The sequence below is a fragment of the Gopherus evgoodei genome, chromosome 1 (assembly GCF_007399415.2).
Source record: "Gopherus evgoodei ecotype Sinaloan lineage chromosome 1, rGopEvg1_v1.p, whole genome shotgun sequence".
Classification (NCBI taxonomy): Eukaryota; Metazoa; Chordata; order Testudines; family Testudinidae; genus Gopherus; species Gopherus evgoodei.
The window spans coordinates 328,595,898-328,740,076 of record NC_044322.1 but is presented as its reverse complement, the minus strand read 5'-3'; the positions used below and the strand labels follow the sequence as shown (position 1 = coordinate 328,740,076).

Sequence of the window (144,179 nt, the reverse complement as noted above, 5' to 3'; positions counted from 1 at the left end):
AGGAAAGATAGTCTGGCGGTTAGTGAGTTAGCCTGGGCTATAGGAAACCTAAGTTCAATACCCTGAGCTACCACAGACTTCCTGTGTGACCTTGAACAAATCTTTCTCAGTGGGATCTACATAGGGGCTTAGGTGTTGCAATACTGAGGGCCTGTCACACTTACCAGGGGATCGACGCATGGCCGATTGCTTTCCACATGAACAAGATGTGCAAGCAGAGTCGATGGGAGAGCGTCTCCCATCAATATAGCGTAGTGTGGACCCCGCGATAAGTAGAACTAAGTACATCGACTTCAGCTACATTATTCACATATCTGAAATTGTGTAACTTAGATCGATCTCCCCCCATAGTGTAGATAAGGCCTGGGTGTCACCGTACCTAGACAATCAGGGGAGCAACAGAGCAATCCATAAAGCTGACTGTGATGCTAAGGCTTCCTATACAATTAATGGGGAGAGACTGCAATCCACAAAAGCCAGCAGGCTAGGCAAGGAGCTACCAAAGTTAGCCAATGGGAGATGCTGATGGGATGGTTTGTCCAAGCCCCACCCAGGTGCCTAAATCGAGGCTGCAGGGAGATGCACCTTGTGATCCACAACAGGAACCCACTGACTAGAGTTACACACCAAAGCTTGTGCTTATGGGAATGAAGTAGGCACCTGCCACACTCCACACAAAATAGCAGGAAGGGGAGGTGCTACTTTATAAACCATCAGCCAGTGGTTAGATGACTTGCCTGTGATGTAAGAGACCCAGGTTCAATTCCTCCTCTCTGCCAGAGGGGGAGAAATGGTTTGAACCAGGCTCTCCCACTTCTCAGTACTCTAATCACTGAGCTAAGGGGTAGTCTGATATGGGACTTTCTCATTCTCTCCTGTTGAAGCTGCTCCAGTACAGCTAAATAATGAAAGAGTGATTGGAGCAAGAGAACTAGACCCAGGGTCTCCCACCACCAGGTCAGTGCCCTGATCACTAGACTACAGAATCATTCTCTCTCTTTCAGGCCCAATGACTAGTTAAGTCCTTCTCCTCCACCCCAGGCAGATTTTTGATAGGTCCTCATCTGATAGGCGTGCTCAGAGGCTGCCTGCTGGATCAAGTCACATATGTAACTTAGGCAGCCAGATACCTGTCTTCCCTGGGCTGATGAATGAATCACTCTGGGCCTTAGACAGGAGATAGATTTGTGGATGCCTGGAGTGGGGCAGCAGCGCACATGCTCCAAAGTCTACAACTTAGATGCCTAGGGAACTTTTATAGCAGAAAGTCAGGCACAGAGTGAATTTAGGCACCCGTTGCGTTAGGCAGCAGCCAAGGGAGAGTTTTCATGGACTACAGTGGTGCCATACACAGGGACATAGGTACCTAACTCTGGAGTTTAGGTGTCTGGATTGCACCCTTTGTGCATCAGTTTTGCATCTGTAAAATAGGATAACAATGCTTCACCACCTCACAAGGATGTTTGTGAAGATAAATACATTAAAGACTGTGAGGTGCTTAGATACTGCAGTAATGGGGATCATATAGTCCATAGATAGGATATAATTCTCTATTAAATGATATAGGTGGTTCAAAACTCTATAGGAAAAATATGATATTCCTGCTAAGAATTCTGTTGGATGGTCTATAACAGGAGTACTCAAACTTTTTTGGTGGGTCCCCTTTGAAAATATTTCAGGCTGTGATGACCTCTCCCCCTCCAAAAAAAATTGATGACCCCTCCATACCAGGCCACCCTTATTTGTATGATGCTGCTGGCAGTGGCTCTGCCTTCAGAGCTGGGCAGCTGGCCAGCAGCAGCCACTCTCCGTTCATCCAGCTCTGAAGGCAGTGCAGGAATAGGGGTGGCAATACCACAACCTCCTCTCCAATACCCGTGCAACCCCCTTTTGGGTCAGGATCCCCAGTTTGAGAAACACCGGTCTATAATATAATCTATCAAAGATAAAATGGTCAACTAAATTATGTAGGATTTTATTCATATAGAACACTATTGGTTAAATTCCTGTTGAATTACATGGGACTTTTCTATAAAGGAAGCTGCAAGATCAGAAATTCCCAAGTACAGGCAGCTGCTTTGGGCCACACCCCTGGCAGAATTGTGCAGTAATGCCAATGGAACCAGCCCAGGCAGGATCCCAGTGCAAAACTAATCCTCTAGTGGTGTACATCTGACAAAGTAATTCTTACACCACTCCCCTTCTCTGCCACTTGCATAGCATCGAATGGTGGCATGGTCAGAGATTATCCTTGCAGCATACCAGGTCCTGGCTGCAGTTTCGACCCCTTGCTTGCAGCTGACATAAAATCAAGCAGCCCTCATGGTTGGGTTCACTAGTTCTTTGTAACTGGAAATGGGACTCATGGCCATATTGGAAAATACCATATGACTTGCCTTTTGTGATTTTTCCCTGCAAAGATAATTCAAAGTCAAGATTCACCAATGAACAGCAGCCTCATAATAGTGGTGAATGTTCAAATAGAGAGGGGATATCACCTAGATATCTCAACAAGTAGCTCATGATCATGAAGAAAGTTGTAACAAATCCCTGCTGGTTTGCAGGTCAGATTCAAAATAAGGCTGATTTTTTAACATTTTTGTAGTCTGAGTGAAATATTTCACACCGTTATACCTGAGATTTTTTCCTATTTCTTCATACATTGAGTCCCATTGTTGTATAACAGATGGATATTGATTGCTATGTGCACATGCTAAATGGAATTAGCTAGTTTTCTGGAAGCCATTCTGAGGGGGTTGGGTTGGCTGACTGCTGTCTTCCAGAGGTTGCTGTAATTAAATCATTTTCATTACTAAAGTGATTTATTACTTAAATTCTATACACTTAGAACTGCTAGTCATAACCATGTAAAATGAGGCCTGATCCTGACTGAACTTTCTGCATGCCAGTCTAATATAACTATTAATAATATTAAGGCAATAAATAAATAATTAATGATTAGTATATTCTGAATAGTTTTGAAGACATTCTTCTGTCTAACCACTAGGTGGCAGGGAAGTGTTATTATACTGCATATCCCTGAGCAAATTTGACAAATTTCACCCAAAGGATGAGCTGCTGTGATTTTGAAAACTTGGCTTATAATTTCCCTAAAACATACAGAAACAGACTTCCATTAACTTTAATAGGCTTTAGATCAGGCTTTTTGAGATAAATATTTATATTTGATTGTTTAATTTTACCTGATTAGCATATGTAACATTTCATACCATTACACTAGTTATTTTAACTGCAGACATGTCATCCATCATTCTTCAAATATTTGAACATGTTAATAATATGGGGGGACTGTTTGGTATATTTAAAGGGGTTCATGGAGGCGAGGAACAGCTGGACAATGGTGGTGCTGAATAATATCATTTGCCCATTCAGTCTGGCTTTTGGTCCCTATACCATGCTGCTTCTCAGGGCTTTGTATTTCACTGAACAGTTTCCCAGTGGCACTAAAGATAACAGGAGTGGCATTTTTAGCATGTGAATCAGTAGTATATGTCAAGCTGCTAAGCTTCACTTGAGAATATAGGCTCACTCTTCTGAGGTGCTGAGTCCCTCCTAGGAAATGTTAAGAACCATCAAATACCATTGGGAGTTGAAAAGTTGAGTGCCTCCAAGGAGACAATCATCATGTCTCAGGGCCAGAACAAGATGGTCTGCAGAATTTGCAAATATAAGCCTGATAACAGTTACTCTCTCTTTTTGTGATTTTCCCTTTAAATTATGTTCAACAGAACTATGTATTGAGGGTGAGACTGCAGCAAATCTTACCAGAGATAGAAGGCAGAAATGTGTGACAAGATTTGTTCTAATACTATGTGAAACACTGGAATAAAACCCTGGAAGAAGTCAAAGCAATCCCATTTGAGATACACCTGAATCAGAAGAACTCTTCCAAGATTTGAAGGAGAGGCTTTAGGGAATAGGAAGTCTGCTGCTACTTGGTCAAGTTGTGAACTGGAGTTAATGCAAGGAAATGGTGAGAGCAGGGTTCAACATATCAGGCTTGCGAGGGTGTCAAAGGCATATTGATGGGATTGGCAAAGAATTTTCTTTGTGCATTTGCTATTAACAGGTCCTCCAGGCGGGCCAGCTCCAAGCACCAGCTAAGGAAGCAAGTGCCTGGGGCGACCAATAGAAAGGGGCGGCACTCCGTCCGTTGTTTGGGTGGTACATCTGGGCCAGCGGCGGTAGCATTTCAGCGGCAGCTCGATCGGCCCACTCCAGTATTCAGTGGCAATTCAGCGGCGGGTCCTTCACTCCCTGTCTTCCTCCTTGGTGGCACTTTGGCGGCAACTCAGTTGGGGTTTTCTTTTTTTTTCTTTTCTTTTTTTTCACTGCTTGGGGTGCCAAAAAAGCTGGAGCTGGCCCTACCTCCGGGTGCTTAAACATTTTATGTGACAAGTTCACAGATGGAAAATCAGTAAGAATTGGCCAAGTTTGCCCCCACTAGGAAAGCTCCCCTGTGCTTCTGTACCATTCCCTCATAGAAAACTGACCGACTCTTTTGCGGTTCAGGGCAGCAATTTTTGGACTATGCCACAGTTTATTCATATGAATGATCACGTCCTACCACAAAGTAAAAGGATGTCAGTCCATTATTAAGAGTCCTCCCCCCTTAATTTGTTAATTATCTGTGAGAAAGGAATACTTGTTCTGTGTGGTTATACATCATGGTACAGCCTAGCTCTATTTGAACTGTTCCCTGCTTTCCTGTCCACATGCTGTTTCTTCTGATCTGCAGATACTTGGGTTTTTTAACCCAATTATTATTTAACCCTATTATTCAGATCCTCTGAAATTCACTTTATATTCACAGTTATGTACTGAGCAGCCATCATTGATAGGTTTTTTATAATGTAGATCAGATGTGCTTTGGTTGTAATATGTGGTTCATGCTTTCTCAACACTTACATATGTAACTTCTGACTTGGCCAGTTACTTACATGGAAACAATAAACTACCAGGATTGAAATGAATGCCAATAATTTTAGTGTTGGCAACAGTCAGGAGATCCCACTATTCCTACTTTATTTAGCACCCTGTATATTCTAGACTGCATGAGCTTATGCACAGAGAAGAAGGCACAGGGTCAGATTCTGCCCTCCAGTGCATGTGCACAATGAAACAAGCTGCATGTATGGCCCAAGAGTATATCTAAGACCTCAACCTGCTCACTTTCAGTTGGTTGCCTGATGCTTGCTAATTAGACATCCAAAGTGGATTTATACATCTTTCAAAAGAAGCTTTTCATAAATGATTTGTTCTTGATTACTGGATTAATGTTGTTTCAGAAAAGATTTTATATAACTTCTCTAATGCAGTGAAATTAGCTGCCACTGTGGTGGCCCAGTTCATAATAATAGCTCTCTTCTCAAAAAAGGAGTATCTAAAAGGAGAATAGAAACTAGAGGAAGTTAGCTGGTTTCGTAATCTCTGATGTTGATGCTTTCTGTTCAGCCTTACTGGCAAGAGCAGATGAAATCCTAGAAGGCGTATACCACTTTATACTGCTGCCAAATGGTAGTGAGCAAGTCAATATGGGGTAATGAGTCATGACAGATGAGGATTATCTTTGATATAAAACTCTGCAGAGGTTTGTAGGTTTTGGTAAACAGCAAATTTGATTATTTTCCCCCCAGTGCAACAGACTATTCATAGTAAGGATAATTAATGAAGAAGAATTTATATTTCTTTTTAAACCAGCCTTCCTAGCAAGGACCCATTTACCTCTTACAAATAGCTGTTTCATCCCTAGATTTCAAAGCAAAGGGTGACCCATTCTGATGTACCACCCAGCTTACAGGCTGTATCCATCTGCAGATATAGAGTATCCATCTGCAGATGAGAAAACAGAGTCATCGGGTACGTCTATACTACAGGGTAATTTCGAATTAACTTAAACCGGTTTTATAAAACAGATATTATAAAGTCGATTGCACGCGTCCACACTAGGCACATTAATTCGGCGGTGTGAGTCCATGGTCCGAGGCTAGCATCGATTTCCGGAGCGTTGCACTGTGGGTAGCTATTCTGTAGTTCCCGCAGTCTCCCCTGCCCCTTGGAATTCTGGGTTGAGATCCCAGTGCCTGATGGGGCAAAAATCATTGTCACGGGTGGTTCTGGGTACAGCCTCACCCCTCCCTTCCTGAAAGCAGCAGACAACCATTTTGCGCCTTTTTTCCTGGGTGAAGTGAAAGCAAAGGCCTTAGCACAGCAAGCATGGACCCTGCTCAGATCAATAGCGCAATCGTGGATGTTGTAAACACCTCGTGCATTCTCGTGCAGTCTATGGTGAACCATGAGCTGCAAAGGCAGGCGAGGAGGAGGCAGCTACGGCAGAGCGGCGACGAGAGTGATGAGGACATGGACACTGATTTCTCCCTAACCGCGGGCCCCCGTGCTTTGGAGCTCCTGCTGGTAATGGGGGAGGTTCTACCCATTGAACGCCGATTTGGGGCCCGGGAAACAAGCACAGACTGGTGGGACCGCATAGTTTTGCGGGTGTGGGACAATTCGCAGTGGCTGTGAAACTTTCGCATGCGTAAGAGCACTTTCTTTTAACTTTGTGACTTGCTTTCCCCTGCCCTGAAACACCATAAAACCAAGATGAGAGCAGCCCTCACAGTGGAGAAGCAAGTGGCAATAGCCCTCTGGAAGCTTGCAACACCAGACAGCTACCGGTCAGTCAGGAATCAATTTGGAGTGGGAAAATCTACTGTGGGGGCTGCTGTGTTGCAAGTAGCCAAAGCAATCATTAAGCTGCTGCTACGAAAGGTTGTGACTCTGGGAAACATGCAGGTCATAGTGGATGGCTTTGCTGCAATGGGATTCCCTAACTGTGGGGGGGCGATAGACGGAACACATATCCCTAGCTTGGCACCGGAGCACGAGGACACCCAGCACATAAACCACAAGGGGTACTTTTCAATGGTGCTGCAAGCACTGGTGGATCACAAGGGACGTTTCACCAACATCCATGTGGGATGGCCAGGAAGGGTTAATGACGCTCACGTCTTCAGAAGCACTGTTCTGTTTAAACGGCTGCAGCAAGGGACTTACTTCCCGGACCAGAAAATAACAGTTGGGGATGTTGAAATGCCTGTCGTTATCCTGGGTGACCCAGCCTACCCCTTGATGCTGTGGCTCATGAAGCCATACACAGGCAGCCTGGACAGTGGTCAGGAGCTGTTCAACTACAGGCTGAGCAAGTGCAGGATGGTGGTAGAATGTGCATTTGGCCGTTTAAAGGCTCGCTAGCAAACGTTACTCACTCGCTCAGACCTCAGCCAAACCAATGTTCTCTTTGTTATTGCTGCTTGCTGTGTGCTCCACAATCTCTGTGAAAGTAAGGGGGAGACCTTTATGGCGGGATGGGAGGCTGAGGCAAATCACCTGGCCGCTGATGACGCGCAGCCAGACACCAGGGCGATTAGAAGAGCTCACCAGGAAGTGGTGCGCATCAGAGAAGCCTTGAAAACAAGTTTCATCACGGGCCAGGGTACGGTGTGACTGCTGTGTTTGTTTCCCCTTCATGAACCTCCCCCCATTTATTAACTCCTCCTGTAAGCAACACACCCTCCCCCTTCGATTACAGCTTGCTTATGGAAATAAAGTCACTATCGTTTAAAAAGCATGTATTCTTTCTTAAAAGTCATTCCCTGTAAGCAACCCACCCTCCCCCTTCGATTACAGCTTGCTTATGGAAATAAAGTCACTATCGTTTAAAAAGCATGTATTCTTTATTAAAAGTCATTCCCTGTAAGCAACCCACCCTCCTCCTTCATTTAAAAAACATGTAATTATAAAAAGAGGAAGAGAATTAACAAGGTATCCTGGGAGTGGTTTGGGAGGAGGATAGGAGGGAAGGAAAAGGCCATTAAGCACATTTCAATGTAATGACAGCCTTTTGGCTGGACTGTCCATGGAGGTGGAGTGGGCTGGTGCACAAAGCCTTCCCCCACGCGTTCTTACACGTCTGGGTGAGGAAGACATGGAACACGGTGAGTAATGAGGGTGGTTAAACATGGGCTGCAGCGGCACTCTGTGACCCCGCTGCTCCTCCTGAAGATCCACCAGACGTCAGAGGATGTCAGTTTGATCACGCAGCAGCTCCAGCGTTGCATCCCGCCACCGCTGATCTTCCTGCTGCCACCTCTCATCTCGAGCATCTCTCCTATCCTCACGTTCACTGGCATCTTTCCTGTACTTTGCTACCACGTCCTTCCACTCCCTCTGATGAGCTCTTTCATTGAGGGTTACTTCCATGATTTCTGAGAACATTTCATCTCGCATCCTTTTCTTCCTCCTCCTTATCTGAGCTATCCTTGGGGATGGAGTAGGGAGGCTTGAAAAATGTGCAGCTGCATGAGTGGGGGAAAATAGGGAGAGAAGGATTATAAAAGATACATTTTACAGAACAATGGTTATACTCTTTCACAGTGAACAACACTATTCACCTTACATAGCACATGTGATTTCACTACAAATCGCATTTGGAATCTTTTAATATTGAGTGCCTGCGGCTCTGGTGTTACAGATCAACACAGACGCAGGTCCGGGCATCACAATTCAGCTTGCATGCTGTCATGGTAAGGCATACCTTCTACCTTTGCTGCTTCTTTCCCGTTAACAAGGAGCAGCAGATGCCAACCCCTCCCCCCAAATCCAATTCTCTAGAATCGCTTTACCCCTCCCCCCATCACATAGCTGGTATCATGGAAGATCACTGCTAATCAAAGCCCCCTCCCCCCCCCCCCCCCGCATGGCTGATAGCTGGGAAGATTCCTGCTGGCCAAACGCTAAGAAGCTCAGCGCTATCCTTCCTCCCCATCCCCATCTCTCTGTCCCCTTACTTAAATTCCTTAATTTCAACCAGGTTACCATGAACGATATCACTCTGCTGAGGATAACAGAGCGAGATAAAGAACGGATGTTTCTTGAATGCCTGCAATCACCGGGACCATACGCAGCTAGGCTTTGTCATGCAATGATACCCGATTACTTGCTACATGCATGGCGTGGTAAAGTGTCCTACCATGGTGGACGGAACAAGGCTGCCTTGCCCAGAAACCTTCTGCAAAGGCTTTTGGAGTACCTCCAGGAGTGCTTCATGGAGCTGTCCCTGGAGGATTTCCGCTCCATCCCCAGACATGTTAACAAACTGTTCCAGTAACTTTACTGGCTGCTAATGCATCCAAAGCCCTCATGGCAAATCAATCATTAAAAAACGCTTGCTTTTAAACCATGTTTTATATTTACAAAAGCACACTCACCAGAGGTCGCTTCCATGGCTTCACTGTCTGGGCTAGTGGCTTGGGAGAGCTGGGAGGGTAATTCCGTCTGGGTCACAAAAAGCTCCTGGCTGCTGGAGAGAATGGAGTGCTGTGTGCTCTCTGCAAGCTCATCCTCCTCTTCCTCCTCATCATCTTCCCCCTCCGCTGACTCTTCATCCATGATTGAGATTATAACCCTCATCTCGGAATCCACAGACAAGGGGGGGGGGTAGTGGTGGCACAGTCCCCTAAAATTGCATGCAGCTCAGCTTAGAAGCGGCATGTTTTTGGCCCTGACCCTGATCTTCCCTTTGCTGCTTTGGTTTTCTGATAGGCTTGTCTGAGCTCCTTCACTTTCACTCTGCACTGCACTGAGTCCCTGCTGTGGCCTCTCTCTATCATGGTCCTGGAAATTTTTTCAAAAGTTTTTTCATTTCGTCTTTTGGAACGGAGTTCTGTTAGCACTGAATCCTCTCCCCATATAGCAATACGATCCAGTACCTCTCATGCGGTCCATGCTGGTGCCCTTTTTCTATTCTCAGGAGACTGCATTGTTACCTGTGCTGATGAGCTCTGCGTGGTCACCTGTGCTGATGAGAGCTCCACGCTGGCCAAACAGGAAATGCAATTCAAAAGTTCGCGGGGCTTTTCCTGTATACCTGGCCAGTGCATTAGAGTTCAGATTCCAGTCCACAGTGGTGGCAGTGGTGCACTGTGGGATACCTCCCGGAGGCCAATAACTTCGATTTGCGGCCACACTAACCCTAAATCGATATGTTAATATTGATTTTAGCATTACTCCTCTCGTCGGAGAGGAGTACAGAAATTCATTTAAAGAGCCCTTTAAATCGATATAAAGTGCATTGTAGTGTGGACGGGTACAGCGTTAAATCGATTTAACGCTGTTAAAATCGGTTTAACTGCGTAGTGTGGACCAGGCCATAGAGAGGTTAAGTGATTTGCTCAAAGCCAGAGACTGAGTCATCAAAAGAGCAGGGAACAGAATCCAGGTCTCCTAATTCTATTTTTGGCCTTTAACCATCAGGCTACAATTACTGTATAATTCTATAAAAATCATATACTTGCTCATCATGCTGTACAATGTATTTTAGACATTTTAAATGGTTACATTTTAGACATTTTAAATGGTTCATGCCTTTGGCACTGACATTTTTGCCATTCAGAAGGAGAACAGAAAACAAAGCTATCATCAGTTTGAGGTATAGAAAGGGGCTGAAATCCTAGTCCCATTGAAGTCAATGGCAGGACTCCCATTAACTTCAATGAGCCAGGATTTCACACTGGGGATATACAAAACTAGGAAAGTCAGGAGCTGAATCCATCTCTCTGTGCATAGACAAAGTCCCACTGAAATAAGAAACTGAAGGATTGTACCCAGTTCACTCTTTGTGTCTTTGGTCCTAGACTAGCTACTTCCTTTAGAGCTGACACACCTTTGATCATGATCACACTCTTTTGTAGTCCTAAAGGTCACTTGTGCAGAGGGATGTAAATCCCTCCACTATACGTACAGAAAAGAATAAACACGGCCCCTGTCCAGCCTTCCCTGGGGCTTCACTTTCAGGGACCCCATAAAAAAAGGAAGTTAATCAACAAGGAAACCTCTCCATGCCTTACGTCAAACACGTTTCCCTAACAGGGAATACAGTACCTGTTTCCCTAATTTAAAGGGAAGACAATGCTGACCTAACCAGATCCTTCACAACAGGACATAATCATTCATTGTTCTTTGATGAAATAGCCCCATGTTGCAATGTCACTTTCTATTTTTGTATTTACCAGTTCCTCAGAATTGTCCCAGGACAAAAATCGCACATAGGGCTTCAGTGTTAACTTCCAAAGCAGCTTGAGAAATACCAATTTTTCTATTAGAACTTGAGTGACCAGACAGCAAGTGTGAAAAATTGGGACGGGGGTGGGGAGTAACAGGAGCCTATATAAGAAAAAGACCCAAAAATCAGGACTCTCCAAATAAAATCAGGACATCTGGTCACCCTAATTAAAACGCAAGTGCTTCCAGTTAGACAACACCATTCCCACAGTCAGCACTGCAGCATGTCACTGCAGGGCACAACAAGCAAGGAAGAATTATATGCTTGGAGCTAGATTCTGCCCTCAGGCACACAGATTCCGTTCCCATTTACTGCAATGTCAATTGCACCGGTATCCCTCAGAGAAAGTGACCCACTGAGTGCAGTATAGAAAAATGTTGGGTAGGATGAGTACTGTGCTCACTGTAGTGTGCCACTGGATAGGAACATCATTTTGTGATCAGGTCATGGAGTAGCAGCTGATGTCAGTATGTTTGTTAAGGCAGGACACATTACATTGAAATAGATTTAACATCAGCTGAAGACAGTCCAGGGGATCTGCAGTGACACAGATCAGAGCAGAGGCCCTAGTACTCTATATAGTGTATATGAAGTGTCAGTGGCCATTCTTACAGCCTGTAAGCTGGGTGGTACAACAGAAGGGGTCACTTTGCAACCACATGGCCTGTTCCAGGCTATTCCATCCTCTAGATTCCACTTTACATCCTGCACAAAGCGTAACTACTCAGGGAAAGTGAATTCAGACCAAATATATACATACCACAATATATATATTATATACATAATTATATATGTCCTCTGGCTGTGCATGAGCAATCCCAGATGAAGACCATGCAGTTGCACAGGTTTAACTGCAAATTAAATTTGCCCCCAAAACATTTATAACTGGTGATAAGCAAGCCAGAAGATCATAGAACGCCCTTCCAATTGCAGATGGAGGCTCATCAGGTAGAAAAGTCATCTTCTTACTTGAAAACGGAGTGAGCTGAATTTGAAAATCAGTGAGACACAAACACAGGACCTTGCACTGCCATTGTTAAAGTCAGTCCTTCACCTTAGCCTTGCACATGTAGCCTTAATGTTTGCATTTCCTGACCTTGGGGAGCTTAGCTTTGCATCTTTAGCATTGCAATAACAGTTGGGGGGGTTTCTGCATAAAATAATTATTTTAAACTGCATAGGAAAGATGCCAAAAGAAACAGGTTAACTAAAAATAATAGAAGTTCTGATAAGGTCTCTTGTAACCTCTGCCCTTCTGCTTGTCACAGGTAACTCCCAATGACAAACTCCTCTGAAAATGTGTACTTCCACTCATTATTTCCCTTTTACAGGAATTACACTGCATTGTTTTGATTAATAATTGTCACATTCACATTACACATTAGCATGTGTTTAAGCTTTTCTATCTTCTGCAGAGGGCACAATAAACATCCACTTGTTATTTCATTATGATTGTGTCAACGTATCTATTATGAGTTTGATTAAACATCCCTTCTGTTGCATTTATATAATTTCTATCTTACTGATAGCATAGACATTGACAAAGAAATACTTCAGACTGGTTCTTCCATTTTTTCATTATGTTAGCTGAACTATCAGACACATCTTCTTCAATTTTCTCCCATTAACTCCCATTTGGAATAGACCAAAATATCCTGCCTGAGCCAGGCTTTGGAGAGTTGGGGGGAATTAGCCTTAGTCCACTCTAATTATTACTATTTAGCAGACCAGTTAATGGCTGTTCATACTGTGAAAGGGAAATGCTTGCCATTTATTCCCAAACTCTGAATAAGAGGTATGCTATATGTGTTCGTATACCCAGAATTTTAAAGGAAATTGAATCCCCTTCCCTTCCATTACTGAGAATCAAGCAAAAAACGTTATGCCTACACTGGTCAGATGGTGTAACAACATTCGGAAATTTTTAGCCGTAGAAAAATGATTAGCCCAAAAGATCATACATATGACAAGTTCACCACACTTAGCTACTCTTCATCACTTGTACTGAAAGAAGAAGTTGGATCAGGAAGCTAGCTTATCGGTCAAACTTCTCTTTTTCTTAAACTATATTGCTTTAGCGTGATTATTCTGATTCATTTTTTCTCCTTTTTGTATAAAAATAATTAAAATGTTCTTGGTTTAACCCATGTGAATTACTCTGTATCTTGGTACATAAAGTACTTATAAATGAAAAAGGTTTCTATTACTTAGTTGTGACCAGCCTGGGGAAAAACATTCTGATCACTTCTCTGTCAACTTTTAAAACTTTGTGTTTAGCTTTCCATCAAGAAGACATGTTTCCCTTCATTTTGGAGCCATGGCCCCATTCTTTCAGATAAATCAACCTGAAATATGATGGCTACTGTGATTAGCTAAAGTATTCCTCTGCATTCTGCTTCTTCTGCTTTGGACTCTTGTGCCAGTGTTCCTTATGTGTGCTATAGTGTGACTCTCACTTCATCTTATATGTTCAGTTTTGCTTCTTTTAACATAAATTAAAAAGCTACTGTCACCACCAGTCTGAGGCTGCAAGTCAGAAATGAGATGACATAGTCATTTATTTCAAATCCACGTAGAAAAATCTCATCAATAAATATCAGAGGGGTAGCCGTGTTAGTCTGGATCTGTAAAAGCAGCAAAGAGTCCTGTGACACCTTATAGACTAACAGATGTATTGGAGCATGAGCTTTCGTGAGTGAATACCCACTTTGTCAGATGCACTTCGTCAGATGCACGAAAGCTCATGCTCCAATACGTCTGCTAGTCTATAAGGTGCCACAGGACTCTTTGCTGCTTTCATCAATAAATGACATGCCATTTACTTATCTCTGCACCATTTACTTATCTCTGCCTGCTTTGCTGCATATACGTCTGTGGGCTTGTTTGGTTTAAGTTTAGTGTGGAAAACCCCTGTTCTACCACTAGAGTGCTGCAGAACAAGAACAATAGCCTGTATGTTCCAGGTTGACTGATCTGTTCTTGGTGCAAACCCAGAAAAGAGACAAAGGTAATACTAAGCCACCTTTACAGCTTCTCAGTCTTGGGCTGGCAGGCACCAACACCAACCCCTGGCACAAAAAAAAAACAGCCTAAAGCTTCTCTTTCTTATACTGGTTACCATTCCTGCATCCAGGGCCATTCCTGCATCCAAGGAACAGTTTCCCCTGACAACGCCTTACATTAGGGCTAGGAAGAGTGTAAGAATTGCTATGCTACCCCTACATCACCAGGATATTTCCCACTCAGGGCCGGCTTTAGGAAGTGTTGGGCCCAATTCGAACATTTTCGGCGGGGCCCTGGCAGGGATGACTTAAAAACAAAAGTGGAAAAAAAAGCCTTTCATTTCTTTCATGTATTATTTACTTTCCATAACTATATAAATAATAAAATTATATATTATGTACATTGCATCATATATGCTGTTGATTGGTTATTAATGACTGCCGTTTCACATGTGTGGGTCCCAGCTGCTCCCTGCCCCACTCATTGAAGCAGGTGTGCAGGGTTACTGTTCTGGAACTGCAGGGCAGCAGTGGACATGGGGCTGGCTGGAGGCAGGGCAGGGGCTGACTGGAGATAGGGTCTGGCTGCAGGCAGGGCAAGGGGTGCGGGACTGGTTGGAGATAGGGAGTGTGTAGGGTGGGCTGGCTTCAGGCAGAGCCGCAGGGGGATGCAGCAGGGGTTGGCAGGGCTGGAGACAGAGGAGTGCGGGACTGGCTGGCTTCAGGCAGGGGGCTGCAGCAGGGGTTGGCTGGATACAGGGCAGGGTGTGCAGGGCTGGTGCAGGCAGCAGTGTGTGGGGGGCTGGCTGGCTTTGGGCAGGGCCACAGGGGTGTGTGGCAGGGGTTGACTGGAGACACGGCAGGGAGTTTGACAGGGGCTGGCTGTGGGCACGGGGTGCAGAGCTGGCTGCAGGCAGGGGAAGCTGGGCTGGTGTGGGCAGGGCAGGGGGTGCAGCAGAGGCAGCTGAAGCCCCAGCCCTTTAAATAGCCCCCAAGCTCCCTGCTATCCCAGGGCTTTGGGGGCTACTTAAAGGGCCAGGGACTCCCCAGCTTCTACCCCTCCCTGGACCTTTTACATAGCTGCGGGAGCCCTGGGGAATGCATGGAGGTGGTGGGGCTCTGGTGGCTATTTAAAGGACCAGGGTGGCAGAGGCAGCTGGAGCTCTGGCCCTTTGAATAGCCCCCAGAGCCCCTCACTACCCCAGGGCTCTGGAGGCATTCAAAGGGCCCGGAGCTCCAGCTGGGAGAGCCGCGCTCCAGCCAGAGCTCCAGCCGAGAGAGCGGGGCTTGCCGCGCTCCGGTTGGGGCTCCAGCCGGGAGAGCGGGGCCACGGGGCTTGCCGTGCTTCAGCCGGGGCTGCGGGGCTTGCCGCGCTCCCGCCTGCGCTTCCCTCAAGGGAGTGGGACCACAGAAGACCCCGGAGCAGATCACAGCCAGGGACCCGGGGTACGTTTAAAAAAAAAAGTGTCTAAGGCGCAGGGCCCGATTCCTGGGAATCAGGCGAATCGGCCTAAAGCCGGCCCTGTTCCCACTTTGGGAGAACCCCCAACTAGCCCTTTAAGCCAGGTTTAAATCTGCTTGACTGTACAAAGCCAATGGAACAGGACCAAAGATCTGGCACAATATTTCCACCGTTAGGAATATGTTCTGAAAGGCAGGTGACCTGGTGGTTAAAAGTTCTGTGAAACATTCATGTGCAGTGTCATTTGTGGACTTCATGGTATTTCAGGGACAACCACTAATGTGGGGCATCTTTCCCTTCCTCCCCACTGAATATCTGTGCTTTGCTTAGCCCTTCCTTCTTCCACATCTTCCCTCTGAATGGCAGTTCACTGCTTTTGGTCTGCTCAGCTCCTTCTCCACCACCACACAGAGGCAGCTCAGTTCCCACTCATGCCCTACTGCCAACCAGCTGGGTAATGCTGCTATGCCTTATGACACTAAGCCTGCTCCCAGCTTCCCCTAGTGTCTTTTTCTGGCAGCTAAGACAGCTGACACTTTGACTTGCTCAGATAGCATTTCTGCTTGCACCAGGATTCTGGGAAACAGGATATTCCCAGCCATTATGTGACCCTATTTAAAATATTATGAAATGCTTAGTATATATAGATATAATATGGCTGATATTTTAGTCAAGTGCCTTTTGTTTTGCTAATCAGTCCTAGTAAAATATCTCAGAATCTATACATCAAGTCTCCACCTTTGCCTCAGTCAAGTCACTACTAAGAATTGTACTGCTGCAGATTTGCCTGCACACACAGTGTGCAAACTCTTACAAAAATAAACCTCTCATGGCTGAAATGAGCTGCCACATTATCGTTTATCCATGTCCTCCTTTTCCCACCCTGTGTATGTAATTTCCTCACTGCGCCATCATGCCCATGATGGGGTGTTTTCTGTGAAATATTTGTAACACATGTTCTGCTACAAAATAGTAATTTACAACACTTTCGCAAGCTAATGTCCTTCTAAAAGATGCAGAGTCGGGTTCCATTAGGAGGTCACTTGTTCGAAACCCAGTTCAGCTGCACATTTCTTGGTTTATAGCTTTCTATAGAACACCAAGCTATAAACATCATACATATAGATTAATCAGCTAAGGGGGAAGATTGGACCAGTCGACTACGTGACTCCTCATGTAGTGTGTACTCACAGTACGGCTTACAACTAAATTGCCAGTTTTAGTACAATATATGCCACTTAAACAGGACAAACTGAGTTGGAAAATTCAATTAATTGGGACATCTCCCAGGAAAGTGATTTATTCATGATACTTGATAGCAATAATTGCTGCTTAATAAGGACTTAGGCTGTGAGTGTGTCAATTTCATGGTGTTCTGTTTGTGCCTCTAACATCAGATAACAGTCCTGTGGTATCTATGACACATGCAGACAGGGTACAAAAAGCTGCACACTGCTTATTCCTGTCTATCAGCTTGCGCCTGCCACACCAGCTGCACATGCAGGACTTTCGTGCTTAGGGACTCGTACATTACCCTGCCATTGGAGCCAATCTCCAGGTAAGTAGCATTCACGATCAACTTTGTGGGCCCATCCAATAACACAATTGCCTCTGGAGCAGTCTGGAGCAGCATTTAGGGTCAGTTCAATAAACCAGAATGAAGCATTTCAGTTCCAAGAATGTTAAAATGTTTCATTTTGATCAAAAATGTCAAAACAAAATGTTTTGACATTTCCAAATAGAATTTTTTTAGAATTTGCATTCTGTGAAAATTTTCAAAGTTTCTACTTTTTGTCCTAAGAGTAAATGTTGAAATGTTCGAATTTCCCATGGGACAGAAATTCTGAATTTCAGTCAGCTCTGCTAATAATGCAGGTCTCAAAACTACCCACCAAGGCATCCCAAAAGAAGCATCTACTGTATTCAAATTATTTTGAGCTTTGTCATTGTGTAACTGGCACTAGAGAGTCATGGCATTAACTGCAGCAAAAGACTCCTTGTGCTAATGGAAATACATTCAGAGATTCCCCAAAGTTTGGTGGTTCAGATCAAATGGACAGCTGGCTTTAATTTTATTAAACCAAACCTTACAAATGAGGATTTGCAAAGCCAAAGCAAAGCCTCTTCAGCTCACCTCTGCTTTTATTACCACTGATTTAAGGTGACTCTGAACATACAATTTATGCAAACATTGATAACTTAAAACTTTCAATGCTGCATCAGAAGCCATGCAATTTTGCCTAGGTTTACTGCTTTAACCTTTGAAACAATACTGTTGCAGGGTAAGAGGGAGCATTTGCAGAGGAAATGACATCATCATCTATTTTACAGTAATCTGACTTTATTACAACAGTGCCTAGTAAAGAGCCACTGTAATAAAGGATTTATTAGTTTCTGCTCTCAAAACTCCTTATCTTGACCATAAAATTAATCCTCAGGCGCAAGCTTCAAAACAGCCACCCAGATGCATGATCTTATATTTTTGGCAGAAGTGAATGGAGTATATTTAAATTAATATTGATTTAACATATTTGGGTTAGTCATTTTTCAGTTGAGCATTTCCACATGCAACATAGAATGTTTATAGTTTTAGATTTTAAAAAAGAGTATTCAGAAAAGTCAGTATGTCAAAAACTGTTTCTCTTAATGAAAGTTTTCTGGATCAGCAATGTGTGATATGGACCAGCGCCTCATGTCCAAATAGAAAGCATGTCATTTCCATTGTTTTTGCAGCAGTGCTAATTACTGTAACCATCACCCTTTTTCAGAAGCCCAGGGAACAACTGCTACAGGGTTAGTAGCAGCAGCATTAGCCAGTTACACCAGTTATCTACTGGGAAACATCCTGGCTGCAGATGATCGCCCACACAGCCTTCTATATGTCTCTATCACAGCTTGACTGTGTGGGTGACCATTTACAGAGAAACATACTGGACAGAGATAAGTGATAAACTAATTCATTGTGTGTGATCATTTTATTTACTCCCTGATGAAATAGCTAATATAGATTAGCTGCACAGATTAAAGTTGTTGCAGAAGCATTGGGCTGATGATATGAACAATAACTAATTTGGCAGAGCTAATGCTCAGTTATTAAAATAAAGGCTAAGAAGGCCCATTTCTAGGAAGGATTCATATTCCAAAGATATTGGAATTCAAGTCATCAAAATGAGTTTGGAGGGTGGTCACTGCTCTACTCAAGAGCTAACTGAAACTGGACTTGAAAAGCCAGCCAATAGGAAAGTAAAGGGAGTAACTCATGTGAACTCTCTCTCACAGAGAGACAGACATGAGCTGAGTGAGACCAAGAAGGAAGGATGTGGCTGACCACAGGATGTAAGCTTTTCTACTTACATTGTACTGGTAATCCCTCTCCGCCTTCCAACCACCCATGTGCACAGAAAGCCTTTCCACCACACGCTCCAATCATGATATCTTTTGGATGAACCAGTGTGATTTACTTTTATTGTTACTGACTCCCTCTATTTCCCATGGTTGTTATTTAAGCTAAATCATAGTTATTGATTAGAGCTGGTTTAGTTTTTCTCCAGTTACAAAGTTTTCAATATGGAATAGTTTTTTTGTTTTTTAAAATTGGTCATGGTTTCTGAAAAACAAAAAATGTTGGTTTTTGGACTGGAAAGGAAGTGAAAATAGCATGTCAGCCATCTTGCCTGAACCCCAGGAGGAGAATGGAAGGATCTCAGGGAGAGGAGGAAAAGGAAGACATAATAACCTTAGGAGAGGAGAAAGGGGAAGATTTTCCCATACATATGCATGCATACACAGCCTCTTCACCAAATAGTCATTCATGAGCACTTGCCAGCTGCAGTGTAGTTCCTTACTATTATCAGCTCCAGATAAAGACATGAACATAGGAATGTAGCAATTGTTTACCTGAGGCCAACCCACAAAATGAGACACATGGTTATGGGAAGCAGAAGGAAGTGTTCCTCGGGAATGATAGCCACTTGTGATGACTGAGTGCCTCAGACATGCATCTATAACTGCACTTCACAGAGTTTTTCTCCAGACATTTCTCTTTCACTTTACAATATCTTTACTGATGACTTTTCTGGAATAGGTATAACTTTCCTGGTTACATGTAGACACAAGCACAATTAATTATACAAATGCACACTCTTAGTACTTCTTAACTCTTTAAATACTAGGTAAAAAATTTAGATATTAGCTCTTTTCTCTTTTTTTCATAGTAATAGACTCAGTGAAGCTGAACCTGGTCTCTCCAGAGTTCAACGATCCACATTCTTTATGAACTAGTAATTTCTCATATGTAATCTTTTCTATTTAACCCTGGTTATCAAACACTTACATAGACTAGGTGCTTACATTGGTCATAGAATGTGTGTGTATAAAAATTTTATATATAAAATTAATATATATATATTCTCTTAATTTTATTTTTCCTTTTTAATGTCTTTCACATTTGTTAAGCCTGTATTAAAAATGGGGAAGGGGAGGAATCAGGAAAGGTCAATGAGGGGAAAAAAAGAAAATCTCATCTCTTTCACAACAGCGTAAACAAAAATTTCCAATTACATAGGAATTACCAGACTAGATCAGAGCCAAATTCCATCTAATCCACTATCCGGACAGTCTGACAGTGGCCAGGATCAGATGCTTCAGAGGAAGGTGTAAGAACCCAATTGTAGGGAGATGTGGCATAATCCCCCTCAAAATCTCATACTAATTCCTCATAGTTAGAGACTGGCATTAACCTGAAGCATGAGATTTTTATATCACTTTCAAAACTATATATTTAGTATTCACTGTTATAACTCTGGACATTCTTGTTATCTAAATAAATGGGTAAGCCATCTTTGAATTTTGCTAAATTATTGATATCAATGTTATCTGGTGGCAATGAATTTCACTGTCTAATTACATGTTGAATGAAAAAAAATCACATTTTATCACTTCAAAATTTGTCAACTTTTAATTTAATTGAATGGCCCCTTGTTCTTGTGTTATTAGACAGAAAAAAGAAGCTCAGACCCTTCTCTAGACCATACATTTTTATATACTTTTATCATGGTCCCTCATTTGTCTCTTTTCCAAGGAAAACAATCCCAATCTGTTCAATCTCTTCCTATTAGTGATTTTCCATGGCCTCTAATCATTCTGTTTACCTTTCTCCAAACCCTCTTTAATTTTGCAACATCCTTTTTGAGATGGGGTGACTAGCACTGCACACAGTATTTCAGATAAGATTGCCACATTGATTTGTACAACAGCACTATAATAGTCCCATATTCTTCTCCGTCTTCCCTCATTATGTTTTCTTTTTTTTCCTCAGCTGCACATTGAGTAGAGGTTTTGATTGAGCTGTCCTTACTGATGGTTCATTCCTTTTTCCTGTGTTGATAGTTAATTTCAAATCCTGTCAGGTATATTAGTAGTTTATATTTTTCACTCCAAAGTTACTTACTTTGCATTGACCTGCACTGAACTTCATCTGCCATTGTATTGCTATTTCACCTAGCTGAATTACTTCCATTTGAAGTTCTTTGCAGTTTTTGCTGGATTAGACTAATCTAAATTATAATGTCATCTGAAAATTTTGTCACCCCATTGCCTACCCCTTCTTCAGATGATGAATTATTAAATACCAGACCTTATAGAGAATCTCAAGGTATTCCAGTGTTCTTTTTTTCCACAATGAAAGTTGTTCCTGCACTTTGTTTCCTGTTTCTTGGCCCGCTTTTTATCGATGACAATACTGTGCCTCTGACTCCATGACTACTTAGTTTCTTTAGTAGTTTCTTGGGATAGACTTGGTCAAAGACCTTTTGAATGGATAAATAAGTTATGGCAACTGGCTATCCTCCATCCACTATATTACTGACACATTAAAAGTTGTAACAGATTTAGGAGACATTATTATCCTTTCAAGATACCAAGACAGTTAGATTTTATCAGCTCATGATCTCCCAGGTGTTTTACTATTCTATTTTTAACAATCATTTCCACCAGTTTCATAGGTTCATCTGTAAGATTTACAGGTCTGTATTTCCCTGGATCACCCTGTTAGGCAAAAAGATTATTTTCCCCTAGAATCAGGCAAGCACATACAATACTGCAGGGGGTTTATTTATGGTACCGGGAAGACTGACAAGCAGCTTCAAAAATATGGTGCCACCATGGCCAGTTATATACATTCTTTTATCAATTCATTTGCACATATCTGTACATACAGAGACAGACGTTGCAAGCAGAGAAAGAACCCTGAACAAAGATAAAAATAAGAACAGTACGTACATATAGAGGTCATCCTACTTGCATCAAATATTTATGGCTACCTTGTGGGAAAAGGAGACGGGGGCGGGGGTAGGGATGAGTGCTTACAGACATCCAGTGGGTTGTGAAGCGTGGGTTAGTGTTGTTCTAAGAACTGAGTTACTGGGCGGGCATTGACCATATAAGCTGCTCTAAGTTATTAGGTATTGATAGAAACTATGTCTTTGCTTCTCAGCAGTTTCTGTCTTTTCTGCTGGCTGAATTTTAAGGCCTTCCTGACAATCCTTAGAGCCTTTTAAAAATATAGGTACAATATTTGCTACCCTGACTCCTCCAGTACAGCACATGTACAAGGAAATTTGTCTTGCAGGTGTGTGACAGGTGAGTAGCCACCTGGAAAGAGTTAAAGGATCCCTGACTATCACTACACAGAGCAGGATATCCAAGGAAGCTAGGCCTAGAGTATAGAGTAAGTTCTTTTTCCACTGGCTGGTAGAGTCAAGGGAAATGTCTCCAGGATCTGCAACCTGCATTTGTCAGTTGAGCTGTTTTATTCTGTTATTTATGTCTTGTTTTCAAAGAAGACATTGTGCCCTGAGGCAAGGGCCTTACCAGGACTTGGGTGTGGTGTTTGCTTCCCTTCACTGGTACAGTGAAACAGCCCACCAGCTTATGCAGTGTATGTAATAACTTATTTCTCTTCCCCTCTTTACTCAACATTCATCTTTCCTCCTAACACAGTAATTTTTTTTCTGTAATTTCAAAAAATCATTGACTAATAAGACATACATTTTTCCTTAGGGTTCTTAAAAACTCCATTTTGGCTCTTGTATTTGCCGTGAACAGGCACCCATGTGCTAAAATTGCCGTGTGAAGGAAAAGAAAAAGTAGCGATGCATCAGTTCAGCAGCCATGCTCTTACAAAAGGAAAATAACAACAACATTGAAACCTATATTTAAAAAGTAGAGTGAGAGAAAGAGACAGAGCCACAGCAAAGCCTGTGGTGCACACACAGCCACTTGGCCACAATACAATGTTTGTTATTTCAGGTGCAAAAATAAAAGGCAGGCAAGTGATGAGATGGTCCCTCTCTTCTCTTAGTCTGTGGTCCCCCACTGAAAAAATCAGATGCTTGATTTGGTCTCCATGATGTACAACCTGTATTCCAGAGTGGTCATTGAAGTCAGTTACTTGGCATGCTGGGTTTAGTACAGGCAGGAGTGTATGGAGGACACTGGTGAATAAATTCACCCACCGGAGCTGAAATATCCCCTCCATGCATTCCTGCTCTCCTTTACCCATGGGCTGCTGTTCATCAGGAAAGCAGCTAGCAACTATGTGCTCTGGTGTCATGTCTTTCCTGGGCAACAGGAGTCCATTCATCTTTTTGAATGAAAGTCTCTCCACATACCTTTTAGAGCAGCAAGTGCACCTGTAACTATTGCATGTGCTGTGCTGAACAGGTGTTCTGAGTAGCCACAGCCAGCTGGCACAGAGCTAGCCAGGTATCCCTCTTCAGCTGCCAATACAGGAGAGGGTAGAATTGTGGACACCACATGGGATTATGGCAGCCTATCTCCACTATACTCTGTGCTTTCACAGCAGCAGATTCCTCATGATGCAACACTGAAAAGTCCGTAGTCATCCAGGCTGCCCCACAAAGATTCTTGCTGTCTATGTCAGCGAAAAGATGTTTTGTCCTGAGTGCTGCTGAACTCTGGCATGGTTTGTGCTTCTGCAAACCATGAAAACCGACAAGATAAAAGTCCATGCCACCTAATTCTATGTAAAAATTCACCTCCATGCAGCAGGCCAGCACAAAGTCTACTGGTTGAAACAGGTCAGGAACAACGGGCAGACCTTGTGCTGGCTATTTGCACAGAGGTAACTTTTGCCATTAGCAGTTATTGTTGTCAAGATTTTTCAGATGATCCCACAGAAACATCGCTACTAGAGCTGGTCAAAAAATACACACAAACAAAGGAAAGTTTATCTGGGGGAAAAAGAATTTTTGCATATTTTCCTCCAAAAATTAAATTTTTGATGACATGTGTATGCTATTTTGATTAGCTTTATAGTGATTCAAAACACAGAAAAAATGTCAACAACTTCACCAACGTTTTTCATCTACATTTGGAATTTTGTCAAAAACTTGACTTTTAGAAAATATAGGACATGTTTAACAAGTCCTGTAGACCCTACTGGCAATTATTTTTTGCAAAAGACATCAGACAATAAAGTAGTTGACTCAATTAGAGAATACGCTTTTAATCTCTAGGATTATAAAATCTATTCAGTGAATATGTGAAAACTGAAATGTTCGTTGGAAAGAGGAAGTTATATTTCTTATCACCTTTGCTTTGCTTGTGCTAATCATGCTTCTGAATCTACAGTGCACCAGTTTGCCGCACAGTATCTGGCCATGTGGACCCTGCTACAGCACAGTGAAAGTCTTGCTGTGGCTTTGCACACTACGTTTTTAAGATCATGATAGTGCTCTCTCTTTTTCTGCTTGTTTTTATTACTATGTCTCATTAAAAACAAAAAGGGCGAGTTAATTCCTGCCACCCTCACATGCAGTAGATATGAAAAGCCATCCAATGTAGGATGCAGAGTGACTGTTAGCTCTGTGGCCTGATCCCAGCTCTCCGGCACTTCCATGGAAGCTTCTCTGGAGCTCTGTGATAGCAGAGTGTTATGGCACTTTGCGGGTAGGCTCAGTGTCTACCCGTACCCTTGCTGAACTCATGGATATCCATTTGGAAATCCAAGTAGGCAGCAATGATGGGCTGGTTCCCCAGTAGGGCTGTTATTGCACAGCCCTGGGGGAAGTCTGCCAATTGTTGCATGGCTCTAGCAGAAGGCAGGCTGCTGGAGGGAGCAGAACCCAGCAAATAGAGACTGGACTAGGATAAACTTGAGGCCTGTTTCCCCAGAAATCCCAGGGATCCATGGAGTTGGGTTTGCTTTACCTCCGCTGCAGGTAACATGAAGGAAATTCTGCAAAGTAAATCTTGCAGTTTGCAGTACCCCATGGGGCCTGTCTGTGGATATATCCATGGGAGGAAATGGTGTAAGGGGTTGGGAGCAGTATACTAATGACCATGAGCAGCAACGTGACAAGTTTGCCCATTTAATACAACATCTAATACTATAGAGTTCTTCTATAACTATATGACAAATTGGTTGAAAACATTCAGAGGTGCTGTTTTAACCTCTTACACCCAAGAATAATGAAAACTCCCTCAGCAAGCATGGAATTATACTGCAATTTGTTCAATATTATCTGCAGAGACTCCAAGGGGCTTTCTCAGAATCATTCTCATGTGTCCCAGACAACCCACGACCTGCTTGGAAGAGGAAGTCACACTTCCTCACACACCCACATAGAAAATGACTGATATCAATGACATTTGTCATATTATTTGTGCTTTTCTTTTAGTCATACTACGTTGCCTTGTGGTTCTGTTTTAAGCTGGCAGGTGTTCCCAGAATTGGCTGGCCTGCTTTTATGATTCATATATTATGGGAAGCACTTTCTAATGGGGGATTGGTTAATTTACAGTGCCTTTTATAGGAAACATTGTTACCTTTATTGGTCTGACATTCATACTTGTTACACTTAACTTTGAACCAGTCATCCAGACTGTATTCTACTTCACGGCAAATAAAGGCATAGCAGGTTTCTATTAAGTTTTCTTAAAGAGAACTAGAAATTGGTTGTGCTTTTGTCATTACATTATTAGTGGTTTTACTTTATATAAGCCATCATCTTCTGCAATGAAGCAATGGCATAGCTAGGAGTAGAAATTTGGGTGGGCCCTGGCTTTCAGCTGGACCAGCAAGGACAGACTGTGCTAGCTCAGCTTCTCCCCCAATGCCAAAACCTCTTCCCACCCTTGGTGCCCCCAAACACAAGGCTTCACCTGCCAAGCTGGGTATGTCCAAGCCTCAACTAAGGCAATCACTACCAGCAGCAACTTCTCCACCAGGTTCAGCCACCTCTCCTGGGGGGTGCCATGGCACCTCCTCCTCGCCCCCACACTCGCAGACATGGTGCTGCATGTTGTTGAACCCAGCAGGGACCCAGCACAGCACCCCCATGTACCCATGACCCCCTCCCATCAGAGCAGCTGCCGATTGGGGCCCAACCATTCCCCCTCCAGCAGCGGGGAGAGACATGGCAGCCACTCCTCACAGGTTTGATTTCCCAGCACAGACAGCCCACACTGTGTTCTGCAAGGGGGAGATCCCAGGACATGCGCTCTGTGCATAGGATGGTGGTTCCCATCACCTCCTTTCCAGTCCTCCTCCTTCCCCCACATGTGTTAGCAGCCCAATGGTACAGCCAGGCTGGGAGGGGGTGGGTAGCAGAACAGCTGGGGCACTAATGTGTCTCTTCAGTGCTGTCCTTCACCACTTCATTGTGTGTGGCTGCTCTGTACCCCTGCTCATATTTGGGTGGGCCTGGATGCTAAGTGGATGGACTATGGCCCACCCAGGCCCACCTGTGGCTACGCCCCTAAAATAAAGTAGAATACAAGTCAAAACATGATGCCAGTGCAAGGGTCAAGTATAATCAACTTTAAACTGTATGCATAACAAACACCTATATAGGTTAGCAGCAGTGTTTTTGCCCTCAGGACCTTCAGCTCCATTACACAGACCCTACCACTTGAGCTAAGGAAGTAACTCCATTAGTTGTTAGCAGTGGTATGCTATTATCCTCTAGTAGATGAGCCATAGCAGGGAACATGACGAAGACATTGCTAATATGAATTACATAGAAAGTATTAGACACACCTCTCTTGCCCCAAATAAACTATTCTGGAAAAGAGTTTGAAACCTAACAGACCATTCCAAGCATCCTCCTTATACATTTAACTATTTGACTTGGATTTCAAGACTTTCCATAGCTAAAAACAAAATCTCAGTCTAAGCTACAATTAATATAAAAGATAATTTGTGAGTCCTCAATTTTAAAGTAGTCTGTGAACTTAGCCTGAAGCTAACAAAGTTTCAGATGGTAATTACAACTTTATAGGGAGTTTTTGGATTGTGATGTTTGTGTTGAAAAGCAAAAATATAAAATAAGTAATATATATATATATTTATATATATATATTATATTTATATATATATAAAAGAACTGAAACAACTTTTAGGATTCCAGAAAATTTCAACAAAATGGTTTCTCATTAGAAACTTTTCACGAGAATATGGCAGTTTCAACAAAACTTTCATTGGGAAATGGTCTAGGTCCAAGATGGATTTTCTGGTCAAAGTGAGATAGAGACATGCCCTACCCAAGAATCAGGTGATTAGAGCACTCAGTTCGGATATATTAAATCCATGTTCAACCCGTTCTGGAGTAGGGACTTGAGGTGGATCTCCTACATTCCAGGTGAGTGCCATAACCAACAGACTATTAGTCACCCTAGGATGGATGGCATCCTCTGGTGTGTTTTTTTAATTGAAAGGTCTCAGTTTTAGCTCAATGAGGAATGGGGATATCTTTTAAAATCTCAAAAATTTTCATGGCACTGGAAACCATTTTCCTCCCAGCTCTAAAAGTGAAACAAAGTTGTGCTGGTAGCGGGTTCTGCAACTTAGTTTACATTTTCATATTCCTCTCTGATTACAAAAGAGTCTTGCAAGACGACTTTGGATGAAATGAAGTCTACATTAAAGGCAAATATTGATTTCAACATGCTCCTTAGATACACAGTGTCATATTATATTGTCCAGGTTTCAGAAAAATGGAATACAGAGGGTAGGGGAAGTGGCTAAAACTAAAATTTGATGATTTTAAAGAAACTAATGCAATAGCTACTTAATAAATGTTTATATAGTGCCATGACTTTGGTGCTCTACAGAGAGTTCCTTAACAGCCAGTTCCCACCCCAAAGTGTATACAATGTAAATCTTGAAAACTCTCAGACAAAAGAAGTGAGGGAACGGGACAAGAGTTAGAATAAACAGTAATAAATAGCAATCCAATGTAATAATTTCTCACAGTGTCCATACAGAGTGAGACAGGAGAAAAGGGGAAGAATAGACAGCATAGAACTGAAGTCAGTAGTATTAAACAAGGTGGACTTTGAGTGGAGTGAAGATGCTTGCCATAGAGTGGGGAGGCTATAATTCCACATGTAGGGAGCAGCTTTATTAAGGGTTTGTCTACACTGGCAATTTACAGCGCTGCAACTTTCTTGCTCAGGGGGGTGAAAAACCACCCCCCTGAGCACAGCAAGTTTCGACGCTGTAAAATGCTAGTGTAGACAGTGCACCAGCGCTGGGAATCATGCTCCCAGAGCTGGTAGCTACGCCTCTCATGGAGGTGGTGTTTTTAGAGCTCACAAGGCACATTAAAGCACTGCCGCAGCAGCACTTTGGTGTTGCAAATGTAGACTAGCCCTAATAGTAACTCATACAATCTCACAGTGTTGCGCTACGACAACATAAGGCACGTGACAGCACTGTCACAGCAGCGCTTAGCATTGCCAATGTAAACTAGCCCTAACAGTAACTCATACAAGCCCCATTTTGCAGATGAAAAAACTGAGGCAATAAAGTCAAGTGACTCTCAGAGCCAGGATTGAAATTCACACATTTCTGGCTCCTCAGACCATACCACCATTCTTTGGTCCTTAGCAGAGAATGGCCTTCAAGCAGCTATCTATATCCTGCAGACAACCTCATGTGAAAACCTAAGTTATAAAGATAACGTTTAAAAACCTAGACTCCTCTGTTACCAGATTTGCCCATTACTTTGGGGTATGCTCATTTATTGGGGTTATTCTTGGGGTTATATTCTATCAATGTACTACTTGTGTCACTTGTGTTCTCTACTTCTCCCTTCTGCAAGTTCCCTCCCAGTGGAGCTATCCTGCAGGACCTAGGTTCCCCAGGGCTGGGTTCCTTCAGCCCCAAAATCAGACGAACACATACATTAACAGCGCCCTTCTGAGAGACCTGGTTAATCAGCACTCCCAAGCTGACCCCTTATATATATGTCCCTGAACTCAATAGTCTGAGTCGAGCAGGATTTCCAAACTGTCACCTTCATAGGCCCTTGGATTCAGCAGGCTGGGTCAAGCAGCACCTCCTAGCTGCCACCCTCATATGCCATGGGCACCACACCAGAATAGAGTACTCCTGAACAGGCTGGGTCAAACAGCACTTTCAATCTGCCACCCTCATATGTCCCAGGTTCAGCATGTCCCTATCCCCTCTTTCACGTTACAATTATTATGATAGTAACTCACTTGATGAGCAAACCCCACAGGATTTTTGGGTGCTCTGTGAAGCTTGAATCTATCGGGGGTCCCAGGTGGTGGTAGCAGCTTAGGGTCCAGAATGCTGGAGACAGGCAGTGCCCCCGGCTTGATCAGACAGGAGAAGACAAAGTCCCAATGGAACTGATGCAGATTTTGGATCCAGGCATCAGAACACTTACTTGAGCATGGATAGGGGTTTTTGTAGGGAAACAATGGTTCAAGGGAGAACACTGGATTTGCTTATGGATAAACTGATGGCTCAAGGGAGAATACCAAAGTTGTTTTGTTCAGGCTAGGCAATAGGAACTTATCATTCCTGGCTATGGGTAGTGTTCTTTTGAGAGAGCTCACAATGCAATTAGGCAGCTTCACTATTTTAGATACCAACAAAGGATTTATTGCGAGAATTGGTCAGCTAACTACTGAGCTGGGTGTGTGCAGGTGTGGGTTCATTAACATCTAGAGCAGAGATCCCCCATGATGCAGTGCTTCCCTGCTTTTCTGGTCCCTGAGTTCAGTGCAGTTCTTGCCTTGGAACCTCTGATCTCCATTCTTTATGCTAATGGAGATGCCTCCCAGTCCCATCTTTGATGCAAATGAGGGGTTTTGGTGTGTCTCCTACTGCCTTTTCATTGCTTTTTGAAAGTCTTTCTTCTGATCGGTTTTGGTTCAAGCAGAGGCTGGGGGAGGGGAAGGCCTTCCATGAGTCAAACAGGCTGGCCACTGTGCCCTGGTTCCCCAAGAACACAGAGCTGATAAGTAACACCTCCTTTATATCAGCTAGAGACTAAATGCACCAAATTAAGCATAGGCTGCACTTGCCTCCTCTTTCCTTACTCTTTCTCTTATCTCTTGTTTTAGTTTACATTCTTTAATCTCCACTTGAAACTAGGTAGAATAGTGATTTCATAGCAAGATGGCTAGTAAATTTGCATGCGCTATCTCAATCTCCTCTTTCTGAAGTGGATGGATTTCCCTTGAAGTCTGTGTTCCCTATCGCTGCATTAAAAACAAACCATAGGTTCATAAGTAAACTACATTAAAAGTTAATTACAAATTAATTGAAGCACACAGTAACACTAGAGATTTTTAAAAATCCCCTATTAGTCAAGTCATAAATCCAGGTCCTTGGAAAGATGCACTACCATGAGGTTCTTTCCTCTCTAGAATATAAAGCTCAAGTAACTCCACTGACGTCAGAAAACCTGCACTGGTGTAAGAGTAGCATCAGGGCCCACAGTTATTAAAGAAAAAAACACCTCTGCTTTTTGTGAAGACATTAATTAATTATGGGCAATGCATCTAACATGAATACCTGCTAGCTTTAGTTAATCAGCAGCTAGTTCCATTTATCAAACTCTCATCTGGGAGTAAGAGGAACCCAGGTAAAGTGCCCCACCTTGGCCTTCTCCCTGGAAATGCTTATATTAATTGGTGTTGCATGAATGCATGGTTATTTCATGAGGTGCATGTTGCAACAAGAAGATAAGGCCATTCATTTATACCACCACCCGGCCTTCTCCCACACAAACATTTAGAAACATGCTCCTGGAACACCTGGGGTTTTCTCAGGAGTATGCCCCAGATTACCCCATGGCTTGATTTTAATGACACACAGCATGTGGTAAGAATCTTCCTCTCCTCACCTGATTTGTCATTCACTCACCTGTAGATACTATTCACATAGTCAACTGCATAGCTTCTGGCTGAGAGCGGGACTTCTTTCCTCTGTGCATGCTGGTGCCATGCAAACCACAGGCTTTTCAGTTCAGAATGGTGCTCATGAACTGAACCCTGCAGATCCATTTGCAGGGGATTGGCCACAGTCCACACTATTCAGACTGACTTTGAGCCTCAAGGCCTTCTGGTCTCCCAAGGGAATTCACATTATCACTGGCCACTCCTCATCAAATCCTAAGACTCCTTGTTTACATTTGCCAGGAAATTGAAGATCTCCTTCCCTCTCCTACTCTCTGGTGGGCCCTTGCAGTGCTGTGAGGGGCTGCTCTCTAATCTACACTTGGGGAAAGAGCATTAGACCAGGTCACTTATTCCCCTACAAGGAAGTGTTGTTAGGAAGCACCTAGTAGGTCAGGAGGAGAGGAAATCCTTCCTTCTCTCACTGTGTTTGGGTTTATGCCTCAGGATGCAGCTATGGCCTAATACTATAGCTTGGGAACGAACTGCATGCTACCAATAATGGGACTTCACTTTCTAGCAAAGAAGCTTCTAGAAAAACTCCACCACTCAAGACCTTACAATATACTACCAACCCCCAGGTCATAGCTTCCAGCTCTGTTCAGTTCATAGCTTCCGAGGCCAGAAGTGACCATAGTGATCGTCTAGTCTGCCCTCCTATTACAGAAGGGGAGAAAGGGTTTCCCTGACCCCTCCTGTCCCAACACCTTGTCAAGGAAAGGGTGGGTCAAGCTGCTTATAAGAGCCCCCACAAGAGCCTTAAGATTATGGAGGACAATAGCAAACCAAGAGGGATGTCTAAGTGGCCTGTCAGTGCCTCATGAAGACTCAGCAGGCAGTGGGGAGGTAGTGGGCTATAGAACAGTCCAGAAGATGGAATAAATAAATAAGGTGTGTCAGGTCTTGGCCAGAGAAGCTGGCTCGGCAGCTGTGGGGAAAATCTTTGAATGGGGAAGCAAATTTCATCACAGGGTGAAATTTCTCCTCTCAAGCACCTGAAATGCAGCAAACCTCAAACCCAGACTCAGTGTGTTTTTTTGTTGGCTACTTTCCAAACATCTCCCACAGCTCTAGCTGGGTTTGGTTGCAGTATTAAATGTTTCATGTTTAATCAAATAAATGTTAAGCTCCCGCAGCTGTCAGGAAACACCTGATAGAAACTGCATTTGAAAAGGTAAAGGGGAATGATTCATCCAAAGCAAACAGTGCTTTGCATAATTTAAGGAAATAATTATCGAGTGACATAATAAAGAATTAATGTTAGTGAACACTTCCCTTTGGAGCACACTGTGGAATAAATGGCTGATTGAATTCAGAGACATATTACAGCCCTTAGCTTTATTTAATGTCATCTGTTGTATTATTCAGCAATACATAGTGAGACAAGAATTACAGGTGCAGTATGGTGTGGACAGCCAGAGGACATGGAGTCCAAGAAAATAACAATTTTGGTAAAAATGTTATAAAAATAGGTACATTGCATTGATACAAATAAAGGGCTATATTGTGCCATGGGGGACAGCCTTGTGTGGGGAGGTATGGGGTGTGGAAGAGCTCTGTTGGCAGTAGGGAGGTACCAGTGGAATTCTGCCCTATGTACCTGGCAACCCCCTGTGGACGATGATGGGAGAGGGTATGTAGGCTATGACCCAACCCCTTTCAGATGGCTAGTGCTTCCTGGGAAGACAGCAGAGAGCCCATAGGCTTATAAAGCCTCATCTAGATTCTAGCATGTGTTTGACCTTTACCAGGATCCTTGAGTCCTCTCCCCATCTTGCACACCTATAAAGGCAGTAGCATAACCTAGCTAAAACTTGGTCCTTATGTTGCATAGCCAAGGGAATACATGGCATTATAATTACTAGGAATTTGTCCTTTCAGGAAATAATTTGTGGTACCGCACACATTGTCAAGTAAATTAGCATAAAAACACATTTAATTCCAATTACTGTGAACTACCAATTACTACTAATGAATTGCTGAATAGATATTTTCTTTTCCTGAGACTAATGAGGTATGGCCTTCTTCATGACATAATTTAGGGGCTAGTGGAATATTCTCTCTGGCAGACACATGGGCTGTTGATCTCAAGCTGCAGCTGTTTGGGCAATGTCTACAAGACAGAATGTGTTTTGCTGAAATTTTTCTTTCACTCATGCGAACATGATCCAGACCCTCCCCCAACTCCTTAACTGTTATAATATTGGGATGTGACGTTATCTGATAAAATATGGCCATGTAGATCATTGTTGCTACCATTGTTATATAATTGCAACAAATCTTGTACAAAGTATGTCAAGTAAGGTATATATGGAAAGGTTATGATTTGCTGAATATAATTATTCTATTTGTATGAATGTATCATTTTTGTATTTGAAGTTATGAATATTGGCTCTATACCTGTATTTCAAATATGTTCGCTCCTGTGGTAATGCCAACAACGTATTTAGCCTGCACATCTTGAAGGGACTATTCTAGCTGAATGGATCATTGAGGAACATTTAACTCACAATGGGCCATGGAAGATGCCTATCTACACTTAATGGACTTTCCTGTGGTGGCTTCTGCTATGACTAAGCAAAATCATGCATGTACATGTGACTCCAAGCACCATCTTGTTACCTGTAATTTTCCACAGTGAGAACAATGGGTTTTCCTTCACTTGGCAGAAGCTATAAAAGGCCCTGGAAACAGCTCCATTTTGCCTCAAACTTCTGGACTATGAACTTATACTAATGGGAGCATTCTAACCAAGGGACTGAGGACGTTCCAATGATTTGGAAGCAACCAGAGACTTAACAAGCCAGCTGTTTATTCTATCACTGCTATAAGCTTGAACTAAGAACTTTGCAATTAGTGTATGTATTTAATTCCTTTAACTAATTTTAACGCTCACCTTTCTTTCTTTCTTTCTTTCTTTCTTTCTTTCTTTCTTTCTTTCTTTCTTTAAACTTTTAGATTTTAGATACTAAAGGATTGGCAACAGCACGATTATTGGGTAAGATCTGAGTTGCATATTGACCTGGGTGTGTGGCTGGTCCTTTGGGATCAGAAGAACCTTCTGTTTGATAAAATTGATTTTAAAGAACTGCTCATCTTTTAAGTCTAGTGCCTAGGTGTTGAATACAGGACTGAAATGCCTAAGGAGACTGCTTTTCTGGCTTCTTGTTAGCCAGTGTGGTGAGACAGAAGTTTACTTTTGTTGCTGATTTGGTATATATGGGAGAATAACCACCGATTTTGGGGGATGTCTGCCCTATTTCACAGCAGTTTGTCCTGAATTTGGTATTCTTAGTGGCCCACAAAGGCATGGTGACATGGGGGTAAGAGAGAAATCCTATGCACAACATTTTAGGCCCTCTCCAATTTTTGCAGCATTTTTGTAAGAGCTATCAATTCTAAACTTTCATTTAAAAAAAAAAACTCTGCAGCTATTACAATGAATGCTGCTGCCTTTTTAACCCAGCCTTACAGAACTCTGTCTCCAGGAAAGGACAGCACCAACAATGGGAACTGCCACAGACCCATCAGCTCATCATTTGCTTTTCTGAGCAGGAGGTAACGGAAGAGTGGGAGTGGGTTTGTGAAGGACAAGCAGGGCCACATCCCATATACTCTTGAGGATCCCATCCATCAGTTGAGCAGAGTGCTGTTATGTTAAGAATGCAGAAATGTAGACGCTGATTCAGTTTAACCAAAACTTAAGTCCTGCAAGTGGTTGACCCTCTCTTACTGCAGTTACTATATCTTCCCTGCAGTGGGCACCAACCGCTGCTGAGCATGGCTGGTGCTTTAGAGTCACTCTAATACAGTGGTTCCCAAACTGGGGTTTGTGAACCCTTGGGGGTTCACTAAATATTACATGGGGGTCTCGGGAAAAAATTCCCTAATGGCGGACAGAGCTGTCCTTAGGGACCCTGGGCAGCACAGGGGCCAGCAGCCCGGAGCCCGTGGACTTCCAAGAGCTAAGCAGATCAAAGCAAGCATAATCTAGCACACTGAGGAGATTTAAACTTCAAGACTCCTTATAAGAAATGGAAAGGGAGTTGGCTATAGTTTGCTGTTTTTTAAAATTAACTAGGCAGATAAGCTTTGTTGTTACGTGCGTTGTTTGCCTGGACTGCTCAAGACTTGAATGCTTGTGTAGAAGGAACTCTTTGAGTTAGCTTCTTAAGTACCTTCATGCTATTTTACATCTGATATTCCTTGATGTAACGTAGGAGCCTTGTCTTATAACAGGCTTATTCAAAGTGATACAAGCTACGAAAGTGAGATCTTGGAAGAGTGTTGTCATTTTCATAATGTAATAGAAATACTGTAATGATAAATAAAAATTAATAATAAAGTGTGTAATAAGCATGTCATAAAAACAAAGTTTATATTTCCAAGATCACTGCTTTTATAATTTATACTCAGGTAAAGGAGAAAATCCCTGGAAATATTCATTTTTAGGAGGGGGTTCGTGAGACAACATTTTACTGAAAGGGGTTCACAGGTTGTTAAAGTTTGGGAGCCACTGCTCTAATAGCTTGTCACCCTTTCCCCACCCTGGTAGCAGCATGACAGCAGCTCTTCTGGGGCAATCATTTCCCAACAGGCATTATGAGCTTGTCTACATGGCCCCACAGTGCAGACTACGGGGGTGTGTGAACTGCAATGCAGCCTGAGTGTAGAACGTAACTGCCCTATGTAGACCCTGGTAGCACAAACTAGAAGATGCGTAGTTTGTATTAACATAGTCCCATTTACAGTTTGTTCTATCAGGGTCTACACGGGGCAGTTATAGCTCAACACTTCAGTGGGCATTGCAGCTCACACCCCTGTAGTGCACACTGCAGGGCCATGTAGACAAGCCTTATGTCTCTACCAAGCATCCAAAATCAGCTGTTAACAGGCTACTCGCAAAGTCAAATGCCAAACATTTACTAACTAAGGAAAATAATGAAATGGCCAAGAGCTTCATAGTTCCCCATGGCTTGAGAGCACATATAATATGGACTTCTAAACTAATCTTCTCCGAATTGGCTCTGTCTCAGTTCTAGTTCCCTGATCAGGTTTTTATAGCAACTGGAACTTATTATCTAAGCATCTTGGGAGCGCTTGCCTCTCCACAGGATTCCTTAGCTCCAGCTGGTCCTAATTGAAAATGCAGCCTCCTCAGGCATTTCAGGTCTCGAGATACAGAAAAGAGGGTCTAAATGAACTCAAATGAACCAAAGAAATAAAGACAAAAGAAAAGGGAAGCGTCTGACTGTGTGCTGGTGTGAACAGGCGACAGAGAGAGAAGGAGAGACATTCATTCCCATCTCGTTCATAGCATTCCCAAAGCAGACAAGGGGCCCATCCCCAGCCTACTGAAAAGAGAAAGGACTGGATGCTTGTCCTTCCCCTCCAGGACCACTACTTTCAGAGTAGACAAGGAAGGATGGTCTAGTGGTTGGGAACGACTACTGGGCAACACGGGTTCAGGTCCTTGCTTTGCCTCAGACTTTATGCGTGATGTTAGGCAAATACTCAAAAGTATTTAAGTATTGAAAGAAGCAGACAGGCACCTAGTGTGGTTTTTCAAATGTGCCTAGAATTCATACTTCAGTTAAATGCAACCTGAATAGTCACATCTTTTTAGGCTGATCTCCCTGTCATGCAGTGAGTGAAGCAAAGTCTTTGTGGAATGGGAGCCACAGCTATTCTTCAGGAGAGATACACCTCTAACCCAGTATAACGCAAGTTCGATATAACACGGCTTCACCATGAACACAGTAAGATTTTTTGGCTCCCGAGGACAGCATTATATCAGGATAGAGGTGTATGTGCAGAAAAAGAAAAGCTGAAAGCTCTTCCCCAGAAGTAGTGGAATCAGCTACTGTAGATTTTTCCTAAATCCAGGATTTCTTTTGGGCTGGCCCTTGAGATGAACCCTCAGCAGCATGATGTGTCTCTGGAAGTCCCCAGACTGCAAAAAGTCTTTCCTTTCTCACTGAAGCTACTAATCACACATGGACAAAAATCTCATATGCTTTAGGCACATCACCACGATTGATACTATGGGGCCCAACTCACTAGGGAAACTCCAAAGTGACATCAAAGTTCAAAGAAGCAATAATGGGGCTTAGCAGACAGACAGCTAAATTTCAATGGCAGATCTTCAAAGATGGTTGGAAAAGGCTGTTGTGGGGGTGAAGGAGACAGGACAAGATTATCCATTTAAATTAGTTCCAGAAAAGGGTGTAGTTTTGAGCCAGTTCTTACTTTGCTTAAGCCAGTATTAGCCAGTAAGAAACTGTGTAGTGTCATTTGTTTAAGTCTCTTAAGCCAGCTGTAACTGGTAGCAGTAGTAGGTGTGATGCTCTGTACTTTGGGGTAACACCCTACACCCCCATGTTCATCTTTATAACATGACTGTGTGGTATCCAATGCAAAGTTTGTCATGTTGGGTGTCTTCGGAAGGCTCATAATGCACTGAGCATTGTTGTTATAGTAATTGTTACAGTAATGTTATAGTAAGGTTACAGGTTATAATTTTATCTATATAGTTATGAGGCTGAAAATGTATCCTCATGGCTTAAAGCAAGCCCATGCAAAAACTCTCCAAGAACAGAGATGCAGTTTACACCTCGTCAGGGCATGTATGGGACAAACCCAGCACAGCCTCACAGGAACAATGGTTTGAAAAAGTTATAGGCAACTGAAAACAGGGTCTTAAATTGGGAAGTGTCATAGAATCATAGAATATCAGGGTTGGAAGGGACCTCAGGAGGTCATCTAGTCTAACCCCCTGCTCAGCCTGTCGGGTAGCCTTAACTAGAGGCATAGCCATCAACTCTCAATCTGAGAAACTAGTAACTGGAGGCTACATGTTTGGTAGTTACACGCATGTAAATCCAGCTTAATTCCATTAAGTTCAGTGCAGTTTTGCACAAGCATAACTGAGAGCAAAGGGGCAAAATTCTACCACATTTACTCATATTGAGGAACCTCAATGCAATTTCAATTTGAGCAAAGGTGAAAGAAGATAGCCTCCAACCTGACCCTAAGATTTTACTGTAACAAAGCATAATGGACTCAGTCCTTCTGTCCTAGCGAACAGGTTTTGGGTTTGGGTAGGGGTTCTCTGCTGGGGACAGATGAAGAGAATACTAACCCATATCCCCAGATTGTGACACACCACTGAGAAGTGAGAGGAGCCAGGATTTGGTCCAATATGAGCAAAGAACTGTAAAATATCAAGAGGGTACTATCTCCACTGTTCTGCATTGATTGTGATAGAAGTGCGTATATAATTATAGGGAAAAAGAGATACGTAAATTACAATTACAAATCCATTTCATAGTGTAAAGCTCCACACTTTCAGATAACTGAAGGGTTTAGCAAGGCGATCTGTGACCCCCTGCTCCTTGGCCTGCAGTCCTGCATAAGGCAGGCCTTCCCCACCCCCAGCCCACCACCATCCCAGTAAAATGCACATTCAGTGTAATAGGCTTTAACATCAAAGCAGCCAAGCATTATTTTTCCTCTCTCAAGCTCCTAATGAACCATATGTTTCAGCTCTGCAAACATGTCTTCAATTGAAACACTGCTTGCTTTCTTTTGTTTTTTTAAATTGCCCCTTGAGGCTCCTAAAGCAAAAAGGCATGCAGATGGAAAATATATTTTATTGATCAACCTCTCGTTCCACTCCCTCCTTCTCTCCCCTGCTCCCAACCTCCTATGATCAATCCCACATGGGTTTCAGGCATCACCATTGTTGATGTCTCAGTGAACGTCACTTCCTTATTACACAAAAGGAATTAAGAATGTTTGACAGGAGTTTGGAGAGTTTTAAAAGAAATAAATGACAAACACTAAACATTTTGTATAGTGTGCAGTATTATTTTCAGTTGCAAGTATAAATACTGGCATTATAATACAAGACAAAAACACTTCAGTTCATTATGTTGACAAAATACTTTTCTTAAGAACTATATTTCATGTAAGAGTTTTAAACAACCAAGAAACCAGAAGCCTGATCTGCTTCTCTTTGAAGTCAATGGAGGTTTTCCCATTAACTTAATGGGAGGAGGATCTAGTTCCTTAGAGAGGAAATGTACATTGTCATTTTAATTATTTAACAAAGCTGTGAACATGTTTCCATTTTTTCCATAAAATAAAACAAGAGGAAAAATGTCTTTGACTCAAAGAAATACAATACATAAAATACTGAATGCAGTTATCAGATAGACCTGAGAAGAATTTCAGGAATACAAGTCTGTCTATGGCAAGATTCGCCACAGTGCTCTAAAGTTATCAGAAAGGCTTCAGAAAATAAAGGAAGCTATGGTTCAGTTCACTAGAGGTAAGTACATTTATCAACGTTTATATAAAATCTCTTCCATTCCATAACTCTTAGTAATTCAGATTGATGGTTTTATAAATGTATAAATCTTGAAGTACTCATAATACAGCAACTGGGGTGCAAAACCTTCCCACTTCTGGCATCTTAAATAAACCATTCATTTCACAGGAAAATGTGGGCCAAATTCTCTACCCTCATGATCTAACCAACCTTTTCTGTTCTTGAGATATAGGCAAACAGACTACATGATACTCCTTCATGTGAAGAAGTTAAAATGTTACACTCTGAGCTTGTAAAGCCTTTTACACTTGTGAATAGTCCTACCAAAGTCTGTTTGCATGAGAGCGGACTACTTGTGTGTACAAGGGTTTGCAAGTAACATGTAAAGTCAACCTGATATTGAGAAGGACGTTGAGGATCTTGAAAAAGTTCTGCTAAAGTCACCAGTCACCATCATCAATGCAAGGAAGAGGTACTCTTCACTCTAGTGGAGAAACTAAACATGACAGGAGATTGGCATTTCCCCCTAGTTTGGAACAGAGTCTATTGCAACAGTATAGCATTAGGATTTATACAGTTCTAAGCCTTCTCAGCAACTCAGGGACTTGGCTGCTTGAGTCCAAGCAGTGCACAGATGTCCAAAATAAAGAAATTATTACACATCATACTAAGTGGCACCACTTTCCTTGTGGAAAGGCAGTGACTGGCGTGGTATGAGGATGGGAGCACCCCTGTCAGCTGAGCAGTGATCCCTCCACATCAAGGTTAAAGTATATGTTTTTCTTTCCCTGGCTGTTTCTCTCTCCCCCCCGCCCTCCTTTGCCTCCCTCTTTGGGTCGGGTCTTTTCAATTTAAGAGCTTGAGGTGCCCTCTTTCTCTGTTCATCTCGCCTCTTCTGGGGGCTACTCCAGAGCTGCCTTCTACTCTTATTATGGAGACGTCTACCTTTCCCTCTCTCGTTTCCTGTATTCATTTATTTTATCCTTTCCCAGCAATGGTACCCAGTCAGTTCTGACACCATGCGGTGCAGGCAGAAACCCAAAAAGAAACACATGCTTCCAGCAGGGACAAGAGTTTTGTCATGACCGAGAAAGTCAGGACCACTTCCAGCTGTAATGGGATCTACAATACTAATTCCAGTACAGATATTACAAAGCCATTGCCTCTGCTCTGTGGACAGAGGGTTTTACCATGGCTTCTTCAGGGCTGTCAATCCCTCATCTCTGACGAACATTAAAAAACTGACATGCTGTACATTGAAGAGAATTGTTGACTACCTCTGCCTTATAATCTGTGCTGGACTTCTGCCTTCATGTTTCTTTCTGTGAAAAACTGAGAAATAAATCATAATGTAAGATGCCATTTTATTTTCATTTTAATTCATACATTTATTTTAGCAGTAGCTGATTGGAAATATTCATATCCCTTAAATTATAGGGGGGGAGCAAACAGCGACCAAATGGAAAAGAAGGTATAAATTAGAGAAGTCTTGCATCTTAGCCAGTGCTTTTAAAAATGAGGGTCTGACTGCCCAGTTCCTTAAGCTCTGTTGCTTCAGAGGGAATGTCATGCTGAATACAAATTTCAGTGACTGATTTAAAAAATATAATGTGTTAAATATGCCAGTTGGAAACCTTGCCTTGAATTTGGAAGTAGATTAACCTTCATGAGCATGAACTAATTATACCTCTGATATAAGGGTTTTTTAATCATTGGATGCTGAATTTCTGGCAGCAAAATACACTGGAAATAACGTTAAACCATTTTGAGAGGACTGATGCTGGACGATGCTTTTACAGCTGTACATGATAATTTCATTGTAAAGACACATATGACGTATCTGGCATATAACTATAAAGATGATCTTTTTTTCTCAATCCCATGCCAGAGCAAACAATAAAAATATTTACAAATATTTGCTCAGTGATCTAATTGGAAAGGGTTTGATAGTCATGCTAACAACATGAGTAACAAATGAAAAATAGCACTGCCGCTGACTGTTACTAGCTGCACAAGCGCAGTGTTAACGGGGGAATTTGTGGTAACTACCATGAGTAAAGTTATTTATTTCTTTGTATAGTTTTGCACCCCTTACATAGCTCCCGCAGTACTTATACCAATCATTACGACAGACATCCTCTGTATGAAAACTGCACAGTTGCAATGTAGGACAAACCCTACTCTTACCAAGTAAAAAAATGAGATGAAGTGTGAATGCTGAGGGCCAGATTTTGATACCTAAACTCATACTCAGAGTGTTTTCTACAGTTTTGACTACACTTTCTCTGCCCTGTATTGACCGGCTGTTTTCTCCAACCCCATCCTGCTTTCTCCTCGTCTCATCATCTCTGCCTCATTCCTCCCCTGCCCCTCACACCATTCTCTCTCTCCCTCTCTCCTCATTGTCTTTCCTGCCCTGTCCCCCTCTGTCCCCTTTCCCTTCCCTTGTTGTGCTGTTTGGCTAATCCCCTCCAACTAAACCCCATCCCCCACCCGTGTGTGTGTGTGTGTGAGAGAGAGAGAGAGAGAGAGAGAGAAATATTGTGGAACTACCAGGACAGTTGCAGGCCATCACACTGATTACTCTATGTGTATGGTATTTCCCTTACCCCCACCTTTTGTCTGTCTTATCTAGTTAGGGCATGTCTACACTGGCACTTATGTTGGCAAAACTTTGTCACTCAGGGGTGTGAAAAAACACACACACACCCCTGAGCAACATAAGTTTCGCCGGCATAAGCGCTCGTGTCCACAGCGCTGTGTCCACAGAAGACAGTCTCCCACCACTCGTTGAGCTGGTTTTATTATGTCGATGGGAGAGCTCGCTCATATCGGTATAGTTGTGACGCTGAAAGCTTTTAAGTGTAGACATTGCCTCAGGGTATGTCTACACTAAGAAATTAGGTTGATTTTATAGAAGTTGATCTTTAGATCTTTTATACAGTTGATTGTGTATGTCCCACTAAGCGCATTAAGTCGGTGATGTGCATCCTAAATACCGTGGCTAGCATTGACTCACGGAGCAGTGCACTGTGGGTAGCTATCCCACAGTTCCCACAGTCTCCGCTGTTCATTGGAATTCTGAGTTAAGCTCACAATGCCTGATGGGGCAAAAACATTGTGGCAGGTAGTTTTGGGTACATGTCATCAGTCTCCCCTCTCTCCCTCCCTCCCTCTGTGAAAGCAACGGCAGACAATCATTTCACATCTTTTTTCCTGGGTTACCTGTGCAGACACCATAGCACGGCAAGCATGGAGCTCACGCCGCTGTTGTTGTGAGAATTAAACACCTCACGCATTATCCTGCAGTATGTGCAGAACCTGGCTAAGAAACTCCAGCACGAGGACAATTGTGATGAGGACATGGACACAGACATTCCTGAAAGCACGGGCTGTGGCAATTGGGACATCATGGTGGCAGTGGGACTGGTTGATACATTGGAACACCGATTCTGGGCCCAGCAAACGAGCACAGACTATAAATTCTTTAGGGCATGGATTGTCTATTATACCATATTTGTACTGTGCCTAGCACAATGGGGCCTAATCTTGGTTGATCCCTAGGCACTACCATAATAAATAATAATAAAATGCTGATTAGAATCTTGCTTCGCAAACAGTACCATTGAAATCAGTGACTCAACTCTTGGAGTAAGGCACTATTCAAGGTGATTAAGGATATCAGAATCTGACTTGGAGTAAATGAATTCTAATTGTTCTGATGTTTTGCAGACATATACTTCTTGGTACATACTTGGGAGCAAGTTTTGTTTAAGCTAGCTGCTTGAGAGACTGCCTCCCTCCCTGTGCAATACCCTGACACCCATGACCATTGTGGAGACTTCAGCTAGCAGTCCCCTTGTTTAAGAAGGAGTTAGCAAGAGGACATTGTCAATTGCAGGCCCTGAACTTTGGCATTAATTTCCTCTCCCATAGTTACCAGAGCCCAGATCTAGAGACCCTCAACAGATGCTGCAAAACGTGCTTCTTCTCCCAGGGTTTTATGGGGGCAGGAGTCCAGGGTACAGTGTGAATGATCCAATGGGGTGTCTGGGCATGGATAATGAGGAAAAGTTCCTTGTGGATGCTAGGGAAGGATTTTTACTATCCTTCCACTATATACCATTAATGTCCATTCATTTTTAAATCTATATTCCAGATTGTCAAGAAAATATGGACTGATTCTCCAATTAACATTCTCTTGATTACGTACTTGTTAAAATTTTAAGTCCAAGGAGAGCCATCATCATCACCAGGATTAAAATGATTGCTGTCAGCAACATGATCCTTATGGCATTTTCATCATCTTCTTGACTCTGGGAAGATAATGCTGGGGAAAATGTATTTGTTGTTATGGAAAATGCACATCTGAGAATAAAGAATTTCTAAATAGTGACTCTATTCACTGAAAACATAATACTTGCTGCAGACCACAAAGTGCATTTCTTGAGGCTTCCAAACAAATAGCTGAAACTAGGAACTGCCATACTGGATCACAGTGAGGTCCATCAAGTCCAGTATCTTGCCTCTGAAGTAGCCAGTGTCAGCTGCTTCAGAGGAAGGTATGTGAACACTGCAGTAGGCAAATGTGGGATAATCTGCATGATACATGAGATCTCATCTTCATCTCTAATAGACAGAGATTGGCTTAAAACCTAAGGTTAAGTGTTTGACTTTATGCGGTATTGTATTTTTCAAAGAAAATGAATTACCAAGTCCCATGCCAGCACTCCCTCAGAGCTCTGCTGCCAGAGTACAATTACAGGCCCCAACGTTTTTAGAGTAAGGCTTCTTAAAGTGAGCTGTGAAGTGCTTTTATGGTTAAGCAAAATGTGCACAGGGCATTATATATCTAAAGCTATGTTTTCAAAAGGTCTTATGAGCAGGTGATTTTCCCATCTGCTTTTAACACTCCAAAGGCCGTGCATGGTCTCAACCCTCACCCACTTCCTGAGATATGATTTTATTACAGCAACTGAACAATAAGATGACAAAGTGTAATTGGAGCCTTCTTCTCAGCTTGACTGCACTTTGAGTTCTCAGTTCAGCCCGTCTCCTGTTGTGCCTTGTGCCTTAGATCCAAAATTCCTGTCTCAGGGCTATCTCTGCTGTGAGCTCTGATCTGAACTCACTCCTGCTTATTGCTAGGACTTAAACTCACGCACAGCTGAGCCCATCATTGAGCTGAGAACTTTTCAAACCCTTAATGAATTTATCCTCGCAACACCTCCATGAGATAGGGAAGTGCTATTATCCCCTTTGTACAAAAGGGGAACTGAGTCACAGAGGGATTAAATGACTTGCCCAGAGTCACATGGAAAGTCTTTGGCAGGTTTACTGAGTTCCAGTGCCATGTCTTAGTCACAACATCACCCTTCCTCTTACTTACTGAGTAAAGATAGCAGGATTTGACCCTGAAATCTGCAGCCCAGAAGGATGGGGACTGTTGTGTCAGTCCCAGGAGACCCTGATTCTGCTGCCAAACCCATCTCATCTGTTTCAGTCTTTCATGTGAAACATTATTAGTACTTACTGCATTGGATATCACAGATCAGTAATGGAACAGAATAATCTACATCTGTCCTCCAGCCCTTTTAAAAGAAAGAAAAAATGGTTATTTCCCTCTCAACAATATGGTTAATGATCATTTGTTTTGGTGAAATAAATATTGGCATGTTAGTTTACTGAAATGAATGTGGATGGTTTTTAAAAAATCTGTTTAATGGTTTAGCTTATCCTTGTGTCACTCTTGAGTCACTTTCAGGGTTATAGAAGATATAGCTACTGGAGGATTTTCTATTGGGATGATTGTCTGATGGAAAATAAGGGTTCCCTGGCTGACTTTCTAGATGGCCCTTGTCACTTTCACTTTCTAACTAAAGGCCAGGGCCGGCTCCAAGGGTTTTGCTGCCCCAAGCAGCAAAACAAAACAAAAAAAAGCCACGATCGCGATGGTGATCTGCGGCAATTCAGCGGGAGGTCCTTCACTCCGAGCAGAAGTGAGAGACCCTCTGCCGAATACCTAAAAGTGCCCCCCCACTCCCCAGTTGCTGCCCTAAGCACCTGCTTGATAAGCTGGTGCCTGGAGCCGGCCCTGCTAAAGGCAGAAAGTGACAATAGCCTTCCAGGCCAGCGGCCAGAGGCACAGCACCAGAAGAACTTTCCACCTCTCCCCACCTCCCAACCCCGCCAGGCCCATCTGATTCAGGACGTTTGTTTTTCCAAAAAGTGATTTATTTATTTTTACAGTGTGCCTAGCATACTTTTGGATGCTATACAATAATAATAAAAATATTTCTTAAGTTTCTGGTTCAAATACTCACAAAAAACAAATGTAACACTCGCTTTCCACGTGGAATCAGACCTTTGAGTTTCAAATTCATTTTCTATTAACATATCTGTTAGTAAAACTCAGTTGTACAGATATATGCTGGCATTTTTGTACATTATTTAACCAGCTCTGTTTCAATAAAAGTCATTTAAATGTGTATCGGTGCCAGGGCCGGTGCAACCATTTAGGCAGCCTAGGCGGTCGCCTAAGGCACTAGGATTTGAGGGGGTACCATTTTCTTTGGCAGCGACCGCGGCGGCCGGATCTTCGGCCACCCCGGTTGCCGCTGGTATTTAGGCGGAGGGAGCTGGGGCAGGGGAGCGTGGGGAGGGCCGCCTGCAGCAAGTGGGGGCGGGCGACATGCAGGGGAACTCCCCACCCCAGCTCATCCCTGCCCCGTCTCCTCCCCAAGCACACCGTGGCCACTTCACTTCTCCCGCCTCCCAGGCTTGCGGTGCCAATCAGCTTAGGTGCTGCAAGCCTGGGAGAAGTGAAGCAATGATGGCATGCTCAGGGAGCTCGTGCTCGTGCACGGAGCAGGGGTGAGCTGGGGTGAGGAGGGGGGCTTCGGGGGGGGAACTGCTGCAGGGGGGTTGCCTCAGGGAGGAGGAGGGGAGCTGCCGCGGGGGGAGCCCTCATGGCAGGGACGTAGGGGGGCGAGGGAGGGTGCAAGGTGGAAGTTTTGCCTAGGGCACGAAACATCCTTGCACCGGCCCTGATTGGTGCATTTCTGCTGTATGCTGTATGTCTCCTTTTTTACTATTGTATATATATGCCTGAATGCACTGAAGTCCTTAGACCTGTTTTTAAAAAAATGTTAATACATTTATTTGTTACTTCCCTCTGCCCTTCTGACTGTAATCTTTCCATCATAAGAGTTTATCTAGATGGAGGAGTTAATTTAACAGCCCTTAATATTCCACTGTTTGCCATCTACAGAAATAAGAGATCAAGAATGGTCTTCTACCTTAAATAATTAATACAAGCTCAGCAAGGGACGATAGCAGCACATTCAAACTATTCATAATGCTCTTTGTAACCTACAAGTGGGTCATGGCCAGATTTGGCTGGGAAGAGGCAGCTGCAACACTGCCTGCAGTTTCTTATTTCCATGCCAGCTTGTTTATTTAGCGCAGAGTATATCTGCAGATCAGCAGACCTACCTGAATGCAAACTTGTGAGCCACATATTTCACCTGAAATATTGACAGATGTGGGATGAGAGTCACCCTGATGAAAACAAAGTAGAAAACTGTTAACTCCATAGCTCTTGGGCAATCATAATGCATTGTCTCCCTCTGGCTCTTGGGCTTTTTTGTCAGTAATGTTATGTATCTGATCACCTTAACATTTATGGCAGATTGTTTTCATTACTGAAGGTTCTTTTCCTTTTAAGGACTTCCCTCCCCCATCGGTACGGAATGCCCTCAGCACAGCGCAGCCAGTTTGGTGCAGGATTTGGGGAACCCATGAAGAGGGCTCATAGCCCAGCACATTATGGAGCACAGCACTGTGTCTAAGTGCATAAGGTGGATTTGGGGGTGGACCAGGAAGGGAGACTGGGTAATGATCCACTCTCCATTTCCCCCACACACCCAGAAGGGGAGAATGCCAGTCAAAGAGGCTGATAAAGATGGGAGGGTCTGGCAGGGGCCATCAAAGGCTTCTACTTGTACTCCATGGCCTAGCTGGGTGTGCTCCAGATCTCCTCATCCCACAGCCAGTACTCAGGCTGTGCTCTGAGAACAGGATTACCCTGAGGGTAAAAGCAGCAAAGAATCCTGTGGCACCTTATAGACTAACAGACGTTTTGGAGCATGAGCTTTCGTGGGTGAATACCCACTTCCTCAGATGCATGTAGTGGAAATTTCCAGGGGCAGGTAGATATATGCTAGCAAGCAAGCTAGAGATAACGAGGTCAGTTCAATCAGGGAGGATGAGGCCCTGTTCTAGCAGTTGAGGTGTGAAAACCAAGAAAGGAGAAACTGGTTCTGTAGTTGGCAAGCCATTCACAGTCTTTGTTCAATCCTGAGCTGATGGTGTCAAATTTGCAGATGAACTGAAGCTCAGCAGTTTCTCTTTGAAGTCTGGTCCTGAAGTTTTTTTGCTGCAGGATGGCCACCTTAAGGTCTGCTATAGTGTGGCCAGGGAGGTTGAAGTGCTCTCCTACAGGTTTTTGTATATTGCCATTCCTAATGTCTGATTTGTGTCCATTTATCCTTTTCCGTAGAGACTGTCCAGTTTGGCCGATGTACATAGCAGAGGGGCATTGCTGGCATATGATGGCGTATATTACATTGGTGGATGTGCAGGTGAATGAACCGGTGATGGTGTGGCTGATCCCTAACTTCAGGACCAGACTTCAAAGAGAAACTGCTGAGCTTCAGTTCATCTGCAAATTTGACACCATCAGCTCAGGATTGAACAAAGACTGTGAATGGCTTGCCAACTACAGAACCAGTTTCTCCTTTCTTGGTTTTCACACCTCAACTGCTAGAACAGGGCCTCATCCTCCCTGATTGAACTGACCTCGTTATCTCTAGCTTGCTTGCTAGCATATATCTACCTGCCCCTGGAAATTTCCACTACATGCATCTGAAGAAGTGGGTATTCACCCACGAAAGCTCATGCTCCAAAACGTCTGTTAGTCTATAAGGTGCCACAGGATTCTTTGCTGCTTTTACAGATCCAGACTAACACGGCTACCCCTCTGATACCTGAGGGTAAAGTTGCCCTAAAAAATTGTTCTGCTGCTTAAAATATTGTTATTTGTGGCTTGTGCACAAAAAAGAAAATGACTATTTCTCTGAAACGATGGACCCTACACTGCTTTTCCTTCCTCAGCAAAACTCCTGTTGAAGCTAGGGATAAGTTAGGTAAATGTGGCCTTAACCCAACACTAATGTGAAGACATTAATATTGAGGCTATGAACAATTGTTTATGGGAACAATGGCTCAGTGTTAAGTCATCATGCGATCCTGGTGGAAATTGCTCATGGTCTTGGGGTGGGAACCATGTGGAATCTACGTGAGTTCCCATTGTATCGTAACTAAAGAGAACAGATCAATCTGTACCACAGGACTATGGAAACAATGGACATTTCTGAACAGACCAGCACTCTGTGTGATATGTCCAGTTTCACAATAATATCTGGCTCGGATCCAATCCTACTTATTCATTCCTCTTAGCCGTGAATTTTCAGTCTAAACTCTGGAAGCCATTAAAACCAATAAATCTGAATCTTGCTGTCCTTATTCAGGCAAAAATTCCATTGAAGTCAAGTGGTCTCCTGTATGTAGTGCTTATTTATTCTTCTGCTTTACAAATCCCAGACTTTTGTTTTCCCTTTACCACTATTCTGTTTAGCTCAAATACATATGTAGCTATATTAGAAACAGCAACAAAAATGCATTAAAAAAATGCTGTTTAGGTTGCAAAGTCAAACACCAGAAAATTAGGAAAAGCCAGCTTTATGTTTGCCCACACCCGGGCACTGAATGAGTCAGGGATCATGTCGAAAAAACAGTACATCAGCATGTAATTACAGACTGTGTCATAAAATGCTTACGCACAAGGGGGACAAATTAAAGTTAAACGCAACTGCTAATCGGGTATTTCCCAACTTTCAAGTGCTTGACTTGGCAAGTGCAATCTAAATCATATTCTTTTAACCCACAATTTTAAAATAGAATTTGTTTTTACCTTGCCTTATCCTTTAGGAAATCCTAAAATTACATTTTGCACATCCTCATAGAACACTGAACAGTCAGCACTGCTACCATTCAAGCTACAGGACTAACTGCAGTGATTGGGGACAAAAGGGAGGGAATAGATTGCTGAGTTATGTGGTTGGTTAGTGGGGAAGGGAGGAACTTGGGCCAGTTCCCTTTACACAGGTACACACACCCTTGGGAGTTGGGGGAGTTTCATCCCATGTGGTGCTCCAGAGGTGAGATGGGCCACTGGGCCCAGATACTTGGTTCAGGGCCCGGTTGGGGGAACCTGGTCTCACTCTCTTCTTCTCTCTCTTCCATCCTCCTGAGGAGTTGGAGGAGCTCAAGCCCTATGTGGGTTGCCAGAGGGGCAAAGATGGGCCTCTGGGTCCCAGGGAAGTCCAGCCTGATTCTTGCCCCATGTGGTGCCCCCAGAGAGGGTGCCCAGACTAGACCAGTTCTCTCCTCTCCCCCAGGCAAAACATCTGCTCTATGAGCTCCCAGCACAGTGTCTGCTGCTCATGCTGTGCTGGCAGCAACATGAGGCCAGCCATAGAATGTTTGTGTATAATTATTATTTTGATATGCTGCCAAAACCTTCCAGAGGAATGTAATGGAGAGAGGAGAAATGACAATTTTTAATCTCAGCAAAAGCTGATCCAAATGCCATGGAATGGGAAGAGGCACTTTGCTAGCCAAGGGCATTCTCCCTGCAGAATAACAAAGGCCTGCTAGAAAGGAAGGCAATGAGAGCTTCTCAAAAATGGTCACAAGAATCCTTTAAAATGGAAATGTAAATCTAGGGATCACTACCAGCTTCCCCATAGCAATGCAGAAATGAATACATATATGGCCAAATGCATCCGGGATCAATGCTTAGCTACCAAGATAGGTGCCTTAGTAATGTAATAATAAAATAATGGACTTTAGATAACAGAAAATTCACTGATAAAGAGAATATTTTCCTATTTGAATATAGCCAGATACTAATGTGAAACTAGGCATTCCATAGGGAACAGGTTTAGAAACACTCAGTGAGCGCTCTAGTCTGGTGGGAATATGAGCAAACTACATGGAGTGCCTGTCACAAGACCGCATGCATTTTCCCCTAGTCTGCAGATGAATTAACCACAAGCTATTATTTCCATAACCATAAGCAATGGCTTGCAGCCACAATTACTGAGTGTAACACGTTAACAAGTAGAGGTAGCCAGGAATTTTCCAACAAAATGTTTTTTCCATTGGAAAATGCCGATTCTTCAAAACCAAAATGTTTCGCAGAAACATTCTGGTTTCAATGAACTTCTGCCAACACCTGCCTGGTTTTCTGGTGAGCTGCTGTGGAGTTGGGACCCTGGAAGTCCTGGGAACCCTGGCTCTAGCAGGGTAGAGCCAGCTGCAGTGTAGATATACCCTCAGGTCTAGCCCTCTGCTCAAGCTGGAGCTCTCATGTCTTCTAGAATCTGCATTCCAGGAGTGAGGGGCAGCCCAGGAAATCCCCAGGAGTCAGGGGAAGGCCAGGGAGTGAGGGGCAGCCAGTTGCTCAGTTTTGTTTCAGAACAACTGAATGTTGTTTCTAACTGAAACTGTTCAGAATTTCCTTCCTGCAAGAAATTTCAGAATGTCTCATTTTCATTCCAAATCAGAACAAAACCTTTTTTAAAAATGTCGGAATTTCACACAGAACAGAAATTCTGAGTTACAATCAGCTCTATACAAATATTGTTGGCTTGAGGACATTCCCACAGTTCTTTCTCACTGTACTTGTATAACACACAGGGAATGACTCTCAATGACACTAAGGCATCTTTACACCAAATTGGAAGAGAAAGGGGCCTTAGCTAGGGTGTGGGCATAATATATGTCCATTTTAACTTTCCTTTACACTGTTGTAAAGGTGTCTTAGAGTAAGTGAGAATCAGGCCCACGGTGCTTGCTAATTCTTCTAGAAAATAAGGCTCAAAAAGTCCCATGGTATCCATTATCTTTAGCTAGGTATATGTTCAAATTCACATAGGGCTTGCACTGGTGTCAGACAGGGCAAAACAGCAGAACTTCCCCTTCCTGGGGGGACATATGACTGGCCAACAAATAATAGCCCAAAAAATAGCCAACAGTGTCCAGAGAGTTCAAGGATAGGCTATACAGTGGTACTGCATCCACAAGGCAGTCTATTCCCTCAGGTGTCCTATGAAAAAGCCCAGCAGAGCATAAAGCTGCCCTCCCTACCAGAAACCTCAAGGGAGATCAGATGTGGGATCCACTGTACATCCCTATCTTGTGTGAACCACCTGCAGCACAGCGAATCAAGCTGGCACAGGGAGGTATAGCTCTGGAACACCCCTGCATCAGTGGTAATGAATGGGACCTATGAAGGGCACTTATTTATAAATAGTACAACAACAAAAAACTACATTAAAGAACATTCAAGTTGCAAAGTCCAGCACTCAAAAGTCACTTCCACTGGTGTGTAATTTCAGTGGGGTTACTCTTGTCTTACATCAGGGTGAGATTAAAACTAGGACTAAATGCTTTAATTATGGATATTGTTCAAAAGTGTGTGTGCCTGGCTTTTGCTGGTTTTGTCCAGAGCTATAGATGGCAATAAATTCAAATGAAACATGCTGAAGCTGCCTTATTGATAGCAATTTCTGATAAGTAACGCATACCAACCGCTGAGACTGAGTGGCGTATCCCAACAGAGTCACATGAAGACAGCTGTGCTTTGTTACACACAAGCACTGAAAATTGTGCTTTGGTTTGTGACGTGAAGGAGACTTGTGTCTGTTCTGCCCCGCCAGCAATTCTCATTTTCCAAGCTGAAATTGGGGAGAAAAGTTGTTATTTTAAATGTAATCACTCAAATAATGAATGACGTATAAGAGACTATGGCAGTAGATACCATTTTTATCAGCTTGAATACCGTCAACTGTTATATCAATAGCTATCTTGATTTTAACAGGTTATTATCTATCTTTACAAATACTTGATTTACTGTGGGAGTTTACAAATGGAAAACCTGCACTGTTAAATATTATCGATGCAGTTCATAGGACATGACAAGACCAACAAGCTTTACTCGATGAGAGAGGTTGTAGTCTAGTGGTTAATTTAATATAATATAATTATTAATTTCTCATTTTAATATAATAAAATAAGTTATTTACCTGGGAAATTTCCATGAGCAAATGGGCATCTAACCCAAGAGCCTTGCTTGGTTGTAAACTGAAAGTAAAGAAAGCTGTTAGAGGAACAGAATTTTGCAGTTTGAACTTGTGGCTACAGATCCACTACAGCCAGTCACTGAATTCCAGAAAGCAGCAAAAGAATTATTCACAGCTTACCTCCCATGTTATGCTCCAAGCTCTAATACTCACTAAGGCCCTAATTCTGCAAACATTTATGCAAGTGTTTAACTTTATATTCCTATGCAGTCCCACTGACAAAAAAATCAGTTGCTTAAAAGCATTTTAAAAATAATAATAATGAGCCAAATACTTACTTCACTGGCTATTTTGCCTGAATAACAGAAGCATGATTTGCTCCAGGGATGCATAGCACAAGTATTCAAAGAATTTACCATTACTCAAGTGCATAAAGTTAAGCACATGCTTAAGTGCTTGAAGCATGAGGGCATAAAATGTTCTATTCTGCTTTTTTGCATTGTCAGTTTAAAGCTGTGCAATAACCACTGCTATCTCTTAGGGAACAGTAACTGTCCTGATTTCTTCCCCTTAATGAATATTGTTTTATTTTTATCTTGAGTCATATTTCTTTTATTGGCTGATAGTTTTATTATTCTGTTTTATGGTCTTGATACTATATTTTCAAGCCTTCTGCATAATCATGTGACTATCATTAAAGCTGCATATGGTAAATGTTCATGATGATACTGGAAACACATCCAATTGCACCTCGTTTTATATTTCACTGCAAACTCAGAAGTCAGACCAGGTCCACTATAAGGTCTGGAAACTTTTCCTGTGCGGATATAGAATCCAACAAAGCCATACTAGGGTGTAGACTCAGGTGAATACTAGGCAAATAGTCATGCGATTTAATGTAATTTCGTTCAGCTCTACCTATGAAATTCTTGTGAGGGTTGGAGAGACAGTGAGTCTGAAGTTTTGGTATTTTGAGTGTCTCAAGAGCTATTTGTCTCATCTGCATTTGAATGCTTGGAATACTGGCTTTGAGGGCCTGATTCTGACCTCATTTCCATTACTTTGATATTAGCGTATCTCCATTGATTCCCACGGAGTTACCACCAGTTTGCACCAGCATGAATGAGATGAGTCTTGAATTCTGTATACCTGATTTTCCACTGACTTCCACCTTGCCTAGCGACTTACATCTGTGCAAAGTCTGTGTAAAATACTACCCAAACAGAAGCACAGAGCTGCACACCCACTTTGCCCAGGTGTCCATGACTACACATGGCAATGGAGAATCAGGCCCTGAATTTTAATTTCAGTTTTGGTGGCTGGAATAGGTACTAAAGACCTTCTCCTTAACAACAAGGAAAACAGAGCAAATGAATGGCAATATACATTGCTTTTTATCTACTTCTTCTCATTCTCAAATTTGCCATATTGTGAAAGCACATCTCTATTAGCTATGTTATGCCATCAGCTTTAAAGCCCATTAAAATAAAAAAATTGATGCCACAATATGGTCCCATATGAGCCATTTTTCATTTCTGACATTTTTATTGACTTCCATAACACAACATCCTCCTAGTCTAATACTTCTAATATTAGATATTAAATATTTCTAAATATTTATAATATTCTAATATTTCTTATCCTATTTTCTTTTCATGGGTTATAAGGTAAAGAGTATTCTTCCAAAAGATTAGTAGTGATGTCTCTTTTGTAGCTGATACCTGCAAAATGAGGAGGGATGATGTAAATGGCCAGGGCTGGCTCCGAGGGTTTTGCTGCCCCAAGCAGCCAAAAAAAAAAAAAAGCCGAGATCGCGATAGCGATCTGCGGCAATTCAGCAGGAGGTCCTTCACTCCGAGCAGCAGTGAGGGACCCTCCGCCAAATACCTAAAATTGCCATCCCGGTGCCTGGAGCCAGCCCTGAATCCTCAAAAAAAAAAGCAATTTACCTTCATGCAAAGTCTTGGATGAGTGTCTACGCGGGAATATTTTACCTGCTTGAAAAGAGAATGCACAGAATTAGTCAGGTTTACAAACCAGTATCAACAGAAAGAACAAATCACTTGTACAATTGTTGTATTAGAAAAGGAACTGAAGATCTATTCTTTTTTTAAAATGTGTTAATCAGTTAATCACATAAAGTAATTTAATAATTATAATGGACGAATCACTACCTTCAATAGGAGTTTTCACGGAATAAAGGTACCAGGATTTGATCTGGTAATACCTAGCATGTGGCTAGCACTTCTCATTTTCAAAACACATTACAAACAATTAATTAATTCTGAAGTGAAATGTAGTTAATTTTTTTATAGTATGTTTTACACTATGGGTCATACTCTACCCTCATAATTAAACAGGACTTCCTATGATGTCAATGGGAGATTTGTGCAAACAACAGGAGAATATGACCCATTAAATCTAAACCTAATTGATGTGGTAATAACTTGCTTTCTTTAAGTCAATAACAAACCGATTACACAGTTCTTGTTGTTTCAGGCCTTGATTCAGCAGGCCATCCCTGTTCAGCAAAACACTTACGCACATGTTTAAATCTTCTTCTGAATTGGAGCCTGTGTTTAATCCCATCTCCATTCAAGAAAGCACATAATCATCTGTTAAACTTCAAGCATGTGCAGAAGTCCCACTGACTTCAATTAGGACTTCAACACATGCTTAAAGTTTAGCATGTGCTTAAGCGTCCTTCCAGAAAAGGAAGCTTTTTCATGTGAGTCATCTTGTTGAAACCAATGGAAATGCTCATGTAGTAAGGGCTTTGTGTCCAAGTAACAGCTTGCAGTGTCATGACCTAAGTTTGGTTTCTATGCTGTAGACAGTTTGAGGACAATGTGAAGAATGTCATTGGCTGCACTTCTATACTCAGACCATGTCCACAACTCAGCTCCAATCCCTTTATAAAGAAAAGAGAAAGGAAAAAAGGGCGAAATGAACCCTGCATTTGAACATTAAAATTAGCCCAATAGCAACAATGGGGAAAGAGTTAAATGAAAATACAAAATTCACAAGGGCATTTTTATTTTAATATTTATCTTCTGGTGGCAAATCCATTGTCCATTTGAATGCTGGGTAATTTTACAATTGCCAAGCATAGCAAACTTAGGCCTTGATTCTGCAAAGACTTATGCATGTACTTAGCTGTAAGCACACAAGAAGTCCCACTGGGACCACTGACATGTGTGACATTAAGCATACATGTGTTTGTGGATCAGGGTTTTATTAAAAGCTAGACATAAAGACAACTGTAAAGGCTGAATAATGACTAACCACCTAGCCAGGAGTTCAAATCTTTCCAGTTTCAGTATTGCCAATCCCAAAATATTCAAAAATCATGAATTGGTCCCCAAATAATCATACGATTGGCTCAACAATTATGAGACTTTAAAAAATTACGAATTTGTGGTTCTTTTTTATTTGCCTTATGGTGTTACAGCCTTTAGGTGTCACATTTTCAAGCTTTTCTCCACAACCATCAGAGATAGAACCTTACTTACAAAAGAAAAAAAAAGAAAAAAAAGAAAGCTGAGATTCTCATCTTACCATATGACTCCAGAATCTGAGGCTTTAGGAAAAGCACTCAGGATCACAAAATTCATGATTAAAGCATAAGAGTTGGCAACATCTACTGAGTTATAAATTCTCTCTTAGTTCTGAAAATAACTTTTTAGAAAGGATGAAGCCACCCACAATTTCAATACCTACAAAAAGCAATGAGCCTGATTCTTATTTACACTAAGGTTCTTTACACCAGTCTGGGAGTGGAACGGGACCTTAAAATAGGTACAAATGTAATTGTGCTAATGCTAAGGTGGCATTACACTGCCAGTGTGGTGTAAAGGGGCTTTACTACACATGAAAATCAAGCCACAGTTATTTTAGGAAACAAAAAATTTGTTCTTCTAGCAAAAAATTCTAGGTTCACAAGAATTTCTACCATGAACCATTTTATTGACAGCATGTATTCAGTTCTCTGAATAACTCATTCTGTTATTATACAATAACAAACTGAGTGCTGTATAAGAACCTGTGTAGACAGGATAGAACAAAAACAAGTATTTGCAACTGACCTTATTCCATATCCTAGCTCCTTATGTTATGCATTGGATTTAGGATATCACCCTTAGTCTTACAGTCCTAAAGATACTGTATAAAGCTTACTTTCTCTGGAGCTGTAGTTGATGAGTTTTGTAGATCTACACATTGGTCATTCATCTTTGTTAACCTGCACAGGTTAACAGTGACGTGCACAGGACAGGCTGGTTCCCAGGCTAGTGTTTGGGTGGCTGGATTATATACAATGCTATCCCACAGTGCCTTTGTATCTATGCACAAACAATAGAAACATTATTTGAGATTAATTAAATGAATCTAAATGATACTGAAACCAAAGATTCATGCATCAGCACTTAAAATAAAACCTAAAGGCCAGATTCTCTATTCCCCAGCTTCTTGGGTAATCATTTCCATCCATGCAAACTTGGCTCAATCAGAATGGTAGCATTTTTCACTGACTTTGTAACTGTAAATGATTATGCAAGGGGGCATGGTACTAGCAAATTAGACTCACGATAGAGAGAGAGCAAATAAACTCAAACTAGGAGGTGGAGTTCTGGGGTTCTGAATAATTATGAGAACTAAGTGAATAATTCCCACAAGGAAACCAATCTGCATAATTAGCTTCTTTTTCTCTTCCCTGAACATCACAAGCAGACTGCAATTTCACAGATTTATTCAACTTATGTTTTTGTTTTGGGGGGGCAGGGTTGTACTTTATGGTTTGCAAACAGTGTACTGAATACTCACTGTTGAAAACTGGAGCTGTTTTAATTAATTGTGATTAGTTTTGTTCTCTGATTGGATGAATGTGGAAGAATTTCCAGCATGGAAATTTAAAATTGTAACTCTGCAAATACTCATGCAAGCAATTTGGAAATTCGGACTTGTCTAATACCTAATAATAAGAGGAAATTACATTTCTGCTGGTAGGTGCACCAGTAAAACTAGGTCATTTGAATGTTCACAAAAAGGTGAACACAAGTATTATCCAGCATCATGGGAGATGTAATTTGGTGAGAAGCCCAGCCTATAGGGGAGAATGGGGGCATGAGGTACCCGAACTACAACTTCCCATGAGGTGCAGCAGTGGCTGAGGTGTACACAGTTTAATGCTGAATCGACTCACAGCAAAATATTTTGATATTTCCTAATCAGTATCTTTCAGAACTATTTGTCCTGCCAAGAGTTTTGGTCTTCTGACTTTTTGTTCTGGTTTGAGATAAAAGCATATGTTGAAGTATGGGAACTTTCCTGCAGGACAACAACCCTTCACCATACAAAACACTGAAAACCTATTTCATTTTCAGTTGTTACCGCTCCCCCAAGCCAGATTGTGACTTCAGTGGAACTACCTGTGTGAGTAACTGCTCACTCAAGGAAGAGGTTTGCAATCAGGCTTATAGTCTGCAAATAATCTTACATTTATTATCAACTTCCTATTTATTTATGCACCATACTCTGACCTTTAAACCTCTACACGTTTTCCTTCATGTCATCTCCTACTCCCACTCAGGTTTCCTCTGATCCTCCCTATTAACCACTCCCACACTCAGTTCTTCCCCTTCCTTTATCCACCCTTTACATTTGCAACAGCCTCCTCATTCTTATCTGCCAGACCATTGCCTTCAAATACTCCTCTACCCCAGTACAATGTGACCCAATACATCACGGATTCAAATATAACACAGTAAAGCAGTGCTCCAAGGGGTGGGGATGCACAATCCAGCAGATCAAAGCAAGTTTGATATAACACGGTTTCACCTACAACACGGTAAGATTTTTTGGCTCCCGAGGACAGCATTATATTGGGGTAGAGGTGTACTTCCTTAAAGTCCACTTTCTTCATGAACCCTTCCCAAAGCTGAGCTTCAAGCTGTTGTTTTATTCTGGTCTCCTCGTGCTTGAATTAAGAAACAAAAATTATACAAATAGGGCCAAATTCTGCTCCCATTTACACCATTTGATATCAATACAGCTACCTAGCATTTATGTTGGTGTAAACTGAGAGTAGAATTTGGCCTACTAGAAAAAATCTAATGAAGAATATACATAGTAATATCTCATTTTAAGAATTATTTTCTGTGTTACAAATCAAAACTGTCACTTCCTAAAATGCAGCAATCCACACAGCGTCGTTTGAGATACAAGCACATTTAAGGAGATGGTACATGTCAGGAACTGACTATTAAATACTCAGCCATGCAGTAATTACAATCTACTTGCCATTTTTAAAAGGGCAAAGTTGTGTCCTCCTTGCATCTGGGATTGCCGACCAACCCTGCAACCCAAAGAATTGCCATTAGCTAGTCTATTATATTCTCAAATCTGCTATTGTTGAGGCAGCTCAACCCACATATTCGAAGTCAGATCACATCCAAACAACCCAGCCACAGAGATATGTCACAACAGTTGTTGGATTATTCTGGTTTTCTTTCATATTTTCCATAATCGAATGTCTCTGTTTGATTTTCATTTAATTTACTTGATATTCCAATTTAAGTTTTATTAGTAGCAAACTCTTTTAAATTCTGGAAATGACACAATATCATTTCTAATATATAACACTGTTGATTTATAAATTTTGGGCCCCAAACCTACTCACGTTAAAGTCAATGGGTCTTTGGCCATTGACTTCAATGAGTTTAGGATAGACCCTAGAACTTTTTACTGGTAACCAATTGAACACTTATATCCTGATCCTGCAAACACATATGCATGTGAGTAGTCCCACTGGCTTCATTATTTAAGCATGTGTGCAAGCTGAAACTATACAACTGCAGAGTGGGAATAAGGCATACATTTTTAACATTAGGATAATTAACCAATGGCCAGTTTACCAAGGGTAGTGACGGATTCTTCAGCACTTGCCATGATTAAATGAAGATCAGATGTTTCTTCTAAAATATCTGCTATAGGAGTTATTTGGGGAAAGTTCTATGGCCTGTGTTATACAGGAGGTCAGATGAGATGATCTCAGTAGTCCTTTCTGGCCTTGAAATCTATAAATATAAGTGTCTGCAGGATCAGGGACATAGACTCCAATAGCCATGGTTGCTAAGCACCGCAACTCTCACTGATTTGCTAAGCATGGCTCAGAATCTGGCCATTTATACTACAGAATTTGTTATAAAGAGATTGCCAGGAATAATGCACTTTTGGTGATCTCCTTTATTTAAGGCTCAAATAGATGCTGAAAGTTATCAAAATATTTTACCTCAATGCAGAGACAAGGCAGTAACTGGGAATATTGCAAGGAAGTTGACTTCAAAGACTTCTTCCCTTTTATCTGAAATTAAAAAGAAGATGGTGAGTCCAGTAATTCTATCCAGTAGCTGGCTTTCAGTGAAACTACACATAAAATATTAGGCCAGATCGTACAAATACATACATATGAGCAACATTACTCATGTGTGTAGTCCCACTAAATTGAACAAGAAAATAGTCCCAGCCTGTAATAAATTCTTACTCACCAAAGCAAATGACCCCACATCTTCACAGATAAACCATTTGTGACATAAACGAACATAATAGTCTTGGTCTTGAAGAAAGTCTGATACATTCACAGATATGGTTTTCCTCGCCCTGTCCACATTATAATCCAACTTCCCAGCTGAGATAAGAAAAAAATAAACACATTAAGTTATTATTCATCAGTTCCTAGCTACGTTGTCAATCAACACTGATTTTTTTATGAGTATTCCCCCTCATATTGATACATATTCATTCAATGTATATTTAGGTCCACATAAATATCCTCTTCTTTTATGCTATTTAATGATTTTCATGAGATTGAAGTTCAGAGCCATCCAGTTTAAATTTTTTAACTGATATTAACAATTATCGGGCCAAGAGTCTGTACATTCTAGAACTTGAATAATCTAGTCATGTGTTGTTCCCCCTGCCTGTTTCTCCCAAAACTGATTATGTGGCTAGAAAATATCAATTTTTAAAAAGATATGCAGCTTTCTCTTAGGCCAAAAACATTTTTGACTCTCAGAACAAAAGCTTTTATTGCCAAACCTCCACAGGACAGGAGAGCTGGCTGTTGGGAAGGTTAATTTCAGTCTAGCGGTGGGGTCCTCTATGGTAGTCTAACTAGGAATCTTCCCTGCCCTTGCAACTATGGTCCAAGATGCACAGAAGTCTGGTTTTTTTTTAATATATATTTGTGAATATTAGCATATGAGTGGGTGCATAGTGAGCAGAGTGGCATCACAATTAACTTTTTCCTGATATTCAGTCTAAATATTTCTTTGAATGACTCCTATGTGTACTCCTTGTGGTCTTTGTCAAAGCTGCACAGGCCATTGATAAAATAAATATTTGTTGTAGCAGCATCAGTCTGCTACATGGCTTGCGGGATGATGATTTTGCACAATGGCTCAGTTCTGGCACTAGAATGTGTTACAGACTGCACTATCATCTAAGGAACCAAACAACCAACTGAAATAGGGATTAGAGTCCTCTGTAGAACCTTTGCAGCCTGTAGCTGGCACTAGAGCAGGTTGGGAATTTTCCATCAGAAAAATTAGGCAACAGAAAAATACAGTTCTCCCAAATCCAAATTTTCCCATGAGAAAATGTTAATTAAAAAAAATTGTCAGGAAAATATAAATGAAATATTTTGATTTGGGTTGGTTTAGAATATTTTGTTTTGTTGAACTGATCTGAAACATTTAGTTTCAAATCAGTTCAACAAAACATTGAACTACATTTCCCTATCAGCACATTGCCTTATGAGACTTATATTTCTGATCACCATCTCGCTTATGAGCTGGGCTCCCCAAAGGATTTCATCTCCCATAATACAATGCAGATTTCCCTCTGACTGAGCTGTCTGGTACACCAGAGAAGTCACATGACTCTAGGTGCATCATGGGAGGGATGGCCAGGGAGCCTAGCCTATAAGAAAGAATGGGGTATCAGGCTCCCAAACAACAATTGCCATAAGGCAACGAGCCACTAAGTGCTTCTTCAGTTCAATAAACTAAAACAAAACATTTCAACTTGGGGAATGTCAAAAATGTTTTCTTTTGATCAAAAATATCAAAATGAAACAGTTTTGATACTTTCACAATTTGATACAGATCACAATTTTTCAGAATTTCTCTTCTACAAAAAATTTCAAAATTTCTACTTTTTGTCACAAAGACAAAAACAAATATTGAAATGTCAGGCTTTCTGGATGGACAGACTTTCCAAATTTCACTTAGCTATAGTCAGGGCATAGGGACTTTGCTGGTTACGTCAGGAATCAGTTATATTGGAATTTAACAAGGACATCTGCTTGTTGCTTTTCATTATTCATTGTGTTACATTGCTCAGCATAAAGTTGTAGCTTTGGTCTTCCAATCATTTGTGTCCATTCATTCATTTGAAAAATGGCATTGATAAACTCTACACTGTCCACTACATATTCTACAAAAAGCTGACCATAGTTTTATGCTCCCCTCAGAGACATGCAGTTTTTGGTGGTGAGTGGTTGAGGGCTATGGAGGTGGAAATGAATAGACACACTTCAAAGGATACAAATTTAAAAACAGGTCTACCCTCAACAGGGTTGTTTTTTAAGCCTATCAGCCATGACACTGCCCCTTTAAGCTCTCTCTCTAGAAAGACACGCTTTGAAGCAAATGGGCATTGTTGGCACATGTGATTTTCATTCAACTTTATTCACTGTGCACACATGACTAGCTTTTCATTGCCCTTTAAGGAGCAAGCATATGCTAAACTTTTACCCCTCTTTTTGTTGGTAATGGCATCATAAGGTAAGTTCTTTGTTTACATGATCATATAACACTTGACACAGGGTTATGCCATATGGGAAATAATTATTTTATAAACATGCATTAACCGCACTGAAAGTATAGAACAATTTAATATACAAATTGTAATAGATAAACATGCAAGAGATCCCTCGTCATGTGGATCTACCATAAGATTTTACAGGGAGTTGTGGGTGCTCATTTTAAAAATGTGTTTCTTTCCCATGTTGCTGTGTGAACGATCCACATCAATAACAGGAAAAATTGACTGATTAACAATATAGATGAAATTGTGAACCTAGCTGTATACAAAGTTCTGTCAAATGTTCAAACAAAAATCACAGAAAATGCTGGGGTTTTGCCTACTCTCTTCCAGTTATAACCATCCTAAGTGTTACCTGTAACAATAATAGGTAGAAAAATATTCAGCATGATTTTTTTTAAATTGGCGTACTCCAGCAATAGTCACTATAAATGTTACTGATGTCAGTAGGAATACTCCCATGCTAATTAAAGGCTACGGCAGAGGTCTCAGAGTGTATACCTAGAGGCCAAACCTGTGTGTGAGGGAATGACAGAGTGTGTAAGATTTAATATTAAACAAAGTGTTAACCCCACTTTTTTATCTATCTACTGTTTCCAAGTCAATATACCCAAACCCTCACATTTGGCAGAATACCCCATGCTCTACCAGTTCTATAATTTTTGTTGATAACGATTGGAAATGCAGAAGATATTATAGATATACAATTATAGAAATATAATATAACAGGGAATGGTCCATCAGAATACTTGGCAGCAGTAAAATATTTATCCATCTTGCATTGCTTGACTGTATGCAACTGTACAAGCACAATGACAATGTGATGCATGTCCAGTGATGCTCAGCTCACCAAAACAGACTGGAATATGTTTTCCCACATCATTGTTCCTGCAATCTGCAAAATATAGAACAAGAGTTTTCAGCAGTGCTGAGAAAACTATATACCTACAAGAAGCCTCTCTATCTGGGTATTTTATGGCTTTCATCACCATAGTTCTGAGCACCTCCTAAAAGGAAATTGCTCTAATGCACTTGAGGCTCATCCCATTGTTCTGTTTGTTGATTTGTTTGTTTTTGAAGGCAGAATGTGTTTGTCCAGTACAAAGCCATAGAAGACAATGGCACACAGAAAGTGCTTCCTTCCTTCTCACCCATTGATAACTTCATTAATACTAGTGTGAAGTAATCTCGCCAGTGTTGGCCTTTTCTCACTACAAATGTTCGTGAGAACCTTAAACAAATTTGCCATCTGGGCTATTACACCACATATTTTATCCATTGTTACCTGCAATTAATGTAAGTCATTCCTCCCTTGAAAGAAACACCAACAGATTCCCAACATAATTTATCTGATGTAAATGTTTGTGAACATTTCTCATGCTGATTTCCTCTTAGGTCTATTGTTATAAGAAATACATTATTTATTTCCTAGGTAGTTTACCTGACATAAAGATCAGTTTAGACCCTGGCAGATAATATGCGGTCAGAAATTGGAGTCTTAAGGATTGATTTAAACATGCACTTAGCTAGCTCTATACATCTCCAAGGTTGCTTCCTAGACATAGCATTTTTGGCTAAATCAATACTGGAGAAGTGTTTTGTTTTCTTTTTCCCATACAATGCCAGGAGCAATTTTCCATGTATATTTTTGTTCCTTCTTCCATGTAATGTGGTATCAAATAGGGTTTTCTAATAACCTGTTTTTCATTTATGTTCACATTATTTCTCATGCAATAAAAAGTGAGGTAATGTAACATGAAACTGAAATGTTTGCTAAACATCTCAAGGTTTTATATACATGGTAGAGCTGTCAAGCGATTAAAAAAATTAATTGCGATTAATAGCCTGATTAATAGCACTAATAAACCATAATAGAATACCGTTTATTTAAACATTTTTGGATGTTTTCTACATTTTCAAATATATTGATTTCAATTACAACACAGAATACAAAGTGTACAATGCTCAGTTTATATTTATTTTTATTACAAATATTTGTGTTGTAAAAAACAAAAGAAATTGTATTTTTCAATTCACCTCATGCAAGTACTGTAGCTATCTTTAGAGATCTCACATAGGTAACTTCTTTACATTTTGTCAAATCTGCAGTGAAAGTGTTCTTAAAACAAAAAGCATGTGCTGGGTCATCATCCGAGACTGCTATAATATGAAATACATGGCAGAATGCTGGTAAAACACAGAGCAGGAGACATACTATTCTCCCCCAAGGTGTTCAGTCAAAATTTAATTAACGCATTATTTTTTTAACACACATCGTTAGCATGGAAGCACATCCTCTGGAATGGTAGCTGAGGCATGAAAGGGCATATGAATGTGTAGTATATCTGGCACATAAATATCTTGCAATGCTGGATACAAAAGTGCCATGTGAACACCTGTCCTCACTTTCAGGTGACATTGTAAATAAGAAGCCGCAGCATTATCTTCCGCAAATGTAAACAAACTTGTTTGTCTTAGCAATTGGCTGAATAAAAAGTAGGACTGAGTGGACTTGTAGGCACTAATGTTTTACATTGTTTTGTTTTTGAATGCAGTTATGTAATAAAAAAAAATCTAGATTTTTAAATTGCATGTTCACGATAAAGAGATTGCATTATGGTACTTGTATGAGGTAATTCTACTTGAATTGAAAAATACTATTTCTTTTGTTTATCATTTTTACAGTGCAAATATTTGTAATAAAAATAATATAAAGTGAGCACTGTACACTTTGTATTCTGTGTTGTAATTTAAATCCATATATTTGAAAATGTAGAAAAACATCCAAAATATTTAATAAATTTCAATTGGTATTCTTTTGTTTAAGAGTGCAATGAAAACTGCGCTTAATCGTGATTAGTATTTTAATAGTGATTAATTTTTGAGTTAATCACATGAGTTAACTGTGATTAATTGACAGCCCTAATTTATGGCAACACATAACAGGATATAATAAAATCTATGAAATGTCATCTGACCAGTTTTATAGACAGGTAGCATGCACAGTGCTTTAAATAGTTTGGAACTATTACTATCATACCTGAATATACAGAAAGAAGTAGTAGATCAAAATGTTAATTGAAAACAAAAAGCTTCCCTAGAAAGCCCTGTGCATTTCTTCTGAATTTCTAAGAACAAGCTCCCAAAAGGGCTTATTCTAATCTTTGACTATATTTTTTAATAAACTGTTTACATCTAATATAAAAAATTACTCTCTGAGCCAAACTTTCAAAAGGTACCTGAGCCCCTGGTCAAGGTGCAGAGCAGTTGTGTAACAGCCCCCTCAGAACTGAACATAAAATAGGGTAACTCTACTGCACATGCACAGACAATTTAACTAGCACAACTGCAGTTCTTGCAGATACATTGGTGGTTGCAGTTTTGCAAACACACTTTTGTGTGTGAACCTTGAGACTCCATTTTGCGTACACCTAACAAAATCATTAAAATATATGGCTGAATGGATCCTCAGCTGGTGTAAATCATCCCAGGCACACTGACTCAGATGAGACTAGGAAGACTTAGCCAGCAGAAGATCTGGCCTTAGTCATTGTTATTTTTCTGAAACATCACTTTAAAGATCATTTCCTACCTTCAACATAGTACTCCTGACTCAACTTGACTTCACAGTAATTTGGTATTGTTTTCATGGTCACATAGATGTGTTGTGCTACATTGATTTCAAAGCAATTAAACTGCACATGCACCTGTTTAAAACATGCATTTAAAATCAAGTTTTTTCAGAACTTCCAGAACACATAAGATACACAATATCACAGGTCTAAGCAATGAGTCACGTTTGTTCAAACCGGCTTCTGTTTACAACAACACTATATGTTCTTAGAGATCATATGACTGAGAATAATGTTAAAAAAAACCCACAGACATTATTTTCAGAAGGGATTTCCAAGAGTTCCATAATTTCTGATCCAAACTGAACTAGATTTTGATATTGGAGACATAAATCTGGTAAAGTCATTGCTGGCAGAACAAATTGTAGTGTGAAATCTGACCTTTCCATCAGAGGTCTCTAAAAGGTTATCAATTGTTTTTCAGATTTCAGACTCTCTTACATGTGTATTAGAGGTAAAACATTACAATAATTACATTAATTTCATCCGGGAGTTATTCATTTTCAGTCTTTGGCATGGAATTGAGGGAAGTAAGGATCAGTTGAGGTCTCCAGTTCTATTTACTGGATGTAAGCCAAGAAAAGCTGTTGGGAAGTGCACAAAAAATTTACCTCAATTTCAATGTTATAGGCAGTTCATGGCCAACTGAATGCTGCACTAAGGCATGTCTGATCACAGGATAATATTAGAGTGAGAGAGGCAAAACACTGTTTTGATGAAAGAGACCTCATTTCACTTATCATGAGGCAATATGGTCCTTTCACAACATATACACAAGCACAAGAAATAACATGTTTGTGATATTAATAAAAAGCTATAAGCTATCAGTCATTAAATTAAAAAAAATCATCTTATTTTCCACATAATAGGTCAGATTTTTCAAATATACTAATTCTGGATTCAGTCTGACCTGCAATTTATTTTGCAGTTGAAATTAATACCACCTGATCATCTAAGGTAAGTAACTAATATACACATACTTAGATGTCTAAGTGACGTGTTCCCAGGGCCGCCCGGGGGGAGGGGGCAGGTAGGGCAATTTGCCCCAGTCCCCAGGCTCCGCAAGGGCCCCCACAAGCATGGCTGAGGCTCCCTCCTCTCCCCTCTCCCAGAGCCTCAGCCCATCCAGCAGCGTCCTGGGGCTGGTCCACACTACGGGGGGAAATCGATCTTAGATACGCAACTTCAGCTATGTGAATAATGTAGCTGAAGTCGAATATCTAAGATCGGATTACTCACCCGTCCTCACCACGCGGGATCGATGTTCGCGGCTCTCCCTGTCGATTCCGCAACTCCGTTGGGGTTGATGGAGTTCCAGAATCGATATAAGCGCACTCAGGGATCGATATATCGCATCTAGATGAGATGCGATATATCGATCCCCGAGCAATCGATTTTAACCCGCCGATACAGTGGGTAGTCTGGACGTAGCCTTGGACAGCTACAGCGTTGCTCTGGTGGGGCCCTGAGCCCCGCCCCACTCAAAGCCACGTGCTGAGGGGGCGGGGCTGCGAGCTCCAGGCTGAGCGGAGGGAGCTGAACTCAGCGTGGAGCTCGCAGCCCCTCCCCCTGACCACGTGACTCTGAGCAGGGAGGGGCTCAGGCCCCGCCGGAGACACGCTGCCTCTGTCAAGCGAAGCTCCTGGATGCACTGAGGCTCCGGGTGACAGGGGAGCCAGGGGTAAGGGGCCAAGGCTGGGGGGGTTCGCTCAGGGGCAGGGAGTCCCAGGGACAGTCAGGGCACAGGGAGGAGGCAGAGGTTGGGGGGACACTCAGGGGACAGAGAATGGAGGGGTTGGATTGTGGGCATTCCAGGGGTCTGTCAGGACTCAACAGGGGGGTGGATAGGGGTAGGGGCAGTCAGGGGACAAGGAGCAGGGGTGGGGTTTTGGGGTGGTGGTGGGAGGTCTCTGGGGGATGGTGAGGGGGCAAGGAGCAGGATGAGTCAGGGATTCTGAGGGGGGTGGGCAGTTGGGCAGGAAGTGGGTGGGGTTAGATCGGGGTCAGGGACAGGCTGTTTGGGAGGCACAGCCTGCCCTACCCTAAAGCTCATTCAGCAGTTTGAGGCTTGCAGAAGAGACAAGCTGTTAGCTTTTCCATTAGGGCTAATATCACTTTCACTTCTCAAATGCCAAATTATAGTCTATATTTCATTTCAGTGCCATAGGGAGATTCATGTCAGGGGAGGGTAGCTTCATTTAAAATTAGCCACTGGGGGAGGGATCACATGAGAAGAGCAATATGCAACACCACTTACCTCCTTCCCAACCCTACCGGGGAGAGCCCTCCCTCCACCCCTATATTTCCTGAGGCTCCAGAGGGGTTAATTCAGTGGTTCTCAAACTTTTGTACTGGTGACCCCTTTCACATAGCAAACCTGTGAGTGTGACCCCCCCCCTTATAAATTAAAAACACTGTTTTATATATTTAACACTATTATAAATGCTGGAGGCAAAGCAGGGTTTGAGGTGGAGGCCGACAGCTCGTGGCCCCCAGTAATAACCTCGTGACCCCCTGAGGGGTCCCAACTCCCGGTTTGAGAACCCCTGGGGTAATTTAATTTTAGCACCCTGTCTCCATTCACATGCATGTGCTATTTTGAGCATTTCAGTTTTCACAACATAGGCTCATCCCAGATTTGGAACAAACTCAAATGCTCAGTTCGTGGAGTATGTACATAAGCTATGCTAAAGACAAACCGAAGTAACTGTAATTTTTTTTTATGGCAGGGGCCCCCAAAATTGCTTTGCCCCAGGCCCCCTGAATCCTCTGGGTGACCCTGCGTGTTCCATAAGCAATTGAGGTTCAAAATGGCACGCACCGGCACAAAATGAAAGCTCATGTTGAGGCTGGTTTGAAAACTAGACTCTGTAAAGCACACTACCTCTTGCAAAAAGATAAATGAATCAATTATTAAAGGTGGTAAAGAAAGGAGACTATATGTTATAAAAAAGTGATGCAATTTGAGTCATAGTCTCCAATCAGCAGTTTTTAAGGTAACATAATAGAAGTATAATCAACATGTACACAGTTTGGCAATGTCAGTGGTGGGGTGAAGAAAAGAGAGGCATTAAATGTATTCTTGATTTCTTTCCTCCAAAGGCTCACAATATTTTTATGCTAAGCAAATCAAAAAGAGGGAGCGTACCTTCCTTCCAACAAGCTTGTTGCTCGTTTTTCTAGAAAATCTCACATTCACACACTGAGACTGCTGCATGTCCACTGACAGAGAACAGATTTCCAGACCACGAATATTTTCTGAAATTAATTTTTAAATATGTTTTAAAAGGCTGATGCTTCAACATCTTAACAAAACAAAAACTAAACTACAAAACTTGCAATGCATTCATAGGGTTTCCTTCTATGTGCAAGATACAGAGATTTATCTGAATGTCAAAATAATGTCATACATATATATCTCCTCATTTTCATGGGGTATAACGATTGCAAGGGATTAAAGCACTGATCCTGCAAACACTTATGCACATGCCTAACCTTAAGCACAAAAGTAATCCCATTAACTTTAAGTTAATCACAAGATTTTTCAGGAGTGGTACCTAAATAAATGCATTAATAAAAGAGGAGGGGAATTAGATTAATGATACCTCAAAAATAGCTATGATACTGAATTCCTTTTTGATAGCTGCTTCACTAAGAAAAATAAAGAAAAGTCTTCTCAGCAGCTAGGAACTGAGGAAAAACTTATCAGAATAGCTAATGATAAAGAATAGATTAGGGAATACTAAAAAAAAAAAAATATGAATCTGCCAGACTTGACAATATACACCAGGAATATTAAGAGAATTAGTAAATTAATACCTCATTGACAATTATTTTAATAGTCATAAAAATAGGGCAGTACTGTCTTGGAGGACTGGAGAAAGTAAATTTACTACAAAAAAGTAAAGAAGAGTGACCCTGGCAATTACTATCACATAAGTTTAACTCTCTTCCCTAGCACAAAAAGACCCAGGCCACAGAATTCAAATCCAAGGTCTTGACTCTGGAAAATGACAAAGGTGCTTAAATTTACACACTTAACTTTAATCAGGATAATCACAGTTTGCAAAGTTAAGCATGTGAATAAGTCTTTGTCAGGTCAGGGTCCATATCTGGATCTAAATGCACACCACTCCAAAGCTCAGAGGGCTTGGGCCAAAGTTATGGTTGGAATGCATCCTTATCCATGAGGAAATAAAGGAGCAAGTCATGAGAGAAAAAAATAATGAAACATCTAGAAGGTCAGAGAATTGTCCACATGAACAGCAAGGGCTTACAAAAAGCTTGATTACTCTTATTTTTAGACAGAATTACAACTTTAGGCCCTAATACTATAGCTGCAAGACAATGGGGGCTGCGGAAAGAGGCGTGGGCCAATGGATGTACTGGCCGCCGCTTTCCACAGCCCCCATTGGCCTGGAGCAGCGAACCACAGCCAGTGGGAGCTGCAATCAGCCGAACCTGTGGATGCTGCAGGTAAACAAACCATCCCGGCCTGCCAGCAGATTTCCCTGATGGGCAGTGTGCCAAAGGTTGCCGATCCCTGCTTTAGTGGAAGAAGGGAAAGCATTAATTGTAATATACTTGGGGTACAATCCTTGTTCCACTGAAGTCAATGGCAAAATTTCCATTGACTTCCATAGGGCCAGGATTTCACCTTTGGATTTTAGTAAAGCAGTAGATATGCTGTTCCATAAAATCTTACTGATACAATAAATTCAACTCAGCTTGGACATGAACACTGCAATATGGAACAAAATCTGGCTGAAGAATCATAAACAAACAGCAAAACAGCTCGAAAATGGTTTAGTAACAAATCTGCTGGCCTACCATCAAGATTCAGGGTCCCTTTAACGTTTAAGTGAAGAGAGCATTGGCTTCCCTCTACACACTTCATCGCTGTTGAGAGCGTCATGCTTTTCAGTATAGTAGAAGATAAAGAGGCAGGAGCATCACGGCAGAAACTGTTAAAAATACCAGCTGTGAATGTCAAAAATACATATATATATATAAATCCAACTGGCTGTATGGCATTTTAAAGAAGATCACAAACATGGCCAAAAAAATCCAAAGGTGAAATCTTGGGCCTACTGAAGTCAATGGGAAATTTTGTGGCGACTTCAATGGAGCCTGGATTTCACTCCAATGTTTCTATAAGAAGAATATGAGTGAGACAGAAGATCCAAGGCCTGAATAGCAAAACATTTTCATTGGTTGTACATTTGAGTGGTGTCGCAGCTTTGGCAGGAAATATCCACCAGTAACAGTTCAGTGACAAATTGCCCAACTCAGGAGAGGAAAAGGAGTTGTACACAGTTGTAGTCACTGAACATGACTGCACTGTCAGTGCTTTTAGGCTTTCTCACAACCATTAAGTGTATTATTTTGTGATCAGAGGCACTCTTGGATTTAGTATTTAATTCCATGGGGGCTGGTGGACTGTCTGGGCAGCAGCTAAATGTCATTTTTACACAAGGGGGCACATTGCTTTCCTATTCATGGGCAAACATTTCATACCTATAGGATTTTCTTTGCCCTTCGGACCACGAAGCTCACAATTAATGATAGGTGTGGGGCATATTTGGTTTGTTCATGATGTAGATAGTGGTGCATTTCTACATCCAAGACATATTTCTTCCTTTATTTTCCTTCTCAGAGTTGTGCATCTCTTACACGTCACTGCATGGGTCTCCATGCCAGTCCTATGTGAGACTATTGTGGAAAGCCAAGAGGGGTAGAGTGGTGATCGTGTGGCCCCAAAATCCCATGCAACTTGCTGGGCTTCAGCAGCTCTTTGCCACCTCTCCAACCCCCCTAGCCTCCGCCACATAGAGCATGATTATTCAGGATTTGTGCAGACAGAATTGATTTCACCCCTCATGTATTTGCTATGCTTTTCCATCTAAAGGATGTTGTCTTGCAATCATAGGTGAAGAATATCTGATTAATCAGGCTTTGGTATAGATCTGTTATTACATGGGTAGTGTTCTGAAGCAAGGAATTTTAACACATACCCACCTAGAGGTTGTTTGAATGAGTTGCTGGGCTGTATTTGCTGAAATCTCCATTGCAATACATTGGCTTTGCCACATATACTGCAGCACCACTTCATTTTAGCTATGTTTGTACATAACAATGCAATGATTAGTAATATTAATCATTTCTGCAGAACTGTAGGAGTGCATGGCACCGTCCATATAAATAAAAGACAAAGTGCCCTCCTCAAAAAGTTTACAATCTAAGGACTAAAATGTGCCCTTGGAGTATGTGGCCAAGAATAGATTTCTCACATGGACGTCTGTTTGCTCACATGGAAGGTGAATGAACCATATCCATAACACTGATCCTACAGAGGGAGGTGACAGGTAGAGGAAGAAAGATGTGGGCACACCATCTTCCCACCAGTGATGCAGATAATCACTGATATATTAATACTCAGAGGCATTATTATCTCCTGAGCACAGTCCCCACTAATCTGTGGGGTTCTCCTTTTAAGTGGGAGTTTCAGCAGCTGCTGTTGGCAGGGAAAGCCCATCATTATGGATCTACAAGAGGCCAAATTGACACCTGATGCAAATGTGTGCATCTCAGTTGATTTCAGTGAAATCGTATCCATTTACATTTGGTCTGAATTTGACCCCAAATAGAAGAGGACTATCTATCAAATGCAACTACAATACATAACACTATGGCCCTGATTCTCCACTCCTTTACTCTGATTTTATGCACTTGGAACTCCACTGAATTCCATGGAGATACACTAATGTAAAACCAGTGGAAAAGAGTGGAAAATCAGGCACTTTTACTGTACTTCACATAATTTCAGGGCTACCTAGTATTTAACAATATGAATCCTAGATGGCATTCAGCTTTAGCTGCAGCTCTTCAGTTAGAAAAAATTGCTGCAAAATCCAGAGATCTTTTCTTGGTCAGCATCATCTGACATGTGATTGTTCATATTCCGTCATGCCAGCACAGAGTAACCAGGCTGCACTGTTTTCATATGAGCAAATTATTAAACAATGAATCAAATAATTAATTTGTAGGCTACTAGAGAATAATAGGGTTATAAGTAAGGCTATAGTATTATCATGGAGGTCACAGAAGTCACAAAAGATCTCAGTGACTTCAGCCCTGGCCAGACCGGTACTAGTCAATATTTTCATTAATGACTTGGATAATGTAGAATCAGAAGATGATACCAAGCTGGGAGGGGTTGCAAACATTCAAAATGATCTTGACAAATTGGAGAATTAGTCTGAATTCAACAAGAAGAAATTCAATAAAGACAAGTGCAAATTACGTCACTGAGAAAGGAAAAATCAAATGCACAACTAGAAAATGGGGAATGTCTGTCTAGGTGGTAGTACTGCTGAAAAGGATTTGGAGGTTATAGTGAACCACAAACAATATGAGTCCTCAATGTGATGCAGCTGCAATAAAGGCTAATATGATTCCAAGGTATATTAACAGGAGTGTTGTATGTAAGACACAGAAGATAATTGTCCTGCTCTATGTAGCACTGGTGAGGCCCCTGCTGGAGCAATGTGCCCATTTCTGGGCACCACAATTTAGGAAAGATGTGGCCAAATTGGAAAGAGCCCAGAGGAGAGCAACAAAAATGACGAAAGGTTTAGAAAACCTCAGCTATGAGGAAATGTTGAAAAAAACTGGACATATTTAGTCTTGAGAAAAGAAGACTGAGGGGCAACCTGATAACAGTCTCCCAATATGTTCAGGGATGTTATAAAGAGGATGGTGATCAATTGTTCTCCATGTCCACTGAAGGTAGAACAAGAAGTAAAGGGAGATTTAGGTTAGATGTTAGGAAAAACTTTCTATCAGGGTAGTTAAGCTCTGGAATAGGCTTTCAAGGAAGGTCGTGGAGTCCCCGTCTTTGGAAGGTTTTAAAAACAAGTTTGACAAACACCCATCAAGGATGGACCAGGTTTACTGGTCCTGTCAGAGAGCAGGGGACTGAATTTGACGACATCTCAAAGACCCTTGCAGTCTTACATTTCTATGATTCTATGAATATAAATGGCAACCAGAAGCAATAACACCCGTATTAAGTCTCCAGAAGTCTCCCAAGAAGTTGTAGGAAAAGCAAAATGCTGTGCAGAGTGAAGTGATCCTTTCACATTAGTTTTTTTCAGTTCTACGAGGCATTTTGAGGCTATCATAAAACTGTTTGTAAACAAATAAATAATCATTTTAAATACCTCATAGCTTGGATTTTGCATGACTACATATATTTTGTTTCAGAATAAATGGTCAGTGGAGGGAAGAGATGACAGAAGAAAAGAAGAATTCCCTTCCTGTAAATGTTCTCAGACACTCCTGATATCAGAACTATGACACTGCACGTATCTGCCCTATTTATTTCTGACTAATTCTTCAACATCATAAGTGCTATCTTTATCATCTCTGTTATTTTTCCCCTCATTAGACAGTTACCTTTAGAGAATACACACACTTCTTTACATTCCTGAAATTACACTACAGGACAGCTGTAAGATACATTTTTCTCCACAGTGCAGGTGCGACCTACATTTGGCTTGAATATGAAATTATACTTATGGTTATAATCCCTCTATCCTAGTGTTTTGTTAATAGAAATATTGCTATTTATGGACACTGGTAATTTGGTGGTCTGTCAGACATTTGCAAGGGCTTGCTTTTCAGCATGAACATAATTTCCATGTAGTTTTGTCACCAGCCCAGCCACAGCTGATTCTTCATTATATGATGACGTAGCAAGCAAACAAGAAATGTCTGATATCTGGCAGCTTGGAACAACTCAACCCTTTGTAAACTTGGACTGAAGAAACTATGGTTGTGACGTGAATAAGGAATGGAGATATATTATTTCAATCATTTGAAACCTGGGGCAAGAAGCTCAAATTAGACAATAACCTTAATCAGAGGACATACAAAGTAAATGAATCAGATACAATCTGACATCTTAGCATAGTTCTAATTATTTTTAACCTGAAATTTCGCCCTTATAAGTGTTCTCAAGTATTTAGTATACTTGCAGTATATCGCCAAATATACCTAAAGATATACTAAAACTGCTTCACAGGGATTTGAACCCATAAAGCCATTTTGCATAGCACTTGTAAATTTACCCCAACATCTTCTGGATCAATTTATTATGATGATTCCACACACTTCCAAATCAACTAGTTATACTCCCACATGAAGAAAATTGAAGTTCAACCTGTGGTTAATGAATAGTAAAACATACGTGCTACACACATCAGTTCTGAAGTTAACTAGATTTTCAAGTTGACAATGTCCATTTAAAATAGATATTACGTGTAGTAAATTCTGAAAATTTTGCACTCGTGTTTTCGTGGATTCATAGATTCCAAGGTTAGAAGGGACCATTGTGATCATCTAGTCTGACCTCTTGTATAACACAGGCTTTAGAACTTCCCCAAAATAATAGAACATAGCTTTTAGAAAAACTTCCAATCTTGATGTCAAAATTGCCAGTGATGGAGACGCCTACACAACCTTTGGCAAACCATTCCAATGGTAATTAACCTCACAGTTAAAAAATTATGCCTCTTTCCAGTCTGAATGTATCTAGCTTCAATTTCCAGCTGTTGTATTGTGTTTTACTTTTGTCTTCTACGTTGAAGAGTCCGTTATCAAATATTTGTTCCCCATATAAGTACTTATAGACTGTGATCAAGTCACCCCTCAACTGCTTCTTTGTTAAGATAAACAGATTGAGGTCCTTAAGTGTATCACTATAAGGCATGTTTCCTAATCTTTTAATCATTTATGTGGCTCTTCTTTGAACCCTCTCCAATTTACCTTTCTGAGTTGTGGACACCAGAATTGGACATAGTATTTTAGTGGCAGCTGCATAATGCCAAATACAGACATAAAGCTCTCCTTCTCCTTGAGATTCTTCTCTTTATGTGTCTAAGCATTGCATTAGACTTTTGGTCACAGTATTGCACTGGGAGTTCATGCTCAGCTGATCATCCACCGTCCTAAATCTTTGTCTCACTGCTTCCCAGGACAGAGTCTCTCAACCAGTAAGTATAGCTTTCATTATTTGTTCCTAGATGCATACATTCAAATTTAGCCAAAAAATGCATATTGGTTGCTTGTGCCTAGATCCAGATTGCTCACTCTACGTGACTTGTTCTCTTCATTATCTATCATCCCCCACCCCCAATGTTCGTGTCACCTGCAAACTTTATCAGTGATTGTTTTATGTTTTCTTCCAAGTCAATGAAAAAATGGTAAATGGCATAGGACCAAGATCTCACACCATTTTGAATGTTCCAGAATATTGGATTACATAGTGATGCACAAATGCCTAACCCTTTTTCTGACAGAAATCCGATTTTATAATCATTGTTACTGAATTGACATCATCAAGTTGAAATCTAATCCGTTTTTAAAAAATGAATTAAAAGTAATTTCATCTATTACACTTGTTCCTAAGTCCTCTTGAGCCCCAATTTTTATGAGGATTTTACTATCACCTTTTCTTATTTATAAAGTGTATTTTCTCTCTCCTGTTGCTGACAAAAGACCCACATAAAAAAGGGGAAGCCAAGACCTCAATCCTGAGAACATTTACACATTTGCTTAATTTTGCTCATGTGAGAAATCCCACTGAAGACAATAGGATCTCTCACATACTTATAATTAAGTGCATGGTTGATTTTTTGCAAAATTGGCACTCAAGATTGCAACCTCTGTGAGACAGGGCCCCTCTTTTGGTTATGTATGAGTATAGTGTGTTGTGCTTTAGGGCTCTAATACCTTATTGGGGCCATTTTTGGTGCTTTTACAATATAAATAATATATAATAATAATACCTGATTGATTAGACAGGGGGAACAGTGGAAATGACAGTACATAAAGTACTGTCAGATGCACAAATGAAATATAATGAGGACAAAGAGAAAAGTTATTTTCTAATCTCTTTCACATCTAGCCATCCTTGTGTGTCTTGTAATAATGATAATGGGTACAAATTTTCAGACAAAATGTGATGTAGGCCCTGATCCTGCTACCTGCTGTGCTTTGCTGGACCCTCATATCCAAATGGAATTCCTTGCAGAACTGGGCCTTCAGTTTAGAGACTGTATTTACCTCTGTGTTTGTATACTATCTAGCACAATCTGGACCCAATTCTAGTTCTGAGAACAAACAAACGAAATAAATGTTACAAGGGTCCTTCCCTTTAAGGCCAAAACATCATGCTAAAGGACTTCCTCAGCCTACCCAAAGAAAGGATAATGTGGCTTGCTTTAGCCAAGGCAGAATACAGGGTCAAAACCCCTGTTTCTTCTATCAGCTCCTGCACTTCCTTCTGTGTGGGCTATAGAATTCATTGTTCAGGGAATCAGATACATAATCCCATAGGTGCTGGAACTAGGGTTGCTGGGGGTGCTACTGCAGCCCCGGCTTGAAGTGGCTTCCATCATATGCTTTAGAGTTTGGTTTAATGGCTCTCAGTAGCCTCACTATGCAAATTGTTCCCACCCCATCCTGAACCTAAGTGAGACTCACTGGTACCTGCCACAAGAATCTGACAGTACATTCATGCTGGTCAGCAACATGCTGCAAGAATGCTTGGCTGTTTGAGAAGGCAAATGGGGTGGGTAGATGATTTTACCCCATCCTTTCCAAAGCTTTGCAGATTCTCTTCACCCTATCATGTAGTAGTTGTTGTTGTTGCTATTAATTATTATTATTATTTATTATTTTATAGCTAATAATAATAATGATGATTGTAGGTAATAAAAATACATTTGGGTGGGGTGGCTGAGGAAATCTTAGGGATGATTATACTAGGTAAAGAAAATTACAAAGCAATAAAGCACAAAATTCATGAACATAAGAACGGCCATACTGGGTCAGACCAAATGTCCATCTAGATCAGTATCCTGTTTTCCAACAGTGACCAATAAGAACTATTATCCTAAGATTTATTATAACCCATAATTTTTTAAAATGTTTTACTTTAGGGAAAGATTCTGTAAAACTGGTTTTAAATACCATGTCAAATGATCACACTGCCCTGATGTGGCCTTGGAGGGGATTTATTACTTGTAGAGACATTTTTTGGTCGATAATTTAAGAATAACACAAATTGGAATTGCTTATACTTACTGGAAGGTTTGCTTTTACAATGAAAGCCCTGCAAATAAAAATAAGGATTATTAAAATACTGTTCTAAAGAAAAAAGATGCTTTAGAGTTAGTGTACATGTAAATATAAATATAGTTTAACAAATAGTCCCCATATTTGCTCATTAGATAAATCATTTTTAAAATTGAAGCATGACTTACCCTCAACAACACAACAATAGAAACATGCACAGTGCTAAGGCATAAGGGTCTGAGCCAACACCCGCAGAGTCAATGAGGCCAATCTGATCAATTTACAATCTTTGTTTTAAAGTTCTTTACAAGAACTATATTATAACAATTCCACCAAACTATATCCCTTCACATAACACAAGAACTCTAGATCACCCAATAAATTAATAGGCAGTAGATTTAATAACAAAGAAAACAAAGTACTTCTTCATGCAACACATAGTTAACCCGTGGATGCTGGAAAGCCAAAAGTATAACCGGGTTCAAAAAAGAATTAGATACATACATGGAAGCTAGGTCCATTGTAATGAGGTGGAGCAGCCTCATACCAGCACAGAGGGAGTTAACTCACCTTGTTGAGCTCCCCAAGACCCTCCCCTTCCCCCTCATAGAAAGTGTGACGGCAGGTAGGAAGTATAAGAGCAGAGCTCTGCAGCTCAGTTGGAGCCAGATATCTTTCCCAGGAAGTCGCATTGCCCATGGAGCCCACAACCAGCTTGGCAGGTGATGACTCTCCTGGAGACAAGGCCAGCCACTACCCCAGAAGACTGAGGAACTCAAAGACGAAGTAGAGAATGAGCCACTCATCAGGGTCACTGGGAACCAGGCCACAGTGGCCACAAAGCAACCCAACCAGATGCCAGTAGGAAACAGCCCAGGGGAATCAGACATTCCTCCTGTTGTGTTGCCAGGAGGCGAGGCAGCACTCTAACATTTTCAAACCAACCTAGTGGTGGAATCACCCATCCCTTCAAGGTCCCTGGGCTGGGACGTGGTGGAGTAGGGTGGGCCCAGGTCCCCCTATCCTGGGCCCCACACTCAGTGCTGGATGAGCACTAACCCCCACATCCAAGAGGCCTGAGCTATTGCTTATTTAGTTGCCCCTCTACAAGCCATGATGCTCACAGATCTGGTGTGGGTGCTGAGTTTCCAGCACTACCAAAGGAGGTGCCCTGACCCTGAGATGCAGGAATCTTACATCCATTAATGGCTATTAGCCAAGATGGTCAGAGACACAACCCCATGCTCTGGGTGTCCCTAAACTCCAACTGCCAGAAGCTGGGACTGTACGATAAGAGATGGATCACTTGAAATTGTCCTGTTCTGTTCATTCCCCCTGAAGTACCTGGCACTGGCCACTGTCAGAAGATAGGATACTGGGCTAAAGGGACCATTGATCTGACCACTATGGTCGTTCTTATGTTCTTATACAACTATGAGTTGATAAGTTGGCAATGAGATTTACTGTGTCCAAAAGTATATTAAACTGTTTGCATTTCCAATACAAACTGATTGTGCAGGGATCTAATCCTATTTGTGCTATCTACCTTCCATACACTGTTGGAGCTATATATATAATAATTGATAATATTAATATTAGTCAAATAATTTTTAAAGAGGACTTATGTATACAAGTCAAACATTCAGATCAATCATGTCTAAGTCAATAAGACTTGCTTTTTTATTTAAGAGTATTCAGGCCCCAATCCCACAAATGGGATTACCCAAGTGGGTAAGTGTTTGCAGGATTTGGGTATAGAACAGTAGGGTGAGGGGGCCTGATTTTCCACTGCCTTCCTCCAGGTATAGTCATCTACCTCTGGGAAAAGCTAGTACAAAGAAGGTGTTAAATGCTACCACTGGTGTGAACATAGAATTCTGATCTAATAGAATTTTACATCCACTTCATAGAAAAAAGAAAAATCTTGAAACTAAATACATGCAAAGGTGGGATGAAGTGATACCAGAAGTGCAGGATGAGACTTCTGAGCTCTGCTTGTAAATTTATTTAATGTTTTTATAAAATACATGGCAAAGATAATTGAACAAATCTTCAGTTAGGATTATGGCTCCTGTCCTGCAAATCTATATGCATGCTTAGCTTTATGCAGATAGTAGTCCATTGACTCCACTGACAACATTCAGGTATCTAATGATAAGCTCTTGCATAAAAGTGTTTGCAGGACTGAGACTAAGAAAATAGCAAGTTTAATGCTCTAAAACAAAACCATTTTTAGTTATCTGAGCACCTCTGAGGAGCATCTGAGAAACCTCTTTACAAAAGAAAAACAATACCCCAAAACAGCTTAAAAGATTTGTATGAAATTTAAAAGAAATCGTTTGAGGAAGTTATAAGCACCTAAAAATAGGAGATTTGAACGGGAAATAATGTGGTGAGCAGGGCAGAACCTCTGAGCAAATGGGGGAATAGGAGGGGGAGGGAGGCAAGCTACTGAGCCCTGGAGGGATAGAGGGAGGCTCCAGGCTAGGAACGGCATCCCAGTAATTCCTACTGCTGCTTCTATGGCAATTACTCTGTGGCTGGAGCCTAGTGCCCCCAATTCCCCAAGTGCTGGCACCCTATCCCGTCCCTTCCTACACACCATTCTGGCAACTGGCACATGAGTTCCTGCCCCTCCCTGGACCAGGTGTCTCCGATGGGACCCACAGTGACGGTAGGGTGGGACTAGGCTACGCTGGGGAGTCCCACCCACTCTCTGATGGTAGGGTTGCCAACATCATATTTCAAAAATAACGGACTGTTTTCTTAGCACCCTCGCCTCCTACCTCATCTCAATATTATCATTATTATATCATCGTCATTATTAATGAATTAATTAATAATATGCAGTATGCACCTACAGTCGCCAGTTGTATTTCTTGCTGCTTTTTGCAGCACTCAGAAATTCCCAATCTTGTTGTACAAAGATGACAAAATCTTTGCAGGATAACTGGAAGTTTATGCAAATTTGGAGTTCGCTTTTAATTAAATCTACAATTCATCTGTTTCATATGTCAGACCATTTATTCCCCATTAATGAAAAAATCTTCTCTACAGATGCATTTGATTCTGGCACACTAAATACAAACAACACAATTTGGAACAAGTTTCTCAAGTTTTCTTTTCCACACTTCTGAAACACATACACCCATTTTTCATTGATCGATTTAGAAATGTCATTTCTTGATGTTTCGATCACATCTCGACTAGTGCAGAATTCCTCATAGCGCTGGTCCATGTTTACAATTTCCCTCATTTTGATTGTGCCTGTTACATCCTCAAGATCTGAGAAACAAAGCTTCTTGTAGAGGCTAATGTGTTTCAGCTTCATCACTGCGCTGTCAGTAGAGAAATCAAACCATTTATCACTGTACAAAAGACCAGAGTTATAAAACTTAATGAAGTCTTCTTTAACTTTGTGTTTTGTTGTGGGAGTAGCTTTTCCATCAGCTGTTTGGCTTAGAATCCAAAAAAAACCCAATCCTGTTTCAGACTTAGCACCTTCAACTTAAATTGGCACATCTCTGCATACATGTCAGTAATGCATAACTTTGATTCCTCCAACTTTCTCATAAATACATCAAAGTCACAAGCCACATTGTGGGAAAAACACATGTATGTTTCCATATTACAGGCATACTCGCCATCTTCTGTGAAAATGTTCTTTAACGCTACTGGACAAGACTTCCCTCGTGACTTGAAGTAGACTGTAATTGCTGGCTAGTTTCTCAAAAAATCAATCAACTGCTGAGTTAAGGAATAACCAACTTATATTCACATGTTGCAGTACTTCTTTCTATTCAATGTCAACAAACTCAAAAAAATGTCAGAGTTCTTTTCTGTATATCACGACATAGAAAAATGGTTGTAAATTTTCAACACAATTGTTTCTATGTCAACCAACAGCTGATCACTAGCATGTTTGCAAGTATTGAGGACTATATGTGCAGGGCATTTCGCCTTCAAAATGCAGTCATTTTCAGTACAGAACAATTTATACACCGAACTGTGTTTGCCATAGTTAACATTTGCATTATCAGCAGACCGTGCAGTAAGACAATTAACGTTAAGATGGTGTTTCTCTGGGCAGTTTGTTATAGCATGATGAATGCCTTTTGCAGATTCATCACTGTCTTCATAGAAATCAAGCAGCTTGCACTGAATGCCATCTGATATGGTGAAATATTGCAGGCACATTGGAAACATCTTCCTGTTCCCCTTATTTGAAGCATCAGTCACCACGGAGAAATACACATGCTGTTCTAGTGGCGATGGTAATAAATCCCATAAACAATCCCCCACAGACTTTGGGGTCAAAATGTTGGTCACTAATAGCTCTGCTTTGGTTCGTCCACAACGCAATCGGTTTGCAATATTTGAATCACAAAACTTGATTTGAATCACTGGCAACTTATTATCACAGTCCTTGCTATTGTAACATAGGTTATGTTTAATTGTGAGGTAAACTGTTGCAATTTCCCAGGCTGTGATTCGACTTTCAGTGTTTGAAGAGAGCAAAGAATTTGCTAATATTTGTCATACCTTTGGCCTGTGTGTTTTTCTTACGTTCATTGGCTGCTGCGTGCTGCTTCTGGTCAGTTTCACCTCCATGCCCTAGAGTGAATTCACACCAGCACAAAGTACAAAAGGCCCAGTTGTATTTTTCTTCCCACTGACTTTTGTATCTACACAGTCTCTACATTTTTTTCTCTTTATGTCTAACAGAACTGTCTGGTGTTTCCAGTACTTCACTCATAATTGCATCGAATGATTTCCTGACCATGTAAAAATGTGCTGCAGTTAATGTTAGCCACTAATAATATGATTTCCAAATATTAGTTCTGCTATAGCCAGAGGTTCCCAAACTATAGGTTGTGGTCTCCAAGGGCGGCATGATATGGTTATCGGGGAGGCACAAAGACCTGATGGGGCCATGCTGAAAGCTGGAAGGGGCTCTGTCCAGCAGGGGAAGTGGACAGGTCTCTGCAGAGGTGTTCTCAGCTGCCAGAACCAGGCTCCCTGCCCACCTCATTCCCCTACTGCTGCAGCTGCAGCAGGCAGCCACCAACCAGCAGTTATGCTCCTCCGCTGGGGATGTTGGCAGAGACTCTGTGAGTGGGGAGGCTAAATCCCAGAAGTACTGATCCCCTGCCAGACTCTGGCCCTTCAGCACAGCTCCAGGGCACACAACCCTGTCCACTTGCCCTGCCTGCGGAGCCTGTGCAAGGAAAGCAGACAGGCCGCCTCAAGGGCTGGAGCCAGCAGTGGGCTCTGTCCAGCAGAGATCAGTACTCATAGGTGCATCTTTCCACCTCCCACCTGACCCTGGCCCCAGAGCATGATCCTGTCTACTTTTACTGCTCAGCACTAAATGGACAGAGTCCAGAGGAGAGTGGAAAGATGCACTCATGAGTGCTGGCCCCCTGCTGTTGAAATACACAACAAAAGGCATCCTGTATAGTACGGGACAGGCAATTTTCTATTTAAATAATGGAGGCCCCCTTGTAATATGGGACTGTTGGCAACCCTACATTGTGGGCATCACTATCTCATGCGCCACTGTGGCCACTCCAGCTCCTCCTCTGGGTCCCACTCTCGTCTTTGCCCCTCATCCCACCAACACACATGTGCATAACATAGCTGGTGCCTACTCTTGCTTCCACAAGATATTGGGGGGGGGGCAGAATACATTGGGGAGGCAGAAAATAGATCCATCCCCCCAACATTTCCATTGCAGGGGCACACCATGTTGTAGTGCCATTAGGGTTTGGCCGTCCACCCCTCTGTCATGATTGGATTTGCAACATGGCACACAGGGTCACAGCACGACTTGACCCTGTGCAGTATGTCACAACACCCTGAGCAGGGAGTTGGACCCAGCCTCACCGGACAGGAGCCGCCACTACTGGATGATTCTGAAGCAAGCTCACTCTCAAGACCTGTATGAAAAAGGTGCCACACATACACCTAAAGGCTACTGTGGGGGGGGGTGGAGGGGAGGCAGCTCCACTACTGGCTTGAGGTAGGCCATCACCTTTGCCATGGCAGTGTGTCAAAAGTGAACCATAAAACCAGACATGCCCCGAATTGTGGTGTTTCATATACACTTGCATCAATAATAAAGAGAAACAGGTGGCCACAAATTTTCATGGGCTAATAATTTACTCAAAATTTCTCATGCACTGAACTTCTCACAAGTTTCTGTTGGCTATCCAGGGCCTATGCAGTGTCAATGACGTGCAAAGGCAGGTACCACCTTTACATAATACTTCAGTGTCACCTAATGAAGAACATCTAAGGAAAAACAATCTTAATTCACACAATTGCTACACGACTGGAATATTTCTAAGGCAAAATATTTCAAGTGACTGACATCGCTGGGATTTATGTCTGTCCCAGACCTTTGAAACCCAGGTTCATGAGAGAATTAAATGAATGCACATATTGGAACGTGTAAGATCTTATGTACAAAACCATGTCTTCTGCTAGTAAAATCATTTCTACTTAGAGAACATTTCTGCATAAGGAAAATGCTTAAACAATATCATCCAATTTCCTTATTTGTATTTCCCAGCACAGTATAATCAGTAGAGAGGAAACTATTACTTTCTCTGAAATAATGCAAAGCAATAGTAAACTTTAAAAAAGCAGAAATGAAACAAGTCATCCACTATAAAGTTCATGCTCTCATTTTAGCTGCTGTCCCATATATCTATTTTTAATTCATTTCTTTACTGGACTCTGCAACTCTATGTAGAAGGACAAGTTTCACTAATTGAAGTTCTGGATGTACTTGAAGAATTGCAACTGACTACCTGCAAAATTGACTCAAGCCCAATAGGTGTAAAAATTAAGTGGGTGAGCTGAGATGTTGGCTTCCTTGCTCAGAGTTCTGAGCAAGATGCTTAAGGCAACTGCTGTTCAAGGGCTGAGCCACTGCTCACTGGGGAAACAATCTCACTTGCTACTGACAATCTTGCAAATTACTATCCTGTTTCTAACCTCCCATTTTAGGGTCAGGCTATTGACAAGGCTGTGGTTAAGCAGCTCTGGAGACTTCCCTGATACCTGTCAATATTACCTAAGAAACCATCAGTAAAATAGTTAACTATTATCCATGATTTATGCTTTCTTTGGTGGGGGAGGGGGTTAAGATTATTGAGAAGGTTATAATGCAAAATCTCCCTGGTGAAATCCTGGCTCCACTGAAGTCAATAGTAAAAATCCCATTGACTTCAGTGGGGCCAAATTTTCATCCTCAGAGTAGTTAGATGCCTCAGATTTCCTATTAATGGCACTTAGATCACACAAATCATACAGTGATGATCATGTTATGGCCTTGAACCTTTGATGAGAACTATGCAGGCAGACCATTGACTTCAATAGGGTTCCCTACAGATGCAGAGCTCCTCAGACATGGAGCTCTTGCAGAAAATCCTTGGTTAATCAAACAGATTTTCACAAATATTAGACAGTTACAGTTAGCACTTGGTTGCAATTTCTTATTTTCATTTTTAAAATAAGATTTTTTTAAAATTATATGGGAGTTGGGTTTTTTCCCCTTCATACTCATTTTGCCAAAGAGTCAGAGAAACCATTTGCCAAAGAAGAACTCACACACGTTAACAAAGTTCATCCTCCACTTTCTATGTCTTTGTTTTCAGGAAATATCTAAACTGAAGCAATAAAAAAAACATGAATCCAGGAATCTGAATTCTACTTCCTCTTTCAAAAGCATTTTCTGAAAAAGGAAGTACCTGTGTTCTTACATCTATAAAATCACTGATTCATATCTGTCTTGGCAAAAAGCCTAAGCAGAATATACTTACGCAATACAGAAACAGTTAGGGGGTTTCCTGGTTCTCTAGGATTTCCCCCATTCATGCAATTGTCCTATTGTAGCTAGAGGTTATCTAAACAGATACAGCCAAATCCAGGCGCCTGAATAGAGGGTGTGGGGCCAATAGACTCCTTTTTAACTAACACAGCAGGTTCTCAGAGAACTGAGGCTATGTTGACAAGTGAAACACCCCTAAGTTTTGTTTGTGGTAGGGAGGGAGCACAGACAACAAAGTGGGATCAGGAGGAGAATGCTTCCAATTTTTGGTGATTCATTTTTGAATGAAACTGGCAGAGAAAAGAAGAGGCAGAAATGTCCCCCATTTCCCTGAATGACCAGAGGAATTGGGGGCAAGAGACGAAGAGCTGAGGCAGTAGAATGTGCCCTCTGACATGTGACAATGGCAGAGTCAAAGTAAGACTCAGGCTCAGATCCTCAAAGGTATTTAGGCTCCTATCTTCTATTGGAATCAATGGAAGTCAGGAGCCTAAACACCTCTGAGGAGCTGGCCCTCAGTTTCATGTAAATTTGACCAGCTTTCTTTTGCCAGGGGGTGTGTCCAGCTCACAGGTGAAGGTGGCATACTAGAATTCTTAGCGACGTCAGGTCAGTGGAATAGTTGTGTGTGTGCCTCTGTGTGAGGCAGACTTCGAAATGTGTTAAAAATAATATTTTTTAAAAGATAATGGGCTTGATCTTGTCCCATTCTCTGGTCACTTTACATTGATCAATTAGTGTGGTGGCTTTCAACCTGTGGTCCACGGACTCTTGGGGGTCCACAGACTATATCGAAGGGGTCCACAAAAGGTTGTCATTACCATAGAACAATGGTTTTCAGCCTGTGGTCCGTAGACCCCTCGGAGTCAGCAAACTATGTCTAAGATTTCCAAAGGGGTCTGCACCCCCATCTGAAATTTTTTAGGTGTCTGCAAATAAAAGAAGGTTGAAAACCTGCACTGCACTGGTGCAAACAGCCCTAAAGTCAGATGGCCTGGACACAGAAGTTCTTTCATATATCAGCAGATCTTTGGGTGGAATAGAGCCACCATAGCAGTTATCACACTACTACCCCAATGCAGACTCTCAGTGCAAGATGTGACCAGAAAAAAAAAAGCTTCCCTCCATTCTGGCAATATCCAATTCCTCTGGGCTATTCTAAGTCTGCACATTGACCAAGTGCAGTGGTCCCAGAATATGGGAAGCACAAAGGACACATTTAAGTTTTCCCTTCCTCCCCAGAGCTGCACCAAAAGCTTCTCAGCTACAATTGACCGTGTTCTTTATATTGTAACTAGGTCTCTCGATTAATTAAAATTAATAGCAATTAATCGCCGTTTTAATCATGCTGTTAAGCAATAGAATGCCAATTGAAATCTATAAAAGCAGCAAAGAGTCCTGTGGCACCTTATAGACTAACAGACGTTTTGGAGCATGAGCTTTCGTGGGTGAATAGCCACTTCGTCGGATGCATGTAGTGGAAATTTCCAGGGGCAAGTGTGTATATATATGCAAGCAAGAAGCAGGCTAGAGATAAAGAGGTTAGTTCAATCAGGGAGAATGAGGCCCTCTTCTAGCAGTTGAGGTGTGAAAACCAAGGGAGGAGAAACTGGTTTTGTAGTTGGCAGGCCATTCACAGTCTTTGTTTAATCCTGAGCTGATGGTGTCAAATTTGCAGATGAACTGAAGCTCAGCAGTTTCTCTTTGAAGTCTGGTTCTGAAGTTTTTTTTCTGCAGGATGGGTACCTTAAGATCTGCTATTGTGTGGCCAGGGAGACTGAAGCGTTCTCCTACAGGTTTTTGTATATTGCCTTTCCTAATATCTGATTTGTGTCCATTTATCCTTTTTCGTAGAGACTGTCCAGTTTGGCCAATGTACATAGCAGAGGGGCATTGCTGGCATATGATGGCATATATTACATTGGTGGACGTGCAGGTGAATGAACCAGTGATGGTGTGGCTGATCTGGTTAGATCCTGTGATGGTGTCGCTGGTGTAGATGCATGGATTGCATGCTCCAAAACGGCTGTTAGTCTATAAGGTGCCACAGGACTCTTTGCTGCTTTTACAGATCCAGACTAACACAGCTACCCCTCTGATAATTGAAATTTATTTACTATTTTTGGATGTTTTTCTACATTCTCAAATATATTGATTTAAATTACAATACAGAATACAAAGTGTACAGTACTCAGTTTATATTTACTTTTGATTACAAATATTTGCACTGTAAAAATGACAGACGAAATAGTATTTTTCAATTCACCTCATATAAGTACTGTAGTGCAATCTCTTTATCGTGAAAGTTCAACTTACAAAGGTAGATTTTTTTTTGTTACATAACTGCACTCAAAAACAAAACAATGTAAAACTTTAGCGCCTACAAGTCCACTCAGTCCTACTTCTTATTCTGCCAATAGCAAAGAGAAACAAGTTTGTTTACATTGATGGGAGATAATGCTGCCGGCGTCTTATTTACAATGTCACCTGAAAGTGAGAACAGGCATTCACATGGCACTTTTGTAGCCGGCAATGCAAGGCATTTACATGCCAGATATGCTAAACATTTGTATATGTCTTCAAGCTTCGGCTACCATTCCAGGGGACATCCTTCCATGCTGATGACACGCGTTAAAAAAGTAATGCATTAATTAAATTTTGACTGAACTCCTTGAGGGAGAATAGTAGGTTTCCAGCTCTGTTTTACCTGCATTCTGCCGTGTATTTCATATTAGAGCAGTCTCAGCCCATTTGGATCATTTTAAGAACACTTTCACTGTAGATTTGACCAAATGAAAAGAAGGTACCAATATGAGATTTCTAAAGATAGCTACAGCACTCGACCCAAGGTTTAAGAATCTGAAGTGCATTCCAAAATCTGAAAGGGACAAGGTGTGGAGCGTGCTTTCAGAAGACTTAAAAGAGCAACACTCTGGTGCAGAAACTACAGAAACCAAACAATCAAAAAAGAAAATCAACCTTTTGCTGGTGGCATCTGACTCAGATGATGAAAGTGAGCATGCATCAGTCTGTACTGCTTTGGATCTTTATCGAGCAGAACCCATCATCAGCATGGACTCATGTCCTCTGGAATGGTGGATGAAGATGAAGGGACATGTGAATATTTAGTGCATCTGGCACATAAATATCTTGCAATGTCGGCTACAACAGTGCCATGAAAATGCCTGTTTTCACTTTCAGGTGACATTGTAAACCAGAAGTGGGCAGCATTATCTCCTGCAAATGTAAACAAACTTGTTTGTCTGAGTGACTGGCTGAACAAGAAGTAGGACTGAGTGGACTTGTAGACTCTAAAGTTTTACATTGTTTTATTTTAAAATGTAGTGTTTTTTAACATAATTCTACATTTGTAACTTCAACTTTCATGTTAAAGAGATTGCACAACAAGACTTGCATGAGGAGAATTGAAAAATACTATTTCTTTTGTTTTTTACAGCACAAATATTTGTAATAAAAAGTAAATATAAACTGAGCATTGTACACTTTGTATTCTGTGTTGTAATTGAAATCAATTTATCAATACATTAGAAGCAAGAGGAAGACCAAGGACAGGGTAGGCCCACTGCTCAGTGAGGAGGGGGAAACAGTGACGGGAGACTTGGAAATGGCAGAGATTCTTAATGACTTCTTTGTTTCGGTCTTCACTGAGAAGTCTGAAGGAATGTCCAATATAATGAATGCTTACAGGAAGAGGGTAGGTTTAGAAGATAAAAAAAGAGCAAGTAAAAAATCACTTAGAAAATTAGATGCCTGCAAGTCACCAGGGCCTGATGAAATGCATCCTAGAATACTCAAGGAGCTAATAGAGGAGGTATCTGAGCCTCTAGCTATTATCTTTGGGAAATCATGGGAGACGGGGGAGATTCCAGAAGACTGGAAAAGGGCAAATATAGTGCCCATCTATAAAAAGGGAAATAAAAACAACCCAGGAAACTACAGACCAGTTAGTTTAACTTCTGTGCCAGAGAAGATAATGGAGCAAGTAATTAAAGAAATCATCTGCAAACACTTGGAAGGTGGTAAGGTGATAAGAAATAGCCAGCATGGATTTCTAAAGAACAAATCGTGTCAAACTAATCTGGTGGCATTCTTTGATAGGATAACGAGCCTTGTGGATAAGGGAGAAGCGATGGATGCAATATACCTAGACTTTAGTAAGGCATTTGATATGGTCTCACATGATATTCTTATCAATAAACTAGGAAAGTACAAATTAGATGGGGCTACTATAAGGTGGGTGCATAACTGGCTGGATAACCGTACTCAGAGAGTAGTTATTAATGGCTCCCAATCCTGCTGGAAAGGTATAACAAGTGGAGTTCCACAGGGGTCTGTTTTGGGACCGGCTCTGTTCAATATCTTCATCAACGATTTAGATGTTGGCATAGAAAGTACGCTTATTAAGTTTGCAGACGATACCAAACTGGGAGGGATTGCAACTGCTTTGGAGGACAGGGTCAAAATTCAAAATGATCTGAACAAATTGGAGAAATGGTCTGAGGTAAACAGGATGAAGTTCAATAAAGATAAATGCAAAGTGCTCCACTTAGGAAGGAACAATCAGTTTTACACGTACAGAATGGGAAGAGACTGTCTGGGAAGCAGCAAAGAATCCTGTGGCACCTTATAGACTAACAGACGTTTTGGACCATGAGCTTTCGTGGGTGAATACCCACTTCCTCAGATGCATGTATTCACCCACGAAAGCTCATGCTCCAAAACGTCTGTTAGTCTATAAGGTGCCACAGGATTCTTTGCTGCTTTTACAGATCCAGACTAATACGGCTACCCTCTGATACTTGACACCATGTCTGGGAAGGAGTATGGCAGAAAGAGATCTAGGGGTCATAGTGGACCACAAGCTTAATATGAATCAACAGTGTGATACTGTTGCAAAAAAAGCAAACGTGATTCTGGATGCATTAACAGGTGTGTTGTAAACAAGACACGAGAAGTCATTCTTCCGCTTTACTCTGCGCTGGTTAGGCCTCAACTGGAGTATTGTGTCCAGTTCTGGGCACCGCATTTCAAGAAAGATGTGGAGAAATTGGAGAGGGTCCAGAGAAGAGCAACAAGAATGATTAAAGGTCTTGAGAACATGACCTATGAAGGAAGGCTGAAGGAATTGGGTTTGTTTAGTTTGGAAAAGAGAAGACTGAGAGGGGACATGACGGCAGTTTTCAGGTATCTAAAAGGGTGTCATCAGGAGGAGGGAGAAAACTTGTTCACCTTAGCCTCCAATGATAGAACAAGAAGCAATGGGCTTAAACTGCAGCAAGGAAGATTTAGGTTGGACATTAGGAAAAAGTTCCTAACTGTCAGGGTAGTTAAACACTGGAATAGATTGCCTAGGAAGTTGTGGAATCTCCATCTCTGGAGATATTTAAGAGTAGGTTAGATAAATGTCTATTAGGGATGGTCTAGACAGTATTTGGTCCTGCCATGAGGGCAGGGGACTGGACTCAATGACCTCTCGAGGTCCCTTCCAGTCCTAGAGTCTATGAGTCTATGAATATATTTGAAAATGTAGAATACATACAAAAATATTTAAATAAATAGTATTCTATTATTTAATAGTGTGATTAATTGTGCAATTAATTGTGATGAATTTTTTTAATCTCGCAATTAATCATGATTAAATTTTTTAATCACTTGAAGCCTGACAAAGCCAAAAATGAGAAAAACCACCGCATAAATCTCTGCTGGGGCTGAGAAGGATGATCATGAGCCTGCTCCTTTCCCCCATGATCTCCACTACAGATGCTCCCACAGTACTGCTGTACTGTGTGTAGTGTAATACTTTCCTCTAAATACTACTGCAGCTGTGTGCATTCTAAGAGAAGGAGTGCTTGTGAAAGAGTATAAAAGTACAGTAATTATACCTCTGGCTCTTCTTTGTTGTGCTGCTTATTCATCACACAAATGAAACACTAGTCAAAGTAATTTTGCTTTTAGGCATCACACCCAGAAGGGATATTTCCCCCCTTGTGTTTTTTTCAAATGCACTGAATATATATGTTTGTGTTGATGATATTGTGATACAAACACAAAAAGGGCACTGATGACAGACATTGTGTCTTAAATTCAGATAGAGTGGTGCTGATTTGGAGTGAAGATCTGGACTGTTGTATTGTGCCCATCGCTGCTGATGGGACAGAGGTTTGGGAACAGAGGTTTGTCTGCAGTGACAGCATGTTTCAACCTCCTTTTCTAAACATTTAAGGAAACACGACACCAGTAATGACAGACAAAACAGAATCATATACTGCACAACATGCAGTCAAAATGTTCTTAATTGGCCAGATAATCAGCTGGTGTAAATCAGTCTCACTCCATATCTGGAATGTCAAAAAATATTACTGGTTCAACTATTTGAAAGGCACAACTAGTCTATCTAAGCAACATTTTCATCAGCATTGCTTGTATACTGATGAGACCAGTGCACTTTATTACCACATTACGGGCTATTTCAATTTGTCACTTTCCACTATGAGCAGGGGCGGCTCCAGGCTCCAGCATGCCAAGCACATGCTTGGGGCGGCAAGCCACGGGGGGGGCGCTCTGCCGGCGCCATGAGGGTGGCAGGCAGGCTGCCTTCCGCGGCTTGCCTGCGGAGGGTCCACTGGTCCCGGGACCAGCGGACCCTCCACAGGCAAACAGCCGGAGGCAGCCTGCCTGCTGTGCTTGGGGTGGCAAAATCCTTAGAGCCACCCCTATGTGTGGCTGAAATTGTCTCATATGGAAGATATCTAGTACTCTGATGTTACAACCATCTCTGAACTACACAAATGGGCACCAAGCACTACTATACAGTACAATTTGGCCTTTGTAAAAACCAAACATCATGTTGTTTTCACTTGTGCTTCTATAGATTAAGTGTTGAATCCAAAGACCACTGATGTCAGTGGAATTCTTTCTTTGGATCAGGTCCCAAATGCAGAACTAGCTTTTTGCCTCTGTGACTTTAACTGAGCTGTGAGAACACTGTTACTAATGGCATTTCCAAAGCAAATTTTGTATGTGCATTTAGTATTGCACCAGCAGTGACTGGTAGATTGTGACATGTTAATCGCAACACCAAAGTTTGCAATCAGTTGTAAACTGAGATTAAATCAGCTCCAGGCCTTAGACTATAACCTGGAATGGAAAGCAAACTTTAATATTTTCCCTATATTTTTGTGAACCTAAAACCTGTATTAAGACAAATTATTATTAAGTCAATTAAATAGTGGGTGACTTCAGAGAGAAGAACATGGTAAGTTCAGGAAGTTAGAGATGGTGAAATGGATCAGCTTTAGGGATTTATGTTTGGAGACCTAACTTCAAACCCTCTATTCACCAGGGAAAATGAATTTGCTGAGCTCATCCCAAGTCTTCTGGTGCTTATCACAAAACCACACCTAAATTTGGCACTGCAAAGCACAGTTGACAATTTCTCAACATAAATACATGGGATGCTGCATGTCAGGGCTGAGATACATTGGCAGAGCTATGCAGGGAAATTTGCATAGCACATGCATACAGTATTCATGGTTTAATATTATAGATCTTCTGAGCCCCCAAACGGAAAAATATCACCTGACTTATATAACCTTTAAACCATCACTTACTACTACAATTCTTTCTACTAGGAACTGCAGTAAAGTATTGGATTTGTTTTTCCCCTGAAGTGCTTTTACAAACTAAACACTATTCAAGATTATTAAAGATAAGATTGCCACTTCCTTTTACATTGCTGCACAGGGAAATAGAAAGGGGGTGTAAGCACGTGGCTTGCCAAGAGTGCTGATCCAGAAGTGGGCTGAGCAGGTGGCACGGCCAGAGAAGGGGTGGAGCCAGCATGACGGGGGAAGTAATCTACATTCTGTGAAGACCTACAGTAAATTACTTCCACCCAGCAACAAGGAAGGAGGTGCAACTTTTTGAAGCACAGTTCCTTCCCAGGGCTGTTCCTAGGGTGTCATAACAAAGAGTTGTCCCTTACACAACACAAGAAGTAAAATCTCAGACTAATCATAAGAGCAAGATTCTGCCTCTCTTACTCATGTTGAGTGGTAATTTACTCTGCATTAATCTAGGGTGACCAGACAGCAAGTGTGAAAAATTGGGATGGGGGTGGGAGGTAAGAAAAAGACCCAAAAATCGGCACTGTCCCTATAAAATCGGGACATCTGGTCACCCTAATTTAATCCCATTGGCTCTACTTGTGGCTGCACTTTAAATCTATTGGGAAGCTAATGCTTGTTAAGCAAATGTCCTGCTAATAGCTATTCAAACAGTGTTTCCTGCTCTGAGCTGGCTGCCTGTGGATTTCCAGGTGGAGTATGATTTTGATCTCTAAAAATGATCTACAGAGGCAATTTGAGCTAGACCCATCTCAGTACGACAGGGTTTCTGCAGAATATTCTCCATATTGGTCTCTTTTGTTAGGAATGTACTCTCTCCTTGATCCACAATAGCCTGTATTTGTTGACCTTCATGGCACACAGCAAGGCACTCTCTCCAAGAAAGCTCTTAAAGAAGTGAGTATCACTTAAGGGACAGGCAGAGAGAAAGTGGAGAATTTGTCTTATATTTGTTTCATGGTTACTTGTTGATTAGCATCTTGTTTGTGGGGCTGCTGGTTATTTTTCTTCTTGACACATTCATCTTTTGTATTTTAATTCAGTGTCATAGATGCCTTGAGCATTAAGATTGGTGCCTCATTGTTATTTTAAATACCCAGATAAATACACAACAGGCAACTGCTCAACATAAGAGAGGCCCTAAATATTAAGGTTGGGTGAATGCCCCACTATTCAGTTTTAGTGTATATGTGGATCCACTGGCTCTACCCAATGGATGACATTTAGGACTACTGGAACAATCTGTTGTGAAAATAATTGAGCTAAAATCTGAAGAGACATAAGTCACATGAATTGGAGTCTAAATCTACCTCTTGATTAGCTGGAATGTTTCAGTGACCATATAAAACCTTCCTCTGCCTCCTACCTCTGAACACAAAGCTTGTGGTGATATATGTTCTTTTGAATATGCACATTTTCCCAGTTACTATTCAGCAATATTTTATGAAATGCAGGGCACCTACTGCTTGGGTAAAACAAGGAAGCAATGAATGCATAGTAGGATATAATAAGAAATACTAAAACAAAGGCTATAAAATGAATAAAAGTTTCAAAACAGAGATGTTAAAATTAAAAACTGTTGCAAATAATGAATTGAGTCTGGAGAAAGACATAACTGTAATAACAGGAGGGAGAACAGCAGATCAGAGAGGGTAAGAAACTGGAAAAAAATCAAGGAAGTTTGCATGTTTAGGGATGAAAGGGGAAAACAAAATTGAAGAAAGTATAAGGTATTTAGTGAAATTAATTCTACTTCCTCAATGTTTTTCCAAGAGAAGACAATGAACGTACAGAAAGTGCTGTGTAATATTGCCCATGTGATTCATACTTTCTGGAAGAAGGAAGGCAAGTAGGGGCAACTCCAAATAATCAGTTTTCGACAACTAGTTTATCACAGAGAGTTCAAGGCAACTAGGCAGAAACCTTTTCCTTCAAGTTAGACAATTGCAGATCATTTGCATAGTATGAATTAAGCTCTAGATGATTAAGGGGACTGAGAGGATTTTTTGTTGTTTTTAGCCATGCATATCTTGAGTGAGTATGGCCTGGTCTACACTATGCGTTTAAACCGATTTTAGCAGCATTAAACCGATTTAACGCTGTACCCGTCCACACTACGAGACCCTTTATATCGATATAAAGGGCTCTTTAAATCAGTTTCTATACTCCTCCCCGATGAGAGGAGTAGCGCTAAAATCGGTATTACCATATCGGATTAGGGTTAGTGTGGCCGCAAATCAACGGTATTGGCCTCCGGGCGGTATCCCACAGTGCACCACTGTGACCGTTCTGGACAGCAATCTCAGCTCGGATGCAGTGACCAGGTAAACAGGAAAAGCCCCAGGAAATTTTGATTTTCATTTCCTGTTTGCCCAGCGTGGAGCTCTGATCAGCACGGGTGGCAATGCAGTCCCAAATCCAAAAAGAGCTCCAGCATGGACCGTACAGGAGATACTGAATCTGATTGCTGTATGGGGAGACAAATCTGTGCTATCAAAGCTCCGTTACAGAAGATGAAATGCCAAAGCGTTTGAAAAAAAAATCTACAGGCTACACAGTGCTGTGTGACAAGTGTAACGGGAAGCCAGAGACTCAAATGGACGCTCATGGAGGAAGGGAGGGGATACTGAGGACTCCAGCTATCCCACAGTCCCCAGCAGTCTCCGAAAAGTATTTGCATTCTTGGCTGAGCTCCCAATGCCTGTAGGTTCAAACACATTGTCTGGCGTGGTTCAGGGAATAGCTCGTCAATTTACTCCCCCCCACACACACATGTGAAAGAAAAGGGAAAGAAATCGTTTCTTGACTTCTTTCAATGTCACCCTATGTCTACTGAATGCTGCTGGTAGACGCGATGCTGCAGCAGCGAAGAGAAGTATCCACTTCTCTCCCCTCCCCAGTGGCAGACGGTGCAGTAGGACTGGTAACCGTCCTTCTTATCAACCCGTGAGTGCTCCTGGCTGGCTTCAAGTGAGTCTGGCCGGGGGCGCCTGGGTGAAAATAGGAATGACTCTCAGTCATTCCCAGTAGATTGTACAGAACGGCTGGTAACCGTCTTCATCACAGCAACTGGGGGCTGAGCTTCAATCAGCCCCCTCCCTTTCATGTGAAAGGAAAAGATTCTGTACTGCCTGAACTATCATAGCACTGGGAGGCTGCCTCCCCCTCATTTTATGTCACTAAAAACTCAGTGTTTCTTATTCCTGCGTTCTTTATGACACAAATGGGGGGACACTGCAACGGTAGCCCAGGAAGGTTGGGGGAGCAGGGAAGCAATTGGTGGGGTTGTTGCAGGGGCACCCCCCGTGAATGGCATGTAGCTCATCATTTCTGTGGGATCTGACACAGAGCAGCTGTACTCTCTGATACACTGCTTCTCTAGTACATTTGCCTCATATTCCAGGCAGGACTGACTCTATTTTTAGAAACCATAAAGGAGGGATTGACTCGGGGAGTCATTCCCAGTTTTGCTTTTGCGCCCCGGCCGATCTCAGCCAGGGGCACCCATGATAGCAGCAGACAGCACAGAAGGACAGATAGCCATCATCTCATTGCCAAATTACACTGGCAGCAGACGGTACAGAACAACTGGTAACCATCTCTGCTATCATGCAAAAGCAAATGAATGCTGCTGTGTAGCACTGGAGTATCGCTTCTATCCGCGGCATCCAGTACACATACGGTGACTGTAAAAAAAAAAGAAGCTGAACTGGCTCCATGGTTGCCGTGCTATGGCGTCTGCCAGGGCAATCCAGGGGAAAATGGCACAAAATGATTGTCTGCCGTTGCTTTCCCGGAGGAAGGAATGACTGACGACATTTACCCAGAACCACCCGCGACAAAGATTTTTGTCATCAGCCACTGGGCTCTCAATCCAGAATTCCAAGGGGCGGAGGAGACTGTGGGAACTATGGGATAGCTATGGAATAGCTACCCACAGTGCAACGCTCCGGAAATCGACGCTAGCCTCGGACCATGGACACACACCACCCAATTAATGTGCTTAGTGTGGCTGTGTGCACTCGACTTTATACAACCTGTTTTATAAAACAGGTTTATGTAAAATCAGAATAATCCCGTAGTGTAGACGTACCCTTAGTCTCCTACACAGCTCAAAGGGTGAGTACTATGACCTATATGCTGAAAGGTGAGACTATAGTCAGCCAGATCCTCAGCCCTCTTCTGTCTGCCTCGAAATGTTCCATCAGCATGAAGGAGACTTAAATATGGCTTGAATGACCGTCTCATCATTCTACTCTAAGGATACGCCCAGACGATCCGTGAAGATGACTTTCCAGTCCCTTTTAAATCCCTCTTCAGAGAGGACTAGAGAATTTGACCCAATGGATTCACACTGGTATAAATCCAAGGTCAGAACCATAAACTCATAATCTCAATAGAGTGGTTAAATGGAATGTTCCAACACACATTATTGTATCAGTTCAGTCTTAGTCACAAAGTTCCAACCCAGTTTGAAACTTCCTCAGCATTCCAGGGCATATGTTTTAGCCATAACTTTATGTAAGTGCAATGTACTCAATCATGGAGAGACTACAGGTTTTTTTTCATATTTAAAGCCTTGATTCTGCAATTAGATACACACAAGCAGACAGCTGAGTCCATCCAGTATCACTGAAGTTTCCATCACTGAAGAGGATCAAGGGCAAAAACTTACAAATTTTCCAACAAGACTGTTTTCCAACAGAAAATCACACACACACACAGAAATCCATATTCATAAAAAAAATTGGGGTTTCGTCAAAAATCAAAACCCTAAAATATTTTAAATTTTTTGACAAAAGCTGGGCAAATGCTGAGAAAAAAACAAAAAATGTTTCATGAGAAACACAATAATTTTCCATCTAGTCCTAATACTAAAAGATATTATTTTTCTCAAAGCTGATGTATAACATTGTGTGCTAGCTCTTTTGACATGAACAGCTCTATGTGTGATTGCCTGTGCTGGGGTGTACATGCCCTTAAAGATAGGTTTTTGGTTTTGCACTGCCTGGACCATAGTAGCATGGCATCATGGGACTTGTAGTTCCCAGAGATCAAATGACTTTCAAGGAAGCGACATCCCCCCTTTGACTTCCCAGTTGACATCAGGGATTGAATTTTGTCTTAATCCATTGCGGACTGCCAGCCTCAACATTTAAAACTCATGAGTCAGACTTCACAAAATCTTGAAACTGGTCCTAAAATCAAGAGAGGTGTTTTTTGGCTTGTCTTCTGATTTTTGAAACCCACTCCCCACCTCCAATGTACATGTATGAAAGCATTACAGAGTTACTGATGCTTACAAATGTATAGAATCAAGCTATTCTGACCCCCATTGCAGCAGCTCCAGCTAGAAGACACAACTGAGATCAAATTACACCAATGTGTGTAATGCTCAGCATTGTCAACCTCAAGAGATCAAAAACCATGAGTTAGAACCCCCAAAATTATGAGATTGGCCCAAAAAATCATGAACTTTTTTTTTTTAAAAAAATATGCTCTATTGTGAGGGTTTTTTGGTCTTAAGATTTTTGAACTCCCCCTCTCCATCTCCAGTATGTGTGTGCAACAGTTAGTGTCACTCACTATCCCAAAAGCATTAGGTAAGGTGATTTTTGACCCTGCTGCAAGAGCTCTCACCCCTACATCTGTCCATTCCCTAGCCAGCAATTAATCCTGTCCCCCAGATCCCCCTTCAGTTCTGTCCCCACTCAGCCTCCTCATCAGTTCAGCCTCTCCTGCCCCCATCAGCTCCACCCCCCATCAGTCCAGCCCCCATCAGCAGCTCTACTCACAAGCCCCGATCCCCATCAGCTCAGCTCTCACCAGGCCCCACCCTCAGTTCAGCTCCTCACTAGGGTTGGCATCATTGTATTTCAAAAATACTGGACAAGCCTCAGATGTCCCCAGTCTTGACTTGAGCCTTTAGGGGTAAGTCCTTTCTTCTCCCCATCTCTCCTAGGGGTTCTTTCTCCCCAGGTCTGGGTGCTGTGCCTGGCAGCCACTGCAGCTCCTGTTTATGTTCCGCGCAGATGCCAGGAGCTGAGTCAGAACCTCTGGCATGACGGAGGGGAAGTTGGATCAAATTTGAGTGACATCGCAACCCTGTGCACCAGGTCACAACGCCATTCAAATTTGGTCTAGCTACCCCTCCATCAGCAATGCCACTCAAATTTTGTCCAGCTGCCTCTCCAACTGGCATGGTGGGGTGGCCAGGCCAAATATCAGTGGTGTTGCAACCCTGTGCACCAGGTTGAAATACAGAATAAAAGGCACCCTATACTGATTTAGCAAGGGGCAGGCCTTTTTTATTTAAATAAGGGACATCCCTTATACCAAATGACTGTTGGCAAGCTTCCATCCCATCTCCATCAGCCTCCAGCCCACTCAGTTTTGCCTCACCACTACTGCTCATGGAGTTCTCCATCCCCTTCTCCCAGGCCTGGGGGTGCTGCAGCAAAGTCACCTCTTCCTCTTTCCCAAGCATGGAAGAGCAGCTCCAAGAGCTCTTCACCACGGTCTGGCCAGGGGAAGGTGACCCAGGGGACCACCTGGGATGCTGGGCTTGGAGGGCACCGGGCTCAGGGTGCTGTTTTTGTTGTTAGCAACACTTCCTAAAATGGATCCTGCTCATGCTGCCGGTCACAGTTGCGAGTGGTGAGTGCAGCTTTTCAAAGCTCAGGCTCATTAAAACATCAGCGATGGCCAATTTCAGACTGACATTGCTTGCTATTTTATCGCTCGAAAATGCCATTGGCCAGTTTTTGGATCTCTCTGACACTGTGCTTCAGCTCGTGAGGGCAAAGGAGAGAAAAGCGACCTTTTGAACTACAGGACTAGGATTAATATTCTAAGGCTGTCACCTACTGTAACACTATTTAATAGTGGTCCACCCAATGGTGGTGCGCAGTTCAATTTCTTGATGTTAGTACATTTCAGTTATTCTTAAAATTAAAAAGTTTCTATAAGCTTAGAGGAAACATTTATTTTATTTGCATATATATAGCATGAATACAGTTTTACAGATCCTAGTGTGCAAATTTATGACAGGGATGAATCACACATGCAAATCATGCATAAAGGTCATGAAATGGGCTACAAATGCAATAAAAATAAGATATTCAAAAGTTTAATAAATGGAGGGGGAGCGCCAAAGATGCTCATCGCCTGAGGCACCATTTGGCCTGGGGTTGGCCCTGACTCTGGCTGTTCCCAAGCTGTATGCTGCAGGGGAGTAGGCACTGTTCCATCCAGGTTTCTCACAGGAGGGGAGAGGGAAGGAGAGGGCAGGGCTGTCATGAGCTGCTGGGTTCTTTGCTCACCATCCTCCTCCTTCTTCCATGAGAACAGCAAGCACAAGAGAGAGATTTTGTCAGCTTCCCAGCAGGGCTGAACTTCGCTAGGGGGCTGAAGCTTCTTGTGTCATCAGAAGGTGGGCTGCAGAACCCTCTGAAATCCCATCACTCCCAAAAACATTGAGAGTTGTCAATGCTGTCACCTGATGGGGCACAACTTCCAGCTTCGCCCAAAATCGACAAACAATTTATTCTACCCCAACTCTGAGATGCCCAGCCCCACATCAATTAATTTGTATGTCCAGCACCCAGTCCCACATGAACTCTGCCCACCCTCCCCAAGAAATACATCAATTCTGTGCCCAGCCCCACATCTCCCTTTTGCCACCAGCGCACCGCTGCACGTCTTGCAGCTGTTGAGATTCACCACCTCCAAAGTCTTCCCAGCTTCCAGGAACAGCTGGGGGGACAGCTCTTCTCCTCCTTCTCAGGTCGGAGAGGTTGCAAGATAAAGGACAGGCAGGGAGAGAAGCAGGGAGCAGTTAACTCATTTTTCACAAGAGGGGTAAGAGCAACTGAGCAGCCCTCAACTTCTGGGCTCTTTCTGCTCCTTCCTCTCCCCTACTGCAAAAATGGTATCAGCTGCTCCATCTCCCTCTCCCTGCCCAAATACCTCGCTCAATTCCTAAGAAGGAGGGGAGAGTTCTGTCTGCCTTCTGCAGCAGCTGTGATTGACTGTTTTTCCCCAGGCAGCAGGGAAATGGGGAAGACAAAAAATCAGCGCTGCTGAGAAAGGCTGGAAATGTTGTGAAGGTTAGAACTTCTCATGTTGTCATCACCAGACTGGCTGCAGCAAACGCCAGACTCCTACTACTTGTGATGAAATTGGGACAACAGCGCCTGAGGAAGAGGCAGGGATGTGACTAGCAAGCAGGGCCGGCTTTAGGAAGTGCGGGGCCCAATTCGAACATTTTCGGCAGGGCCCTGGCAGGAATGACACCAAAAAAAAAATGTAAAAAAAAGCCTTTAATTTCTTAGCAACCAGTTCCCTATAAAAAGTTCTGATTTAAGGGATATGCCACAGTATATATTTTTTGTACCAATAGGGTTACCGTACATCCATGTTTTCCTCCCGATGGCGATTTAAGAACCAAAAAGACTAAGTCCGGGAAAATATGAATGTATGTTAACGCTACCTAAAGTGCTTTTTTTAAAAAGATGGGCCTGAACTAGAAATGGGCTCCGTTTCACCGCCACTTCCTAGGGGTGTGTTAGCGTGACCAGATGTCCCAAATTTATAGGGACAGGCCTGATTTTTGGGTCTTTTTCTTATATAGGCTCCTATTACCCCCCACCCCCTGTCCTGATTTTTCACACTTGCCATCTGGTCACCCTAGGGTGTGCATATGTGTGGGTCCCAACTGCTCCCTGCACCCCTCATTGAAGCAGGTGTGCAGGGTTACTGCCCTGGGAACTGCAGGGCACCAATGGACACATGGCTAGCTGGAGGCAGGGCAGGGGCTGACTGGAGGTAGGGTCTGGCTGCAGGCAGGGCAAGGAGTGCGGGGCTGGCTAGAGACTGGGGTGTGGGCGGGCTGGCTGGCTTCAGGCAGGGCCACAAGGGGGTGCAGCATGGGTTGGCAGAGCTGAAGATGGAGGAGTGTGAGACTGGCTGGCTTCAGGCAGGGGGGTGCGGCAGGGGTTGGCTGGAGACAGGGCAGGGGTTGAGGAGCTGGTGTGGGCAGGGCAGGGGGTGCAGAGCTGGTGCGAGAAGGGCAGGGGGTACAGCAGGGGCTGGCTGGAGATGGGCTGGCTGCGGGCAGGGGGTGTGGGGCTGGCTGCAGATAGGGGCTGGGTGCAGGCAGGGGAGGGGGTGCGGGGCTGGCTGGAGATGGACTGGCTGTGGGCAGGGGGTGCACGGCTGGCTGCAGACAGGGGCTGGTGCAGGCAGGGCAGGGGGTGTAGGGCTGGTATGGCCAGGGTTGCGGCAGAGGCTGGCTGTGAGCAGGGGGTGCAGGTACAGGGGGTACAGCCCACCCTGTATGGTGAGTGTCCCCTCCTCCTCCCTCCCCTACCGGCGTAGCAGCAGCAGCCCAGGGCTCGGGGCCTATTTAAAGGGCCCAGGGCTCCCCTGCTTCCACAGTCCTGGCCCTGTAAATAGCCGAGGGAGCCCTGGGGAAACGGTGAGGCTCCGGGGGCTATTTAAAGGACAGGGACAGCAAAGGCAGCTGGAGCCCCCTGCTATCCCAGGGGCTATTTAAATGGCCCAGGGCTCCCTGCCTTCTACTGCCTCGGCCCTTTAAATAGCCGCGGGAGCCCTGGGGAAGCGGCGGGGCTCCAGCGGCTATTTAAAGGGCCAGAGCGGTAGAAGCAAGGGGAGCCCCGGACTTTTTAAATAGCCCCCAGAGTCCCGCAGCCCTACCCCAGGGCTCCAGCAGTGGGGCTCTGCTGGCAATTTAAAGGGCCTGGGGCTCCAGCCCCGGCTGGGAGCCCCAGGCCCTTTAAATTGCCCCCTGGAGAAGCCGGGCCGCCCCGGTACAACGCACCGTCTCTTGCTGGTATGCCGTACTGGGGCTTGGGCATGGGGCCCTCTTAGGGGCGGGGCCCGATTCAGGGGAATTGGTTACATTGGCCTAACGCCAGCCCTGCAGCCAAGCATATGGCCAAAACTCAGAATTGGGCCTTCTGTTTGCTCACTGGGTTTTCTTGCACTCTGGCTGGACCAGCCAGTTTATTACATTGAGGCTCCACTACCTGGAAGGAGTAGAGGCCCAGGTCAGTGCACAATGAGGCTAGAAGGATAATATTGATCTATGTGGCTCAGTGAGGGCAAAGATTGTTTCACTGGACTATCTTGGACCCTGGAAGAGGTAGATTTTTATGATAACCAAGTCACCTAAACCCACTGAACTTCAAAACACCGAGCTGACAGACAGAAATGATGAGTCACAAGAAAGGAAATCAGGGAAACTAACACGAACCACTGAGGTAAGGTGTGTCTAGTACAATAACCCATTTTGACTGAGCACCGTACATATGGATCTTTGGTCAGTGAATAATAATACTTAACACTTTCCGCTGTACATCTCAAAGCAAGGTGCGTCAGCCATCATATCCTTTTACTACAAATGTGGAAAGTCAGCCCCCGAGAGGCACAGTGACTTGCCCACAGCCACATAAGTGAGTAGTAGTGCTGGGAACTGATCCCAGGCCTTCATACACCTAATCCACTGTCCCATCTCCTGGACCATGCTGCATCCCAGCAGGTTTCACCAGAGAAAGTATTTTAAGTGAAATGACTCCTCCAAATATCAGACTTTACACACAAAAAAGCATGCACTGAATAATCCCCATATTCCTTTCATTTCATGCTGCCATAAGTCTCCCCACATAAAACTATGCCTCTGATTTCTGGTCCATATTTTAATGTCTAAGATTAATTTTCAAAAGTGTAGATTTTTGTTACAGAACAAGTGAACTCTCAGGGAATGTAATTCTTTATGTATGTTACCCTCATGTCTCATTTCCATTCCTTTTAATTATTAGGGAGTTTAAAGGCTTTTTTCAAAAATGTTGATTACTTACTGTAGCAAACAATGGAGTTATGCCAATTTATACCATGTGAAGGTCTGGCTCAAGGGCTGTATTATGGTATTTGTACAACATTGATTTGATTAGAGGGGCTGATCCATGGTGTTCCAGGAAGGCACACAGTGTTACCAAAGTGAACTTTGCATGAAGTTAACAGGCTGTAGCAGTATCAGATAAATAAAGAACTCACTCCTGATTCATTGGCTATCACTTAACCTTTATCATTGCAGGGAAATCCCAGAGTGGAATTTAAAGCTTCCTCCTTTATCCCTTCTCCCTGTGAACTTTGGACACATCACTGCAACTCACTTAAGACAACACAAACATGATTTCAAAATTTTCAGTTTTTAGTATCTTTTTAATGTAACGTTCCTGATTCTTACCAGCTGTGGAGCAGAATTTGGCAAAAATCTAATTCTCTGTGTGCAGTTTACAGGTGGTATCCATTGCAAGATTACTGAGGGGTGAGCACCATTACAATCATAGTCTGGGATTCCCCTATGACTTTCACAGTTGAAGCATATTAGATAACAATATGAGCGATTATCATACACATGCAGGGCAAGGTCTTCATGTTTATCCTTTAAGTGCCAGAAAGTCATGTGAACTGAGAAGCCGAACTATTTTAAACAAGTGAGGAAAGAGCAATTATAATATACTACAAAAGCCTACTTGTTCCTTTGTCTAGCACGAAGCCCACAGCTGAACATTTTCATGATTTTTTAAGAGTTCGTGTAACTATAATTACTCTGCACAAACCTAGGATGCCAGGAGTGTGCCAGGTGTACTATGTCTCAGAGGCAAGCACTGTAGGTGCTTCAGCAGCTACACCTTGTAGATGCTAGCCCTGGTGGGTCCCAATAACCACTCAGACACATGGCTCAGGGGAAAGACTGGCAGGAAAGGGGAAAGGCATAGGTGCTGGAACTATGGGTATGGGGGGTGCCGCAGCATCCCCTGACTTGAAGTGGTTTCCATTATATCCAAAGTTTTCAGTTTGGTTCAAAGGCTCTCAGTACCCTTACTACAAACATTGTTCCAGCACCCCTGGGGAAAGGTTGCAAATACTCCAAGAACACGGGCTTTAACAGTTACAGTTCAAAGTGAGCAATCACAGTTCCTGTTTGGGTCCCTGTCTAGCCACTGCAGTTCCCCATAAGTCCCACATAGATTTGCACCAGGCTGTGATGTCCGGCACTCATAGCCTGTTCCACATGCAGCTCTGCCCACAGTTCTTGAAACTCTCTGTTGTCGTATGGCTCCCACTCCCAAACAGAACCTAGCCACTTCCTGCACAGGGACCTTTTCCCTTGCCTAGTCAGGGAAAAGAGATGTGTTGCGATGAAGGGGCTGATGAGAAACATGGTCCCTGCTTAGTCCAGAGAAAGGGGCTGTGCAGTGGGAAGGAGAGTACTGGGAGTTATAATCCCCTGCTGTGCAGATCTATCACATCACATCTGAAGAATATGTAATATCCTTTTACATTTATATTTTTGGATCCAGATGGCATACAGCATTTTAATATGACACAGTAATTATGAAATATGGAACATATCTAACAATGAGTGGTGCCTTATATCTATTGTAAATTGATAGTGATTAATTAAATGGTAATAAAATCAAAATCCTAAACTGCCTTTTTGTGTATAGTGTATTTTCAGCATCACTTACCTCAAAACAGATGATTGTCATATCCCTCTTAATAAGTAAAAACAATACTTTGCTCTTTGCCACATCTCCCAAAGGATCTCAGAACAACTTAGAAATATTTCAAAGACATAGTCACACTGAAATCTAGCCATCTACCAAAACTACTGAAAAGTAGTTTCAAGTCTCTGAATTCCCCCTGCCAATTTTTGTGGTTTTGCAATTGCATTTCCTTATTTTTAAAAAGCTTTTCACTTCCCTGTTGCTTGTGAAAGCTCCACACAAACATCAGGGGAAGAAGCTATCCATCCCGGGGAAACAGTGAAACTAATCATAATAAGTGGTGTCAAATGCACACAGAGAAAAAAACAATATTTTTCTGTCATCTTAGTTCTAGTCATCTTGGCAAATTGGTCAGTATTCAACAAGGTGAACTTTAATAAAGACAAGTGTGAAGTACTTCACTTAGGAAGGAAAAATCAAATGCACATCTACAAAATGGGGAATAACTGGTTAGGTAATAGTACTGCTGAAAAAGATCTGGGTGTTAGAGTGGATCACAGAATTAATATGAGTCAACAATATGATGCAGCTGCGAAAAAAGCTAATATCATTTTGGGGTGTATTAATCAGAGATTGGTATGTGACACACTGGAAGTAATTGTCCTGCTCTATGTGGCACTGGTGAGGCCTCAGCTGGCGTACTGCATCCAGTTATGAGCACCACACTTTAGGAAATGTGGACAAATTAGAGAGTGTCCAAAGAGCAGAAAACCTGACCTAGGAGGAAAGGTTAAACAAGCTAGGCAGGTTTAATCTTGAGGGGAAAAAAACTGAAGGGAGATCTGATAACAATCTTCAGATATGTTAAAGGCTCTTATAAAGAAGGATGATGATCAATTGTTCTCCATGTCCATTGAAGATAGGACAAGAAGTAAGGGCTTAATCTGCGGCAAGGGAGAATTAGGTTAGATATGAGAAAAAACTTTCTGACTAAAAGGGTAATTAAGCTCTGGAACAGGCTTCCAAGGGATGTCATGGAACCCCCATCTTTGAAGGTTTTTAAAAGCAGGTTTTACAAACACCTGTCAGGGATATTCTAGGTTTACTTGATCCAGCCTCAGCTCCCTGGCTGGACTTAATGACTTCTCAAAGTCCCTTCTGGCCCTGTATTTCCATGATTTTATGGATGCTACTTCTAACAATAGCAGGTTAAAAAAACGTTCAGACCGAAATGTGGATTTTTAATTAATGGTGTCTGATTAAGGGCCTGATCCTGAAAATTGGTAGCCTCAAAGGCCAAGTCCCACATGGCCTTTTTTAAATTGACTAGTTTATGGAATAATTGGCAGCATGCGTGGCAGGTATAATAGGCCAGGGAAGGCATTGCCTTCCCTGGTGCTGCCACCGACCCGCTGCTGGACCCCTGGGCTGTGGTGGCTGTGGCCCTTCCCCGAGACCCCCACCACCTCCTCCACTCCACCTCCCCACGCTGTCCCTGCTGCTCACCACATCCCTCCTCCTTGGGATACGGGAGTGAGGAGGGATGTGAAGAGCCAGCAGCTGGCAGACTGAGCAGGCTTGGCTAAGCACTGGGGCTGGTGGCTTGGCGAGGGGACAGTGCCTTCAGGGGCAGGAGGAGCTGGTGCTAGAGGGACAGCAGTTCAACCTGGCCCAACTCTGGCTGGGGTATGGTGGCTCGGCCTTGCCCAGCACTGTGGGGGTCAGCAGCTCAGCCTGGCACTTGTGGGGGTGGATGGCAGCAGCAGCTCGGCCTGATGTGGCGGGGGCCGGTGGGCTGGGGTTCCTCCGGTCATGAGGGACCCCTTAGAGTCAGGGCTTCTCATTTTACATGGTGCGAAGGGGGTTTTGAGTCTCTGGCGTGCAGTGGTGGGGGCAGGGTCTTGGGCAGGGGGTCACCCGCCACCCATAATTAGCAGCCATGTGCTGAACCTTGGGCCTGCTAATAGATTCAAGGGTGTATTCTATTCCCTGGTAAATGTCCCATGTAAAGCCAGTTTACTCAGGTTTCCACAGGAGGGAACTTGATCCCATTTAAGGCAAGGCCAGTGAAAGTGTGTTTGGGACAGAAAAAACATTCAAATGAAAAGAGCAAGGGGATTTGATCTAAGAAGATGCTCAGGAAACTTTCTAACATCAGTGTGCATCCTCCCACAAAAACTCCTTGCAGCAAATTGAAAATGCTACATAAGCTTTACACTGTAGGGGAAAGTCTGGGCCAATTTGTCCTAGTGGGATAATTATCTTTTACAGAAAGAAAACATCTTTCTGTTGAAATTAATTGATGAATTCAGGATTCTACTAAATACAGCAGAAAAATTACATGCAGAACATGTACGCAGTCATATTTTTTAAGCATTTCATGTTACTTTCCAGTTGGTTCTGTTATAGCAGAGTAAGCTATTTTAGTATGCATAATTAACAAAAGCATACTGTATATTTAAAAAAAAATCTTAGCCTTCAGAATTAGAAAACTTTTGGATGATATTTTGAAGATGAAGTGCTATTATTATTCTACACAATATGGGTCTGATTCTTATATACACTAGGGCAGGGTAAAAGTCTTAAAGTGAGTGAAAAATACCAGTGTAATTTACATTCACATTAAGGTATGTTTATTCTGCCACAGAAGTGTAAACAAGCCTTAGTGTAAAGGAAAATCAGGCCTCTCATATGATTTTAAAAATATGTTTATAGGCTTTAAATATATAAAACTTCATGAACAAATGGACAAAATACAGCAAGGGGTTTTCTCTTTCCAGAACAATAAAACACAATGGTAAAATGATATTTAAGCACATAGAGATCATATATGATCTGAATTCATGAACATACAAAAATGTAAATACACCATTTTATTATTTTACTCTTAATAAAATATGTCATCTTCCAGGCATTTCTATGTTGCTCATCTCTTTAGTATTGATATAGTCTACTGTATAGTCAGCATCTCAAAATGTAAAACAACTACTGTGGCATATATTTAATATACATAAGCCTGTGCTATTGTAATATCTGTACAGTTCAGCCACATCGAAGCGGCTTTTCAGGATATGTCTCAATCCAACCCCTAAGGGCTTCACAATCCCATGACATTCTCAAGAAGATCATTGTACATATAGCCAAACTGTTGTTTCATACCATCAGTTCCACTTCTTAACAGCAGGCAAATATTTCATGTCAAACTTGTCTTCTATTAAGATTGAAAAATCACAGCATCCTTATTTTTTAATCTTTTTTAGTTTAAACTTTAAATAATAAATTATTCAGTGATTTGTTTGATTATTTCTATTATTAGTTTTCAGGAATCATTATAAATCAGAACATTTCTATACTGCCCCCATGTGGAAATATATGAAAACAATACAAAATTCAATTCCCTTAAAGAAATTACATGGCACATTCTCTCTTCTGTGCACACATGTAACTCATTAAAATTAGGAGTTACATTTGCACCTCCTAGAAAAAAGGTTTTGTTCTTCATCTTCAAACTTTCCAATTCAGTACAAGTCAATGGGATTTGTGCTCCTAAGGTATTTAGACACTTGAAAATTGCACCACTCTCAGTTCTTGTAAAACTTGCAAAGTTATAGTAAGAATTTAATCCCCAAAATAATGGCCACAAATAAAATACTTTTTATTTCTGACCTCCAAATACATAATAGATAAAAAATACCACCCTGGAAGTTGCTTTAAGATTAAGTTTCTTTCTGATGTATTCTTATGTACTATCATCTTTGTCATATTGTATTATTTTACTCAGTCCAAAATTACAGCAGTATAAAAGTGATGTCTAAGGAAGGCTTGAACATTTTGATTCCTGTTTTGATGCTATGAATACTCAAAGACAAACCACACAAATACAAATGTCATTTATAAATATTTTAGTGGCATATAAGTATTACTTCATAGATAGCAGCTACACACCAATTACAGTTTACCTGAGAACATGAGAGTCCACATTCTTCAATCCTGGGGATTATCTGGCAATCAGTAGTCCCCAAAATTATTACAAGAAGAATCTGAATATCAACTGCTAGCATCTTGAATTTTAAAAAAACCACTACCCCCACTCTTTGATTTATCCCTTAGAAGTAGATCTTCTACTCTGACAACTCTTTCTCTCATGCCAAAACTTAAATACTGTGATATGAATGAGTTCCACCCACAGTACCTCTGAGCTAAGCTCCACCTCCTCCTACAAGTCAACATTTCAAAGTATTTCTAATGTAGTGAAATGTACTGGTTGTCTATGAAGTAAGCTTTACTCACTTTATTCATTAAAAACTTATGTTCTTTAGTGAAAGCTAGTGAAATACACTTTCAGATCTGGATAACCACAGCAAACACTTTCCTTCTGGATTTCAGTATCTTAGAGTTGAATGGGCCTTGGCAAATTTGTTCCTTTTAGAATATGTGTGTAAGTAAATATGATGTTTATGAAAATTAAGGACTAACATGAGCTACTGACAGACAGAATGTGGGATGACACTGTGCAAGGTCACTGTTAATGCAGTGTCATCTTCACCTGCTACACCCTTTTACTATTCTATTCTTGAGTTTTCCATGAGAAGAGACTTCCAATGTGTAGAAATCAGAGGAAAGAGGGTAGTTAGGCAATCCCTCCAATAGTCTGATTCCTCAAGTGATGTAGCACAATGGAGCAATAGCATCACAAGACTGACTTTTGCTTCCCTTCATTGGGAAATTCAAGACTTTTTTTCACCAAAGAAATCTGAGCTTCGAATTTATTGTAAGTACTATTTGCCCTTAGTAGAAACCTTTTGTTCTATGGTCTGTGTTCAACATTTCAGGTTTTACACAAAATTAGGGGGTGCATCCACTTTCCCAACTCTGAAAGCAGATCGTAGGTGAGTCATGATGCATAAATACTGCTTCAGTTTAACAAAGGGTCCAGGAACACCTTTCCAGGCACTGCCCTGCAGTGAGGGCAAGCTGCACCACCCTAGTGGGAGCTCGAGGAAGAATTGTGCCAAGGATTGGTGCAATGCCTCACTTGCACTCCTCGGTGCACAGGAAGGACACATCTGCTACTACACCTGTAGATGGGTTACCACATGTACACAGCTGGTCAGCTCCATGGCAGCAGAATGATGTCAGTCAGAACACATTCATTGCACCTCAATCTTGGAGTTGGGCTTGCTGTGCAGGAGTGTCAGATCTGCCTCCAGATGTCTCCCCAAGCATCGTAGGGCTTCATAGGGAATGCCTCCAGAGACTCCCATAGTCTGACAAAAGGCTGGCTTGGGGTACTCAAATGAGAAATCCTCAAAACATAAACCTGAGTCTGCTTTGATGTCTGAGCACCAGGGCACTGTACCAGCATCACCTCTATCTGTGCAGACCCATCTTCCCTCTACACAAAGTCAGGGAGCTTTATCACTGAGGTATCCTGTATTGCTCCTCAGAGATTGAGGGGTTCTGCTGAGGGTCAAGTCCCAGGTATACTCTAAAGACTGGTGAGTGAAGTCAGTAATACTGTGTTCTGAATAACCAGATCGTGTACTGTCTCTATAAGAGATGCACACATTGGCAGGAAGCACTGAGAGAATACCTGCTGCCTTCCAACTCACCAGTGATGAACCCTCCAGCTCCAGGCTTACCTAAAGGGGAGCTGCAGGGCAGAACAGGATTAGTTTCTGCAGGGAATCCAAGGAGAGAGGACTGCAAGAGGTCAATATCTTGGACAGAGTGGCTGCTAATGAGGACCAGGGGAGCTAGAGAGTGCTCCTATTGGCTGTTGGATTTGCAGGATTGAAGCCCAGAGAAAAGGGCAGAGAAGGTCCTGGGGCCATGGGAAAGTGGGCCAAGGAATGTAAGCAGCAGAGTCAGAGGCTAATGGGGCACAGCAGGAGGCTGCGATCCGCAGGGTCCCTGGGCAGGGACCTCAAATAATAGGTGGGCCTGCATCCCCCGCCTCCCCATTCAGCACTGGGGAAATGACTAGACTATAGAACTGAGATATTCCACCCGCGGAAGGGGAAAAACGCAGATGGTGGCATGGTCAGAGAGTCAAGTCATGAAAAGGATGCTGCAGTAGTTGGACTGAGGTGAGTATGCAGATTGGGTTGCCAACCCTCCTGGTTTCACCAGGAGTCTTCTGGAATCAGGCCCTATCTCTTGGAGTTTACTGACACCAAACCAGGAGATTTTAGGTGCTAAAAGTCTGATGGTGCAGTGGGGCTAAGGCAGACTCCCTGCCTGCCCTGACGTCACAACACTCCCAGAAATGGCCAGGATGTACCTGGGGGCCAGGGGAGGAGGGCCTCCACTCCCTGCCCCCGCCTCGAGTGCTGACTCTGTAGCTCACATTGGCCAGAAACCACAGCCAATGGGAGCTGCAGGGGCGGAGCCTGCAGGCAGGGGCAGTGCACTGAGACCCCTGACCCCCTGGCTAGGAGCCAGTGCTAGAGGGATGTGCCAGTCACTTTCGGGAGCCACCCAAGGTAAGCACTGCCCGACTCACTTCTTCCTGCACCCCAACCTGCAGCCCAGATCCCCGTCCAACACTTTGAAACCCTCAGATCCACTCCCCGAGCCCAGAGCCTGCACCCTCTCCCACACCTCAATCCCCTGGCCCAGCCTGGTGAAAGTGGGGGGAGAACAAGTAATGGAGGGAGGGAAGGGGGCTGGAGTGAGCAGGAGGTGGGACCTCGGAGAAGAAGCATGGTTGCTTTCACAGGGGTGGGGGCAGGGCCTTGGGGAAGAGGCAGGACAGGAGGCGGGGAAATGGTGTTTGGGTTTGTGCGATTAGACATTGATAACTCTCTCTGCAGATGCTGACGATGACAGGTGAGGCACCACCAGGAGAGGGAGCACTGGTTGAGTGAGCTACTCCCCAAGACAACCAGCAGGAGGCACCACACTGGTGAGTTTTTCCCATGACAAGGCTGCTCCCCACTGAGACCTCTGGGGCTCCCTCTCCATCCTGGTTCAGAACAGAGAGACTTATCTAGAGACCATCCATAGTGGTGTATCCTAGTCAGCTCCAAGGGAGTGGTAATATCTTTGACAATTACTACAGACCCTTGCATCAAAATCTGTGAGAGCAACCACAGATCTTTCTGTGCCAAGAAAGATGCCTGCTCCCCAGCATTTGGCACTTACGTCAGGAGTTACTGGTCTCAACACTGATACCCTGACACCCTCCTCCCCTGTGTAGAAAGCCTCAGCACAACTTGTCAATGTCTTTCAAGACAAAATTGACCCATCATGTTCCCTCATCTGCTCAATCTCAATCACCTGAATGGAAACAGGGTGAAGATCAGGATGACAGTGGCACTATTTGGAAAACTTTTCTGATGCTAAGTGTATCTTCACTGCAGGGGAGCAGCAGGACAGTGACAACACATGCAAAAGATTCAATTTCCCTACAAAGCTGGCTAAACTGGCAGATTTAAAGTTAATACCTACCCATGTATCTACAAGGACCACAGCTGAGATGCCCCTGGATAAGGAAGCCTCTTCAACAGGGTTGCCAAGTCCTTGCATCCTGTTTTGGGCCATTGGTTGAGGTGCATAACACCTCAGTGACCCTTTAAAAATGTAATTGAGAGCACATATATCCTCCCTTAATTTCCTACCATGTGCCCCAATAGAAGAGCTTAGTGGTTGAGGCGGCTGACATGCACAAACACTTAGGCTGAGCTTTAGAGCTGGGATTCATTTTGTCAGGTTTACTAGTGCTCAGCTACAGCCATTCATGCTGTACACTACCAGGCCTTCATACCCAAAGGGGAGGTCGAGCTTTGAGAGAAAAAGCCTCTCTTTTAGTAAGATACCTATCCCAGCTCTAAAATACAGAGCATGACCAGCACTGGGTATGGGATAGCCTTTGGTGCAAGTGAAAAATAGTGAGGGCTGCTTCCTCAGAGGAACGATGGTCCAGTGGCACTAGCCTGGGAATTAGGAGACCTGGATTCAATTCCCTGCTCTGCCACAGACATCCTGTGTGACCTTGGGTAAGTCAATTAGTCTCTCTGTGCCTCGGTTACTATTCATGAAGAAAAAAAAAAGGATTAATAGTACTACCCTACCTGACAGGGCTGTTGCGAGGATATGGACATTAAAGATTGAAAATGCTCAGATACTATGGTGATGAGTGCCATACAAGTACTTAAGATAGACAGATGTTGTCACTTGCAGGTCTGGTAGGCTGCAGGACTCTAGGTTTGACCAAGAAAAGCTCAAGGACATTCCCTACACTGGGAAACCTCTTTCAGAAAAAGACAGTTACCTTTTCCATAACTGGTGTTCTTCGAGATGTGTTGCTCATGTCTATTCCACAGTAGATGTGTGTGCTCGCCATGTGCCCTGGTGCCAGAAGTTTTTCCCCTAGCAGTACCCATGAGGGAGTGCTCCTAGAGACTCCTGGAGTGGCGCCTCCATGGCGCGGTATAAGGGGTGCTGTGCGCTCCCCCCACCCTTAGTTCCTTCTTGACAGACAATTCCGACAGAGGGGAAGGAAGGCAGGATGTGGAATAGACATGAGCAACCCATCTCGAAGAACACCAGTTACGGAAAAGGTAACTGTCTTTTCTTCTTCGAGTGATTGCTCATGTGTATTCCACAGTAGGTGATTCCAAGCTATATCTGTTGGAGGTGGGTAGGAGTTCACAAATTCTCGGGATGGAGCACAGCCCTGCTGAACCCAGCGTCCTCCCTTGTTTGAGAGACGATCGCATAATGCGAGGTGAAAGTGTGAACTGAAGACCATATGGCGGCCCTACAAATGTGCTGGATGGGGACATGGGCCAAAAAGGCAGCAGACAAGGCCTGCGTCCTAGTGAGTGTGCCCTCACAACTGACGGCAGGGAGATTTCCACCAGGTCATAACAGGTCCGGATGCTTGAAGTGATCCAGTTGGAAAGCTGCTGAGTGGAGATTGGCCAACCTTTCATGCGTTCAGCCGAGCTGATGAACAGCAGCAAGGACTTTCTGAATGGTTTAGTCCACTCCAGGTTAAAGGTCGGACCCCATCTCACATCCAGCGTGTGGAGGCGGCGCTCCTCCCTGGATGCATGGGGCTTGGAGCAGACAACCAGCGGGAAATGTCCTGACCCACATGGTAGGCAGAGACCTCCTTTCGGAGGAATGAAGGATGTGGGCGGAGCTGGACCTTATCCTTATGGAACACCTTATACAGGGGCTCGGAGGTCAGGGTCCTGATTTCCGAGACCTGACTAACTGACATGATCGCCACCAGGAAGGTTACCTTCCACGAGAGGTGCAACCAGGAGCGCGCAGCTAGCGGATCAAATTGGGGGCCCATGAGGCAGGCCAGCACTAGGTTCAGGTCCCACTATGGGACTGGGGGCCTGATGTACTGGAAGAAATGATCCAATCCCTTAAGGAATCGGCCGGTCATAGTATGGGAGAATACTGTGTGGCCCTGCACCGGTGGGTGGAAGGCTGATATGGCCGCCAAGTGCACCTTGACGGAAGAGGGTGCCAGGCCCTGGACTCTAAGGTGAAGGAGGTAGTCCAAAATTAGCTGAATTGGGGCAGCAATGGGGGAAACGCCCCACTCATCTGCCTATTGGAAAACCGTGACCACTTTGCTAAGTAGGCTCGGCACATGGAAGGTCGCCTGCTTTCCAAGAGAATGCGCTGAACCCCTTCCAAGCACATCCTCTCCTCCCGGCCTAACCATTGAGCAGACACACTGTGAGGTGGAGTGCCACTAGATTGGGGTGGGAGAGGCAGCTCTGGTCCTGGGAGAGCAGGTCCTGGCAGGACAGAAACGGCCACAGCGGGGTGACCGCCAGGTTCATGAGAGTCCCATACCAATGCTGCCTGGGTCACGCCTGGGCAATCAGGAGGACCCAGGCCCTGTCAGTCTTTATCTTTTCCTGGACCTTGCCTATCAGTGGGAACAGGGGTGGGGCGGGTAAGGCATAGAGAAACCGGCACAACCAGGACAGGAGAAAGGCATCAGAGATAGCGCCCAGTCTCTGTCTCTTCCCCTTCCCCTCCTCCCCCAGCAGAACCGGGGACAGCGATGGTTCTGCAGGGTCGCAAACAGGTCCACCTGGGGAGTTCGCCACTCTTGGAAAAGTCTGTACACCACCCCTAGGTGAAGAGACCACTCATGCTAAGAGAAGAAGTCTCTGCTCAAGTGATTCGCCCATGAGTTCCGGGCACCCGGTAGGTGGCAGGCCTGTAGGCAAATGTGGTGGGCTATACAGAAGTCCCCACAGCCTGAGGGCTTCCTGGCAGAGGATCAGGCCCCACCTTGCCTGCTGATGTAAAATATCGAGGCCGTGTTGCCTGTGAAAACCCTGACCACCCAGCCCTCCAGGTGCGAGTGCAAGGCCATGCATGCCAGTCACACTGCCCTGAGCTCCTGGACATTTATGTGGAGCGCCACCAGGTCCTACACAGACCACAGGCCTTGGGTCTGAATGTCCCACACATGGGCTCCCCACCCCAGGTCCAGTGGACACCAGTTCTAACAACAGGGGCCTGCCTCTGAACGGGACCGCGTGGAGCATGTTCCTGGGGGAGGACCACCATCGTAGGGAGGCAGTCACCGGTTTGGGCACAGTGAGGACTTTGTTCCTCCTGTCTCTGGCCTGATTGAATACCGAGGCCAACCAGAGCTGGAGAGGCCTCATCCTGAGTCTAGGGTGGCAGACCACATACCTGCACACCAACATGTGACCCAAGAGCTAGAGGCACACTGTAGCTGTTGTCACTGGAAACCTTGTGACCGTGTCGATGAGCCCTTTCAGGGTCTCAAACCTGTCCAGTGGGAGGGAGGCTCTGGCCGACATGGCATCCAGGACCACCCTGATAAACTCTATGCGCTGTACCAGGACCAATGTGGACTTGGTGTCGTTTACCAACAGGCAAAGTGGCACACGTGGACAGAAGGAGCACCACGTAATCCTGCACCTGTAACAGGGAGCTGCCCTTAACCATCCAGTCATCCAGACAGGGGAAGATTTGGACCCCATGGCACCTGAGGTAGGCTGCCACCACCGACATACACTTTGTAAATACCCTGGGGGAAGTGGACAGGCCAAACGGGAGGACTATGAATTGGTAGTTTTCCTGACCAACTGTGAAACAGAGGAAGCAACTGCGCCCCTTGAATATATGGATGTGGAAGTACTCATCCTGTATATTGAGAGCGTCGTACCAGTCCCCGGGATCCAGGGACGGAATGATGGGGGCCAGGGAGACCACGAGGAACTGAAGCTTCACCGTGTACTGGTTCAGGCCTCACAGGTTCAGGATGAGCCTGAGCCCCCCTTTGCCCTTTGAGGTAAGGAAATAGTGGGAGTAATACCCCTTGCATTTGAACTCTGCTGGCCCCACTTCCACCGCTCTTAGGTCAACGAGCTGCCCCACCTCCTGCTTGAGCAGAGCCTCATGAGAGGGGTCTCCAAGGAGGGATGGGGGCAGAGGGTGGATTCCAAATGAATCCAGCCTCCTTGCATCTTTTTTTTTCCAAGTAGGGACTGGTTGGCCCTGCCAATCCCTGTGGTTGACCAACTCAACCACCAGGGAGTTAGGGGCAGATTGGGTGTATAGGTATTCATGCCCCTTGGCAAGCACAAAATATTTGCGTTCCACTTTCTTAGAGATGAGAGCAAATGAGGCTGGGGTTTGCCACAGGGCATCTGAAATTTTCGCCACCCCTTCGTGGAGAGGTAAGACCACCCCTGCCCAGTACCAAGGCAGACAGAATGTTAAATGGGCAGTCCAAGGGCTCCTCAACCTCCTCTGTCTGATGGTTGAGGCTTGATGCCACCCTTTTCAATAGCTCTTGGAGGGCTTTAGAGACCTCCTGCAGGACCGAGGGAGGAGGGGCAGTAATCACCTCAACAGGGCAGGACAAGGAGGCAGGCACAGCTCTTTGCATGTCTACAGGGACCAGAGGATCCACAACCTGATCGGTTTCTGGGCACAGCACCGAGGATGTACGTCCCACTGAGTCCTTCCTTGGAGACTGGGAGAGGGAGGCCGACGGGTGTTCTGAGGCTCTGGTCACCAAGCGAGCCCCCACCGTTGTCCCTGGACTGGGAGGAGCGGCGGCGCCGGGAGTGGTGCCAACCTTGAGATCGCGACATCGGCATGGAGGACCAGTACTGTTGGTAACAGCTGCTCGGTGATCAGCTCTGGCAGGCGGATCTATGATGACAAATCTCTGGCAATCGACACTAGGGGCTGCAGGACTGGTGCTGTGGCAGGGTCCTGGAGCAAGACAACGAATGGGAATGGCATCAAAGTTCATGTAGCATCGTGACTGGCTACAATAGCCCCTCCAAGACAAGGACCTACAGCGATGTCTGCCTCGGTCCCGTCAGTGTTCGCTCCTCAAGGCAGAGTGGTGCCTGGAGTCTCTGTCAGATGGAACCCAACCAGACAACCTGGTGGGAGTCGAAGGCGACCCATGTGGACTACGCACGGAATGGTTGCTGAGCGGTGAATGGCATCAGGAACGTTCCCTCAACAGAGACTGGTACCAAGTTGGGGGCGACTGTGCAGATCCCAGCAGCAGTTTGCTTCTGGACCACGGGGCCAAAATTAGTGGCACTCCTGGTTCCAGCACGGACATAATGTCCCAGGCCACCTGCAGGGTCTCCGGCGTGCAGGGCATCCGGACACCTGGGGAAGCCTGCTCCAAATGGGCTGGGCTACTCCGCTTGACTTGAGTCGGAGTTCTAGAGGCTGATGGGGATCGAGGACTGCCCAACATGGATCTAGCCTCTGCCCCCATTTTACTCCTGTGCCGCAGCAGAGAAGGCCTCTTCTTAGCCTACTTGGTGTGCCCTGTGGATGGGGAGTGGTACCAACTAGTAGACGACACCAAGGGGTCGCCACACACTGACACCGCAGTGCCCAGTGCCAACTTGGAGCGGCATGCTGGAGTCAGGGTCAACGCCAACTCCGTCAGGATAGCCCAGAGCCTAATGTCTCTCTCTCTCTCTTGCTTTGAGGCTTAAATGACTTGCAAATCTTTCAGTGATCACTGAAATGGGTTTCCCCCAAACAGCGTAAACAGTCCATGTGCGGATCACTCACTGGCATAGGTCGCCTACAAGTGTCGCACGACTAAAAACCCAGGGCGCAGGGCATGCCCCGGCCCAGGCACACTAGCTAATCTAAACTAAACTAATCAAGCTAACTAACTACAGGTACCATACCCTGAACGAACAAGAGTTCTGAGGACAAGCTACAGCAAAGCTGGAGCAGAGCAGTTCCGAAGCACCTTCACCAGTGGAAAGAAGGAACTGAGGGTGGGGGAGCGCACAATGCTCCTTATACCACGCCATGGAGGCGCCACTCCAGGGGTTACTAGGGGCGTTCCCCTACGGGTACTGCTAGGGAAAAAACTTCCAGCACTGGTGCATGTGGCAAGCACACACACCTATTGTGGAATACACATGAGCAATCACTCAAAGAATAGAGGCCTCTCTAAAGAAGACGATGGAGACAGAGGCCACTTTGTGTTCTCTCATGTCTAGTCTACTCTAAAGCTGTAAGTCAACCTCAGTTACACTACTTCAGTTACATAGGTTACATATCTGAAGTTGACATAACTTGAGGCAACTTACAGCAGTGTCTACACCATGCTATGTTGATGGACGACACTCTCCCACCAACTTACCGTAGGCTTCCAGGGAGGTGGAGTACAGAAGTTGACAGGAGAGCGATCTGCCGTCAACTTAGCTTATCTTTACCAGACCATTAAAATCGACACAGCTGCATCAATTACAGCAGTGCCGATTTAGCCATATGTATAGAAAGCCATTAGCTCCCTTCTATAAGAGAAGAAAGGGAAAACTTCTGCTTCAGCAGCCAGGTTTCTCAATGATGGCTGGCTTCAAGAGAGCTCAGTACCTCCCCTGCACAGGGCACTTCAACTCCACGACATCAACAGAAGCTGAGTTCTATGGCCCCATTCAACAAGCACCAAAAACTGAACCATTCCAATGCATATAGTAAGCTAGCCACTTTCTGTAGCCTGCCCAAGGCAAGATTTAATTTTCCTCTCTGTACATAGGAGCAGTCATGTATTGGTGCCAATGTGGACTCATGGCTCTTTCTGGAATGGGGCCCATGTCACAGATCCAGACAGGCACCCCCTGCTGGCCACCCATCAGACAACCGCTGTGAGGAGAATCCAAGCCTCGGTATCCCTAGATCCCCCAGAGGTGTTTATAGCCTTTGGAGCCTGAACAAAGCCCAGCCACTGCCCCATTGTGGGGGTCTCAAGGTGCAGACCTGCCATCTAACACTGCGTTCTGAAAGCTAGAATCCACTGTGCTGCTGCCAAGCCCTTGGGTGCAGTGGTGTCCCTGCAGATTTGCTCGCACTAAAACACACCTCTCCCAGAGCTCCACACTAAGGCCTGATCTACACTATGCGTTTATACCGACCTTAGCAGCGTTAAACCGAATTAACCCTGCAATTGTCCACACAACGAAGCCCTTTATTTCGATATAAAGGGCTCTTAATACCGATATCTGTACTCCTCCCCGATGAGGGGAGTAGCGTGAAATCAATATTGCCATGTCAGATTAGGGTTAGTGTGGCCGCAATTCGATGGCATTGGCCTCCGGGCGCTATCCCACAGTGCACCATTGTGACCGCTCTGGACAGCAATCTGAACTCGGATGCACTGGCCAGGTAGACAGGAAAAGCCACACGAACTTTTGAATTTCATTTCCTGTTTGCCCAGCGTGGAGCACTGATCAGCATGGACTGTACGGGAGATACTGGATCTGATCGCTTTATGGGGAGACAAATCTGTTCTATCAGAGCTTCGTTCCAGAAGACAAAATGCCAAAGCATTTGAAAAAAATCTCTAGACAGAGGCCACAGCAGGGACTCAACACAGTGTTCCGTGACAAGTGTAACGGAAAGCCAAAGAATCAAATGGACTCTCATGGAGGGAGAGAGGGGGGACTGAGGACTCCAGCTATCCCACAGTCCCCGCAGTCTCCGAGAAGCATTTGCATTCTTGGCTGAGCTCCTAATGCCTGAAGAGTCAAAAACATTGTCCCGGGTGGTTCAGGGTGTATGTCGTCAATTACCCCCCTCTGTTCCCCGTGAAAGAAAAGGGAAAAAAATAGTTTCTCTCCTTTTTTCAATGTCACCATATGTCTACTGCATGCTGCTGGTAGACGCGGTGCTGCAGCGCTGAACAGCAGCATCCCCTCCCCTTCCTTTCCTGATGGTAGACGGTACAAAATGGTTGAAAACTGTCCTCATCATCCCGTGAGTGCTCCTGGCTGGCTTCGGTGAGGTCGGCCAGGGGCGTCTGGGCAAAAATGGGAATGACTCCGTCATTCCCTTCTTTAAGCTTTGTCTCCTGTAGAGGCAGACAGTGCAAAAGGCTTGGTAACTGTCCTCATCATGGCAGCTGGAGGCTGAGCTCCTCCCCCACCCTTTCATGTCTAATGAAGATTCTGTACTGCCTGGACTATCGTAGCAGCTGGAGGCTGTCTCCCTCTCATTTTATCTCACTAAAAAGTCAGTGTTTCTTATTGCTGCATTCTTTATTACTTCATCACACAAATGGGGGAACACTGCCACGGTAGCCCAGGAGGGGTGTGGGAGGAGGGAAGCAACAGGTGGAGTTGTTGCAGGGGCACCCCCTAAATGGCATGGAGCTCATCATTTCTGCAGGATATCTGGGGATCTGACCTGGAGCGGCTGTGCTCTCTGGTTGTCTAGTAGACTTGCCCCATATTCTAGGCAGAACTGACTCTATTTTTAGACAAAACATAAAGAAGGGAATGACCTGGGGAGTCATTCCCATTTTTGTTCATGCGCCTCCGGCTGACCTCAGTGAAGCCAGCCAGGAACACCCATGACAGCAGCAGACGGTACAAAAGGACTGGTAACCATCATCGCCAATTTCTAGCAGCAGATGGTACAAAAGGACTGGTAACCGTCATCACCAATTTCTAAAGCAGCAGATGGTGCAAAAGGACTGGTAACCATCATCACCAATTTCTAAAGCAGCAGACAGTGCAAAAGGACTGGTAACCGTCTCTGCTACCTTGCAAAGGCAAATGAATGCTGCTGTGTAGCACTGCAGTACCGCCTCTGTCAGCAGCATCGAGTACACATATGGTGACAGTGACAAAAGGCTAAACAGGCTCCATGGTTGTCATGCTATGCCATCTGCCAGGGCAGTCCAGGGAAAAAGGGCACGAAATGATTGTCTGCCGTTGCTTTCATGGAGGAAGGAATGAGTGATGATATTTACCCAGAATAACCCGCGACACTGTTTTTGCCCCATCATGATTTGGGATCTCAACCCAGAATTCAAATCGGCAGGGGAGACTGTGAAAACTATGGGATAGCTATGGGATAGCTACCCACAGTGCAACGCTCCAGAAATAGATGCTAGCCTCAATACATGGACGCACAGCGCCGAATTAATTTGCTTAGTGTGGCTGCGTGCACTTGACTTTATACAATCTGTTTTAAAAAAACGGTTTCTGTAAAATCGGAATAATCCCGTAGTGTAGACATACCCTAAGATGTAAGCTTTGTGGTTTACTGTTTAGCTCTCTCAGGAGGGCTGTGGTAATTATGAAGCATATAAAACACTCACACACACTTCACATAGATTCTAATCACCTAATGCTCCTGTACTTAATCAAATGAAGCACGAGAGAGTACAGAAAATTTAGAAAACAAACATTTTTGATGTAGTGCCCCTCACTACCTTATTCTTCCCTTGGGAAACCATGTGTGTTCAGGAAAGCAGGTAAGGTCCCCTGCCTCATGAAGCTGCTACATGCTGGATTGCTGCTTCATCATGAAGACTGCTTACCCATCTGTGACTGTCCTCTCACCTGCCCAATGTGGCTCTCCTTATATATACACCCTCACTTCTAACACCTGGCACCACCGGCACTGTCTTTTGGTAATTTTCCACCACTCTCCTCTTCCCCCACCCGCTCTCTTCGACAGAGGAGGACATATTTTTTTCCTTCAGATCAATGGCTCTTACACATAATCATTGAGGTCAAAGCACAATCATTAAATATTAAGTCCTTTCTCATTGTCCTTAGTCTGAAGTGTATCTGCTGTATGTCCTGTCAGCAACAGTGGATCTACATGCAAACAGGCAGTGGTGAGCTCCAGCTGGTTCACAGGAACCGGTTGTTAAATTTAGAAGCCTTTTTAGAAGCAGTTGTTCCAGGACAACCGGTTCTGAAAAGCTTTTAAATTTAACAAAGGCTCGGGCAGCTGTCCACCCGGCCTCTGGCCCCTGCTCATGGCCCCCTCTTCCCTTAACGCTCCGACCTCCTTCTCCTTCGCCTCCCATGCTTCCCGCGAATCAAATGTTCGCGGAAAGCCTGAAACAAGCAGCAGGCACGTAAGGCAGGTGGGGGGGAACAGCGTGGACGGCGTTTGCAGCCCAGTCCAGCTCCACCTAGCCCCAGCCCGGCCCCGGCCGAGCGCCCCCGCCTCGGGCTGGTCCCAGATGAGCGGCTCTGGCCCAGCCTGGGGAGTTGTGCCCCATGGCACCGGTCAAGGTCCCAGTGGAGAGGACCCAGTCCCGGCCCCAGACAGTGTGGTAAGGGGGCAGGGAGCAGGGAGGGGGTGTTTGGTGGGTTGTGGGGGAGGGGATGGATAGGGGTCAGGGGGCAGTCAGAGGGCAGGGAACAGGGGGATTGAATAGGGGCAAGGGTCCCGGGGGGCAATCAGGAAGGAGCAGGATGAGATGAGATGGTGGGGAAGTCAGGGACAGAGAGAAGGGGTGGCTGGATGGGGCAGGGATCCTGGGGGGCCATCAAGAATGAGAGGAGCGGTTGGATAGGGCAGCAAGGGGCAGTCAGGGTATAGGGAAGGGGGGATGGGTTGGGGGGTCTCAGAGGGGTGTCAAGGAACATGAGGGGTTGGATGGGGCATGACCCCCGGGGGGGGCATGACCCCCTTGTGAGGTGAGGAAGAGAGAACCTGTTGTTAATATTTTGGCAGCTCATCGCTTCATACAGGCTTTCCATAACACAGTAATTGTATGTTGTATTACATATAATTCAGAATTCATAAGTTGTACAGAGCCCCCAACTTGTCACAGCCCGCAAGAAACACAAATTAGAACTTACATGTGATATACATGTTGCTCTACTGATTTAATACGGGCAATGTGCGTTTACTGAAATCCTTATGATCTGGGCTGTGGATTTTCATTACTGAGTGTGGGGAAACTGTCAGAAAAATCTGTTTCTGACCCAGTCTTACGGATATGATCTTTCTTCCCTTTGTCTTGCTAATAGGCTTATACTTTTGCATTTCCTAGTGTTCATATTTCAAATTAGAAAACAGCATGTCCATCAATACAAACACCATTGCAGAGATGACAGTACATGACACAGATGAAATATTCTGGGTGCAATGTACGACTTGCAGCCCAGAGGCAGGGGGCGCGAAGGTGGTTTTCAGACACCTTTGTGCCCTCCCAATCCTGGACTGTTTTGTGGGATGGAGACCCCCCAGCATAACTTAGATAGTCCTAGGAGCCTGTCTAAATTACAGCAGCACCCCAGGGCTGTCCTATGATCCACTGCACTACCTGGAACCTCTGCAGCACCATGTGCTGTGGCCCACCTTGGCCCCTAAGCAAGGGTTGGCAAGTCAGAAGGCAGCCTTACACAGAGCTTGTGCAGGGGGAATCCTCTCTGGCTGGATCAGGACCGTGGGGGGAGGGGGGCGGGGGGGAAGTGGGGTAATTTGCCCCAGGCCCCAGGCCCTGCAGGGGGCCCCACCAGAATGTCAGAGGCTCCCCCCTGCCTCCTCCTTCCCCCAGCAGTGTGGCTCCAGTGGGGCCTGATCTCCTCCCACTCAGAGCCGCGTAGTAAGGGGGCAGGGCTGTGAGCTGCGACCGAGCAGCGGGAGCTCAGGTCCCGTGGAGCCACACCGCTACAGCTCCGTCCAGGGCGGCTCCTGGACGTGGTGCGCTGAGGCTCCGGGAGAGGAAGGAGGTGGGGATAAGCAGCATGGTAATGGGGCTGGGACCGGGGTGGTTGGATAAGGGGCAGGGAGTCCCGGGGACAGTCAGGGTACAGAGAGGGGGCAGAGGTTCTGGGGGGTGGTGGTCAGGGGATGGGGAACGGGGGGTTGGATCATGGGGTCTGTCAGGTTCTGGGGGTCTGTCAGGACTCGGCGGGGGGGTGGATAGGGGTCGGTGAAATCAGGGGACAGGAAGCAGGGGGGTTTCATGGGGGGTGGGGTCCCAGGGGGTTGGTTGGGGGGAGCCACGGGGGGCGGTCAGGGGACAAGGAGTAGGATGGGTCAGGGATTCTGAGGGGGCAGTTGGGGGGCAGGAAGTGGGTGGGGGTCAGACAGGCTGTTTGGGGAGGCAAAGCCTTCCCTACCCTAAAGCTCGTTCAGCAGTTTGAGGTTTGCAGACAGCTATTTAACACAAAGAGCCAAGCTGTTATCTTTTCCCTTAGGGCTACCATCTCTTTCACTTCTCTAATGCCAAATTATAGTCTACATTTAATTTCAGTGCCATAGGGGGATTCATGTCAGGGGAGGGTAGCTTCATTTAAAATTAGCCACTTTAGATTAACAGTGATAAAGCCAAGAGAGCCATGTGGGAAGGATCACATGAGAAGAGCAATATCCTACAACACCTACCTCCTTTCCAACCCCACCAAAGGAGACCCCCATCTCCTGCATTCCCGGAGGCTCCAGAAGGATTAATTCAGTTGTTCTCAAACTTTTGTACTGGTGACCCCTTTCACATTGCAAACCTCTCAGTGTGACCCCCCCTTATAAATTAAAAACACTTTTTTATATATTTAACACTATTATAAATGCTCGAGGCAAAGTAGGGTTTGAGGTGGAGGCTGACAGCTCGCGACCCCCAGTAATAACCTCATGACCCCCTGAGGGCTCCTGACCCCAGTTTGAGAACCCCTGGGTTAATTTAATTTTAGCACCTTGTGTCCATTCACGTGTATGTGCTAATTTGAGCATTTCAGTTTTCACAACATAGGCTCATCCCAGATTCTGGAACAAGCTCAAATGCTCAGTTTGTGGAGTATGTACATAAGCTATGCTAAAGACAAACCAACAGTAACCGTCTCCAGTTTGTGAGGGACCCCATGGAGCCAGTCTCTAGGGAACAGAAAAATTCATGGAGGTTAAGTCCATGAATGGTTATTAGCCAGGATGTGTAAAGAATGGTGTCCCTAGCCTCTGTTTGTCAGAGAATGGGGATGGATGGCAGGAGAGAGATTACTTGATCATTACCTGTTAAGTTCATTCCCTCTGGGGCACCGGGAATTGGCCACTGTCAGTAGACAGGATACTGGGCTAGATGGGCCATTGGTCTGACCCAGTATGGCCATTCTTATGTTCTAAGCTAAATGAACCCAAAGTTATGGAGACAGATATGAGTCAAGGAAGCCAGGAGAGTATCAGAAACCTGGAAAAATCTCTGACTGGATGGGCTTATGCATTTGGTCACAAGCTGAGGTGGTTCAAAAGTTTTGAATTTTTTTAAGTAGAATTTTTTTATTGTTTCTTTAAACAATCAAACACAGCAAGCAGCAAATATTTGGCCACACACTTCTGAAACCCCAAACCATGTTCAGATTTTGGCAGACTAATTTCAGCTTTTCAATTAAAAAAACCACAACAAATTTTGAAGGAAAGTAGACATTGTCTGTGATTTTTTTCTGCTTTTTAAAAACCCCTAGTTTTCAATCCAAAAAAAGTTTTGACAGAAAATATTTGTCCAACCCTTTTAATGAGCTTTAGTGCCTTTTAGCACTAGCTGATGCTGAGAACCAGTGATACCTCGTAAAGGTGACTTGAAAAGAAGTTTTCTCAAAACCGGGTTTGTGCCAAGATGCGCAAGGTTTTTAAATGTTTATTTTTCCCAGGACCGCTGGAGAGGGAGGAAGGGGGCAAGTGGGGCAATTTGCCCCACTTGCCCCATAGGGGCCCCCACAAGAATATAGTATTGCAACTGTTTTTTATGGAAGGGGCCCCTGAAATTGCTTTGCCCCAGGCCTCCTGAATCCTCTGGGCTGCTCTGGGCTGGATACATGGCTTTTAGGACCCCTTATGCCACTCCAGCCCTTTTACACAGTGTAAAAGGGGCCTGAGTGGGAGGTGATCATCTAACCTCAAATAAAAACATTGCATGCTATATAGCAGGTGGTTTTGGTGCACATTTCAGTCCTAGTCAGCTGACCATATCTTGGACCATTCTTGTTGATCATTTACTTATTACAGTGTAGCAAGGCACACGCTGGGCCCCTTTGGTTTCAGCCCGTTGCCCTCTCCAACCAGTCAGGAACACCTCAACTTGATGCAACACCAGTGTTCTTTATTTACAGTTCTTTTCACACCACCACTTTCCACCTATGTACAAGTGCAGGTGCAACTTCGCCAAGGGCAGGCCTGGCCAGCAACAGACCAGAAGGTTCTCTCCTCCCTCTGTGCCTGTCTGCCTAGCCAGCCTCTCTCTGTCTCTCCCCTCTCCCCCAGTTTCCTCCCAGCCTTTATAGCTCTGGCTAATGAGGCTGGCAGGTGCTGCCCATTACCAGGCAGACACAGGGCATTCCCCTGGATTGGGGCTGGTGTGGCAGAGGTTGATTAAGTGCTTCTCACTCAGCATCTTGTCACATACAGCAGTGGTTCTCAAAGCCGGTTTGCCGCTTGTTCAGGGAAAGCCCCTAGCGGGCCGGGCTGGTTTGTTTACCTGCTACGTCCGCAGGTTCAGCTGATCACAGCTCCCACTGGCCACAGTTTGCCATTCCAGGCCAATAGCGGCTGAGGGAAGTGGCACGGGCTGAGGGATGTGCTGGTCACCCTTCTTGCAGCCCCCATTGGCCTGCAGCGGCAAACCATGGCCAGTGGGAGCCACGATCAGCCAAACTTGCAGACGTGGCAGGTAAACAAACTGGCCCAGCCCGTCAGGGGCTTTCCCTGAACAAGTGGCGGACCGGCTTTGAGAACCACTGACACACAGGATACTCTGTTTACTGGGATTCAAGATTACCATTCTCATATTTATTAATGCAGTCTGTTTGCATGTCTCTTCTGATATCAGGTGACCTTAAAAGATGTCTGTACTTGGTATAATAAGGATCAATCACATAGGCTCAAATTATGGTTCCCAGATGATTTGCTTGGTCTTCGACATTTTTATAGCATGTCTTATGCATAGGCTCTCTCTTCCCTGCAGTCCCACCCGCTGCCTGCTGCTTTTATTGCCAATACAAGTTGTTTTAATGAAAGAATAGGATTTAATTTATCATCTCCTATGCACCCCTGGCTTGCTTTTTTGCATGAAAAGGGTGCATCTGGCACCTTCAATAGTTTGGGTAGGAAAAATATATCTCTAGAGGAGGTCAGTATTTCACAACCTGGAATGTGTAACCACAATCAGATTGCCAGCATTTTTCCAGGGCCTTGTGACCCTATCCCCCACAGTCTCTGTTTCAGACAGTTAACTGAAATAGATTTATTCAGCAACTTGCAACTTGATCCTAACTGTCTGAGCGGCCACTAGAGTCAGAACGTGCTGATTTTCTGTAATGCTGGGCTATGTCACAACTGAAGCCAGTTAATCAAGATCAGTCACACTCAAGTGTGATGTACCCTTGTCACTCAAACAGGGTGCCAGAACTATCACAAAAACCACGGGGTCTATTCTTGGGAGTAGTGGTGAAACCAACCCCTCCTGACTTTTGAAATTGATTGAACAAAAAGAAAATGTACCGGAATAAAAAACCCTGCAGTAGCAGCAAGATGAATTGATTGGTATAACAGGCAGTTTCTATCACTAGTAGGTTTTACATTTGGTTCTACAAAACTCTGTTCCTCTTGAGCTTTGGAGATGTAGAGGCTAATTCTGATTTTAAGCCCCGGGTTGTGGAATACCTTATTAGGAATTTTGCACTGGCTATTCCTGACAAAATGGGAACTGGATTCTGACAGATATCGTACAGAAACTCCAATAAGCACCCTTAGGAATCCCCAAGATGCTCTAAATTAGGGTGGGTTCTTTCCTGACTGACAAATAGAACAGGCGTCTGTCAGCTAGACATCTTTAAAGGGTCCACAGCCCACCGTTGGAAGATAGGCTATTCCATGGATCACAGATGAGATCCATTCCTTGGCCAATTCAGGAAGAAAAGCTAAGAATATAGAATCATTTTGCCATTACTGTCCTCATATTAATGGCGGGGAGGTAAATGGCTGGTTTAACTGGTTCACCTTGTCTGACTTAACTGACATGTGGACCATAGAAGAGCAGTAAAGGACCATAGCCCAAAGTACAGGGGGATATCCTCAGAAAATAATTTGTAAAAAGGTACTAATCGTAAGCAATCTTCCTTTCTTCCCCAGGTGTGTCTCCAAGAAAATATCACAATGTGGTTTTTTTTACATTACACTATGTGCCAGTGGACAGGTTGGCAAGCCCTTCCACTCCCATTCACTGACACACAAGAGTTTTTACAGTTGATGAAACTCTTGTTTACAAGATGACCATCATACAGGGGATTGCAGATGCAAAAATGCAGGTAGTATTGCATGACATAAAAAGAAAGTTCACTGTATTTCTTTGAACTTTCCACACAGTTGGGTCCAGCATATTGGCCACAGAGCTGCTGTAATAGTAAACTTTGTTAATTGGCTTCAGTATAATCAGGTAGTCTCCGACACAGCCATGGCTTACAAAAATCTCCAACTCTTTTAGCCCAGGGCCTTTAAATAATATCTTTGAGTTGCTCACGGCAAATAATTTTTCTTCAACATCTGCTTATGCAAGGTTTGCACAGTTCTATTTTTGTTTCAAAAACGCTTTTAAAAGACTGGAGTACTCAGAATGGACTCATATGTTTTCAGGGAAGACATTGCTATGAACAATTATCTTGTTGCTGGTCACCGTCTTTTCAGGGGTAGAACAATCATTCATAGGTAAATATGAACTTCCGTGCAGTACTGTTGCACAAAAGGAGTTGCAGCATTTGCAGATTTTCTCCAACTGGAAAGTGTCTCCACAAACTAAACATGGAATTTTTTTGTTGCTGTTCTGCAAACCTTCAAAAAAAATAAAGCAGTAATTAATTAACCCACATTTCAACTGAAGTCCATATTTTAAAAGTCTTTATTATGCAATATCATAATAAACTCTTCAAAAACTGCATTCAGTTATACTATATAGTACTTTTTCAATAGTAAAAGAGAGCTACGTGGAAACAGTGAGCCTCAGATATTAATGCAAAATCTGTTAATACATGAAAAGGACTGTATATATACCACAAGCAGACCATTCTGTAAGTGTTGGATGTGTGTGTAAGCCTGTAAACCTCAAGTGACAGTGAAATCTGCCTATTCATCCAACTCTTGGCAAACTGAACACCATATACCACAACCTTAAGCTATGTTTTTAAGAACACACTTGGCAGTATCAGTAGGAAGAGGATCCCTTGTGGGAAATCCCCCCAAAAACGATGGTGATGAAGATACTTAGCACATATTACACATAACATCTGCAGCATACTCTACAAACAATGGGAATTTTTCCTTTAACTTTTTAATGAATTTAGAACTTATGAAATGTTAGGGCTTATAGGTCTTTAAACTTAAATCTTCTTCTTATCCAGAGAACAGGTACAGATGACAGCTGCTGCAGCACCTGTTGCCCTGATGATGTTTCAAAACTGACCTGGAGAACTATCGAAGTTCAGTATCCATGTTTGCTTAATCTTTGACCTCTCTGCCAATTAGGTTCCAGTTTGTGCTAAAAGATGGTGATTTTGTAATGTGAATATCAGTCCACTGGAATTGGTCCGTAGTCCCCACATATCCAGCAGCCACGAGCAGCACCCACAAATTATGGTCACTACTGACCTGGATTACATGTGAACTAGTGAAACAGAGGTGAAAGTCTCTGTACTCCAATACCAATCCCTCGAGCCATCCAGAGACAACAGGAGGTTGAAAGAGACTAGCCAGCTATCACTAGCAGAAATAATAAGGACTTGACCTCTGCACAGAAGAAAAGTGAGTTGGGCATTATTGTGGATAGCTCAATAAAAACTTGTGCTCAATAGGCAGCGGCAGTCCAAAAAACAAACAAGATGTATGCTGTATAAAAAATGCAATAGAAGATAATCTTCAAAATATAGTATGCCATTATATTATATATACAAATGGTATGCTCTCACCCAGGATACCGTGTCCCATTCTGATCACTCTGTCTCAAAAACAATAAAGCAGAAATACAGGGGATTCAGAGGCAAGCAGCAAAACTTATTCGAGGCATGGAGAGACTTCCAAAGGAGAGGCTGAAAAGTTTGGGGCTATTTATATTAGAGAGACAAATAACAGAGAATACGATACTAGTATACAAATAACTAGCTAAGCAATCCAAAAACTTGTGCTGTATACCTAATTTCTACTTTCCCTCTAAAATGTATTTTATGTAATTTATAGTGAAATAATGCTAAACAACAGATATTACCTGATATTTTGGAAGGCTGAAGTAAAGGCCAGTCCAAGGGATTCACAGTTTGAAAGGTAGAGGCTGTCTGATTTACTCTGTGAAAGCTTGAATCTGTTATTCCTTTTGCCTTGTTCATATACTGCACATGTTTCGTCTCTATGTTGCTTTGGGTAGGTTGTAAAACTAAGCTGGGAAGAGCTATGTGCCCAGTGGATTTCACATGTGCATCCCTTACTTTACAACTTTTCCCTGGTGGCCTCTTGAGAGGCTTAGGTAAAATGCAAAAAATAGCTTTTTCAATTTTCATTTTGATGTTTTGCTTGTTATTTACAGTTCCTGTTGATTCTCCTTGTTTTTCATGATTGGGTGAGGCACACTCAGTTGTCTGTGGTATTCTTGCTAATGTATCAATAAAATTAAAATTAGTGATGGGAGAAGCTTTCTGCCTTGATCTCTTAATACCAACTCCTTCCACAAAAAGGTCTGTAACATTGAACGGCGGCAGATCCAAAAGAGGCTTGAGAGACACAAAAAAGAAATTAAATTTCTCAACAGATTCATGCACTACTAAATTATAAATGAAGACACTAGTGTTTCATGTGTTACATCTATTTATAAAATGGGGTCATACAGCACTTTGGGTGACAAAGGATTCCACACCACTGTGACAAAAACTGCATAATTTACAACTTACTAAAGCTTCTAGTTTCTATATGCTGTCTATTTTTCCAGTTTATACAATGGGCCTAACACATTGGCCAAGGAAAATGAACAACATAATAATGGAAAACTACTGAGACTTCTGCTTTTATACTAAACTCTGTTTTATGGTTACTTCAGTCTATAAAACCTGTCACTCCTGTTTGTCTGTATCACCCAACTGTTGCACCCTGTCTGACACCTAAATTGTAAACATGCTGGGTGAGAGTCCCTCTTCTTTGATACTTGTCTCTGCAGTGCCTAGCACAACAGGGCCCTGACCCTTGATTGGGGCTCCTTGGTGCTACAGTATTGGAACTAATAAATTACCACAACAATCATGATCAATAAGGTGAAAGAAACTTTTCAACACAGTTAAAATCCTCCCCATTCAACCCACTATTCAGGAAAAACTGGGGTAAAAACATAAGCCTTACAGCATGCCTTGTAGGTTGAAATTAAGAATGACAGACCATCTCCAGGACTGGCCCCTGAGAATGCCTGCTCCAAACACAGTAACTGACTCGAGGGATTGTTAGCTTGAACATCCCAGCTGATCTCTACTTTCTGGGTAAAACACAGTCTCTAAATAAATATAAAATATATGGAGCTATATAGCTATCTCATTGAACTGGAAGGGACCTTGAAGGTTATTGAGTCCAGTCCCCTGCCTTCACTAGCAGGATCAAGTACTATCCCTGACAGTTTTTTGGTTTTCCCCCCAGATCCCTAAATGGCTCCCTCAAGAATTGAACTCACAATCCTGGGTTTAGCAGGCCAATGCTCAAACCACTGAGCTATACCTCTAAGAAAGACAAGACTTACAAAAGCCACAAAAGGAGCTTAACAGCTCAAAATCAACCTCTTGAACTGTACCCAGAAACAAAGCCAGCACAAGTGTAATATACTTCCTGGAAAATAATGCTAAGAAAGCAGGTATTTATCAGAGCTGGCTAAAAATTTAAAAATAAAAATATGAGGGGAAAGTCAGCATATTCAAAAGAGTTTTAATTGCACTGCTTTTGTAACAGTCCTTTTTTTGTTTTCTGAATTCTCCCAGAATGTTTCTTTTAAACTCAATTTTTGATGAAATCAGAAATTTTCTAAATTTAGTTTTCTTCTATTTCATGAAACGTTACCCTGTGATGAAACTGACCAATTAAAACTTGCAATACCAAAAACTGGATTTATGTGAGGTGAACAGAGGGCTGGCCTAAGAAGCCAGTGGATTAACTGATTCTGCATGTCTGCTGCAGCCTCCACTGCAACCAGCGTAGATCAAAGCCATGATCCTGTAAACACTTATGCACATGATTAACTTTATACACATGGGATTGCTCATATGCATAAGTGTTTGCAGGATCAAAGCCTAAAGTCATACCTGACTGGTTCAAGTCCCTTTACACAGCACGCAGTAAAATTGCCATCTGTTCTCCCTCATGTATGTTCCCCTCTGGGGCACAGCAGGCCAGAACTTGCATCATAATCACTATTGGGGCTGCAAGCATCTTATTTAATTTGTTTTAACCGAATAACTAATTTATTGTGCTCTGTTTTTCTTCACTTTGGATATATCAATCAGTATAAAAAAAAGAACACTAAAATAGTTTACTAATTAATACGAAGATTAACATTGGCCTCCGTCAGTTGCAATGACTCTAGAATACGACATCCTGTTCCTTCCATTGTAAGAACTCTGAACCAGATTAGCACACTATATAGTTACTAACTGACCCATCAGTCTGAAGCAATAAAGTTATAGTCATTACTCATTAAAGGTGGCTAACATTGGGAAAGGAAGTGTTTAGTTTAAATGACCTCAAACACACAAAGGCCAAAATTCAGTGGTGAGATAAATGAGCCCTGCAAATATCCAACATTGAGACATAACTTAAGAATGCTATTGCACATAAAGGGGGCATAGCTGAACCCACTTCATATGCAGTCTTGATGCAGAAAGTTATCCACTTATAGATTGTCTGTGAAGAGATAGCCTGTCCCTTCATATGATCTGCATATGTCACAAACAAGAGGAAGCCTGAAACTGAGACAGACATTGTAGATGGCCCAAAGCTCCAAGACATTGATATGCAGTGGAACTTCTTGCTCTGACCTCAGGCTCTGAACCTTCAGCGATCCCAGATGGGCTCCCCAACCTATCAAAGAGGTGTCTATGACAACAGTCCTGGCTGGTAAGGGCCAGATCAAGGGAATGTCTTGACATCATTCCCCTGAACCGTCCACCACTGCAAGGAGTCCAGGATTGACTGAGGGAGGAGGACTAACCTGTCCAGGGGTGAAGGGATGGACAAAAAACAGCCCTGAGCCCGTATTGGCACAACCTTGTGAATTGAACCATCTGTATGCATGCGGACATGTGGGCTAAGAGCCTCAGGCACATGTGAACAGTCATGGAAGGTTGGTACTGCACACTGAGAAAAAGGCTACAAATTGTCTAGAAACGGTTGACGGGCAGGAATACTTTTGAACTTGTAGAGTCTATTAGGGCCCCAATGAAATTGATTTTCTGAGCAGGGACCATTGTTGACTTCCCTGTATTTAGGATGAGACCCAGCCAGTCGAGTAAGCATAGTGTGATGCCCCAGAAAGGACTGTGTACTGAAAATGGCGTTCACCACAACAAAGCAGAGAAATCTGTGGCTCGGGAGAATTGCCACATGGATGTAAGCATCCTGAAGGTCCAAAGCAGCAAGCCAGTTGTTCTAAGTCAATGTTGGGAGGATAGTTGATAGGGCAGCCATATGGAACTTCAAGTATCTGATATATTTGTTGAGGTTGCGGAGCTCGAGAATAGGTTTTACTCATCCCTTGGATTTGAGAACCAGGAGGTACCAGGAATAGAAGCTCTGACCCTGGTGTTCCAGAGGAACTTCCAGCACCACTCCCATGGCCAGTAAAGAGAAGACTGCTTGAGGAGCAGTATCTCATAAGAGGGGGCCCTGAAGAGGGACAGGAAGGGCAGATGGGGGTGGGGGAAAGGAACTGGATAGCTTAGCTCAATTTGATGATGCTAGGACCCAGCTTGTAATCTAGCCCCAAACATTGTAAAAGCGAGCTAGCCTGTCCCCAAACAGAGGCAGAGTAAAGGGAGTAATGAATGGACCTCTGCTCTGCTCCAGGGAGTCAAAATGGGCACTTGTGGAGTGCCGGGGAGGGTGTGTTGAGTGGCCGAAACCTAGACTCAAATGCCTCCTCCTCTAGGATCTATGCCCCTTTCTGGGGTAATCCAACTGTCTTGAGAGAAAAAAGGCTGCCAAAAGGTGCATTGTGGACAGTACTGTTGCTGTCTGCACTGATGGTGTATACACCTCCAAGGAACATAGGGTGGCCCTATAATCCTTGAAGGAGTGCAGGGTCTTGTCCATCTTGTCTGAAAACAATACCCAGCACCGAAGGGCAAATCCTCTATAGTTTGCTGCACATCAGAAGCAATGCCCAAATTCTGCAGCCAGGACGCCCTTCTCATGGTCACCAGTGAGGACAAAACTCTGGCCAAAGTATCCACAATGTTCAATACAGACTGCAAACGACATCTTGGCCACTGAACAGCCTTCACTGACAAACTCCCAAAATTGCTCTCTGGAGGTTTCAGAGCTGGCCCACTAACTTAGACATATCTGTCCAATTTACAAAGTTGTACTTGGACAATGTCTGCTGGTTCATGATCTGCATTTGCAGGGTGGAGATCTTCCTGTGCCTTAAATCCATCCCTTTGGAGTCCTTGTCCTTAAGAGTGGACTTAAACCTGCCAGGCTCTGTCATTCACTCCAGTTATGACTAGGGAGTTTGAGGCCACATGGGAGTACAAACTGTCAAATCCCTGCACCGGGATGAAACAGCATTTCACAGTGCACTTTGCAGTAGGCACTACTGAAGCCAATGTGCTTCAGAGGACTTTTGTAGACTCTAGGAATGCATCATTAGAAGGGAGGGCTACTCTCCCAGGAGCAGATGGCTGCAGGATATCCACTAACTTAATGGGAGTTCTCTGCAGAAACCCTGCTTGAATGCCCAGGAAAGTGGCTACGCACCGCAGAAGGTCCTGACAGGCCTTGAAATCCTCCAGTATTGGAGGAGAGGAAGAACCAGGCACTGATGAATCATCTGGGGACGAAGAAGAGGTGGTTAACTGCACCAGGGCTGGCTCTCATTCCTGGACTGGAAGAGCTGGAAGGGACAGCTCCATGGGCTCTGCACAGGGAAGATTCACTGGTGCCTGAACCTGCTGTGGATCCACAGATCCTGCCACTGATTTGCCTGGCAACCTTGCCTTAGAGCAAGCTGAGGAGTGCAACCTCTGCAACTGAGGAGCATGCCATGGATTACATGGAAGCTACTGATAAGGCTAGGGCATTAGTGGCCAGTAGGTGCCCCATACCAACCGCTCCATGAATAGTCCCCAGTGTAGGTTGGGTCATGGAAAGCAAGAGGAAGAAGATCCCAACCTCGATGCCAAGGAACCTTGGGTTTCCAGGGATAAAGGTGGAGATAGTCCTGAGGGAGGAAGTAACTGGTCTGACTCCTCCATTGCCCAAAATAAGGCAGGGACCAGTGTGAATGATGGAAGAGGTACCAGCAGCAGCGAGTACGCTGGTGCCAGAAATGGTGTTGACCTTGGAGTCAGCAGCAGTACAAAACAGCTGACGGTGCCAAAGTGAAGGGCAGTGAAAGCTGCCACGGTAACATCCATGGTGCCAACTGCAATGGAGTTTCCTGGTGCTGAGGTCCCAAGTATCAAGCCCAGTATTGGCTCTGCTTCCACAGAGTGAGGAAGGGATGCAGTGCCAACAGACCCAAGAGTTCAGCAGTCCATCCAGCCAATGGGGCTACAAATGATGCAGCACAGACCAAGTCCTGGGCCAAAGGAGAGGTCATGATGGAAAGTTGGAGGAGATCTGTATCCACATGGTATGCTGCCGATGTCAAAACAGTTGGTGCTGGTGTCACCCTCATTGGTACCAGACTCAACGAACGCCAGGGGGGCGAGAAATGGAATCGATGATGCAGGATCTATTGGTCCCGTACTCGATACTGGGGAGTGGTTAGACACATCTGTGTCATCCTGCGCACTGGCACTAACCCCATTCCGGTCCACGCTCATCTTGAGAGAGACGGGAGAGTACCCATGAGACCAGGAGCAGTCTTGATTGGTCTTATGAGACCTTTTCCTCAGCACGCTACATGGGGAACAGTGCCTCAGTCTCTTTGGAGAGGTGTCTGCTCCAGAGTGCAAGGCAGAAGGACTCTTGGAACCTGAAGGCGACCCCTGATCCAATGAGGGCCTCGGTGCTGAAACAGGCCACATGGCCTGTTCAAGCAGGTGCTGTTTTAGGCAACGGTTACTTGCAATTTGAGTCAATTTAATAAACGATCTACTGACTGAATACCATTCCTTGACATGGGCCTCACCCAAGCACAACTAGCACCATGTGTGGGAATCGCTCTAAGGATTGTTCCCCCACATGACAGACAATGTTTAAACAATGGTGAGGGCATCACAGGGGAATACTTCACTAAACATAAGTAGCACTAAGGGTATTACGAAGTATACACAGCTAGAAAAAACACTAAACTAGTGACAGACTGTGAATTTAAGACCACACAGAGCTCTGACTCCTGACACGGGCGGTAAGAAGGAACTGAGTGGGTTCAGGGCAGTGCTGCCTCATATAGCCATGGGAGGGGCTATGGCCACGAAGTGCAAGTGCCACTCCTCTACAGGTACTGCTAGGCAAAATTCTCCAGCTAATTCTCCACACACCTAAGGGGAATACACAGCTGCATTCAACCAAAGAATGTTAATTAGATTTTAAAACAATCACCGAACTAAATTTCATCTGATTAATCTATAAGGTGCCTCTGTTAGTCTATAAGGTGCCAAAGGATTCTTTGCTGCTTTTACAGATCCAGACTAACATGGCTACCCCTCTGATATCTGATTAGTGAATGATGTAGAATTATTCGTACCTGCCTCCAGAGAAGTTCGAATTTTCCAGTGTCCCAGTTTTTGTCACGTTTCTTCCCAATAACTACCTTAATTGTGTCTTCTTGCACCTGCGCACATAGCTCTGCTGTGACAGGTGTAGAAGGCAACATTGTTGGGCTAGTATTGATTTCAATCAACCATGGTTTAAAGTCTTCTCCAAGAATAAAGTCTGCCCCATACAGCTCAAAACTGCTCTTCCGGGCTTCAACGCTCTCTTGAGCCATTCTCATGGTGTAGGTAATGGCTTTTTTCATGGACGGATAGATAACATTTCGCCACATATTGCCTCGACCTCTCTTTTGTAAGTACTCCTGAAATTTGGTGCTTGTCCACATATTGTGCCATGGCAATAGAGGATTCCGGTCTGCAGCATTTTTGTAATGTTTCTGGATAGAATTATTGCAAAGATGAATGGAGCTGTGAAGAGAGGACACCACAATTACAGCAGGCAGCTGAAAAAATGCAAAAAACATATTACATTAGAACAAATTATCTTCATATTAAAATCTCAGAGCTTTGATTATTAAACCTATTTTCAGTTTCCTTCATTAATTCTCCTCTAACATAAGACAAAGGATGGTCTTGTGGTTAAAACACTGGCCTGGGCCTCAAGAAAACTGGGTTCAGGTCAAAGCTCTGTCACACTCTCTTTTTGTTTCTTGGGGCAAGTCACTTAAGTTCTCCATGTCCCAGTTCCCTGTCTATAAATTGGAGATAATAATGCTACCCTATCTCAAAGGAGTGTTGTGAAGATACATTTGCAAATGGTCATTAGGCATTGTGATAGGTGCCATGTAAGTACTCTGATAGAGCATCTACAATGGGTTAATTTACCAGATATCCTGCCACTCCCAATCTCTGGTATGGCCCTGGCTAAAAATATGTCCCCATGGAGATATTTAACATTTGTTCAATTTTAATAAGTTGTATAGAATTTCCCCCAAAAACTCCCACAGTTCACCTATCGCTTTTCTTGAATATTTGATAAATAGACTACAGCATACATAAAAGAACAAACATCCTCTAATGTTCTAAAATGCTCTAAAATTACATTTTCTATAATATTCATATAGATGAGGGCACAGTAAGAATCACTGTTTTAAATTATGACAACTGCTGACTGACGCTGAGTCTATTTAAAGCATACCATCATGACTCTGTTTACACACTGTAACTAAAGGCAACTTCAGAAAGTAAAAGCATTAGCATAGACTGGTTTTATGAAATTTTAATCCTACCATAATTCCATGGTCAAAATTCAGGGACCTGACATACTACAGAATTTTTCAGCCTGTTCATTCACTATTCTATATAGCATAATTTTTGTTATACTTCCTTAGTTACCTGTCTAGATTGTCTAAGGAGAAACGTTGTGTAGAAAATCTCAGATAGCTTTCTTTATAGAACCATATAGTCAGAGGGTTCCAGTCAGTGACAAGAAACCACTGTCTAATATCAAATTTAGTATCATAAATTAGCAATGGTGTTTCAATGTACTTCTGTACCACCCACTTGTGGTCCTTTACTGGAAATTGATCTGTTGCTTCTACTAACTTCAGAATATCATCCAGTCTATTTTTGCACACTATTTCTGGAAGAGAAAAAAATAAAAATAATATGCATGTTAGTGTCTAATAATAATGTATGTAGCGGACAGTGTACAAAAATGAGAGATTATACATGAAAGAGAATTTCCATTTATCCCACTTATGCATGCAGGAACAACAGTGGAATACTGATAGATCATCAGGAAGAGACCTGTTATGGTAGAATTAAACAAAAACAAACAAATAACACCCCCCCCACACAGTTTGCCTGCATTCATTATGTTTTTTAAACCTTCATCGTTCAAACAAAGACATATATTTTATCTGACCCCTGAAATATTTATCTGTAACCGCGATTATGGGCCCAATCCAGCAAAGCATTTAAGCATGTTTTCAACTTTAAGCATGTGAGTATTTCCACAGACCTTAACTGTAAGGACTGTCATTGAAGACAATAAGACTACTCATATGCTTGCACTTCAGCACATACTTAAAGTTCTTTGCAGGATTTGATGTCTCCCTTCTGCTATTCCTTCCCCAAGATACACAAAGTAATAGAGGTAAGATGTTGAAAACTGTGTAAAAATTACTCTTGTATAGAAAATGGGAAAGGTTCTGATTGGAAATATTTATGCAGTTATGAATGGCCTGGTGGGACGAACTGCAGATGTACACGGTACATTTACAAATTGCCTCTCCAGATGATACCCTACAGCTTTTGGTAATAATAAACACTTTAAATTAAAAAAACAAAAGAAGCTCTTACCTCTGCCACGAGATTTTGCTCCTGGTTTAATAATCCAGATATTGTGGTCACCGTCTATGTCTTGCTGTGGGTTTGTAGACATGATTTTGCTCAGAATCTTTTGACACTGTGTAATGTAATTATGTGCACTACAAATGACAGCACCTTCACTACAAACAAAATTTTAAAAGGTAATACTTTATGCATTACTATTTTAGAAGAAGCATTTTATGAACTTAGCTTGTACAGTTGTCAATATTGTTTCATTTTTCTAAAGTACAGTATGAAGTGTTTCTTGCTACAGTGATAGAAATTATTAGATTATGGATTAACAGAAATAAGTCTCACAGGTTACTGAGCTCATTTATTTTGGGTATTGTCTCCTCTCCTCCTCCCACCCCCAGGCTATGACAACAATTGTGTGGAAGTCAGTATAACAAGATACAGATTTATTGTACGGTCAAATAGCAATATGACTACGTTATACATTTCCTTTATTTATATTGTGCTATTATGTTGCTATTATGCTATTTCTATTGCTATTATGTTCTGAATATCAGTTTAAGATTACTTTGAAAGTCAATTAGAACCTTAGTGTCAGGAAAGTTCTGTTATTAAGAAAATAATCTGCTCATAAAAACTTGCAATAATGGAGTAATGTGAACTATGAAAAGCACAGGTGTGAGGTTAATTGCAGGCTGAAAGAAGGGGGATTTATTTCTTTAAATAACATATAGAGGGGTTAGATCCAACATGTAGACAGCCCTGGGCAGGCAGGGCAGCATGAGAAGAGTTGGCACCCAGTATCTGAACACTAGGAAGGTCAAGGCTAATCTCACCTTTCTTTTTTAGACCTTTTAATTGCATAAACATACATAAACAGACAGCATAAAACATAAAGGAATATATGTCTTCACAAACTGTGTATCGTCAAAATAATAGAATATGAACTCTTCGAGGCAGAGACTGTTGTGTGTATGTATGGTACCCAGCACACATTGTTGTGTGTATGTATGGTACCCAGCACACTTTTGGATGGCCAATGAATAAACAGTAATACTGTTATTTATTATCTATATTGTGGTAGTGCTTTGGGACGCCAATCATAAACCAAGAACCCTCCGTGCTAGGTACAAAGACAGAACAAAAAGAGTTCCTGAGAATGTAATCTATGTAATACTTGGCCCATGTGCATGTGCATTGAGTTGTCTGAGCTCCTTCTCCCTGTAAACACTTCTGGTCTTGTATGTTCTCCTGATCCTGCCAGGTGCTGAGTGCCTTCTGAATGGTGCTCACTCCACTCAACTCGAGCTTAAAATCAAATATGAGTTGAGGGAGGGTGGATGCTTCTCAAGAGGTCTCAGCATCTTGCAGGATCAGAATCTACATTTATTAATTGCTTAGTTAGCAAGATGATGGCTAGGGTAAGATCATAGCTGCTGTATACAAACATTTAAAAACATCAAATCTTACAAATACAAGTAAGTTATGGTTTCAGCCTCTTGAGAATATTAGCCTTCATATTCTGGGGGAGAGGAGGAAAAGAAGGTAAATAATCTTTACACCTGGCAACCAACTTTGTGCCACTCTGTGCTGTGAACCTGTCATACCTCATCTACCTCAGCAGGGTCAGGCTCAATCAGTACTTAGATGGTAGGCCTTCAGACCCTTCGATACCAGGGCTGCCCAGAGGATTCAGGGGACCTGGGGTCTTCAGCGGCGGGGGGTCCTTCTGCTCCGGGACCTGCTGTCGAATTGCCACCGAAGACTCGGAGCGGAAGAAGCTCTGGGGTCCCGGGCCCCGCTAGAGTTTTCCGGGGCCCCCGGAACGAGTGAAGGACCCCACTCCAGGGGCCCCGAAAAACCCTCGTGAGGGCCCCTGCGGGGCCTGGGGCAAATTGCCCCACTTGCGCCCCCCCCCCCTCCCCCCGGGCGGCCCTGCTCAATACTGTTGGAAGAAGAGGTTGTATGGATACCCTCCAAACCAGTACTAAAACAATGCACCCAATATGGTTTAGGAAACCCTGTGTTGCTGGAAGTATCAGCTAATAGCTGAGATTTAAAACCAATATGTCAGTCTCCTGGACACTAATGATCACATTATTAAGGCAGTGGTCAGAGACCTCCATTGTTCAGGCAACAAGACCAATTATCCTGATCTGACCACGATGACTTATAGACTCCAATGAATTTCAAAGTCTGCTAAAAGACCCAACCCACAGAATGAGGAGTCAAGGACCTGGTGAATCATTACCATTCTATGTTGGCTGCAACCATTAATACACTACCCCCCAAACAGTCCCTTTCTCCCCATCAACACACAGTTCTCCTTGGTTTTCTGACATCTTGTGCTGGATGAAGACAAGAGTGGAAAACTGAGTGCCAGTGGAAGAAAACAAAGGCTGATTCAGACAGGGCAACACATAATTAATTCCTCAAAGCCTATGCTGAGCTGTATTACAGACCAAGAGAACCTTCCTATCAGCCTCCACTGAGGCTACCAAATCCCACCCCAAAGAGCTATCCAGAGTGATAAACTGCCACATCAATCCGGAATGCCTGCAACCTTTATCAGAGCCAAGCACTCTAAGAACTATCATCCTACTTCACTGAAAATATCACCCATTCAAGAAGTCTTCTCAAACAGGATGGATTTGCTCTACTTCCACCAACCAAGAACTCACTTGCATTCCCGGCGTTCAGGACATTCACTCAGCAGGAAGTTCTGGACACCCTAAAGGAGTCTTGACCCAAGACTTGTGAATCTGACCCATGCCCTTCATGACTTGTCAAAGAGAGTCATGAACAACTGGTGCCACTCCAACTGAATGAACCAATGCCTCATTCAGAGAAGGAATCTTTCTTTCCTCCTTCAAACATGGAATAGTCCAACCTACACTGAAGAAACCCACCTCGCATAGTTTAGTCCTAGCCATCATCAATCCTCCCATTCCTGAGCAGTTCATAGAGAAGGTACAAAAAGGCCAGAAATGAACTCATCTAATTGAAGGTAACATTCTAGACCTGGATCAATCTGGATTCAGGCCAGGACACAGAACTGAACCCACTTTCATAGCACTCATGGATGATCTGTCAATGGATAGAGGACAGACATCTATTCTCATTCTCCTGGGCCTCTGTGCAGCATTCAACACTGCTGACCATGAGATTCCACTATCTTGCCTGAGACAGGTGGCAGGGATCCAGGGTAATATGCTAAAATGGTTTGAGTCCTTCCTGAAAGGATGATTTCAACAAGTAGTGATGGGAAACTGCACTTCCACAACTAGACCCCTGACTTGTGGGGTTCCACAATGATCAGTTCTTTCTCTGATCTTTTTCAAAACCTACATGCAACCACTAGGTGAACTGGTCAGATGACATGAACTCATGTGCCGGCATTATGTAGATGAACAACAGCTCTTCTAATCATTCACCACATCGCCACCACCAGAGTGTGGTTGAGTTTAGCTCAGGCGAACATAATAACGGCCATACTGAGCCAGAGCAAAGTTCCATCTAGCCCAGTATCCTGTCTTCCAACAGCAGCCAATGCTAGGTGCCCTAGAGGGAATGAACAGAACAGGTAATCATCAAGTGATCCATCCCCTGTCACCCATTCCCATCTTCTGGC

At 43.2% G+C, this 144,179-nt stretch overlaps 2 protein-coding genes across 10 annotated transcripts in view; both read right to left on the bottom strand.

Annotated features, from left to right (window-relative positions):
* Positions 1-38,719: 38,719 nt before the first annotated feature.
* IL17REL (interleukin 17 receptor E like) lies at positions 38,720-110,168 on the bottom strand. 3 transcript variants are annotated; one of them, XM_030549228.1, is made up of 18 exons: positions 110,018-110,168; positions 78,049-78,076; positions 70,729-70,878; positions 69,047-69,156; positions 65,859-65,973; positions 63,117-63,161; positions 59,929-60,068; positions 59,673-59,744; positions 58,682-58,736; positions 56,561-56,724; positions 54,334-54,381; positions 52,388-52,445; positions 51,894-52,039; positions 46,671-46,736; positions 44,710-44,767; positions 43,390-43,506; positions 40,454-40,508; positions 38,720-39,672 (listed from the first exon to the last, which is right to left on the bottom strand). In XM_030549228.1, the coding sequence occupies exons 1-18, from the start codon at positions 110,117-110,119 to the stop codon at positions 39,633-39,635; spliced, it is 1,569 nt and encodes a 522-aa protein (XP_030405088.1). In that variant the 5' UTR covers positions 110,120-110,168; the 3' UTR covers positions 38,720-39,632. The 3 variants fall into 3 exon arrangements, with proteins under 3 accessions (XP_030405088.1, XP_030405089.1, XP_030405090.1); XM_030549229.1 differs by lacking the exon at positions 70,729-70,878; XM_030549230.1 differs by lacking the exons at positions 70,729-70,878; positions 78,049-78,076; positions 110,018-110,168 and adding an exon at positions 69,504-69,542.
* Positions 110,169-127,984: 17,816 nt separating this feature from the next.
* The window catches only part of TTLL8 (tubulin tyrosine ligase like 8), a 65,348-nt gene continuing 49,153 nt past the window's right edge, over positions 127,985-144,179 (bottom strand). For 6 of the 7 annotated variants that reach the window (XM_030549222.1, XM_030549221.1, XM_030549220.1 and 3 more), the window contains 5 exons: positions 140,567-140,715; positions 139,598-139,844; positions 138,235-138,670; positions 131,566-132,064; positions 127,985-130,139 (listed from right to left, as the gene is read on the bottom strand). In XM_030549222.1, coding sequence (XP_030405082.1) covers positions 129,931-130,139; positions 131,566-132,064; positions 138,235-138,670; positions 139,598-139,844; positions 140,567-140,715 — 1,540 coding nt within the window. In that variant the 3' untranslated portion in view covers positions 127,985-129,930. The remainder of the gene's footprint in view (positions 130,140-131,565; positions 132,065-138,234; positions 138,671-139,597; positions 139,845-140,566; positions 140,716-144,179) is intronic. The other variant, XM_030549225.1, reaches the window with a different exon arrangement.

What these genes read in the sequence shown, in the direction of transcription:
- IL17REL (XM_030549228.1), bottom strand. Translation starts at nt 110,119, where the DNA reads ATGCTAGCAGTTGATATTCAGATTCTTCTTGTAATAATTTTGGGGACT. An exon ending in GTGGACTCTCATGTTCTCAG is followed by an intron (nt 78,077 to 110,017) that starts GTAAACTGTAAT and finishes TTTTATTTGCAG; the next exon opens with GGCTTTCATTGTAAAAGCAA. An exon ending in AGGGACCCTGAATCTTGATG is followed by an intron (nt 69,157 to 70,728) that starts GTAGGCCAGCAG and finishes AATTAATTTCAG; the next exon opens with AAAATATTCGTGGTCTGGAA.